The sequence below is a fragment of the Schistocerca serialis genome, chromosome 5, assembly GCF_023864345.2.
Source record: "Schistocerca serialis cubense isolate TAMUIC-IGC-003099 chromosome 5, iqSchSeri2.2, whole genome shotgun sequence".
NCBI classification, from domain to species: Eukaryota; Metazoa; Arthropoda; class Insecta; order Orthoptera; family Acrididae; genus Schistocerca; species Schistocerca serialis.
In genome coordinates, this window is record NC_064642.1 from 556,705,297 (window position 1) to 556,849,475 (window position 144,179).

The 144,179-nt window shown below is 43.9% G+C and overlaps 1 pseudogene; it reads left to right on the plus strand.

The window, feature by feature from the left end:
* Positions 1 to 110,939: 110,939 nt before the first annotated feature.
* Positions 110,940 to 111,058, plus strand: LOC126482529 (5S ribosomal RNA; annotated as a pseudogene).
* Positions 111,059 to 144,179: the final 33,121 nt, after the last annotated feature.

Sequence of the window (144,179 nt, forward strand, 5' to 3'; positions counted from 1 at the left end):
CTCCAACATCCTGTACAGATCCTTACGCTGAACTCTACAAGTGCCCTGCCTAGTGGTACGTGCAGTGCACGATGGTTTTTGTGAAATTTGGTTGGGCAAAATTGAAATGGTTCAAATGGCTCTGAGCACAATGGGACTTAACATCTGAGGTCATCAGTCCCCTAGAACTTAGAACTACTTAAACCTAACCAACCTAAGGACATCACACACATCCATGCCCAAGACAGGATTCGAACCTGCGACCGTAGCGGTCGCGCGGTTCCAGACTGAAGCGCCTAGAACCGCTAGGTCACAGCGGCCGGCGGTTGGGCAAAAGACGACACACATGCAAATAAAATACGGCTCGTGATGTTATATAATAATTTTGCCATATAGGAATCTTCATCATCCCATTCATTATGGAGCCAACATTATATTTACAAACCAGAAGATATTTCTGCGGCGTGAAAGTATCACCATAAGATCAATGCCGGTTTGTAAATGTACTGTGCTCCTAAGCTGCTAATATTAAACATTAGTCTGCTCTATAAGTAATGGACTGTACCAAGTTAGACTACTTCTCCGTTAGCCAAGAAAAGCAATCACGTCTACCAAATATTCTTACGGTAGGCAGCCTCACTTTTCCCAGAACTAAAGATCTCTGATTTCACCAGTCATGGTCCATTTGGAGAGATACCGTTTGTTTGTGGCTCCGACCTTGCCCCAGCAACACACTGGCAGAGTAACAACGAATTTTCCAGAGAATCGCCTACCCGGAAAACTGCTCGCGTAAGATAAGACGCGACCTACAACTCGCAAAGTATACATTCTGAACATTCTTAGTAGCAGTTACGCAGTGAAGCAGCCCCCCCCCCTCCCACCGCCCCCCCTTCATTTTTCGTAGTTTGTTTACGAGGTACGTACATACGCGTAATATGCATCAAAATACTCGTAAGAGATTTCTCCACTATTTATCTTTTCTGAATTAATCCTCCAGTTTTAGTTCTTATGATGAAAAATGCGTTAAGTATGGCATTGTGCGTTTAAATATCACAATAATGTAAACATTAGGCTACTCTGAACATAAATCCTTTATTTATTGTTCACAGTCGTTGGATTCGCCAACTCTCAATCAATTTATAACCTTCCAACACTGCCTAGTGAGGTGGCAAGGTGGTTAGCACGGTGAACTCGCATTCGGGAGGACGTCAGTTCAAACTCGCGTCCACCCATCCAGATTTAGGTTTAACGTGATACCCCCCAAATCGCTCTAGGTGACTGCCGGGAGGGTTTCATCGAAAGGGCACGGTCGGTTTCCTTCCCTATCCTCGAAACAATCCGAGCTTGTTCTCCGCTTGTAATGACCTCGATGTCGCGGGACATTAACCCTTAATGTCCCCTCCTTTCTTTACCTTACAACCTAACCTATACCTACGCCAATTATCAGTCCGTCATCACAACCAAAATTTCAGGGGGCCCAACATCAAACTCTAGCCCATTATTTGATAATGACGTTTACTCATCATGATAAGCGATATTTCCGTGCCGATAACAAAACGGGGTTGCGAACGGAGTGAAAACTATTAACTCTGCAGTTATTCTTTTTATTTTTAAAAATTGTAACATATGTAGTGTAAAGGGTGATCTAGCAGTTTCCCGTTCGAATTCCGTACAGACAGAACTGGTATGCCAATCGAGTGAAATTGTCGCAAGCATTCGGTCAAACATCCCACCGACACCCCAGATTGAATACGGCCATTTAGTGAAACACCGTGCCCTGCTGCGTGAAAAAGTCTGTAACTGCCTGCTGCAGTCCTCGTCCGACATGAATCATCGACTCAAGGAACAGAAGTGTGATTCTCGCATGGGGAGAGATCATGACTTAGGGCAGGTCCTCGAGTATCTCCGACTTGAGTTGGTGTAACATCTGATGGCCTCCCACACTGTGTCGAATTACCACCACCACGGAACTTGGTGCGCCATTCCACAATGGTGCTTTTCGACAGCCATGCTGCCCCATACACATTCATCATTCTGTGATGGATGCCTACAGGTGTTCGTCCTTAGCCAGCCAAGAAAAAAAACAACAGCACGTTGGGCCTGTTTGGACGCATTTGGTAATAACGTCGCCGATAGTTCACGTTTCCGTTTTTATCACACGCATGTGAGAAAGACACGAATATCATACTAATCTCTTGCTTACATGTCGGTGCTTATATACCTGCATCCGAATAGCGCTACCTTGCATATACACTGTAGAAACGCCCTCAGACGGAAACTTTTTGACTGCCGGTTACATAAAAAAAATACATCACTGCTGCTGCCAAAATCACTTCCATAGAGGGTGATTCAAAGAGATTCATCTGATTTCACAAGATTATGTCTTCTACATGAATAGAGATGGGAACTTGGGGTGAATTTTAGCTTACACGTCAAAACTAAAACTTTTGACTCAAAGTATAGTTTGGAGCCAGATATGCACTGTTTGACGATTGCTAAGGAACAATTGAAACTTGCTAAGGAACAACTCCCAATTGCTACAAAACAACCGGCAGCTTCTGTAGAACACCCGACCAATGATAGTAAAAGGAAATGTAGAGGGTAGAACGTGGTAATTGCAGCAAGGCCTGTGCAAGGACGCTCTGCATGCGTACGATAGTTCATGCAGCACGGTGTTTGACGAAGCTTGTTGTCGAACCAATTACGAGCGATACGGCAACATGTCTTCAAGACACCATTTGAGTGCTTACGATCGCTGGTAGGCAGTTGGACGGCTTGAATCTGGCTAGAGTGTCACTGCTGTATCCACAGTAATGGTTGTGACCAAATGTGACATCCATCTCGTAATTAAAAAAGGTCGCTGAAGGTGTAAATGCTGAGGAGAAGAGGGGATGACATTAGTATTTAACGTCCCGTCGACAACTAGGCCATTAGAGACAGAGCATAAACACGAAGCAGGGAAGGGCGGAGAAGGAAATCTGCCGTGCCCTTTGTAATGACACATTCCGACGCAGACACATACAGTACCTTAAAGGCTGCGCCAAAGATTAAATTGAGAGGGATGTGGAATATAATCTCTGTAATGTTCATATTGGATTCTCTTTTGTTTCATACTCCAAGGAGAAGTTAAAATACCCTTTCGATTGTTACCTTGTAGGGGATGGACGTAATTTTTGGTGTGTGCGGAAGGGCAGCCACCTTGTTATTATTTCTGGTTTGTGTCACGAGCAGAGCAACTCTTATTGTGTTGTGAATAGAAAATAGTGAGAAGTATCTCAGTTTTACGAGAATTATTTAAAGTGACGTAGCTTTGTATTCCTTGATTTCCACCGTCTTCGTGAAGCGAACCGATGCCGACTCAGGAAGACACACACGGTCAACAAAGAGAAGAACATCGATGGCGACTAATGAATCAATATTGTGGCAGAAGGACGAATTCTACGTCTAAGATGAGGACTCTGAATAAGTCAACAATGACGTAGAATTCAAAAATGTAATTAATCGGAATGGTAAATTATATTACAGGCAAATTTCGCACAGCACTGAATTTGTCCGCATTCAAGCCGGTCAATACAGTCCGTAAAAAAAGCCTTTTCAAAAATTCTAAATTTACAGTTCCATATCCATAATTTTTTTCTCTTTTCAAAAAATCAATAAATTTTTTTTTATTTATTTCGGCACACTATACAATTAATACTGTTTCACCTTATTCGTCATTTTCCATGTGCGTCATATAGCAGAGAAACAGTAATTAGTACAAGTGTATTTGTAGTACAACAATCAAGTACTTACTCTTTGTTCCACCAGCGCCGGTCGAAGTGGCCGTGCGGTTAAAGGCGCTGCAGTCTGGAGCCGCAAGACCGCTACGGTCGCAGGTTCGAATCCTGCCTCGGGCATGGATGTTTGTGATGTCCTTAGGTTAGTTAGGTTTAACTAGTTCTAAGTTCTAGGGGACTAATGACCTCAGCAGTTGAGTCCCATAGTGCTCAGAGCCATTTGAACCATTTGTTCCACCAGCACTGTCCCTGTCAGGGGTCGCCAGTGTGGCGAAATAAATTTAAAAAAATTGAATTTATTGATTTACGGTCATAGCACGAAAGTTATGCCTCTAAAAGCATTAAATATGGGAACTTTTTAACTATCGATATGTAAATTCCTGCCATTTTATTATAGCAAAAATGAAGCGTTTTCGAGAGATCCTCAATGCGTTTATGGTAAAAACGGATTATATTCATACCACATACTCGATAGTAAAAACACGTAGTTTAACTCCATACAATACGGCGTCTCCAAAGTTCTGTTTGTGGTTTAAACCGGATGCCACACCTCAAACGCCACGTTCCTCTCCAAGAGGCAAAAATATGACATGCGACGTTTTTCATTGCATGCTTAGTGACGTCACCGTCTCCTCGTCCACGTACGTTTTCACGTCCCGTGAGAGGATGGACTCACGACGACCTCACCACTGTTTTATCAGAGCGGCTCCTGATTTCTGAGACAGTGACACGTAACTTCTCGAACACACTTGCAGCAAGGTGAACAGGTGCGTGCGTACCGACAGGCCGACATGTGAGTCCTTTATCTTGCCTTTGTGAGCCGGCACCTGGCAACGAGGTGGCGCGACGTGACGCAGGCGCCTGATAGCACAGCTGCAGGCACTGGCTGCGGACGTCTCGAACGCCGTCTGAGAGCTGCGATCACGCGAGGCGCGCCGGGGCGTGCGCCATCGGGGCAGCCAATCAGCGGCACGGGTGTCCCAGCTCGCGCGCTCTCCTGTTGCTACCTGTTGCCCGACGACAGCGGAACACCTACCGGAAGGCACGGGCCAGTTTCCGGGCTTCCTGAGTTGTGCAACTACGCAGGCGTATCCGGAATTTCGACTGACACTGAGTTGGTCTAGTGGACGCCTGTCGCTGTTGCTGCGGTCTTCAGTCCGAAGGCGAGACACACTAAACTGCGACTTTTCGATAGCAGTCATTTCTGTGAATGCTATTTTTAGTAACAGTTTAAAATAGTATTTCACGAATTCATAAATTGTATCCCCATGAAAACTTAAAATGCGATTTCTGAGATTTATCAACGTAGTTGTTACACTGTGATTAGTGACAAGTAGCAAGTAACAAGCACTGGTAAATACATCTGCTAACTGGTAATTCTGGGAGTGTGAATTGTGTAAATACTACGGAAGCGATATGTTCTCGACAAAACCGCCTCTTACCAGTCACTGTTTATTTAGCTACACGACGCGTTTCGAAGGTTTATATCTCCATCATCAACTGAATTTACACTATTGGCCATTAAAATTGCCCACCAAGAAGAAATGCAAATGATAAACGCGTATTCGTTGGACAAATATATTATACTAGGACTGACGCAATTTGGGTGAATAGATCCTGAGAAATCAGTACCTAGAACAACTACCTCTGGCCGTAATAACCGCCTTGATACGCCTAGGCATTGAGTCAAACACAGCTTGGATGGCGTGTACAGGTACAGTTGCCCATACACCTTCAACACGATACCACAGTTCATCAAGAGTAGTGACTGGCGTATTGTGACGAGCCAGTTGTTCGGCCACCATTGACCAGACGTTTTCAATTGGTGAGAGATCTGGAAAATGTGCTGGCCAGAGCAGCAGTCGAACATTTTCTGTATCCAGAAAGGCCCGTACAGGACCTGCAACATGCGGTCGTGCATTATCCTGCTGAAATGTATGGTTTCGCAGGGATCGAATGAAGGGAAGAGCCACAGGTCGTAACACATCTGGAATGTAACGTCCACTGTTCAAAGTGCCGTCAATGCGAACAAGAGGTGACCGAGACGTGTAACCAATGGCACCCCATACCATCACGCCGGGTGATACGCCAGTATGGCGATGACAAATACACGCTTCCAACGTGCGTTCACCGCGATGTCACCAAACACGGATGCCACCATCATGATGCTGTAAACAGAACCCGGATTCAACCGAAAACATGACGTTTTGCCATTCGTGCACCCAGGTTCGCCGTTGAGAACACCATCGCAGGCGCTCCAGTCTGTGATGCAGCGTCAAGGGTAACCGCAGCCATCGTCTCCGAGCTGATAGTCCATGCTGCTGCAAACGTCGTCGAACTGTTCGTGCAGATGGTTGTCATCTTGCAAACGTCCCCATCTGCTGACTCAGGGATCGAGACGTGGCTGCACGATCCGTTACAGCCATGCAGATAAGATGCCTGTCATCTCGACTGCTAATGATACGAGGCCGTTGGGATCCAGCACGGCGTTCCGTATTACCCTCTTGAACCCACTGATTCGATATTTGTTAACAGTCATTGGATCTCGACCAACGCGAGCAGCAATGTCGCGATACGATAAACCGCGATCGCGATAGGCTACAATCCGACCTTTATCAAAGTCGGAAACGTGTTGGTATGCATTTCTCCTCCTTACACGAGGCATCAGGCAATGCCCGTCAACTGCTGTTTGTGTATGAGAAATCCGTTGGAAACTTTCCTCATGTCAGCACGTTGTAGGTGTCGCCACCGGTGCCAACCTTGTGTGAATGCTCTGAAAAGCTCATCAGTTGCATATCACAGCATCGTCTTCCTGTCGTTAAATTTCGCGTCTGTAGCACGTCATCTTCGTGGCGTACAAATTTTAATGGCCAGTAGTGTACATTTGTTAGTATGACATATGTGTGTGTTGTGTCTCCTGTGGTCCCAGGTTCCTTTCACTGTCTGACTCATCGCATGGAAACTATCATATTTTGTAAACAAAAGCCTTCTGTCTCGGGTTCTTCTACCACCGTCTGGTTGACGATTTTTCTGACGTTTCTCCAGCACAAGTGGCAGGCATTGTCTAAGCTTCACGCTCCATTGCTGGTGGCGGACGCTGGGGACAGCAGGTGAAGCTTTAACAGTGCCAGCTACTCGTGCTAGCGAAACGTCACAAAAATCGTCCAACAGACAGCGGCAGAAGAACCCGAGACAGAAGGTAACATGCAGTTTGTCAATAAGTGGCCACGAAAGCCTCAATATCTTTGTTGAAAGTTCTCGCTTATAAGTCATTACGCTATTTGAAATGAATGATAAATAAATGTGAAATACACTGAGTGAATAATGAAACTACCTTTCTTTGTCAAAGCCGTCCCATACCGCTAAAGTTTCTACCCTGTATTTAGTGATGAAGACCTGGATATGTGTTACAAGCTGGATGATACGCAAGCGAAAAACAGTGGGATGTAAAGATCTTCCTCTTAAAAGCTGACATCGGCATTAGTCTATCTTTAATACTTAAAATACACAGAAAAGTTTATCTCTGTATTGCAGTGCTGAAAAACGTATGCGTCTTGAGAACACGCTATTGCTAAACATTTGATAAAAATTACGTCGTGGACTTATCCTTCCATTTTTAGTAGTTTATCTCGATGTGTGTGTGTGTGTGTGTGTGTGTGTGTGTGTGTGTGTGTGAGAGAGAGAGAGAGAGAGAGAGAGAGAGAGAAACGTGCCAAAATACTTGTCGGAGCCTTGTCCATTATCTAATAGACCTTTTCAGAATTTACCTTGCAGTTTTAGTTTTTATTATGAGTTAAGTGTGTTCAAATACGACGCGGAATAAATATTAAGCTACGTTATTGGTCAAACTGTTACCACAACCTGAGGATTAGCATTCACATTCGGTGGCCTCCTCATCTGTCGACCGAATTATCATCTTTCAATCTTACCTGCTGGGCTACGCCACAGAACTAAGGTTTCAAAAAGGAATAGTTGAACTGCAGCCAAACATATCAGTGTCGCTGCCAGATAAAACACTGAGCAGAAAATTTTCCCAGAGCTAACTACATTCTTAGTTCATTTCTTTGACCACAGACAGGCAGGTTGTATACCTATAGCGTGAGTGAGACATGGTTCTTAGAACAAAGTACGAATCGTTGACTTTTAGTTGCGACTCACCGCTTGTGAATTCTAGCTGTGACTGAAATTGCAATCATACATTGTAAAACTGCTATTGTGAAAAGTGCGACTGTCTTACCACGGATCCCTTCTTTAACTCAAACTGCGTCATAAAGTTCTTTTTCCACAGCTGGATTCAGTACTAGTTCATTAGTTTCTCGATCTACATATCTAATGTTCAGAATTCTTACGTACACCAGAATCCAAGAGCTCCTATTCTCTTCTCGTCTGAACTGTTCATCATCCACTTTTCACTTCCGTACAAATACGTTCAGAAAAGTCCTCCGAGCATTTAAATTTATTGGCGGCTTACGTATGTAAGATATTTAACCAGTCGCTTCTTGACATTCATACGATTTATTGTACCATGAACTGCTTTCAGAGCTACTGTAGACTCGTCGTAGGATGGAGGTATTACAGGAAAGTTATTTTCGGGACCATGTGTTGTCAGACAGTAGATTAGTGGTGATTAAATTGCATCTTGGTATGCATAACACACGCACACACACACACACACACACACACACACACACACACACACACACACTATTCGTATTTAAGTGCACTTCGTTTTACAGTAAAGAAACACTGAAATTCTTGTGCATCTTCATGTTTTCGCGGTGCAGTAGCTGATACATTAAATTTGTGGAGTGCAGCAATAAACTCTCTTTCTCCTTCTAGGCCGGCCGGAGTCAGGAACGCTACGGTCGCAGGTTCGAATCCTGCCTCGGGCATGGATTTGTGATGTCCTTAGGTTAGTTAGGTTTAAGTAGGTCAAAGTTCTAGGGGACTGACCTCAGAAGTTAAGTCCCATAGTGCTTAGAGCCACCTGAACCATTTTCTTTCTCCTTCTTGTAGTATACCGACCATATAGCTTTCGATTATCTTCAGCGTGAGCCAATAGACTATAGCCACAGATACACAAGTGCCAGAGACGTTGATCGGTGGCAGACACTATTTATAAATTTAATCTGTGGTTACGACGTCGATCCATGCAGGAGGAGAATTTAATTAACAGAGACATCGGTTTCATCCTGGACAAACCTTGGAACCTGGCCATTTCTTTAATAAACTCGCAAGGCGTCGCCACAGTGTAGCTAATAATTAAATATCAGTATCAAGAAAAGTGTATAAACTCCTACACGATTTTGTACCATAACCTCAAATAAGAATATAGGAAAAAGATTTTATTTTTATTTCTTTATTTTTTTCGTTATGGTATAATAATTAAATAACTATGCTTTGTGTTATCAGCATACCTTACGTGGTAAGAAATGTATTGTAATTTTCTTAGATCATGGATATAATTTCCTGCTAAATGAATGTAACTAATTAACACTATTTTTATCGGTTTCAACCTGTTACGCATTTAATTTTTAAAAAGTGATTTGGCGCTAGCCGACTGGGTGATGTCCAAAAGCCATTCATATTACAGAAAAGCAGTATGAACCATACTTAAGCATCGCCACAACTTAGATACGAGAACACCGGAGGGCCGGTCTCGCTATCCCTGAGTTATATTCACACTTCAGTCTCATGTACGTTACTTCTGTTTCGTAACAAGGAAGAGTCACTACTTACTTTATCTTTTCTCTCAGAGGGACTCGATAGTTGCATACGTATTTACATACCTTATACCCTAAATATGATAACGGACAGACAATATAGTCTCTTGAGCTCTTCTTTATACCAGGACAGCGTCGCATACAGCGTGTAACGTTAACGATATACAATTGAAACTTGCAACTTTAGATTAAATTTCAAAGACTCTGCAGTTAAAGATCGACAAATATTCGGCTTACTGTATTCTATATATGCAAAATTCATGACAGTGGTTATGATTACATCGCGAAGAAAGCAAAACAGCTTTACTCAGCCTAGTTAAAGAACTGGATAGTGGAAGCGGCTTAACAGATACGCAGATTTTTGACCGACCATATACGAAAAAAAAAGAAAATCGAGGATGTGTTAAATGACGATCAGTTTGGTTTTAGGAAAGGTTAAGGTACCAGAGGGGAAGGTCCACGTTGCGGCTGATAATGTGAGCAAGACTAAACAAAAATCAATACACGTTCATAGGATTTATTGCCTGGTAAATGCGTTCGACAACGTCAAATGGCGCAAGATGTTCGAAACTCTGAGAAAAACAGATCTGTAGGAAAAGAAGGGAACTGTACAACAACAGAAAAGAGGGAGTAATAAGAGTGGAAGACCAAGAACGAAGTGCTCTGATTAAAAAGGGTGTGAGGCAGGGATGTAATCCTTCGCATCTGCTGCTGAATCTACATGTCAAAGAAACAATGATGGGAAAAAAGAAAGGTTCAAGAGAGGGCTGAAAATCCAAGGTGATAAGATTAGCTGATGACCTTGATATCCTCAGTGAAAGAGAAGAACTACGGGATCTACTGAATGGAATGAACAGTCTAATGAGTATGGACTGAGAGTAAATCGAAGGAAGGCGAAAGTAACGAGAAGTAGCAGAAACGAGAACAGTGATAAAGTTAAAATCAGAATTGGTGGCTACGAAGTAGATGAAACTAAGGAATTCTGATACCAAGGCAACAAAATAACCAATGATGGACGGAGTAAGAAGGACGTCAAAAGTAGACTAGCACTGGCCGGAAGGGCATTTCTGACCAAGAGAATTCTATTAGTATCAAACAGAGGCCTTAATTTGAGGAAGAAATTTCTGCAAATGTACGTTTGGAGCAGAGTTGTATGTCAGTGAAAGATCGATTGTGGAAAAACAGTTACAGAAGAGAATTGAAGCGTCTGTTACGTGTTTCTACAGACGAATGTTGAAAATTAGGTGGACTGATAAGATAAGAACGAGGAGGTTCAGCGCAGATACGAAGAGGAAAGGAATATACAGAATACACTGATCAGAAGAAGGGGGAGGATGATAGGACATCTGTTAAGACATCAGGGAATGACTTCCATGGTACTAGAGGGAGCTGTAGAGGGCAAAACGTGTTGGGGAAGACAGAGATTGGAATACATCTAGCACATATTTGAGGACGTAGGTTGCAAGTGCTACTCGGAGATAAAAGGTTGGCGTAGGAGAGGCATTCGTGGCGGGCCGCATCAAACGAGTCAGAAGACTGCTGAAAAAAAAAAAAAAAAAAAAAAAAAAACTCTGCCATCGCAGTGTGACGACTGTACTTCAGTCTACTAGTCGGAGGCCAAGAGACAACGAGTGCCACCTCGTTTGGGCAGTGTACTGATAAAAGCATGTGGCGACATCAGTGAGGTGATCAATGATGCAGCAATGTTGCGGTCGCAGAACTGCCGACATCGCAGATGCACAAAGTTAGCAAGACGATAGGGACGAGTGAGAGAAGTGGGAACAGCCGCTTACGAGGCTGTTACGCCAGATATGCTATGTATCCTTTTGACCCTAGATCAGAGAATACCTATCTAATAGTGACGATACATTCCTCTGAAAGCGTCTTGGATTCAAGGCTCTGCAGATAACGAGAACTCGAAGTTTACTTGGCAAAATGTTATCAGGTCTCAGGGGTGCTTCCTTTCAAGATATTACAGTGTCCAGTGTCATTGCGTGGTACGATTTTTGCGTTAATTCAAATGGTTCAAATGGCTCTGAGCACTATGGGACTCAACTGCTGTGGTCATAAGTCCCCTAGAACTTAGAACTACTTAAACCTAACTAACCTAAGGACAGCACACAACACCCAGCCATCACGAGGCAGAGAAAATCCCTGACCCCGCCGGGAATCGAACCCGGGAACCCGGGCGTGGGAAGCGAGAACGCTACCGCACGACCACGAGATGCGGGCTTTGCGTTAATTATACAGCGGACTCAAAGTAATGAAATAATACGTTACATTAGTTTTTCCGGTAATAGAAAAGAAATTTAGGATTTAATGTGCCACCATGACGGGATCAATACAAATGGAACCGAATCTCGCAGTAAACAATGATAGGACGTGGAATTGGCCATATACTTCTAAAGGAACCAGAAGTGATTTTGGTAAATCACTGAAAAACTAAAGGTGGATGTCTGAAATGGGTTTCAAGCCGCGAACTTCCAGTCTGTGACCTTATGAGAAATGGGAAATTTGTGATCGTCGTTACCCTCATTACATCTTGAAAACTAATTACCATAGCGCATTTCAATGAAAAGTACTATAAAATCAAAACAATACCCTTCCACACACCAGGTTATTGCTGCACGCAGCATTACCGGGGTAAATATGAGGATGGCACGAAATTGTCTGAAAAAATGGTTCAAATGGCTCTGAGCACTATGGGACTTAACTTCTAAGGTCATCAGTCACCTAGAACTTAGAACTACTTAAACCTAACTAACCTAGGGACATCACACACATCCATGCCAGAGGCAGGATTCGAACCTGCGACCGTTGCGGTCGCGCGGTTCCAGACTGTAGCGCCTAGAACCGCTCGGCCACCCCGGCCGGCCCTTCCACACAGTTATGTCATTGGGACAAAGCGTGGTAGCGACCTGTAAGAACTCCGCACAAAAATTTGTACCTGACAGGAGGAAAGTACATTTATAGCATGTTTATGAAGCGCTAACCTCTTCATGTAGTTGCTCAATCATTTCTGAACAGCATCTTGACAGATGTTTTGGGAAAATTGCATTCGTTCTATGCAGAAGACTGACTGACATATTATAGATGTCTTTTTGTTTTAGATGCATTTACGCATTATGAGAACAATCAACACTAGATTCGGCCACACTCTGGTCGTCTTGATAGTTATATGTTTAACGTTTGGCTAGTACAGACATACCAGTGATTACATATACATATTCACATATACATATTTACATATGAGAAACTTAATAATGTTTAGCCAGTCTTTCAATACAGCGCACAACTTGTGGAGTTGTCAGTAGGAAGTTCTCTTCATCACGGTGATAGGATGGAATCTTTGTCACTGACAATGTGATGAATAGCTCCACAGTCGTAGTCTGGACTGGCAGCTTCTTCCACTTGTGGAGAGCGTCTCTGCACCAGCCAAGGCCCTTTGTCATTCTGTTCAGAGCAGTCCAGGTCTTGGGTGGTAGGTGGGAACCATTTGGAAGTGCAGCGCCTGTTAAGATGTCACGCAGGCGCACATCTGTTACTGCTTCCCACCGACTATTTCATTCATCAAGATGTTTAAAATCCTTGGCTTCTATTTCAACAGCATCACGCAGGGTTGGAAGGCGGGATTTTAGTCTTTTAAGATTCACAAGTAACAGGTCACTATGCATAGGTAGACTAGGATTCTTGTGGAATTTCCTCCTAAGAGCAGTAGATTTGCATAGATCAAGAGGCATTATATCGGTTAGTAGTGGATGCCGGTGAAATGGACTAGACCCGATTGCGCCAAATAGTATGCGCACTGTAGTATTCGGCTGGGTGTCAGCAAGCCTTGTACGATGATTTTTCATCCAAACAGGTGCACAACACCCGGCACTTGAGTACACCAACCCCAAGGCTGAAAATCGTAGGGCGGTTGCTGAAGATCTCCAGGTAATTCCAAATAGCTTATGGAGGATGTTTTTTCGACTCCTCGTTCAGAAAGTGCTGTTTGAAGGATAGTTTAGGTGCTGGTAAACAAAGCGTTTGTTGTTCACCAAATACAACCGATAATTTATAGATTTGTAGATGTCCAACATGTGGCGTTATCCGATTGTGATTGCTATCATATTGTATAACAGTGATTAAAATAAAAAGAAATGGGTAATTATCTGATTTTTCCTGATCTAAGAAGTAACAAATGAGAGGTCTCGTCGAAGACAGTGACTATCAAAGCGGTTATAGTATAACAGTAACGTTGTTAGTTTACAGCATGACTCTCCACTGCCATCTCCCAGATGGCAGTGGAGGAACGCATAAGGTACGGAAAGGAAGTAGATGAAAATCTGTGGAATTGCTGTCAGTAAGTTAGAGAATAATAATACAGCATGGACTGAAGCTTGTAACATTATGTTATGTTAATCATTTTAAATAATTCACTAATCGAGCAGTCGCTCGGCAACAGCTACAGTCAGCAAATAATGTTGCGAGAATGTAAAAGGTGAACGGCCTGTGACGTAACTTGTTTATTGTCGAAGCGCCGTCAGAGATGCTGTGAGTTATTGACTTTGAAAACCGCGGCGCGAAAAACGGACAGAAGAAGAACACTTTTTTACACATTTTTTTTGATGTACGAGATATTCTCGGTGAACAGTTACTCATTCTTCTCTTGTCTCCTGTAACGTGTGTCGGACGCGCATGTCTTGCCGCCGTATTATTATTGTTAAAACTAATATTGTTCTAGTGTAAAGTAAATGTGTAATACTAAAAGTGCCTAGCAGTAGATTTATTGTGCGACGTGTATGTGAAAACGTCAAAGGAATTGTTTTCATTACGAGAAGTGCCAGTCAAAACGGCATCCATGTTAAATTCTTCATTGCAGTGTAAGTTCGTCTATTAATTGCCATAAATTCAGATTTAAATGGAACTGGTGTATGAACTATTTATTTAATATAGAATCTATGTCTCACTCCTTCATGAAGTTATTTAATTTTCTTTATGTTTCTGCCAAATAGAGAGTTCACAGTCACGAATTCTTTCGTCGAAATCGGACGGAAGTTGCATGCGGCGAAATATTTTCTCCGCGCCATATTCTACTGGTAAATGCATGATAAACTAAGGTCCCTTAGGAAATTCATGTTGAGCTATCCAAAAATAATTATATTTTGAATAGGCATTTACTCTCTTCCGCAATGCAACTTCCGACTGATCAGACGATCCAACAAGAAACAGCCGCACACAGTCGGCGTTCGCAAATATGTTTCCACCGCTGATTATAGCTATATGTTACAGCACAAAAGTAAACATAATGTTATAACTAGCGGCTACGAACGGGGACATTTATAACTGTATGTTTATGTATACACATTACGTAAACATATCGTTATAAGCTGTAGAAGAACATTTCACACAGAAAAGGCAGACTTAGCGCACGTTGATCCGCCCAGTAGGACTGAAAGTACCTGCCCGAAGGCGGCGGCTGCGAAGCAGACGCAGCTCGATATAGTATACCGCACAACAAGCCTTACGCCACAGCACACCATTATAGCACACGCATTTTCCACGTAGTGTACGAGAAACAGCGAAGCTTCTCGCTTCCAGGAGGCTGCACTCCAGTAGCGACGGAGCAGCAGTAGCCGGTGTGGTTAGTCTGAGTAGCTTCCCCTGTTCCAGCTCCTCTTGTTCTGCAGGTACCTCCAGCCGAAACACCAAGCGCTGCAAACTGCACAGGATCGTGGGCGCGCCCACGGTCCGAAATGGATCGAGCCAACGTTGCGAACTACATCTGAACCTGTTTGCTGTATTCCAACTCTGGTCTCCCTCCACAGTTTTTATCACTTACACTTCCAGGAATTAACAAATTGGCAATTGCTTGATGTTTCAGGACGTGTCCGGTTAATCAATTCCTTTTTAAAGTAAAGTTCCACCATAAATATCTTTTATCCCAATTCGATTCAGAACCTCCTCCCTTGTTATTCGACCTATCCATGGAATTTTGGGCATTCTTCTACAGCAGGAAGTTTCAAAAGCTTCTATTCTCTTCTTGTAAGAACTGCTTATCGTACACGTTTCACTTACACAAAGGCTACACAACAGACAAACATCTCCAGAAAAGACTTCCTGACAGTTAAATTGATATTAGATGTTAAAAATTAATTTGTTTCAGAAGTACTTTTCTTTCTATTGCCAGTCTCCGTTACATATACTCTCTACTTTAGCCATCACCTGTTATTTTGGTGCGTAAACAACAAAACCACTGTTCTCAGTATTTCATTACATAATATGATTCCCTCAGCAACACCTGGTTTAACGTCACTACATTCCATTACTCTTATTTTCTTTTTGTTGATACCTAACAATCCCTTTTCACGACACGATGTATTCCATTCAACTACTCTTCCAAGTACTTTAGCGTCTTTGACAGAATTAACATATTATCGGCAAATCATGAAGTTTTCTTTCTTCTCCCTGAACTGTAATGTCCTTGCCAAATTTCTCCTTGGTTTCAAGCTTATTCAATGTATAGATTAAATATCATCAGGGATAGGATACAACGGCTTACTTCTCATGTTGCCGGCCGAAGTGGCCGTGCGGTTAAAGGCGCTGCAGTCTGGAACTGCAAGACCGCTACGGTCGCAGGTTCGAATCCTGCCTCGGGCATGGATGTTTGTGATGTCCTTAGGTTAGTTAGGTTTAACTAGTTCTAAGTTCTAGGGGACTAATTACCTCAGCAGTTGAGTCCCATAGTGCTCAGAGCCATTTTAAACTTCTCATGTTCTTCGAATCTTGTAAGAAGTATACCAAGTGCCACCGACACAAGCGCATTAGAAATGAGCACTATGAAGTCTTGAATAGTTTTTCGTAAAATAGGCACATACACAAGGTCTTTATTGGAACCTCACGAAAAGAAATCCATTGGAAATGGGCGAATCTCCATACATCAATTTGACTGTGCTCCACCTTCCTGACGGATGTAATCCGTGGAATGCATATCACGCCCTGTGGCATCAGCAAGTGATCAAGCATCTCCACGTAAATGTTTGATGAAATACATGGACTGATATCGCACAGAACACTTTTACTATAGGTGAGTCATTGTGATGCTCATTTACACGCGAAGGCTTTCGTGTACCCCATATTCGAATGTTGTGGCGGTTAAAGTTGTCGCTTGTGTGAAAGGTTGCCATATCGCTAAAAATGAGTCGCACAGCAAATGTTTCTTCTTCCATGGCTCGCAGCACTGGCGTAGTACGATATTTAAATTTGCCATCTGATTCACTGCGATTGCACAACAATAAAAGTTTTCAGTTTTTTTCTACATTCTCTGTAATTATTATCGTATTTCGATTAAATAGTTGTAGCAGTTTGCAATCGCTGTATTCGTTTAGAACTGCAGTGCATAACAGTAAAGAAAAAGTCCTCCATAAGGCAGTAAAAATAACGTTTAAGATTGTATGTAAACGTTTGGCAACAATGATATTCTACGTGAATTGCTTCTAGGTAATAATGGACTATTAGAAGATATTTTTACCGAACATAGCCGCAAGGCCTCGAACATCTGATGACCTTTACTGAACAGGAACAACTAAGAAGCACATATGTTACTGGAATGCCGTGTGTTGCAAACAGAGGTTCGCAATGCTTCAACCTTTTTGAAAATAGAATATTTCCGTCCGAGCTTGACAAATCTGTTCAAAATATTTAATCAAAACATACCAACCACCGTGGTCCTAGTTTACACTTCTCTAAGCAGTGTAATTCTATCAGAGAAGCAAAGGACTTGGAAGAGCAGTTGAACGGAATGGACAGTGTCTTGAAAGGAGGATATAAGATGAACATCAACAAAAGCAAAACGAGGATAATGGAATGTAGTCAAATTAAATCTGGTGATGCTGAGGGAATTAGATTAGGAAATGAGACACTTAAAGTAGTACAGGAGTTTTGCTATTTAGGGAGTAAAATAACAGATGATGGTCGAAGTAGAGAGGATATAAAATGTAGACTGGCAATGGCAAGGAAATCGTTTCTGAAGAAGAAAAATTTGTTAACATCGAGTATAGATTTAAGTGTCAGGAAGTCGTTTCTGAAAGTATTCGTATGGAGTGTAGCCATGTATGGAAGTGAAACATGGACGATAACTAGTTTGGACAAGAAGAGAATAGAAGCTTTCGAAATGTGGTGCTACAGAAGAATGCTGAAGGTTAGATGGGTAGATCACATAACTAATGAGGAGGTATTGAACAGAACTGGGGAGAAGAGGAGTTCGTGGCACAACTTGACTAGAAGAAGGGATCGGTTGGTAGGACATGTTTTGAGGCATCAAGGGATCACAAATTTATCATTGGAGGGCAACGTGGAGGATAAAAATCGTAGAGGGAGACCAAGAGATGAATACACTAAGCAGATTCAGAAGGATGTAGGTTGCAGTAGGTACTGGGAGATGAAGAAGCTTGCACAGGATAGAGTAGCATGGAGAGCTGCATCAAACCAGTCTGAGGACTGAAGACCACAACAACAACAACAAGCAGTGTACTGAAGGCGTTTGTAAAGATAAATTATTGCTCTTAATTGCTTCTTATACGAAACTGTTACCAGCGTCTGCGCTCGCATATCAGCAAAATGAAATGAAATGTGTGTATGGCTTTATTGGCCGCAGACCACGTCCGGAAAGATCGGGCACTTGGTGCAAGTCTTTTTCATTAACGCCACTTCTGCGACTTGCGCATCGATAATGTGTAACATTATGACGAGGACGACACATACACTCAGGTGCGAGCGGAGAAAATTCCATCCGGCCGGAAGTAGAATCCGGGACCTAACGGAAGAAGGTCAAAAACGCTAACAACACGACCATCAATTCCTCAAGCAGATTAGTACGTGTCTTATAAGCTGTAAGATACGCGTGACGCTCAGCGGCTAAAATGCAATTGGTGTGCGGCAGATATTAGTACGGAAGTGCGGATTAAACACATAGACAATTGTACAACCATTGTATTGAGTACAATGAATTGTACTACACCGAAGAGCCAAAGAAACTGGTACACCTGCCTAATATCATGTGGGGCGTTCGCGTGCACGCAGAAGTGCCGCAACAGGTCGAGGCATGGACCCCACTAATGACTGATGTAGTGCTGGAGAGAATTGACATCACGAATCCTGCAGGGCTGTCTATTAATTCGTAAGAGTACGAGGAGGTGGAGATCTCTTCTGAACAGCACGTTGCAAGGCATTTCAGACATGCTCAATAATGCTCATGTCTGGGAAGTTTGGTGGCCAGCGGAAGTGTTTATACTCAGAAGAGCGTTTCTGGAGCCACTCTGTAGCAATTATGAACGTGTGTGGTGTCTCATTGTCCTGCTGGAATTACCCAAGTCCATCGGAATGCACAATGGACATGAATGGATGCAGGTGTTTAGACAGGATGCTTACGTACGTGTCACCTGTCACATTCATATCTAGACGAATCAAGGGACTCTCACACCAACTGCACACGTTCCACACCATTACAGAGCCTTCCCATCTTGAACAGTCCTCTGCTGACATACAGGGTCCATAGATTAATGAGGTTGTCTCCATACGCGTGCACGTCCATCTGCTCGATACAATTTGAAATGAAGCTCGTCCGACCAGGCAACGTGTTTCTAGTCACCAACAATCCAATGTCGGTGTTGATGGGCCCAGGCGAGGCGTAAAACTTTGTGTCGTGCCGTCATCAAGGGTACAAGAGTGGGGCTTCGTCTCCGAAAGCCCATATCGTTGATGTTTGGTTGACTGGTTTGCACGATGACACTTGTTGATGGCCCAGCGTTGAAATCAACAGCAATCTGCGGAAGAGTTACATTTCTGTCACGTTGAACGATTCTCTTAAGTTTTCATTGGTCCCGTTCTTGCAGGATCTTTTTCCGGCCGCAATGATGTCGATGATTTGATGTTTTGCCGGATTCCCGATATTCACGGTACACTCGTGGAATGGTCGTACGGGAAAATCCCCACTTGATCACAGCGTTGGAGATGCTGTGTCCCGTCGCTCGTGCGCCGACTATAACACCACGTTAAAACTCATTTAAATCTTTATAACTTGCCATTGTAACAGCAATAACCAATCTAACAACTGCGCCAGACTTCTGTTGTCTTATATAGGCGTTGTCGAGCGCAGCGCCGTATTCTGCCTGTTTACATGTCTCTCTATTTGAATACGCATGTGTATACCAGTTTCTTTGGCGCTTCAGTGTGTGTAGATCATATCAAACATTAATATCATGTTCACAAATATAATAAAGTTCAAAAGTCAATAGAATACAGCTTTATTCTAAAAGCAATTTTTGTTGTATATTTTTCTTTATATTCTTCACATTAATAAATGTGCTGTAGTATGTATTTTCTTAAGCAGCCTATGTTCTTTTTCAGCGTGCAATATATCTCTATACCAAATTTCATCAAAATCGGTTGAGTGTTTCAGTCGTGAAAGAATAACAGACAGAGTTACTTTCGCATTTACAATTTTAGTGTGGATTTACCTTTGCCCGCATCTCGTGGTCGTGCGGTAGCGTTCTCGCTTCCCACGCCCGGGTTCCCGGGTTCGATTCCCGGCGGGGTCAGGGATTTTCTCTGCCTCGTGATGGCTGGGTGTTGTGTGATGTCCTTAGGTTAGTTAGGTTTAAGTAGTTCTAAGTTCTAGCGGAATGATGACCTAAGATGTTAAGTCCCATAGTGCTCAGAGCCATTTGAACAATTTGGATTTACCTTTGGAAAGAACTGTAATTATTTGTTCAAAGTCACCGAGCAAATGGTATAATAACAAGAAATCGGATATGCATTAGGAAGGAGGCAGATTTTCGGTGATTTCCCCAAATAGATTCAGGAAATTTCTTGGGTGGTTCATTTGAAATGAACACGACCGATTTCATTCTCCAATCGTTGTCCAGCACGTGAGACTCTGTCTCTAATGACATCGTCACCAATGCGACGGTAGAGGGATAATATTGCCTTCGGTCAAGCTGGAAGAGCTGGTTTGTGAAAAATTATGTAGAAACCTACTATATTTGTTAAATATGATTTAATTATTTATTACAAAAATACGGACGTAACAATGACATCATCAATACTCAAAGAGAATTAGCTCTAAAGAACATGCAATGGCACAGCAAGTAAGTAGTCTTCGTACACTGTGAGGACGTGTTTTTCACGAGTTTCTCTGCTTTCCAGTCGTCTCCAATCATCTCCTCCCAGTGTCAAACATCCTCCTCATCAGTTTTCTGACGAAAATGTTCTTTCTATTCATCGTCCTCCTTTCAATGTCTCCGAATCGTGTTTATAGTCGGGCGAATTATAAAGTAGTAATAATCTTTACTACAGAGGCTTGGATCTCAGGATTTTTCGCAGACTGGAATGGCGTATCTCTCCTGATTGCATTTTCTCAGTAAAGTCTAATTCATTGTGAGTGGTTAACCAGGCTCGCAGTTATCTGAATTTCTCTACTCATCTTTAGCTTAATCCAACTGCAGATAGCGCGAGTTCGCTTCGTCCTTGGTATAACTTTCGTCAATACTTACACCCACGTTCGCAGCAGTCTGTATCTTGCAGTGTGCCGTCCTTGTCTCATGACCACAACACCACCAGTGTAGGCACTCCATTTATTAAGTCCGTCATGCTGTCCGTTTATTTCTACATCTTTCCACTTTTGTTTATCAGAGTGAATGATGAGTCATTTCCACATTATATGAAATAAGGGTTAGAACACTAAATAATCTCACCTGAATCAGAAGTACATTTTAAACCTCTCACCTATCCATCATAGAGCACTGCTATTGTCCATCCATGAATATATAAGGTACAGGTTACACTAATCTACTATAGTACCTCCATTTATGCAATTACAAAAAGACTACGCAGTTTGTAAAAATGAAATCTCTTCAGTGCTGATGCACACCATCCTCAAACTCTTACAGGAATCAGCTAAATGCTGCAAGTAATCAGGATAATGAATAAGGAGCACTACATCAGTAGTGTGTGGAAGAAGCTGAGAACATGGGTCTGCGGGGATGCGTCCTGGAATAGTCCGTGTAGTGGCGAGGGCCAGTGTGTCCAGAGGACGCAGTGGTCATCGCATCTGCCTACTAAGAAAGGAGACTTGGGTTCGAATACCAGCCGGGCAAAATAATTCAATTTTCCCTATTGGTTTAAATCAGTGGCCACTCGCAGTTAATGTCATTAACTCCTTTGTGACCTAGCAATGGGCCTGCGAGCATTCTGCCGATTTGACGATGTCAAATGCGCTCACCCCAGTCACAACCACACTGTAGATACGGCGCAGCTGCAGCTGTTGCCCTTTTCACTTACGCGCTCCGTACTTCATTGGACTACGTTTGTGGACAGGGCTAGCTCTCCTCAACTTGTTCCTCGCCATACTCTACACAACCCCTCCAAGTCTGTCCTTGTCGTTTTCTTACACTATGCTTTGTATTCAAGGTTCGAAAGGAGCGAGTAATCGTAATACGTGCATGAGCCCGGTCTATCAGTAAAAGTCTATACAGGGTGGTTCAAACGGTTCAAATGGCTCTGAGCACTATGCGACTTAATTTCTGAGGTCATCAGTCGCCTAGAACTTAGAACTAATTAAACCTAACTAACCTTAGGACATCACACACATCCATGCCCGAGGCAGGGTTCGAACCTGCGACCGTAGCGGTCGCTCGATTCCAGACTGTAGCGCCTAGAACCGCACGGCCATTCCGGCCGGCTCTATACAGGGTGACTCAGCTTCCCCTACCTACGGGCAACCCACATTCCCTCATTCGCTACACGTAAACTATCAGTTCGACAGATAGAAATGAAAATGATCTTTTCGTGGGAAATTTTACTTAAATTCTGAACTAAGCTACGCTTTCGCTGGAAGCCATAATTTCCAGGTTATTCAAGAAAAACGCGTTTGAAGGTCACTTTTGTATGTTTCTCTTCAATAATTCGTAAACTATGGCCTCTATTGAAAACGTAACCTAGTACAAATTTAACTCCATTAAATTTACTACAAAAAAGGTCCCAAAGATTTTTTTCTATAGGACTAACAGTTTGCACATACCAAGTGAGGGAATATGACAATCTTAGGTGTGATATTTGAAGGTGTTGCAGGCTGCATAAAACCCATAGGTATGGACAGCTGACTCACTCTGTACAGAGTGAGCGGTCTTTCTGTAAGCTCGTTAAGAGTTTGAAAAATGTGTCGGTCTGTATATTCTCATTGAAAACACCAACACTTCACTACACTGGCTATATTTTTATACTGTGTGTAATGAGAATTGTTCACGTTAAAATATTGTGCACTTAAAAATTGAAATAAATTCCCGGAAAGTGTTGTGCAATGCATGAAAAACATAACGGTTGCAATGTTTTATTATTTAAATCATCAATGACACACTTGGAGACTTTCGAAAAGCATCGATTACAATGAATGAAATTTCAGTGGCGTAGGTAATGTGACGTCTGTATTTGTGTTCTTCTGTCTCCTCTCGCTCTGCATTCATATGTTCAGGATTTTATTCTAGGAAAAAAATCGGAGAATATAAATCATGGAATTTTTTTTAGACAGTTATGTTCCAGGACAGTCTTTCTTGTGCATCACCTCAGAGATACTCCGCCTCCCTCACTGTGCATAGATTCACACACATTCAAGTCGTCAACCACTCTGTATATGGCGCAAAGATATTGGAGCTGGACTGATTCCAAAGAGTTTGGATTCACTCAGACAGTATCCAAACTGATGGGTAAGACGTCTGGCTATATTCAGACTCTTTGTGAAACAATACTGTTACAATATATTTGTGCCATGTACAGCGTAAACGATGGTTTGCCTGTGTGTGAATTTATGAAGGAGACACAATATCTGTATGTAGATTCACCTCAGCATCTAAAACTCCAACATTCATATTTTCCGAATTGAGGAAGACAGAGAGAGAAATCACGTACCGTACTAATGTAAATAGTAGTAGATGAAAATGGGTATAAATTCCTGAAAATTGTCGTGCTAAGTACGAAGAAATGTAAGTGATGTATTATTTTATTGTTTAGGTCATTATGGTATAATGCTTGACGTTACAGGAGGTAGGACTGAAGTCAATTCCTTTCCTGCCCTTTAATGAACTCTGTCTTACGATTATAACGTCTACGAAATGACAAAAGCGTAACTATTCTCTAGAGAAGAGCCTGCTTTCCGACCACTGTACTGAGGAAGGTGACGAAATCTATATACGTTGCCGGTGAAATCCTGGAAATTTTCTGATAGTCACCGCTAACGAAATGTATTAATTAAGACTTATAACAGTTACCCTGTGACGGAACATAATTTAAATGCAAATGGGGTAAGTTTAATCACATCATGGTAATGAGGACGCACTGCGCTGGGCTGGTAACCCAAGACGAGCGCCCAGGCCAGCACTCTCCTGTTTATAACGTATCACGCCGGCCAGACCACGCGTCGTATTAATACACTCATTCATTTTCAGTCGCGCTCCTCACAGAACATCGTGAATCATAATCTTCGGGCGTGTAGGGTGAACTTAATTACGGTATCTGGAGACAGACGAACGGAGACGTTCTCAGCAACTACACTACCGGCCATTAAAATTGCTACACCAAGAAGAAATCCAGATGATAAACGGGTATTGATTGGACAAATATATTGTACTGGAACTGACACGTGGTTACATTTTCACGCAATGTGGGTGCATAGATCATGAGAAATCAGTACCCAGAACAACCATCTCTGGCCGAAATAACAGCCTTGATACGCCTGGGCATTGAGTCAAACAGAGCTTGGATGACGTGTACAAGTACAGCTGCCCATGCAGCTTCAACACGATACCACAGTTCATCAAGAGTAGTGACTTGCGTATTGTGACGAGCCAGTTGCTCGGCCACCATTGACCAGACGTTTTCAATTGGTGAGGATCTGGAGAATGTGCTGGCCATGTAACCAATGGCACCCCATACCATCACGTCGGGTGATACGCCAGTATGGCGATGACGAATAAACGCTACCAATGTGCGTTCACTGCGATGTACCAAACACGGATGCCACCATCATGATGCTGTAAACAGAGCCTGGATGCATCCGAAAAAATGACGTTTAGTCATTCTTGCACCCAGTTTCGTCGTTGAGTACACCATCGCAGGCGCTCCTGTCTGTGATGCAGCGTGAAGGGTAACCGTCAAGGGTAAGTCTTCGAGATGATAGTCCGTGCTGCTGCAAAGGTCGTAGAACTGTTCGTGCAGATGGTTGTTGTCTTGCAAACGTCCCCATCTGTTGACTCAGGGATCGAGACGGGGCTGCACGATCTGCTACAGCCATGCCGATAAGTTACCTGTCATCTCGACTGCTAGTGATACGAGGCCGTTGGGATCCAGCACGGCGTTCCGTATTACCCTCCTGAACCCACCGATTCCATATTCTGCTAACAGTCACTGGATCTCGACCAACGCCAGCAGCAATGTCGTGATACGATAAACCGCAATCGCTGTTCTCCTGCGCTCGCTAAAGACGTTGCGGCGAGATGTTTGCACGAAATTTCGATCATCATATTGCTCCTCCGAATGTGAATACATTTTACAGACACCATCCTACGATCATCATAATAAAATAAGAAACATCACAGCTCATACGGAAAGATTTAAGTGTTCGTATTCCCCACGCCTTGTTAGCGCCTTTTTTAGAGGGTGTAAAGGTAGAGAAATAATATGAAAGGGATTCCATTAACTCTCTGCCACGATCTTATATGTGAAATGTAGTCATGTAGATGTAGTGGCCAGCATGTCTGACTGCTATGCGGAGGCCCCAGATTCGATTCCCAGCACTGCCACGGACTTGTCCTTGGTGGGAGGACTAGAACAGGGTGCTAACAGCCTCGTGATGGTAACCGAGGAGCTATTTGATGGAGAAGTAGTGGCTCAAAAGTCTAGAAAGCCGACAACAACCGGTAGGACGGTGTGGTGACCCTGTGCCCTTCCATACAGCGTCCAAATGACGCCATTGGCAGAGGATGACACGGCGGTCGATCGGTCCCGAATGGCCGATTCGAGTCAGAACGCGGAGCTCTACTTGCCCGCTTCTAATTCAGCAGCATTACGCGGCCACCATCGTATATCTCGCGTAGGGATCTGTAGCTAATCAAAGATAGAATGCGGCGCGTACAGAGGCAAATAAGCTATTTTTGCTCGGTCAATAAAGGGCGTGGAATGCGACAGAAACGTTCTTATACCAGTACAAAGTAGGGACGTTGGTAAAACATCCATATTTTTTCCAAACATATTGATATATGTCGCCGACATTTTCCTGAGCGATATATCGATATGAAAATGGCAATATCGAGTGCCGATATTTATATTTTATATTATTTTTTCGCAATTTTGTGTACACGTTTGAACTTGTTCTTTTGAAATTGTAGTTGAACATAATTTTACTCTCACTATGTGCAGGAGTCTTACTAATTTTTGAGCTTTCATCACGTCCAATCCCTCTCTTTGACTGTGTGAATCAAGTATATGAGGCACAAAAGTATGAGTCCGATTACAGTGGGGGGGTAATGGAATAACAAAACTTCCATTGTGAAGAAATGGCGCACACGTTGCGCTAAAAACAATTTTTAAAAAATTCTGTTTCTTCACATCGACATTCTTTACAAATAGTTGCTGAAAATGATTAATGAAAATCTAAATGATAAGACTGATCTTTGCGGTGGCAAGAGACGTTGAGGGGAAATGCTGAAGTAATCAGCACACAATTTTGACACTACAGCTGCTTGGTCGCTGACGTTGGAGGACTTGATAAAATAGGGAGGTCGTCATGAACTCTTCCGGAAGAATCCGGTATGCGACGAAATGGAACGACTGACCCATCGGACATATTTTATTGTGCCACATATATGCAGTTACCACTGTTAGCAAAGTGGTTATCGCCAAGCGCGAACGTGCATCGTTTTCCTTTCAGTTCTTGCTTCTAGGGCGTGTAGGCAGGCTGCTAGCATGTTTATGTACATAATACCTAATAACAAATCAATATTTAAATATGCAGCTTTAAAACTGGCTGTATGTTTACAATTTGCTACTGATATTGTTGCCGCGCGGGATTAGCCGCGCGCTCTAAGGCGCTGCAGTCATGGACTGTGCGGCTGGTCCCGGCGGAGGTTCGAGTCCTCCCTCGGGCATGGGTGTGTGTGTTTGTCCTTAGGATAATTTGGATTAAGTAGTGTGTAAGCTTAGGGACTGATGACCTTAGCAGTTAAGTCCCATAAGATTTCACACACATTTGAACATTTTTGAACTGATATTGTTATACGCCGCTACGCCGATATTTCTTCCGTCGATATACCGATACTTTCTTCGATATATCGAAGGAGTACCAAGATACTTTTTAAATATCGATGTATCGGATTCCTGATATTATTAAAATCTTCAGCAGTCCAACTCCAAAAAATAAAATAAGGTAATTAATTTTGGAGCAGACATGTGAATCACCGCATTACAGTCGTGTAGCACACCTCTTTGGGAACCGAAACAATATGCTGTACCTCACTGATAAAAGGGATATCGTTCCGTAATTCGTTTCCCGCATTTGAAGGAGAAAAACTCTAGAATAGTCCACTGGGAGTTCGTGGAACTGTACGGGAACAATACATCATCATGTGCCACAATGATTAGGTCTCGCATCCTCTTCAAATAAGATCAGACAAGTCGGAATGACGAAGATCGAAGTAGTAGACCACTGCTTTGAGAAGAACTGTGAATCACAAGAGAAGAGATGGCGTAAGAACAGCGTACCAAAATCGAGGCATTAGTGGAAGAAAAATATCACCCACGAATCACAACAACTTGCACGACATTTTGAACATGACAGCCTCCCACCCGCAACCCCTCCCGCGCCTCGTTTTGAGCTCCACGACTTCTCACACAGTATCAAAACGTCCCCCGATCCAGGCAGCAGAGGAAATGTTGCGGCTGTGTCAGACCAGTACGGAGGTCTTTAGCATCAAAGTATTATGGAGGAGAGCTGGGTGTATGCTCCGATCCAGACATAGAGGAGAAGGATAATCAGTGGAAACACGTGGATCCACCAGCGTCGAAAAAGGCGAACAGCCAACTATCAACGGGCAAGGTGATGCCGAGTGTTTTTTGGGATCGTTACGGTGTGGTACTAACAGATTATGCTCATATGGGGCCAACCGTGAGAAGAGAACGCTACCGAAGTCCCCTGGTGAGATTAAGGAAGCCTCATAAGCAGAAGAGTCTCGGAAAGCAGTCCAAAGTGGTGGTCTTCTTACACGACAATGATCTCGTTCATTCTGCACAGGACTTTTTCACACATGTCATTTTATTAGGCTATGACATTTTGCCTCTTGACAAGGCACCCAGAGACTACTTGCTCTTGCTTCGGATGACGAAAGCATTGCGTGACAGGCAATTCCAGAATTACGAGGAGCTGGAGCGTTTCCTAAATATTCGTCATGCCAACTTCTAAATGCAAGATCTCCGCTAAGCCATCTATCATTGGGAAGAATGTGCTGGACTGGCAGGTGAATATGAAGTGCAGATTAATACTATCACCGAGCTTAGTAGTCAAAGCTTGATATTTTGTTTTCCAAGTGATAAGTAAAAGGTTTATGACTTCCCCTTGCAGATCATGAGAGATTACAGATGTGTTTGAGGCTTTACACAGGACACTGGCAGTTGATCTGATAATTAGGAACTCAGTTCAATTTAATTTCTTGGCATGAACTTTATCTTGTTGTCTTGAAATTCTAAACCTGTCATACACATTCAGTATCCATAGCGAAAGAGAGGGAGAGGGTGTAATTCCTGTAATAGCAGCTATTTTTAAATGTGGTACCTTAAGAGACACACATATTAGTCTGTTGATTTGCATTTTCTTTTTTTCTGCGTGTCGAACAGTCTTCCCACAAAGTGGTCACAAACTTTACGACTTGATGCTTTCTGCACAATCGTAGTCCCGGCGGAGGTTCGAGTCCTCCCTCGGGAATGGGTGTGTGTGTTTGTCCTTAGGATAATTTAGGTTAAGTAGTGTGTAAGACTAGCGACTGATGACCTTAGCAGTTAAGTCCCATAAGATTTCACACACATTTGAACATTTGAACACAATCGTAACTGCAACATTATGTGGACTACGCCAGTCAGTATAGACTACCCCTTGGCATCCATGCGTCCCCACTTCGACACCTGACCTGGCGCCCAGGGAAATATAAGCATTAAGGCTTGCTCTTGCCACATGAACTTCGAGGCACTAACCAACCTAAAAACCTACTACTCGTAATAACAATAATTATAAGTCAGTGAAAGACGTAAATACTGATGTACGTTATTCAGTACACTGTCCTCAGTGGATTGTTTTGAGGGAGGAAACCAGACTGCGAGGTCATCGGTCTCATCGGATTAGGGGAGGACGGGGAAGGAAGTCGGCCGTGCCCTTTCAAAGGAACCATCCCGGTATTTTCCTGGAGCGATTTAGGGAAATCACGGAAATCCTAATTCAGGATAACAGAAACAACATATAATAAAGGGCATTTACAGTTCTAAGTTAATGAATTCCACCTTATACTGCTAGAAGAAGGTCCCAAGAAAGTTTGCCGACTAAGTGCAATACTGATTTCTGATGTATTCCCACTACACTATCTTACATTTCCTACACCAGTAAGAGAGCGCCTTCGGTAAGCCTCGAGTTTACACATGGTGGAGCGCTGTTCCTTCTCAGATATTCGATGTGCAATCATATTAAATGTAGTCAACGTTTTGGTCATTTATAGTTGATTGCAGATGACGGTCTAATTGTCTGTATTCTATTTCTACCTGGTAAGGGAGACAACTGAAAACGACACATTCAGCGGAATCTTCCTCTCCACATTCACAGACTGGTGTATTCCTACATCCTACACGATGTAGATGTTTGGCATATGTCGTGCATGCTGAGCGTGTTCCTAATGCTTGGGAAAATGCCATACACAGGCGCGATGTCACCCACTAAAATTCCCTCGTTGTCTGGAAACATGAAATCCATGAATGGCTGCAAGTAGCCGAACACAACCATTTCCAGTCAATGGTCGGTTCAGTTGGACCAGAGGACCAAATCCATTCCATGTAAACAAAGCCCACACCATTATGAAGCCACCGCCAGTTTGCACAGGGCCTTGTTGACAACTTGGATCCGTGGTTTCGTGGGGTCTGCGCCACACTCGAGCCTACCATCAGCTCTTACCAAATGAAATCGGGCCTTATCTGACCAGGCAAAGGTTTTCCAGTCGTCTAGGGTCCAACCGATATAATCACGAGCTCAGGAAAGATGGTGTAGGTGACGTCGTGCTGTTATCAAGGCACTCGCGTCGGTTGTTTGTTTGCATAGACCATTAACGCCAGATTTCGCTGCACTATCCTATCTGATACATTCATCGTACGTCCCACATTGATTTCGGCGGTTATTTCACAGTGCTGCTTGTCTGTTAGAACTGATACCCCTACGCAAAAGCCGCTGCTGTTGCTTGTTATGTGAAGGCCATCGGCCACCGCGTTGTGACAGGTAATGCCTGATACATTGAAGAGCCAAGGAAACTGGTACACCTGCCTAATATCGTGTAGGGCCCCCGCCAGCACGACATGGCATGGACTCGACTAATGTCTGAAGTAGTGCTGGAGAGAATTTACGCCATGAATCCTGCAGGGATTGGTAAGAGTAAGAGGGTGTAGAGATATCTTCTGAACAGAACGTTACCACCCTCACAGATAAGCTCAATAATGTTCATTTCTGGGGAGTTTGGTGGCCAGCAGAAGTGTTTAAACTGAGAAAGGTGTTCCAGGAGATACTCTGTAGTAATTCTGGACGTGAGGGGTGTAGCATTGTCCTGCTGGAATTGCCCAAGTCCGTCGGAATCCACAGTGGACATGAAGGGATGCAGGTGACCAGACAGGATGCTTACCTACGTGCCACCTATCAGAGTCGTATCTAGATGTATCAGGGGTCCCATATCACTCCAACTGCACACGCCCCACACCATTACAGAGCCTACGCCAGCTTGAACAGTCCCTGCTGACATGTGGGGTCTATGGATTCATGATGTTGTCTCCATACTTGTACACGTCCATCCGCTCGATACAATTTGAAACGAGACTCGTCCGACCAGGCAACATACTTACAGTCACCAACAGTCCAATGTCGATATTGACGGGCCCAAGCGAGACATAAGGCTTTGTCTCGTGCAGTCATCAAGGGTACACGAGTGGTTCTTCAGCTCCGAAAGCCCATATCGATGATGTTTCGTTGAATGATTCGCACGCTGACACTTGTTGATGGGCCAGCATTGAAATCTGCAGCAATTTGCGAAAGGGTTGCACTTCTGTTGCAGTCGTCGTTGGTCCCATTGTTGCAGGATTTTTTTTCCGGCAGCGGCGATGTCGGAGATTTGATGTTTTACCGGATTCCTGATATTCACTCATGAAATGGTCGTACGGGAAAATCCTCACTCCATCACTACCTCGGAGATGCTTTGTCCCATCGCTCGTGTGTCAACTATAACACCACGCTCAAACTCACTTAAATCTCGATAACCTGCCATCGTAAGCAGCAGTAAACGATCTAACAATTGCGTCAGACACTTGTTGTCTTATATGTCTTTGCGACCGCAGTAACGTGTTCTGTCTGTTTACATATCTCTGTATTGGATTCGCATACCTATACCAGTAACTTTGGCGCTTCACTGTATCTGGTATTCTCCGCACACTCTTGACCTGTCGATTCCCACCATGCAGCCATAATCACGTTGGAAACGTCTTCACACGAATCATCTCAGTACCAATGACAGCTCCGCTTACGTACTGCCCTTTCGTACCTTTTCTATGCGATACTACCGCTATCTATATATGTTCATATCGCTCTCCCATGACTATTATCACCTTGGTTTTCAGTGGCAGCACCAGCAAACCCCACACTGCACTTCCCTTCCGCTTGCCGGCGAAACGTTATTTCTGAAAACTACTCTATTGGCCATTAAAATTGCTACAACACGCATATGACGTGCTACAGACGCAAAATTTAACCGAGAGGAAGAAGATGCTGTGATATGCAAATGATTAGGTTTTCAGAGCATTCACACAAAGTTGGCGCCGGTGGCGACACCTATAACGTGCTGATATGAGGAAAGTTTCCAACCGATTTCTCATACACAAACAGCAGTTGACCGGCGTTGCCTGCTGAAACGTTGTTTTGATGCCTCCTGTAAGGAAGAGAAATGCGTACCATCACGTTTCTGACTTTGATAAAGGTCGGATTGTAGCCTATCGCGATTGCGGTTCATCGTGTCGCGACATTGCTGCTCGCGTTGGTCGTGATCCAATGACTGTTAGCAGAATATGAAATCGGTGGGTTCAGGAGGGTAATACGGAACGCCGTGCTGCATCCCAATGGCCTCGTATCACTAGCAGTCGAGATGACAGGCATCTTATCCGCATGGCTGTAAAGGATAGTGCAGCCACGTCTCGATCCCTGAGTCAACAGATGGGGACGTTTGCAAGACAACAACAATCTGCATGAAGAGTTCGACGACGTTTGCAGCAACGTGGTCTATCAGCTCAGAGACCATGCCTGCGGTTACCCCTGACGCTGCATCACAGACAGGAGCGCCTGCGATGGTGTACTCAACGACGAACCTGGGTGCACGAATGGCAAGACGTCATTTTTTGATGGTCGCATCCGTGTTTGGCGAAATCGCGGTGAAAGCACATTGCGTGTATTCGTCATCGTCATAATGGCGTATCACCCAGCGTGATGGCATGGGGTGCAACTGGTTACACGTCTCGGTCACCTCTTGTTCGCATTGACGGCACTTTGAACAGTGGACGTTACATTTCAGATGTGTTACGACCCGTGGCTCTACCCTTCATTTGATCCCTGCGACACCCTACATTTCAGCAGGATAATGCACGACCGCATGTTGCAGGTCCTGTACGGGCGTTTCTGGATACAGAAAATGTTAGACTGCTGCCCTGGCCAGCACATTATCCAGATCTCTCACCAATTAAAATCGTCTGGTGAATGGTGGCCGAGCAACTGGCTCGTCACAATACACCAGGCACTACTCTTGATGAACTGTGGTATCGTGTTGAAGCTGCATGGGCAGCTGTACCTGTACACGCCAACCAAGCTCTGTTTGACTCAATGTCCAGGCGTATCAAGGCCGTTATTACGGCGAGATGTGGTTGTTCTGAGTACTGATTTCTCAGGATCTATGCACCGAAATTGGGTGAAAATGTAATCACATGCCAGTTCTAGTACAATATATTTGTCCAATGAATACCCGTTTATCATCTGCAATACTTCTTGGTGTAGCAATTTTAATGGCCAGTAGAGTACTTCAAGGGTGAGCTACGTCCCCCGCGGTAGCAAGCGTACAGAAAGTAGGCTGCTAACTAGTTTACGGTAGAGGCGAGTGAAGCGTGAATGTGGAGGAGAGCTGTCACCCCAGTGCGGCACGCGGCACCAGGCTGACCAGTAGAGAGGCTGCCAGCAATTAGGAGCTAACGAGGCTGGCATTTGTATCGGCGCGGCGCAGGTGCGGCGGCGGCGGCGGCGTCGGCGCGGGCCGGTGAAATGTCAGCCGAGGCGCGGCGAGGCGAGGCGAGGCGGTGGGCGCGTGGCGCAAGACGACGCGAGCGCCGGCCTGCGCTAAGCCAACGACCGGCCCTGAATAATGAAACGGCTTGGCGCAACTCGCAAAGCGGCGCAGTGCAGGCGCGGCCCTGATTACGCTCCACTGCCGGCGCGGGGTCCGCAAATTCTGCAAGTTCGAGTACAGCGGTCTCTCGCCGTCACCTACAGCCTGACTGGACGTCTCCGGAGAGTCCCTGGAAACGACCTTGCATTGTCTTCCTCCGACGTCGTATTTCGATTGAGCGTCCATTCATCTGCCCCGGCAAAGAAAGGACAGCTTAATGGCCGATTCACACTGGACGACACGTAATATCATAACACGTCACGGAACAGTAGTTGTGTGTGAAATCTTATGGGACTTAACTGCTAAGGTCATCAGTCCCTAAGCTTACACACTACTTAACCTAAATTACCCTAAGGACAAACGCACACTCCCATGCCCGAGGGAGGACTCCAACCTCCGCCGGGACCAGCCGCACAGTCCATGACTGCAGCGCCACAGACCGCTCGGCTAATCCCTCGCGGCGGTAAACATTTTCTTTATAATTCGAAATGAGCCACGATGAACAGAGAAGTGTCTGCAGACTACACAGACAGCGCTGGGACGCCAACCTGAATGGTGCCATACCGGCCGACAACATGGTATGGGGTGCCATTTTTTACCATAGCAGGATCCCTTTGTTCGCCATCCGCGGCACACTTATAGCGTAGAGGTATGCCGACGTTATTCTACGTCCCGTTTTGTTGCCCTTCGTGACACGCGATCTTCGCATTTCAGCAAGATAATGCCCGCCTACATACGGTGAGAATGTCTAGTAATTGTTTTCCAACCTACCAACCCTATCTTGCCAACAAGGTCGCAGGATGTCATTTCCAACATTACGAGCAGGGCCCTCGAAACAGCTCTGGATTCTGACGGTCTAATGTTCCAGTTTGACAGAAATTTGTATGATATGCCTCAGGAGGACATACAACAACTGTGTCAACCATTGCGAAGATGAATAACTGCTCGCATCCTGCCAGAAGTGGCCAATGCAGTATTGGATTGCTCAGTTCGTAAAGTTCTTTCTTTTGAATAAATCATCTTTTTAGGTAACTGTAATCGTTTGTTTGTCTATACATCACATCTACCGATTTCCGTTCCATATGGATAATTACTTCGTGCTGCATAGTTTTCTTTTATTTTTACTTTCTCTAAGGGTATATTTACGCGGCCATCTACTGTAATTACACTGTAGTACTTCTCTCATCGAAATAATTTCTCTTATGTTTGAGAATTCGAGACTTTGTATAACTGCACATCACAATATGCTCTGCTTGGGAGGCTATGTTTCAGACACTCAGAATAAGTGTGATTTAAATGGTAAAGGAGAAATGTGGTGAACTGTGTTGGATATACACTGAAGCGCCAAAGAAATTGGTATAGACAGAGATATGTAAACAGGCAGAACACGGCGCAGCGGTCGGCAACGCCTATATAAGACAATAAGTGTCTGGCGCCGTTGTTAGATCGGTTACTGCTGCTACAATGGCACTTCATCAATAATTGAGTTCTAACGTGGTGTTATTTTACGCTCACGGCTATGGGACACAGCACACAGCACCTTCGAGGTAGAGATGAAGTGTAGATTTTCCCGTACGACCATTTACAACTGTACCGTGAATATCAAGAAGCCGATAAAACATCAAATCTCCGACATCGCTGCGGCCGGAAAAATATCCTACAAGAACGGAACCAACGACGACTGGAGAGAATTGTTCAACGTGACAGAAGTGCAACCCTTCTGAAAATTGCTGCAGATTTCAGTGCTGGCCCATCAACAAGTGTCAGCGTGCGAACCAGTCAACGAAACATCATCGATATGGGCTTTCGGAGTCGAAGGCCCACCCGTGTGCCCTTGATGACTGCACGACACAAAGCTTTAAGCCTCGCCTGGCCCCGTCAACGGCGAAATTGGACTAATGATGACTGGAAGTATGTTGCCTGGTCGGACGAGTCTCGTTTCAAATTGTGTCGAGCGGATGGACGTGTACTGGTATGGAAACAGCCTCATGAATTCGTGGGCCCTGCAAGTCAGCAGGGTTCTGTTTAAATTGTTGGAGCTTTGTAATGATGTGGGGCATGTGCAAAAATGTGTGTGAAATCTTAAGGAACTTAACTGCTAAGGTCATGAGTCCCCAAGCTTACGCACTACTTAACCTAAAGTATCCTAAGGACAAACACACACACCCATGCCCGAGGGAGGACTCGAACCTCCGCCGGGACCAGCCGCACAGTCCATGACTGTAGCGCCTTGGACCGCTCGGCTAATCCCGTGCGGCTGGGCGTGTGCAGTTGGATGATATGGGACCCCTGCTGCGTCTCTCTACGACTCTGACAGGTGAAACGTACTAACCATCCTGTATGATGACCTAAATCCATTCAATCTCTATTGATCCATCAAGGGGAGAGGACATTGGCTGGTTAAGTAATTGTCAATGCCAATAAAATTCACCAAAAGTCATGTAAATTAAGATATTATTTTATTTTGTTCTGAAGGCTATCAGTGCCCGCATTTCATTATGCCATCTTCAGGACCATACGCATCCATCCAAAAAAAAGAACATTTCGTATAAAGCCATAAATCACTGGATGTCGTGAATTCAATCCTTACCTATTGCTTCATTCGAAGACTTGATATGGTCTTCGAATGAAGCAATATGTAACGACTGATTTCACGATATCCAAAGATTTATGGCTCTATACGGCACGTTTGTTTATTTGGGTGGATATGTATCGGCCTGATGATGGCATAATGAAATGCTGAAATAGTAGCCTTCACAATAAAATAAAATAATATATTAAGTTACATGGCTTTTCGTGAATTTTATTGTCATTGAGAATGAATCCATTCCTGTCCATTGTGCAATCCGACGGACTTGGGCAATTCCAGCAGGACAATGCGACATCTCATACGTCCAGAACTGCTACAGAGTGGCTTCGAGAACACTCCTCTGAGTGTAAGCACTTCCGCTTGCCGCCAAACTCCCCAGACATTATTGAGCATATCTGGGATGCCTTGCACCGTGCTGTTCAGAAGAGATCTCCATCCCCTCGTACCTTTATGGATTTTTAGGCAGCCCTGCAGGATTCAAGGTGTCACTTCCCAATTCAGCACTACTTCAGACTCAGTCGAGTCCATGCCACGTCGTGCTGCGGTACCTCTGCGTGCTCGCAGGGACCCTACACGATATTGAGCATGTGTACCAATGTCTAGTGCGGCTTTCAGGAAACACAACACATTCTCGTTGGACAAAGCTAAAGAGCGTACAGCGCAAAATATAGTTTCTGAGCGCATTAAACTGTTTAGTGCGAATCATTCGCACTCTCAAGTAGACACGCTGGTGCAGGAGTATACATAACACGTCCGTGGAACTGAGACATCCGACCCAGACAGAAGTACTCAGACCCGTGGCATGTTTTGCCGCACACGGGCACGTACGTGCTTGCAAAGCAGCGGAGGATGGTCAGCTGTGTGTGCAAAACATAGGTCGACTGTGTCAGAGCTGTAAGCTGTGAGCTGCGGCTTTTCAGAAGCTGCCAGTGTTTTCAAGTAGCACGTGCTCTGAACGAGAATGAGAGACGCAGCTTGGCGCCAGCGGGCCTTCGAACCTTATATACTGAAACTGTCATCTGTGTCCTTAGGTATCCCATTCACTGTCTCACTACTGTAAATTCACCATAAGATGAACAATGTTCAAAATATGTGTGAAATCTTATGGAACTTAACTGCTAAGGTCATCAGTCCCTAAGCTTACACACTACTTAACCTAAATTATCCTAAGGACAAACACACACACCCATGCCCGAGGGAGGACTCGAACCTCCGCCAGGACCAGCCGCACAGTCCACGACTGCAGCGCCTCAGACCACTCGGCTAATACCGAAAATAAACGCTTATAATCACTCTTATTACTAATTTCAACTGATGGCAGTGAGACATGGGCTTTTAGTGCGAAAACGTCGGGCCTGATGGTCTAGCGGTAAAACGTGTGCCTAGCACACCGAGAAATCACGGGATGATCAATGCCAGGTCAAACACCGGAAATTTTAGTCTGCCTTCAATGTAGCCTTCATCTCTGAAAGATGTGATGAGTCTCCGGGAACAACACATGGTTCCACGTTGAACTTTGGGTGTCTTTACCTTGGTTGGATAACTGGGTTAGATTAACGACATGCATGTCGCCGAAAAGTGGCGTCAAATACAAAGATTTGCATCTGGTGAGTCAGCCGCGCACAAACTGTGTATACCGTTCTAAAACTGTTGTGTTAGATAGCAATGGAGAAATGTGTGATGAGAACTGTTAGAGAAACTAGAAGAACAAATAAATGGATCAAAGAAGAGACTGGAGTGGTAGAGGTAATCACAGCGACCCGAGAGGACACAGCATGGTCTAGACAGCTTTCTTCATCAGTGGTGTTGAACACACATTAATTTCATATATCACAGCCGGCGGACGAAGATCCCTGACGTCTGGCATCGCTGTTACCAGCATTCAACTGCAAAGCGGAAATGGCTACAGGCGAAAAAATTAGTCGTCTCTAGAACTGTGGCAACACGTTGCCATCGACACAGTAACAAAACCGTGTTAAGTGTCTGGTTGAAGTAGACACGCGGAACAGCGGCATTAAGCTCACTCCAACTGTCAGGGTCTTCTTTCGCCGACTCTACTACAGCAAGTTTTGGGTCTTTAGCTTCTATCTTATATAATTTCAAGAATACTTGGAAATACTCTTCAGCTGATGTTGCAGTTTTCTTAGAAAGTGAGTCAGACATAATAATAACAAGAATAAGAATGAAAATAACAACAGTAATTATATTATAATGCTCCTGTGCAATGGGAGCTACAGTAACGGAAAGGCAGAACAGCAATGAAGAAAGACCACATTTGGAGAAAAAAGTTGACTTATTCGGAAAAGAACAAGGAAGAACAGGGAAAGTGCGGTAAAGAGATAACAAAGGAAATCGAAATGAAGATAAACGAGATAGAAATAGGCATCAGGAAAGCTGGGAGTACGGTGGATATGGCACAAATCTGATTTGTTGCAGGACAGGCGGAAGACAGCTGGTATACGCCGAGAGCGAAGCTGTGACAACAGTATGAGCCTTAGTCTAATCTTGAATGCAGTTTGTTCGGGTCAGACGAATGTTATTAAACAATTTCTTTCACAGACGCAATAGAAAAGTATATGGTTGTAGGCTCAGTGTAATGGATGGTAGAGAACTTCAGTTTCGGAGTTATGTTAGTATCTGAAGCGCGAGGATAGATGTTGGGGCGTTGATACGGAACACAGAGGTGAGTCGTATAATTTATCTGATTGCGCCAATCGTAAATGATCAAATCAAAACGATTTGACATAGTCATGAATGACTGTATAACATATGTGGGTATAATTCGCTTCATACGTCATGTTGGCCCTCCTTATGATCAGCAAATTATACCCACATACGTTATACAGTCACCCATGACAATAGAAAATCGTCTTAATTTATAGCCGTTTGTGCCGTTGCGTGAACAATAGTACGGATCGGTCAGGGATCGTAAGTAGAGCTCTTGTTGTTTTACTTTAGGTGGAAATATTTTCTAACTTTTTTGAGAACGATACATATATATATGTACACTCCTGGAAATTGAAATAAGAACACCGTGAATTCATTGTCCCAGGAAGGGGAAACTTTATTGACACATTCCTGGGGTCAGATACATCACATGATCACACTGACAGAACCACAGGCACATAGACACAGGCAACAGAGCATGCACAATGTCGGCACTAGTACAGTGTATATCCACCTTTCGCAGCAATGCAGGCTGCTATTCTCCCATGGAGACGATCGTAGAGATGCTGGATGTAGTCCTGTGGAACGGTTTGCCATGCCATTTCCACCTGGCGCCTCAGTTGGACCAGCGTTCGTGCTGGACGTGCAGACCGCGTGAGACGACGTTTCATCCAGTCCCACACATGCTCAATGGGGGACAGATCCGGAGATCTTGCTGGCCAGGGTAGTTGACTTACACCTTCTAGAGCACGTTGGGTGGCACGGGATACATGCGGACGTGCATTGTCCTGTTGGAACAGCAAGTTCCCTTGCCGGTCTAGGAATGGTAGAACGATGGGTTCGATGACGGTTTGGATGTACCGTGCACTATTCAGTGTCCCCTCGACGATCACCAGTGGTGTACGGCCAGTGTAGGAGATCGCTCCCCACACCATGATGCCGGGTGTTGGCCCTGTGTGCCTCGGTCGTATGCATTCCTGATTGCGGCGCTCACCTGCACGGCGCCAAACACGCATACGACCATCATTGGCACCAAGGCAGAAGCGACTCTCATCGCTGAAGACGACACGTCTCCATTCGTCCCTCCATTCACGCCTGTCGCGACACCACTGGAGGCGGGCTGCACGATGTTGGGGCGTGAGCGGAAGACGGCCTAACGGTGTGCGGGACCGTAGCCCAGCTTCATGGAGACGGTTGCGAATGGTCCTCGCCGATACCCCAGGAGCAACAGTGTCCTTAATTTGCTGGGAAGTGGCGGTGCGGTCCCCTACGGCACTGCGTAGGATCCTACGGTCCTGGCGTGCATCCGTGCGTCGCTGCGCTCCGGTCCCAGGTCGACGGGCACGTGCACCTTCCGCCGACCACTGGCGACAACATCGATGTACTGTGGAGACCTCACGCCCCACGTGTTGAGCAATTCGGCGGTACGTCCACCCGGCCTCCCGCATCCCCACTATACGCCCTCGCTCAAAGTCCGTCAACTGCACATACGGTTCACGTCCACGCTGTCGCGGCATGCTACCAGTGTTAAAGACTGCGATGGAGCTCCGTATGCCACGGCAAACTGGCTGACACTGACGGCGGCGGTGCACAAATGCTGCGCAGCTAGCGCCATTCGACGGCCAACACTGCGGTTCCTGGTGTGTCCGCTGTGCTGTGCGTGTGATCATTGCTTGTTCAGCCCTCTAGCAGTGTCCGGAGCAAGTATGGTGGGTCTGACACCCCGGTGTCAATGTGTTCTTTTTTCCATTTCCAGGAGTGTATATATGAAAGTGAGGGAAACCATCAAAGGACTCCACTGAACTGGGAACTAATCAATTAATATGCCAACCAGTCCTCTTGGCGTTAAGAAGTTTTTAAGTCCATACTAAATTAACCTGGTTTCGCACAACCCACGTTACTGTTGATATATCGTCCCTATCGAAGCATTTCCGCGACATATCGTGCATCCCCGTTCTGTTTTCTACATGCTCAACTAGGTATTACATCAAGTAAGCACTGTTTCCCAGAATTATTGTCAAATAACGTTGGTCTGCTCTTCAGCCTGAACACTGATTTGTTGCGGTTCTACACGCCGTAAAAATCTCGTGATCTCTGGGTAACTACACTACTGGCCATCAAAATTGCTACACCAAGAAGAAATGCAGATGATAAACGGGTATTCATTGGACAAATATATCATACTAGAACTGATGTGTGATTACATTTTTACGCAATTTGGGTACATAGATCCTGAGAAATCAGTACCCAGAACAACCACCTCTGGCCGTAATAACGGCCTTGATACGCCTGGACATTGAGTCAAACAGAGCTTGGATGGCGTGTACAGGTACAGCTGACCATGCAGCTTCAACGCGATACCACAGTTCATCAAGAGTAGTGACCGGCGTATTGTGACGAGCCAGTTGTTCGGCCACCGTTGACCACACGTTTTGAATTGGTGACAGATCTGGAGAATGTGCTGGCCAGGGCAGCAGTCGAACGTTTTCTGTATGCAGAAAGGCCCGTACACGACCTGCAACATGCGGTCGTGCATTATCCTATTGAAATGTAGGATTTCGCAGGGATCAAATGAAGGGTAGAGCCACGGGTCGTAACACATCTGAAATGTAACGTACACTGCTCAAAGTGCCGTCAATGCGAACAAGAGGTGACCGAGACGTGTAACCAATGGCACCCCATACCATCACGCCGGGTGATACGCCAGTATGGCGATGACGAATACACGTTTCCAGTGTGAGTTCACCGCGATGTCGCCAAACACGGATGCGACCATCATGATGCTGTGAACAGAACCTGGATTCATCCTAAAAAATGACGTTTTGCCATTCGTGCACCGAGGTTCCACGTTGAGGAGACCATCGCAGACGCTCTTGTCTGTGATGCAGCGTCAAGGGTAACCGCAGCCATGGTCTCCGAGCTGATAGTCCATGCTGCTGCAAACGTCGTCGAACTGTTCGTGCAGATGGTTGTTGTCTTGCAAACGCCACCATCTGTTGACTCAGGGATCGAGACGTGGCTGCACGATCCGTTACAGCCATGCGAATGAGATGCCTGTCATCTCGACTGCTAGTGATACGAGGCCGTTGGGATCCAGCACGGCGTTCCGTATTACCCTCCTGAACTCACCGATTCCATATTCTGCTAACAGTCATTGGATCTCGACCAACGCGAGCCGCAGTGTCGCGATACGATAAACCGCAATCGCAGTAGGCTACAATCCGACCTTTATCAAAGTCGGAAACGTGATGGTACGCATTTCTCTTCCTTACACGAGGCATCAAAACAACGTTTCAGCAGACAACGCTGGTCAACTGCTGTTTGTGTATGAGAAATCGGTTGGAAACTTTCCTCATGTCAGCACGTTGTAGGTGTCGCCACCGGCGCCAACCTTGTATGAATGCTCTGGAAAGCTAATCGTTTGCATATCACAGCATCTTCTTCCTGTCGGTTAAAATTCGCGTCTGTAGTACCTCATCCTCGTGGTGTAGCAGTTTTAATGGCCAGTAGTGTATGGGCATTTGAACCTCGTTATTGTGTTTAACCCGTGGTCTCCTCCTATAAATTTCACCCCCAAATTTCTCTACGTTAGCAAACTGAGTATTTCTTGATGCCTCAGGATGTCTCTTGCCAATCTATCCTTTGTTTTACCCAAGTTATGTCACCTGTTCTCCCTATATTATCCATATTAATATTCCTTTAGTGTAATTAACAAGTTCTACAGTAATGAAATAGTACCATACCTTTCACTAAAATTAAACAAATTTCTTAAAAAAAAGCCTGTGTGTAAATTCACGTAGACAGACGTTTCTCAGCAATAAGAAAGAAGTTTCCTATTTAGAAAGTAACAGCTTATTGCTCCAAACAGGAATCATTCTTTATGAAATATCGAAAATGATTTCTCGAGAATATCAGTATTTTATATTCGATACATCCCCAGCATCTATATCACGCACGAGATATATCGAGAAGTCGATACATGAATACTTCAGCAAAATCTTGCCATCTCTACCCAAAGCAGTATCTGACAACGAGTTGCGTCGTGTTACCCATTTCTTGTTCAGCTTTTGCACACTATTACAACATCGCCCCATATCTGGATAACTAGCCGCATGCATGCAGTGGTTTTCTTAGTGTGTAGACACGGTCCACTGGAGAAGCGCGGGCCACGCCGGACAGCACGTCTCATAGCTGGCGGCTGCAGTTGGCATTCGAAACGGTGGCGAGCGCTTAGTCACCGCGTGAGGGGCCTCCCAAGCACGCTTTCGCAATCTCCACTCCACGCGTGGACAGCCCTTCCTGCTTCCCGGTTTGTCGAAACACATTTTTTTCTGCTGCGTCATTAGGCGCGGTAATTGTGCGTCGCTTGTTATGGTCAGCTCCGATCAACAGGCGCCCTTTGTCACTAAGGATTCTGTTCAGGCTGGTGTGCGACAATTACACTGTCGCAAAGGTGGTACTTTGATGAAATACATGACAGCGACGTTATAGAAAACTTAATACTTTTCAATTTCTTGAAGGTAAAAATACAGTGGGCAGGCATTAATCACAGAATTCCAATTTTCCAAAGGATGTAGTGTGAACCGCCTACAAACCTTGCATACTATTTCTTTCGTGAACTATTAACGATATCGGAACGAGACTTTTGGTAAATGACAGTAGGCAGAGGGACGTGTAAGTTTATTCACTGGGTGACTCTATTAAATTTCTATCAACTGAGATATTGAAGCTATTATGCCTTTTTAATAGAGCGATGTACTTCTTTCAACGGCATTACAAAGTATCTGAAAACATGAGCACAGTGGTAAACCGCTTGTTAAAGATGGTGCTGAAACTTTTCGCAAAAATATCGGTGAAACTTGCTAAGATTGAAAGGCAATGCAGTCGAAATCTGTTACTGCGTTCTGAACAACGTCCAGTCCGCATGCCCATCTCCGCCGTTGTATCAAGCTATGTTCCCACAAAAACACTTCACTTGAACGTGACTAGGTAGACACATTTGTAAGCTCCGATCGATCGCGGAATAGAAACCACACTGAAAATCTGACGAATCTTTCCATAGACGTGTTGGACAGTGTCTTTAGCAAGCTCGTCGGTTGCGTCACTTCGGTCTCTTCAGTTCTCAGCGCACAGTGAGCACGTAAAGAAGCGTAGAAAATAGTGTTTACCGCCAAATGAGAGAGAGATTTCGCCTGATATCGTGCAGCTTATATAACTGTCAAGCGTTTCCTTCTTCAAAATAATTCTCGGCCACACACTGCAGCCGGTCGGAGTGGCCGTGCGGTTCTAGGCGCTACAATCTGGAACCGCGCGATCGCTACGGTTGCAGGTTCGAATCCTGCCTCGGGCAGTTAGGTTTAAGTAGTTCTAAGTTCTAGGGGACTGATGACCTCAGAAGTTAAGTCCCATAGTGCTCAGAGCCATTTGAACCACACACTGCAGGAGCAATGAAGATGCTCCTGCAGCGTTTCAAGTGGTAAGTGTTTGATCACCCACAATACAGCCTGTAATTGGCTCCCCCTTTCATCGCAGCTCACATGAACCGCTGGTTATGAAGACAACATTTTGGCGCAGACAGCACGCTACAGATCAGCGTAGAGAATTGATAGAAAGCACAGGCGGCTGCCATCTATGACGAGGATATTGGAAAGCCCGTAAAATGCTGCGACAAATGTCTCAGTTGGAACAGCGATTACGTAGAGAAGTAGCTGGAAGGTGAAGCAAACTATTGTAAATAAAACGTCTTCGCTGTGATTTCCACTTCGTGATCGAACGGACCTTACTTTCCGAACCCTCGTGGTTATCCTAATCCCCTTATGATACGATAGTGAAGCACCCAGAAGGGAAGGAGGAAGCGAAATGCAGCTTCGCAGTATGAAAGGATATGTGATGCTATTTCAGTGAGTACAAAATCGAGTCGAATTTACAATAGACTTGAGAGTATGAGGCCACTTACCAAACGGTTCAAACTGCTCTAAGCACTGAAACTTCCTGGCAGATTAAAACTGTGTGCCCGACCGAGACTTGAACTCGGGACCTTTGCCTTTCGCGGGTAAGTGCTCTACCAACTGAGTTACCGAAGCACGACTCACGCCCGAAAGGCAAAGGTCCCGAGTTCGAGTCTCGGTCGGGCACACAGTTTTAATCTGCCAGGAAGTTTCATATCAGCGCACACTCCGCTGCAGAGTGAAAATCTCATTCTGCCCTAAGCACTATTGGACTTAACATCTGAGGTCATCAGTCCCCTAGACTTAGAACTACTTAAACCTAACTAACTTAAGAACATCACACACATCCATGTCCGAGGCAGGATTCGAACCTCCGACCGTATCAGCAGCGCGTTTCCGGATGAAGCGCTTAGAGCCGCTCGGCCACAGAGGCTGGCCACCACTTACCAGTGTGACCTTTCAGCCCCTCTCACATGAATGCATGCAGGCACTGCTTCGGTTGAGAAGGTTATCAAATGGTTCAAATGGCTCTGAGCACTATGGGACTTAACTACAGAGGTCATCAGTCCCCTAGAACTTAGAACTACGTAAACCTAACTAACCTAAGAACATCACAAACACCCATGCCCGAGGCAGGTCGCGCGGTTCCAGACTGTAGCGCCTAGACCCGCTCAGCCACTCCGGCCGGCTAGAAGGTTATCAGAAAGCCGTTGTACCCTCTTCTGAGGTAGGCTGGGTCACAATTGTTATATACAAATGGTGCTTAGTATTCTGGATACTGGCCCCTGGACGGAGTTGACGTCCAAGCTGATCCCGTACAAGTTCTGTTGGGGACAAATCTGGGAATATTTTGGCTACTGGTGTACATCAACATCCCGCAGTCAGTTCATAGAGGCACAGTGCCACGTGTCGAGGAGCATTGTCCTCTTGAAAAATGGCACCACGATACTATCCCGTGAGAGACAACACATGAGAACTGAGAACGTCCGTGACGTACCGTTGTGCTGTCACAGTTCCCTCAATCACTTCCAACCATAATCTGAAGTCATATCCAATGGCTCGCTTAACCATGGCGCAAGGAATAACCCACTATGCCTCTCCGTCACTTTGGAAGACTCGAACCTCTCCTCAAATCGCCGCCGTATTCACCGACGATGATCATACGAGATATTCCAGGAACCCAGTTCATCGCTGAACACGATGCGACGCCATTCATCAGCAGCCCCCACATCCCGGTCAGGGCACGACTAAAAGTGCCTTTTTTGTCATGGTGTTAGCGGCACCCTACACATGGGGCGGAAATCTCCTAGTGTGGCTGCTGCTGCTGGTCTCTGATCAATGGTGCGGGAAAACAGAGAACGTTGCAAGCAGTCCATTGATTGTTCTCGGATGGCAGCCACAGGTTTGAAGGGGTTATGATGTGCTTGGTGCACAGTACGGAAATCCTCCCGTGTTGTGGTCAAAAGTGGTCGACCAGAACCTTGACGAGTTTGCCTGTCCTCGCGTCCCCATGCAGTGCAACATGGCCTCAAAGAGGTCGTACACCTACAGAAGAATGTGTCAGTGACCAGCGAAGTCTCATCCGTACGGGTCGTACAGTCGCACCATAAAGAGTACGAACACAACTCAGACAGCCACTAATTTATTAACAATATTGTTTTATGAAACATTGTTTATTGCAATATGGTTTTGAAACATATCCCTTGCGAATAACCTTCCGCCTCCTCCCCATCAACCAAGTTCATAACTACTTCGTCTGCATCTTCTTGGCTGGATTAATAATAGCCTATTTGGGTCACCAGTACTATAACAAAGTACGTAATGCATTCTCTTGTTTTTAACTGACTTTGGCCTGCCTCTCACATGTTTCTTTTACTGGATGTCTGTCAAAACTCTATTGAATTTGAGCCAAAACCGGCTGGAAAATTTACCTCTCTCATTTTTGAATCCCCCACTGCTTAATGCTCTGTAGTTACAAGACAATCAGAGCCTGCCCCTATCCACTTTACAAGAAGAAAGAGACAGAACAACTAATCAAATACTTTGTGTGAATTTTGTTTTACCTCATACCTCCTATAAATATCACAGTTCTGGTGACTTTTGATTTCATATATTGTGTGCACTTGTTCCTATTTCATTGTAGAAAGTATTCGGCGTACATCATATAATTTTGTGTTTGTGATGTATGGATTTTTTCCCCTCAAACTCCCCATCCCCATACAGTTCCTTCACGATCTTACCCCCAACACGCCTTCTCTTTTCTCACTTCTGTAGATTTCCTTCAGTGACAGTGATGTAGAGGACGAAATTTCACCTGGACTTCACTGTACTGTATTACAAAGAAGACACTGCCTTCGCAAACATGTTCATGTTTAGATAAGTGATCAGATAAAATTATAAACAAATCTAAGGAATTAGCACATTTAAATTAAATAATAAAGCGATAGCGCTTAAATTGTACGCAGCTGAAGTGTGGCCTTCGGAACTCTCCTAAGTGATGGTCTTATTATTATAAAAGTAAATAAAACTGTCGTCAGCGTGAAGTTTGGTTTGAAGACCGCAGAGTGTAGTCTTCCTCTGACATTTTGAAACGCTCCCTCGGAAAATTAAGAATGACTGTGCAGGTAAACTTCTACGTTATTTGATTTTCAAACAGCTGAGCAAAACTGAACGAACTCAGACATATCTCTCTTTACTTATTCTGATCATTACTAAACTGACACGCAATATTTTTTGCGCAACGCAATCCGACTTTCAATAATCCCTACAAAAGAATGGTCCTGACTAACAATAACCTATACCTTTGATGAATCACTTACCTCACAAAAATCTTCGTTACTCGAACTACTGCAATACAGCGAGCGCCAATACTGACAGGTAAATAAAAGATTCTAACTACTGAAGGCACTAACTACTGATAGGCATAGTTAGCAAATGAAAGATTTTGATACAGAAGAAACAATGTATTTACCTTAATAGCGTTCAAAAGTCATATTATATACACACAGTTTTGTGACATCCAATTCAACAAATTTCCTTTCTCTGATGGACACACGTCCAGATCGTCCGTTAAAAACTCCGCCATCTCTCTCCATCCACCACTGCTGGCGGCTCACCTCCAACTGCACAACGCTCCGCGCTGTTCCTATCCAACTGCCCAACACTATACAAGCAAATATTCCAATAATGAGTCCAACCAGCCACAGACTGCACACAGCGCAGTCAGCGATTTTCATACATGAGCACTGCGTGGCGTTACCAACGTAAAAACCTAAACAGCCTACTTAGAATTTGACCTACCCAACCAATTACAGGCAGACCTGTTATTTCAAGAGGACTCCGAACCACGAAGCAGTTCCTCACTTTTCATATGGACAGATAATAACTGCCATGCATTGCAATACTAATAAAGATAATAATAATAACAATAATAATAATAAAACTTAAAAGCATACTTAGTGGAAAGGTTAGGAAATGTGGGTGCTATCTGCTCATCATGCGGTCTTCTACTACGAGGCGCAACAGATTAATTGGTTAGCATTTCGAATCCGGTCTTAAGGGGAAGTAGTCGCTACATAGAAGAATCCAGAATTCGCAACTACGATGCAAGGAATACTGCCGAATATTTAGCTCGAGGCCTCAATAACAACGTCTGTGTCTCATCAGGTGCTTGTAATTCTCCTTATTCAGATGTGGTCTGTGCGAAGCAAAATTACCAGCCCCTTGTCTCTTGCGGATCCACAAACACGTTTCACCTGAGTTCACAACGCTAGCTGCGACAGGCTCTCCTTCGAACCGAACTTGGAGTGTCCCTGGCCACCCAGAACACGTGTTGTCTGCTTCAAGCGTTAGAGCGCCCCTGTCTAGCTGATAACACTAGCAATCCAACTTAGGGTTACAAGAGGAACGTAAATCTCATGAACATGTCACACATGAAAGGTATACCGTTACACTTTAAATACGAACATTTTAAGTGAGGCTTATCGTCACAGTTATTAATAACGACTGACGTAATAAGTCACTCACATTTATTGTTGTTGTTCTGGTCTTCAGTCCTGAGACTGGATTGATGCAGCTCTCCATGCCACTCTATCCTGTGCAAGCTTCTTCATCTCCCAGTACCTACTGCAACCTACATCCTTCTGAATCTGCTTAGTGTATTCATCTCTTGGTCTCCCTCTACGATTTTTACCCTCCACGCTGCCCTCCAATACTAAATTGTTGATCCCTTGATGCCTCAGAACATGTCCCACCAACCGATCCCTCCTTCTAGTCAAGTTGTGCCACAAACTCCTCTTCTCCCCAGTCCTATTCAATACCTCCTCATTAGTTATGTGATCTACCCATCTAATCTTCAGCATTATTCTGCAGCACCACATTTCAAAAGCTTATATTCTCTTCTTGTCCAAACTATTTATCGTCCATGTTTCACTTCCATACATGGCTACACTCCATACAAATACTTTCAGAAACGACTTCCTGACACTTAAATCTATACTCGATGTTAACTAATTTCTCTTCTTCAGAAACGCTTTCCTTGCCATGCCAGTCTACATTTTATATCCTCTCTACTTCGACCATCATCAGTTATTTTGCTCCCCAAATAGCAAAACTCCATTACTACTTTAAGTGTCTCATTTCCTAATCTAATTCCCTCAGCATCACCTGACTTAATTCGACTACATTCCATTATCCTCGTTTTTCTTTTGTTGATGTTCATCTTATTTCCTCCCTTCAAGACACTGTCCATTCCGTTCAACTGCTCTTCCAAGTCCTTTGCTGTCTCTAACAGAATTACAATGTCATCGGCGAACCTTAAAGTTTTCATTTCTCCTCCACGGATTTTAATACCTACTCCGAATTTTTCTTTTGTTTCCTTTACTGCTTGCTCAATATACAGATTGAATAACATCGGGGAGAGGCTACAACCCTGTCTCACTCCCTTCCCAACCACTGCTTCCCTTTCATGTCCCTCGACTCTTATAACTGCCATCTGGTTTCTGTACAAATTGTAAATAGCCTTTCGCTCCCTGTATTAGGTTTTGCATTTCATGTTTCGAGCGTTATAGCGTATCCACATCATCAGGTGAATTTATGTCAGTTAATAAGGCAAGAATGTATTGCATGTATAACTTCTGGGTAAACCGTGGCACTGTCTCCCAGTGGCTAAAATTTCCTTTTCAAATCTTATTTAAGTCACTTACTATACACGCTATAGTACACTATGAAACCATGATCTTCGACCACTGTGGATTCGGATGTCATCTCTGGTATATCACTTAGTTCTCATGTCATGTTGGCGTAATATTTCAACAATACAGCTCTTCGACATCATGAGGTACGCCATGACGCATTTAACTCCACGGCAAATTGTTCCTTCACTTTACATGCACTGGCTCACTTGTCCTTCCAAGTTAAGAATTTCACCTTTGCGCATTTTGTACTGTGTATCAGCAAAAATGTTATTCCTTAAACGTTTCTTATATCGAAGGAAAAAAGCAGCAAAATTAAATATATTTTTGGCTTAACTAAAGCAATTCACCGATGACTTACTGTTTTACAGAAGTACGTACCAATTTCGAGCCATTGCTGCATATAACATTTTCTTCTTCTTCTTCTTCGTCCTGTCTGTTTACCTGCTCCGCTGTATTCAGGTTGAAACAACTGTATTTTAGTTTACTTGCGGTAGGACACCGTTCGAATCGCCGCAGCCGTCACTTCCCTAAAGAAAGGAAGGTGTATACAACAATTGCCCATGAACTGTGTAAAACTAGTTCAGTTTTGCGTATTTTAACTGTTTTTGTATCATGTATTTTGAAGGGAAAGTGGAGGCCAGCCCAGCATTCGCTTAACCGAGCGTGGGAAACCGCCTACAAACCACACTCAAGCTGACCGGTGCAACTGCCACAGTCGTTAATCCGCCGCGAGGATTCCGTCCAGATCTCGCAAGCTAGCGCGCTGTACGACCAGGTTACTGCTGCATGCAGCATTACCGGGGTAAATATGAGGATGGCATGAAATAGTCTGAGAAACTATGGTTCGCAGACTATATTCGGAATATCAGCAACTCAAAAAAACTCCGCAATGTTAATGACTAATAAACATTGAAAATTTTCCGCAAGTCCCACAATACATTCCGCATTTTTTTCAACTGATACTGGCCGACAAAAAACAAGTGTTTTCGTACTTATTGAAAGCCTTTCGTACATAGTAGCAACAGGAGCAATACAATGACGAGATTTTCGGATTTTCCTGAAGAATAGTGTGGGTGCGGCGCACCTTTATTACGACGCAGCTATGCAGCCGTATAAATATGTGCAGAATGGGCAAGATCGTAAAAATAAATAGCTTTAGAAGTCACTTCGGCATATTTTCATTTTTCCCTTTAGATAGGCCAACGTATATGAAAACAACGAGTAAGGATCCAAATACAATATGATTTCAAAACTGTCCACTATTAGTTCCCTCCAACGTTTATGATTTGCTCAGTACATGAACAATATCTAGCTTAGAACTCATTAAGACCTATCCTTAATGCTCAAGTATCTGTTCCACAGTTGATTGTATTATAAAAATAAGGTATAATTACTTACGTTCTTAATTTCTTGGCACAAAATGCCTTTACGTCTCCATCTAACCAATGAACAATGATTTTAAAGTAATGTCCCTGTTGCCACTACGTGCGACGGACGTTCAATACGTAATGCAAAACATTTTTTATTCGGCCAACCTCGGTTGAAAAAAATGTGGAATTTTTTGTCGGACGTCGTGGAATATTCACGCTTTAGACCCTATAGTTTATAGTGCCCCTTTTGAAATATTCAAGCCGATATATTTGAAGTAAATAATAAAAGAACTCTGAATAATATTATATGGACATAAACGACAAATTAATTATGAAAATGTATTAAATTAGCTTCAAAGAAGGACTATATCGATTGCAATGTAATAAAAAGACATTATGTATATTATATGAAATCGTAGTACATAACGTTCTCGTAACTAACATTATTATCTTTGTCTTTATATATAGGAGAAAAAAGATATTTAAAATCACTTCGAGTCAGGTAATTTCTTCTGCTGCATGTAAGGTACGCTTGCTGTTGTAAAGCGGTAGCTTTTGTTCTACTTGTTCTAGTACGTAGCGAATAATTCAAGTGTGTGTTCTGTGCTTAAAGGGAATATATTTCAAAAAAGTGAATGCATTGTGTTACTTGAAGAACCCATGCAAACAGTTCTTCCTGAGTTAATAATTACAAGAAGTTATTTAGCATTTTTTCAGTCTCTGCGAAGCGAGCAGCGGTGATCTTTGACTGGCAACAATTGGCCGCCATTACGCGGCGTATTTAAATTTATTTTTTTGTGTAACATATCACCACAGACGGAGCAGAAAGAATCATTTCAAGTTATTCAATTAACTAAAGTGCAAAGCTTGACAAATTTTATTACGTCAAAAAATGCATACTTTCAAAGATACGATTTATTCTACGTCAGTGAACTTAGCCTGCATTACATTTCGCCGAAAGCATTTGAAAGAATTTGTATGGATCCTGGCGCTCATTTGAAACATAATTTAATATTTATCTTTGGCCACCTACAAATCAATATATATTATTATTTCTTATACTATCCCTTTCTTGTTTTTCACTTAATAATAGTAATAATTAATAATCACAGAAAGGAAGGAATAATATAAGTTCCATGAAGTTCCGATAGGTGGTGACACTTTACGTAGCCTTCAATATAGCGTCTTCAACAGAGGTGCATTCAGAGAGCTGTCACTGAGTTTATTTTGGAGGAAAACCAGAGCATCGCAGATATTCATAGGCGCTTGCAAAATCTCTAAGTAGGCCTGGCACCGAAAAAAAGCGCAGTGAGTCTTTGGGCTTGGTGTCTCCTCATCATAGCAACAAGGTCGCGTAAAACTGTGCGATGTCTCGCAGTGCCGGCCAGCCGCACACAGCTGTGGCTCATGCAATGGATCACAATCAAACATCTCTGTGCTCAACTGGACGTCTCTGTTGACAGTTTTTAACCATATTAAATTGTCAGTTTTAGATCTAAAACGAATAATAATCAAGTAAATAACTCTATAAATTTTACAAATGACAGTTAAATTACATTTAGTAGAGTAAAACAAAACTTATCGTCGTTGAGGACCATGCATTGCTGCGAATGTCAGGTGTACGTGTTAGTGGTTAAGAAAAGCTTGTCACCCCGAAGGATAGTTTGAACGTGATCCTACAGGAAATGGTATGCAGTTCTCTTCGCAGATATTTGAACTGACTGACCCACCCATTTATAAAAGGACCTGCAGCTTAACGTGGAGTCCGAATCAGACCGAGAGAAATGGTACAGTGGCGAAACGCTGGACTCGCGTTCGAGAGGATAGTGGTTCAGATCTCCCTACTGTCATCCTCTTTTGTTTTCAACTGTGTCTGTAATTCGCTTAAAGCATTGGTTCCATGGAAAAGGCACGGCCGGTTTCTTCCCCATCCTTCCATAATTCGAGTTTGACAGTCACAGTGAGGTAGAATGTTAATCACCCTGTACTGAATTGTAAGTAGAGTTATTTTCCTCTTTATCTACACTAAAAGCAAACTGTCACTATAGATTACTTGATGAACTGCAGCACTCAAGTAGAAGATGCGCTGGACAGTGATGGGGCCATAAAAAGACTTGACAACATGTGCCTACAGCGGGTACGCTGCGCCCTCAAAACTGCAAGAAGCTGCGGGAAGGTACAGCAGCTGTTCTTGTAACCCACACACAGTGTCTTCTTCCGGCAGCATCCTTTGCTCTTCAACCAAGACCTTGCTCCTTTTTATGATGCCTTCCGGGGCTTTCGCGCTCCACACAAAAGGTGCAGGGGGATTCTCTCTCGGCAACCAAAGAGCGAAATGTGAGAACATCGCCCCTCTGTAAAGGATTCTGAGCTACCTTTCCCGTTAGTATGTGGCAGCTGCGCTATGTTTGCGTGCTACCTGAAGTGTTTAAGATACAGCCGATATTCAGCGGAAAGAAATAACATCGCTTTAAACACCGATGTATTTCACGGAATGTGTGAAGGCTATTGATAAGAGCAACACCGCGGAAGATTTATGCATACAGTAGATGTACCGAAATGTGTTCCCCCTTTAATATAACTGAGCGACGTGGTACAATGGGGAAATTGCAGCCTCTGCAGGGCCTGTTCAAGTAGTACTCGCTCATTCTTTGGGCAACTTTGCAGAGAATTCTCAAAACTGCTTCGAGTTATTGACGAAATGGTTCCCCAAACTTGATCCACTACAGTTACAAAGACTAGGTGAAAAGAAATGTGACATTAAGTTTGTTCGAAGTAGCATCCCATCTCAATAACACACAGGCACACGCACACACACATAGAGAGGGAAGCGAGAGAAGAGAGACAGAGAGAAGAGAGAGAGAGAGAGAGAGAGAGAAATAGAGAGAGAGAGAGAGAGAGAGAGAATGTCTCGAAAAGCCTATGAACCATATTGTCACAGTATTTCAGACTTAACACGTATTCGTTCCTCTTAGTGCAGCTGCTAAATGATTTCAACAGGTACTGAACCGTTCTGCGTTTATTCCTCTTCGAACCACAATGTGTCTTCCCTGTGACTTACATATTGGAACTAACTTAGTATAAAATTCTTACGCAAATGTTTGCTTACCGACATTCACATCTTCACAGCGTTCTAGCGGCCCTTGAGTTGTACCAAGTTCATATGCCGAACTGATGAGTGAGCGGGCATCAGCAGAACAACGAAGCGTATAAATTGAAAAATGAGTAACCTATAGCTGTACAGGCGAAAGTATTGCGATACCTAGGGAGCAGTCTTGTACAAGACGAGCGAAGAAAGCAACTCTCCTAGAGCAAGCCTGTCCCTACGAATTCTTTCTAGAACAGAAAAAATCTACTGGTGTAAAGCGAGATATGGAAAGCGGATTAGTGCACAAAAATGAAATAAAGGCGTTTGATATGTTGTAGCACTGAATGATGGTATAAATTACGTTAACAGGTAAAATACAGAATGAAGTTGTGCTTGACAGAATAGGCGACAAAGTTAGTCTATGGAAAAGGAAGGACAACTTCATAGCGTATGTGTCATGGTGTTTTGGATGCGTTTTGGAATAGTTAGTTTTGTGTTCGAGCGATAAACTGAGGGAAAAATTGCAGAGAAAATAGAAGACTACGAAATGTGTAACAGACCACTGAAGACATTGCGTATAACGTCTTTAATACAGTTTCTTGATAATTTTTACAGACGTTATTTTTTTATATTATCGTACAGGTCGTATTCTTTGAGTAGATGATATCGGTTTTGTCTTGTATTAGTACTGTAAACGACAGTAGAAAGGCAGTCGTGATAATATCGGCATCGTCTTGCTCTAGCAATGTACGAACTCTATCGACAGATGTACTGACGCAGTCCTATATCGTCGCTGAGTGCTTTGATTCAGAAAGTACTGCTCGCTTGTTGTTACACAGCAATCTGATGAGGGCCGTAAGAGATGAGTCTTCAGAGAAACAACACAATAACGAGAGGGAAAGACAAACAAAAACAACAACAACAACGACGACGGCGACGACTACTATAACAGCAACAACAATAGCAACAAGGGATATCAGTAGTGAAACTTTGCAACACTTGTGTTAGGACTGTGGGATGATGTTTTAGAGCAAAAGGAGGAAATGAAAGTGTTATTTCCCTAGCCGTATGAGCTAGCCAATAAATACTTGACAGTTCCAACGATATCAGTACCCTCCTACGTTTATTTTTAGAGCCAGGCAATACGTTGTGAAAGTCACATAACAGATTATCTGCGACATGACTGGATAAAATATTGTTTTAGAGTGACAGTAAAGAGAAAGAATGGGAAGTTTATAGATGATTATATTTATTTACTTTTGGATAATATTCAGCTGTTTTCCTGATAATCTGCTCTGTAATCTCATATTTGGATACAAAGTAAATGAAAATAAAAATTGTTTGATTGAACGCTTGTATTCATCTATTTAGAATTTGTGAAAATAAACTATCTCTCTCTCTTACAGATAGATTTTAAAAACAGAGAGACTGGGGCTCGTGTATTGTACCTACACCTATATTTTCATTAAATGTAAGTAACAATACTTACTTTACTTCCGGTACTTTTATGATGATCATACATTTTTTGTTATGAAGTATACTTACTTTTCGTTCTATCCGCGTCCCTCCACACAATTACGTGTGAGATACAGGACAGTGTAAATGTGTGATAATTATATTCTGTCGCTGCCGCTAAGTAAATAAAGCGAAGACAAGGAGCTAACGAGCGCTCACCTGGCCACTGGTGGAAGATCACCAGAAAGCAACACACTGTCACCAACTGACCTTTCCTGGCCTAACGGTTCGGTGTGAGTCACAGCACATCTTCCACAGCCTCTGAAGTTAAACCGTTATAGTCGTATTAGCTGCCTGATAAGACGATAAACATTCACTTTAACAACGGGGCCTACAGGCGAAACACATTTTTGAATGGCAGTGACCTCCCGCATTGGCTGCCTAACTTGGATTAAAATATCTTTCACCTTTTTCTGCACTGCTTCACAGTGTGGGATGTGTAGCTATTTTCAAGCGTCTGAAATACCTACCAAACGTTATATACTGGTATCTTACATACATGTATACAGGGCGTCTCGCCTACAAGCCATCAGCCGTATTTTCACTGATTTTCAGCAGATATTTGCAGTTTCGTTTTTACATTGGGTAGCTGGAATCAGGCCAGACAAACAGTGCTCATCACGTCTTTCACGTTACGCCCAGTGTCGACGGAAAGTGTCTGTTTCCTTACCATTACAAACAAAATGGCTTTTAAAATCGAATTTCACGAGCTCATTAAGTAGAGCGGTCCCAGATTAGTCTAGTGCGATACTTGTTTTATCGATATGCATTAACAGGGACAGTAAAACTCTAAGAATAATCGGTACTCAATAGCAACAGCACTACCCTGGCCTGCGAGGACTGCTACCGCCAAGCATGCAGCGCTACTGAGTCGCTGCTGGAGTACTCATTATTCTGCGTGTTTTACTGTCCCTGTTAGTGCATATCGAAAAACAAATAACGCACTAGACTAATCTGGGGCCGCTCTACTTAATGAGTTCGTGAAATTCCATTTTAAAAAATCCTTTTATTTTTATTTTTAGGGCAGGCAAACAGACACTATCTGTCGACACTAGCGTCGCATGAAAGACGTGACGAGCACTGTTTCTTTGACCTGACTCCAGATACACAACACAAGAACTAAATTGCAAATACCTTATAAAACGCCATAGGAAATGCTCCTGGCGACTCTTAGAAGTAACACCTCGTGTAATTTAAGGAACCACTCCGCGTTTTTTTGTCTATATCATCGGGCTAATCTCAGGATATATTATAGGGATTTTGATACAGTTTTCGCTAACCGAAAAACGATAGACTGCTTCGTGAGCATTGTTTGTGTCTATATCATTTATAATCACAGCAATGATTAGTTGTTATATATGTTACCTGGAGTGACATCTCGTGGCAATGATTGGAGTTACGAGGTGGGCAGCTACAGAGGTGGCGGTATCTGGTGGGACAAACAGTAAACAGCAGCACCAACTTTAGAATGACGGACGAGAATCTATACATCTCTATGTATTTTCCAAACATATTGTAAATTAAAGTCCACCGCACGGTTTTCTGTCTGTGGGTAAAGCTAATTTCAGGTACTGTTGTGAGGATTTTGATATGGTTTTCACTAATAGGTACACCAATTCACGAGGAAGGTTTGTGCATATAATTTGTTACCCCTAAACCAGAAAGTCGTCCAGGCATAGATATTCAATGCTATCTGTGTAAAACCGGGCCCTCCATCAACACTGCGTGGATGCCTTCATTCTAAATAACCCCGTATCTCCATCTCCACAGCTCCTTACACCCTCCACTGCATCCATAACCCGTACCCCTGGCACGTGGTGGGGTTGCTATTGGCCACCTCAAGCACCTCCCTCTTCGGCCCAAACCTCTCTTCAACAATCCTGCCAAGCATCTCAACCTCAGCTTCTTCTTCCCACTCTTACCCTCACATGTGCCACCATCTACATCCGCCCTCGTACCCCCATCCAATACGATTTCCTGGCCCACATTGACCGCACCTTCTCCACCTACGTGATTGCCGCAGACCTCAGTATCCACAGCGCTGCTCCTGCCGAACTCCAGTGGTGGCATCGGTTTATGACCATCTTCCAGGGAGACCTGGTTCCCCTCCCCCAACACTTCCAATCCGAATCCAACACCACTCCCGACGTGATCCTAGCCTCTCCCAACCTCCTTGGGCGCGTCACCGAAGGAAGGATTGGTAGGGGCGACGGGATTCACGAAGGAGGAGGATGGCCTTTGGGGGCAGGGTTGGCCGGTGAGGGTGGATGACTTTGGTACCAATATGGGAGACTATGGCGTCAGACAAAGTCTGGTGGAGGAAGGCAGCGGTGCGGGAGATGTCCTCACTATCTCTGATTGTCGCCATCCCCGCCCCATTCCTCGCCACGACCCTAACCTCCAATCTCCCGATGACATCTCCCGCACCGCTGCCTTCCTCCACCAGACTTTGTCTGACGCCATAGTCTCCCATATTGGTACCAAAGTCATCCACCCTCACCGCCCAACCCTGCCCCCAAAGGCCATCCTCCTCCTTCGTGAATCCCGTCGCCCCTACCAATCCTTCCTCCGTACTCTTGATCGGAACACACTCACCCGCCACCGGCAATTACAACGAAACATCCGCAACCTGCTTACTGTGAAGAAACGCCGTGCCTGGCGACAGACATGCACACAACTCAACGCCACGCTCCCAATAAACTCTTCCAAGTACTGGTCTGCCTTCCGCTGTCATACTGGGAACCGCCCCACCCCACAGTACCCTCTCCTCCTTGATGACCGTCCCTTTCCTGACAACCTCAGTAAGGCCAACCACTTTGCCTCCCAACTATCCGATGCCTTTTCCATTCCCGATGATCCCCAGTTTGATTATTCCCTCTCCCCCCACATCATGAACGTACTGATACCTCTGCCCCTCCCCTTGCCAACCTAGTACTTGGGCCACACACCACCATCTGAACTTAAAGCTTCCATCACTACACAGAACATCAGCCTCACACTTCACACTAAACGCAACACCGCTCCCGGCCACAACCGTGTTACCTACCGCCATCTCAAACACTACCCTCCCTCCTTCCTTCCAGTCCTTGCCGCCCTCTACAATGTAATCCTTGCCACTGGCTTCTACCCCGTCCTGTGGAAAACCTCCCATATTTTGATTTTCTCCAAATCCAACAAGCCTCCATCTGATGTCTCTTCCTGTCGCCTTATATGCCTCACCTCGGTGTTCAGCAAGCTCTTGGAATCCATCCTTACCCGGTGCATCCATCACCACCTCCACCAACACCACCTCCTCCCCAACACCTTCCTTCTCTCCTACGCCTCACTCATCTCCTCTCTCTCCAGCTTAACTCCCGTCGCTAGGAGAGGAGCACGTCGCCATCGCAACAATGTCACACACACATGCGCCGTCTCCCGCGTCTCGGCCGGCCGCACGCAGCTGTGACTCCTACAATGTAGAAACATTCGGACACTCTCATTCGAGGTGATCGACATATCACAACGGAACACCTCTCTGCTGCACTGGACGTCTCTGTTGAGAGTGCTGACACATTCGTCCACCAGTTCGGGTACTCAAAACTGTGTGCTCGCAGTGTTCATTGCCACCTAACGGAAGACCATAAAGAGCAACGAAGCACTGTCTGAGGAACTACTTGCGCGTTACGAGGCGAATCGTGACAATTATCTGTCAAACACCGTCACAAAACGTCACTGGACGGTTCTTCATCATCCACACTACAGCCTCGATCTCGCACATTCCGACTTCCATTTGTTTGGTCCAATGAACGACGCACTCCGCGGGAAGCAGTACGGGGAGGTTATTGATACAGCAAGACATTGGCTCCGACGTCGACCAGTAGAGTGACAACCATGCGAGACTACAGTAGCCGGCCGGGGTGGCCGTGCGGTTCTAGGCGCTGCAGTCCGGAGCCGGGTGACCGCTACGGTCGCAGGTTCGAATCCTGCCTCGGGCATGGATGAGTGTGATGTCCTTAGGTTAATTAGGTTTAATTAGTTCTAGGTTCTAGGTGACTGATGACCTCAGAAGTTAAGTCGCATAGTGCTCAGAGCCATTTGAACCATTTTGAACCAGACTACAGTAAAGTGCTGTAAAGCCGTCACATTGGACGGAGATTATGTTGAAAAATAGGGATTTGTAGCCAAAAGATGGGATGGGGAGGGGGGGGGGGGGAATATGGTGTATTGGAGTCCTGAATAAAACCAAACTGCTTTTAGAAAAAAAGTGTTGCATTACTTATTGAACGTCCTCCGTAAACTACATAAGCTCAATAGTGTACTGGGCTAAATACAACGACGTCTCCCGAAGACTTGTCAGAGACAAAGCTGAGCGGGGAGATACGTTCTGTTGGAGTACTTACTTGTGAAACAGCGTGATAACGAATACGTTTCGTGCTACAGGTAAATGGGCGGAACGAATATTGAAAGATCTAGAAAAAGATGAGAGTGATGTTAGCTATAACGGTTCAAACTGTTTAAAATTCGTCAAAACTTAAGAGAAATATTGCGTAAAACCCCTTAGCAACGAACATACTCGATGGGATACTCTGGGGAAGGAAATTAAGAGACAGCTCCAGAAAAACCACATCAAAAAGTTTTCAGTGAAATGAATCGTAATACAAACGAAAAGTATAGTTGGCAACAGACCGAGAAGTTTGGCTACATTGACAAGGCGTTCCCAATCGTAGATGATGCTGCTGCAGCTGATGTTAATCGTGATGATGATCATGAAAGAGTAGAACAATGGCCACCAAAAGCAATTCCCCGGGTTTGAGTCCCGATCCGGGACAGAGATTCAAATTGCCACATACAATCAATAGCCACGTTCACCCATTCGAAGAAACTAGTTAAATTCACAAATTAGGTAATAACTTCAACAAGTAGGCAAAATGGGACGCGACTGTTGAGGTTGAGTAAATTTTGTCACCAGAGACAGCGAAAAGAGTTCGCTGTCTTCTCAGCGCCGAGGGGCGGAACGAATGCGATTACAGGGCGCAGAGAAAGTTTTCCCAATATTCCCGTAACGACACGCCAATCGGCCGCAAACGAGCTGTTTGTAGCCGTTAGGCCAGGCGATTAGTGAGCTTCAGCTTTGAGGAGCGTATCGGCAAGTGTGATCCATCTTCCCAGAAACCCTCGTGCAAAGCAGCGCGCTAGCTGCGAGAACGCCAGAAGCAAAGCCGTATCACCAAACTTTGGTGCGGACTCCATACGGATATGCAGCGCATAAACACGCAATAACGTTTCAGTCGTATGACTCATCAGGGTTTTCTGTACGTCTTTTAGCATATGTTACAACAATTAGTAATACCTAGGAAGCACACTAATGCCACGAAATTTTGTAGAAATGAAGTAAATTTACATTTTAACGTCTCGCCGGGACGAGGTCTTTGGCTACACAGACAATGAGTTGAAGCTCAGGTTGGACAAAGATAGGACATTACATCCACCGTATCCTTTTCAAAGGAATCAGTTTAGCATTCACATTACCTGATTTGGTGAAACCATGGAAAGTCTAAATTTGGATGTTCGGACGATACACTACGGTAAACGACGCAACATGTTCTCCATAGAGTACTTTTATCTACTGAGGTTGGCTGTTTTAAATATTTATTCTGAAGTATCTAAAATTGATTGTGTTTCGTTGAGCGCTTATTGGGGAATGCTGAAAGTATATTGTCATCTGTTGCCAAATAGTACCGCATGTAGTCAAAGGACAAAATAAAGCGATTTGACAAAGGTAATATTCATTTACAAATATCTATCGCGGTAACCTTCGAAACAGAGCAAATGCCCTAAGAAAGTTTGTTGCTTCGTCTTCGTCTGTACCACAAAAATCACTGTCGGTGTATGGCGGAGAATAATATTGTACCAGCATAGTTATCCCTTTCTCTCACGTTAATCGTACTCAGCAAGGGTCGCAGACTCAAGAACTGGACGAACGAAGGTTCTGCAAACTACCATCATATTAAGATTTTCCATTTCATATCTATGACAAACTGCACCAGTTACTACAGGTAAAGAAAGGTTCCACGTATTATAACTTTGTTATAAGTCTCTATTGCTTAGCAAAATGTATTGGTGACTGGCTTCAACATTAAGATTAAAAAAAAATATTGCAAATTTCGTCAAGCTTATATCCGATTACTCACAAAATACTACTATAAGTTAACTTCGTGCCTCTCATATGTCTTAAACGTACTGCCACAAGGTGGTGTCGGATCCGACGTGGCTGGCCGCGGTGGTCTAGCGGTTCTAGGCGCGCAGTCCGGAACCGCGCGACTGCTACGGTCGCAGGTTCGAATCCTGCCTCGCGCATGGATGTGTGTGATGTCCTTAGGTTAGTTAGGTTTAAGTAGTTCTAAGTTCTAGGGGACTGATGACCACAGATGTTAAGTTAAGTCCCATTGTGTTCAGAGCCATTTTTTGATCCGACATGTCTAGTTTGTTTTCGTTTGCACAGGAAACAGCGCTAGTGTGTGTTATGTACGTAAACCAAATGAACCTGGTTTATAAGGGGGAAAACTGTTTTTTATCCAAGTGGCATGGCCTTGTGACCTGCTTTCTAATATTCGATCTTGTGGCAGGAAGGTAACATCGGTCAACTCAGACACGGAAGTCTGAACAACCACCGCTGAAATGATGCGGTTAATAGCAGTCTTTGTAACTAGTTCCCTGACTCGCAAAAGTTTCTATACTACACTACCGAAAATTTATCTGGCACGCTACTCTAATCTCTAAAGTGATTTATATCGTTTCATCAAGATGTTTGTGTCATCCCAAATACTGTTCAATTCCCTTCAACTGTACGGTAATAAACTAGTTCTTCAGGCTGAACAGGAGTACGGCAACAAATTTTGCATTACCCATCCCGGGGAATTGACATATTAAGTTCCTTGTACGACGTGTCGATATTGCAAAATCTAAATGACTAGCCTATCTTACATGGAGAGGCGAATTACAGCCCCCTCAGATTCGTGTCTATTCTATTAACTGTCACGCTATCTCCTTTGTCTAAGAAGCCGTTTATCGTGAGCGAATAATGAGCCCTTTCCACTTCAAGAAGAGTTTCTGGGCCTTCGGTGTCTCGCTCACTGAACACGCGACAGCCACTACGCGACAACAGCCAGAAGGCAGTTTGTCCTTGGACACTCCAGATTAAAGCACTCTGGTGCAAACATATGCTCTCCGTATTTTCTCCGTTGTGTCTTCGTGAGAGCTAGTCTCTTTATACACCGCACTCGCTAATGCTGAAGGCCTTAACAGAGAAAATATGTACGTGCTGCAATCAGAGTTTTACCACTGTCTACTTTTTTCTCCCCTTTGCATTCGCGTGCGGTACCGATCACAGCATAAACCAATCAACGTTCAGTAATTACAGTAATTACGGCTGTAATTAAGGAGACGGACGCTCAGCTACTGAAACCGGATGATGTGTGGATTAGCCGTTCGGATGGAAACACAATCCCTTTGATGACAGCGTGGCTTCTGTATGGTCAGCTAAGCACCATTATTTAACACTCCCACAACGATGGAGTTTCTACCTCTCTCTCTCTCTCTCTTACACACACACACACACACACACACACACACACACACACTCGCACGCGCGCACGTACACAGTCCTTCATCACTTTATGTGTGTAGCATCTGCAAACAAACATCTCCAAAAGGAAAATACCACACATTGCATCTTTTCATTCTACTCAAAAACTTTACTGAAAATTACTGTTTAAAATATTCGTTAATTTCTTTTCTCCTGTACTGCCCAATGTAAAAACCATACATAGAGGAAATTTCCTTTAGCCTCTCAGTAGAGAAGAATAAGGCATTGACTCTACTCTTTGCTGAGAAACACTAGCAGAGTTTTCGAAATGGGAAACATTAAGTCAAAAACCAGACTCCCCTCTCAGTTTCCTGAAATAATACAGTTAGGCACAGTTCAGCCTCACTTCATATTATAATTGTGGTGATATCCTCCTTCGTCAAGTAACCTGTGTTTTAATGGCATATGATTAGGAAACAGTACTCATGGCTGAGTATCTGACCTATGTAGTAAAGAATATGTGAGGCAATGCTTGCATGAGAGGAAACTTACTTACACAAAAAGACATAAAAGGATATATGAATGTGGAACGTAGCGCACAGGGATCTCAAGATCACTTGTAATTGTGACACAAAGTCACGCAGGAAGAATGCGACCATATCACAAATCAATGGGGGTACAGCACAGTTGCTGTATTGGTCACTAAATAAGAGGCCGCCAGCGGATAAACCAATGACTTTGACGCGTTTCAGGTAGAACCCATCCTCAGATTTTCATGAACATCTTGGTGGTCAGCTATATAAAAACAGTATATAACAAAGAAACTATCATGACAATTAGAGGATGGACTCTACCCGAATCGCACAGAATAAAGTCACTGGTTTATAAGCTGGTGTCTTTTCATTTAATGACCAATACAGTAATTATGCAGCACTCATATTGAAGTAACAGTATCTGTTATAAAATTTTCAGGTTTAGTTATTTGTTATGAATATTTCGTCAGTTGGGACCAGATTGCCACCGGCTGGTTTACAAATGAACCAAATAAAAAATATAAATTATATATCGACAGATCAGTGGTGACAAGCGTAACGTGATGTTGGCAATGTGCGCTTTTTTTGCTAAGTGATGGCTATAGTGACGGTGGGTCTTTCTGGTAACTGTATGGCAAGGAATTAATTTATTCATTTGCGAATTTATTTCACTTCAGAAGATCAGTACCGTCCGGCCCTTTGTTTTCAAGTTGGAGGGCAGTGTAGGTTTCAATGATTCTAAGCACACACAAGAATACACCAGGCAAGTGGGAATGTTCTGTGTGTACTAGTATTTTAGCTCCACACACGGGAAGGCAGTGAACTGGAGCATCATCATGTAGTAGTCACGTCAGTCTTCGTACCACCAAAGTCACGTCTTCCAGCAGGGGAGGCGGGGTCACCGGGTCGCCTGTGAGGAGTTGTAGAAGAATCACTGGTCCAACGTGGCAGTCACCAACAATCCCCGCCCATACATTGAGTCTGAACCGGTGCTCATGATTTGCCGCCACAAAACCATGGGGATTCTCCTCAGCCCACAGATGGGTGTTCTGAAGGTAAAGGCAGACTCATTTGTGAATTTGTGAATAGGAAGGGTGACAGAAATCGCAGCACCACGGAGGCCTCTGCGACGAATTAGAGGCACAACAGTCGCCGCGGAAGCGAGGCCGTAGATAACAAGGCCAGCGTGTGTTATAAGTGGAAAAAAAGAAGCAGTTGTCATGGAGAATGTTCCACACTGTCCTACTTTTCTGGTGCTGATAGCAGGATTCCTGTCCAAGAAATTTTATCTCCACCGTCATGTGGGTGTACCTCCTTATCCACTTAGCGACAGTTTCCTGCAGTTTGACTCCACGTAGCAAAATCATCCTGTTTATCGCTAGAACTACGAACTGGAAGTTGTGATTCGGGAACAAGGAAATGGTAAGGCGTACTGCAGTTGGGTATGTTGTACTTCTGATTTGCGATGGAACGGCTTGGGTAGATCACAGTGGGGAAGTTGGACCGATCTCACGAATTACATCATACTCTTCGATCACAATCGCCCTGAGAAAAAGAGGTGCAGTGTATGCAGATTATAGGAAGCTGTAAGGTTTGTGATAAGAGATCACACTGCTTTTTTTTCCTTTATTGTTATTTTATTGACTCATATACCAGGGAGAGGGTGGACTGGCTGTGGTGTTTTATCGCTCCTCAGCCGAGAGCGTAAAGAATATATAACCAAACTGTCTATATAAATAAATAAATATATATATATATATATATATATATATATATATATATTCTAAAATAATTAAAACGGACGGTTATGCACTGAAAATTTTGAGTAAAAAATTTTGTCTTTTTTAAGTACTTTCGGTTGGCAGTTCAACTGTTCAAATGTGTGTGAAATCTTATGGGGCTTAACTGCTAAGGTCATCAGTCCCTAAGCTTACACACTACTTAACCTAAATTATCCTAAGGACAAACACACACACCCATGCCCGAGGGAGGTCTCGAACCTCCGCCGGGACCAGCCGCACAGTCCATGACTGCAGCGCCCAAGACCGCTCGGCTAATCTCGCGCGGCTCGGCAGTCCATTAAACACTTGGGGGTATGCGTAACGAGCGATTTATAGTGGAAATACTAACCGCAGGCGATGCAGATGCAGGATGAGGTACACTGGAAAAATCCACAGGAAATGTGGTCCATCAACAAAGGAAGTAGCTTTCAAAACACTCGTCCTACATGAGTACGGTTCTTCAATTTGGGACACTTAATAGGTGGTAAACCGTTTTGTTGTTTCTTCCTACGTATATGTCGCGAGAAAGCAATGACGGCAAAGTTAGTTAGATTCGAGTCCACAAGGAGACTTACCAGCAATCGTTCTTCCCGCGGACCATTGGTGACTGCAAGAGGAAAAGGGGGAAGTGACAGTGATGCAGAAAACACTCTCCGTCACACACCACAAAGTGGTTTGTGGAGTAAGACGTAGACGTCTTTATACATATATATATATATATATATATATATATATATATATATATATATATATATATATATAAAAGACCATTTCACTTCACTGAAGTTACTGACATGAGCAGTATAGGTTCTTCGTTAAGAGTGTTTCGTTGTGTTAAGAGTGAGAGGGGGACCAGGAACCAAACATTTGGAAAGGGTTTAGGAAACAGTACGAGGGCGCGGGGGACGGAAAGGGAGGGTGAGCCCTAACGCAGCGCCGGCCGCTGTGGCCGAGAAGTTCTAGGCGCTTCAGTCTGGAACCGCGCCACCGCTACGGTTGCAGGTTCGAATATGGATGTGTGATGTGTTTAGGTTAGTTAGGTTTAAGTGGTTCTAAGTTCTAGGGGACTGATGACCTCAGATGTTAAGTTGGTTCAAATGGCTCTGAGCACTATGGGACTTAACATCTGAGGTCATCAGTCATCTAAACTTAGAACTACATAAACCTAACTATCGCCAGCCGAAGTGGCCGTGCGGTTACAGGCGCTGCAGTCTGGAACCGCAAGACCGCTACGGTCGCAGGTTCGAATCCTGCCTCGGGCATGGATGTTTGTGATGTTCTTAGGTTAGTTAGGTTTAACTAGTTCTAAGTTCTAGGGGACTAATGACCTCAGCAGTTGAGTCCCATAGTGCTCAGAGCCATTTGAACCATTTGAGCCAAACCTAACTATCCTAAGGACATCACACATATCCATGCCCAAGGCAGGATTCGAACCTGCAATCCTAGCGGTCGCGTGGTTCCAGACTGAAACGTCTAGAACCGCTCGGCCACACCAGCCGGCCAGATGTTAAGTCCCATAGGGCTCAGAGCCATTTGAACCATTTGAACCTAACGCAGCGGAGAAATTGAGTATTCTTCTAAGCAGGAACAAACAGAGAAACACCGAACACGCCTCGAAGACCCAACGGTACCGACCGGCCGGCGTGTCATCCTCAATGTTAGGTATCACCGGATGCGACTATGAAGGGATATGTGCTCAGCACACCGCTCTCCCGGCCGTTGTCAGTTTTTGTGACCGGTGTCGCTACTTTTCGATCAAGTAGCTCTTGAATTGGCCTCATAAGGGCCGAGTGCACCCATCTTGCCAACAGCGCTCGGCAGACCTGGATGGTGACCCAGGAAAGTGTTAGCCAACCCGACAGCGCTTAGCTTTGGTGATCTGACAGGAGCCGGTGTCACCACTGCGGTAAGCCCGTTGGCCTCCTAAGCAGGCTCAAATGGTTCAAATGGCTCTGAGCACTATGGGACTTAACATCTGTGGTCATCAGTCCCCTAGAACTTAGAACTACTTAAACCTAACTAACCTAAGGACATCACACACATCCATGCCCGAGGTAGGATTCGAACCTGCGACCGTAGCGGTCACGTGGTCCCAGACTGAAGCGCCTAGAACCGCACGGCCACACCGGCCGTCTCCTAACCAGGAAGGGCGGGCAGATCTCCGCACTGTTTTCATGATCAGGTTGGGAGACGCGTTATAGTTCCGTTCTGGTGTTTGAGATTTGGTGAGGGGTTGTGGAGTAGGGGAGGGGGAAGAAGGATGCCTTGCTATAATTCAGGCAGAGTGCAAGAGTTAATAACATGGGATGAAACGATAGGGTCGTTGATGTCCTGATAGCGGGATGTGCATAAAATCCGAATATGGGAGAAGGGAAATTACAAAAAGACGCTGGTTTGCGGTGGTAGACGAATACAGATGACGAGGAAAAGTATATGGCATTTTACGTGGCTCTTGTGATTTTTCAAAGAAGGAAAAGGCATTTGATCCTAAAGAATGTCGGCTTCTGCTTGAAACTGAATCCACTTCTTACTAAAAATGAACTAAAGTGTCAGGAGCCTTGCAGAAATTACTGGTCTAATGTCGTTTTAGAAGCGAAATCAGCTGATAAATGTAGTTCATAGTACGTCTACCTTTCTCCGGAGAGGCTGTTAGTGTCGTTGCCGCATGACTGCGTAACTCGACTCACCTGAAAAATAAAACCAGAAAAAGCGCGTTAGTGAGGTAAGCCGCGCGACAGTACAGCAGGCAGCAAAACATGTTGTGGCCCAGGATGAGATTAAGGGCGGCGGGCACCAAAGACATTCCGCCACCAAAGGCAAACAGCGGCAGGCGAGCCGGATGCGTGCTTTGCTGTGCTGCCCCAGCCGGAACCGGCGCGGAGTTCCCCAGGGCACAGCAGCGGGACTAATACTGTCGCCACGTAGCCGGTTCCAGTGCCCCAGTAGCATGTCGCTCGCATGTTAGAGACTGCAGAATACTCCAAAGTATCGCACGAGGGAATCCAAAGTTTGACTGGTATGAATGAGTTCTTCCATTAACTAATTGCGTGTCTGCTAACGTGACCGTTTCTTGGCAACGTAACAATCTGGATTCGGACGGGGAAAGGCGGAGTGCAGAAAGAGACTAGCTTCTGTGATGGGAGTCGGCGGTACAGCTCGTCCCTTCAACTTTACACGCCTGAATCACCTGCAGTCTGTCAATTTTCAGTCTCTTTTTTTTCTCTTTATTTACGGAACATACAAAAATATTGAACAAGGAGACCTTAGGGACGGTTTTCTTCAGTCGTCTTCGTACTTAACAATATCTGAAGGGCGGTGCCCGCACATTCGATACACTTCTCAAAAACACTCGAAAAAATCTTTGAAGATTTTCGAGAGCTATTATGTCTAAGATACGTACAAAATTTCGGTTTTTTTCCGGAACTATTCGAAGGTGCGTGCCTAGCAAACTGGTCTCGTAATCTCGTGGATGCAGTTTCGATGCTCGCTAAAGGCAACTCTGAGTAGTTTTATTAGCATTCTACGTCAGAGTGGAACGTCACATGTCATCCCACTATAAGACCATTGCCAAGAAGAGTCAGAAAAGAGAAAATGTTGGAGTTTACTGCAGACACAACTCTGCTACGATACGGATTTCACGTACGTCACAGGGTACGAGTGAAATGGACAGGCAACTGGAAACGTATTACGAAGCTGAAGCAAGTGGGACGGTATGATTCTTACGGACAAAATGTCTAAACTGCACACAGTTTCACCGTGAAATTCTGGCTGTATGTGGACCAAACGCAATGTCACATACAGCAGTAAAGAAAAGGTACCAAATAACTTGACCAACGAACGCACGGACTGGATAACACTGATCCGCCGTACAGTCCTCATCTTGCACTATGCGATTTGCACCTTTTCCGCAAAGTGAAAGAACGTCAGGGGTAAGTAGATTTTCTAACGATGAGTACATTGACAAAGCGGTTCTCGAATGGCTCTATGACCGAGGAGTGGATTTCTATCGTCGAGGAAATGAACGACTGGAACGACGTTCTGATCGTTGGTTACAGACATGGTGACTACGGTATGTTGAAAAATTGTGTATCTCTCAGTGTCACTTTGAACTGTAGTACTACATTCAATAAAAGATATTTGGCCTGCCATAGTAACGTTTAACATATTTTTTGAAGTCCTCTCACACATTTATCATGAAATTGAAATGATAATTAACTAATACTCAATCACAGTTTTAATAAATATAACATTTTTCATTTTTAATAACTAAAATGATGAAAACGCGAAAATTCGCAATAAATTTAGCATACGTTACCTTTAATTTACTCTTATTTTCAAGTGGTTAGTAATCAAAAATAAAATATATAACCTTCATTAGAAAAATATGATTCAATATCTTTCATTAATATTTCGATTTGATAACAAACACAGAAGACAAATTAAAGTTAAAAAAAAGGTTGCACCTAGCGCGAACCGAAACACCTAGTCAGGTAGCTACGGACGGCTCAGATCCGTTTCTACTTCTTCTGTATTCAAGAGCGGTTGGAAATCTTCAAAGTCGGTTATTTCGAGCGTTTTTCAAAACTCTTATGGGCAGTCAAGGGATAACCGAATATCCGCCCCAACGGGCCCAAGGATGGTTCCGTTCAAAAGTTGTCACCTTACGGGTTAAGAAATTGATTCTACCGGGAGACAAGGCGATCAGTTCCTGTTTCGTAGAAAGTGGTAGGCCGCTAATGGATCCAATATCGCACCCACTCTTGGATTCCACGTCCGAATGAAACCGATGTCTCCGCATTTCCCCTTCAGATCGCCAAAGACATGAAAATCACACGCAAAATGCCAGAGCTGTGCGAAGCTGTTGCAGTGCTTCCCTACCAAATCGCTAAAACGTAGCCTTCGTTGGATTGGCAGTGTGAGGCACACATTATCGTGGAAAAGGATATTTTCGTCCGACAGCACTCCTAGCCGTTTTGACTTTATTGCACGACGCAGGTTCTGTAAAGTATGTTTATAACGCTGTGCACTGGCTGTGGTTGCACGATCGAAGAACTCGACGAGCAGAGGACCCATGCAGTCGAAGAAGAAGATCATCATAACCTTACCGGAACTTCTGCGAAAAGCTTTGGATGTCTTTGGCGGGGGAAATGTGGGATGCTTCCAGCGTTGATTTTGCCGCTTGCCTTCGGGCTGTCGGAATGTGTCTGATAGAATCACCAGGGTGCACGATAACGCCTGCCCTCACACTGCCAATAGGACGAAGGGTACGCTTCAGGGAATCGGTTGGGAAACTCTGCAACATCCTCCGTAGAGCGTGTGATTTTCATATCTTTGGTGACCTGAAGAAAACATCGGGTACGTCGGTTTCAGTCGGATGAGGAAGCTCAAGAGTGGATGCAGTTGTGGATACGTCAGCGGGCGACCGCGTTCTACGAGACAAGAATTGATCTTCTCGTCTCCCAGTGGGATACACGTCTTAACGCGTGTGGTGATTCCTTTTGAAAGGAAGAATTCCGCGGTCCCTTTGAGGCGGATGTTCGATTTTCATTTTACTGCCCGTCTTATTAAGATAAGCGCAGGGTACCGAGTCCATATATGAAAACGATGAAGAGATATTTCGAGAAGAAGAACGCACTGGAGAATGCGACCGTGCTCCACTAGGGGTGTGCATGCATCCGAACTCGGCCGTGCGTGCTTTGTGTGTCTCAGCCACGTCCGATGACCTCACTGGATACTGGCAAAAAATATACGGAAAATAAGGAAGATTTGGATCAATGTTGATATCATTAGAGAGGGGGCATCTGCTCAGCTGCACAGGGAAATCGGTCACGATTCATCTGAATGAACCGTTTCAACACCCACCTTTAATGACAGGAAAACGGAACAAAACCTATATCAGAATGGCTGGACGGGGTGTGAAATCCTCTTCGCCCCAACACGAATCTAACTATTACAACCCAGACGGAAAACTGGTGTTCCACAGACAATGAGATCATTGGAGATGGGGCACAATTTCGAAGAAACGGTTCCGGAATTCACTATCAGCAATTCAGAGGAACCACAGAAAGATAGGATGGTCGGACCCGAATGCGAGTTCACATTCTTACCACTGGGCCACTTCGCTTGCTCACTGTGTCACCTCGTCACTACGTCACTATTGTTTGTACTCACCATTAGGCATTGCTCCTGTCGAGAGACAACGTCGGAGTTTGCATGCATGACATAGATGAACGATGTACAGTTTTAAACCCATAAGTATTACCACGGACAGACTCGAACTCTTGACTGTCTGGTTAGAGGCTGCTTATTTTAGTACGAGCTGCTACCCGAAAGTTCCTTGGATCAACAGTTACGTCATACAAGATTTCTGTTCGCCACCGTCACCTTCAGTGTAGTGCCCTCTGCAGCTAAGACTCGGGTCCCAGTCCTTCTGTCACTAACGGAATGCAACCTGAAGGTCTTTTTTAGTCAGTGTGTCCAGCGCTACTTGCGATTCCGCTCGAATTTCCTGTATCGTGTGAAATATTTGTCGCTTCAGCGTCATTTTCCACTCGGGAAAGAGAAAGAAATCCCACGAAGTCATGTCGGGCAAATACGATGGATGAGGAAGAACGGCCGTATTGCTTTTTTCCAGAAAAATGTTGCACGAGGAAAGCTGTACGTACCCTCGAAATGTCGTGGTGAAGGACCCAGTCATTCCCGCACCACTTCTCTGGACGTTTCCTTCTCACGTCCTCCCTTAGACGCCTTATTACGTCAAGGTAAATTACTCCATTAACCGTCTGACCACGAAATACGAACGCCATGTGGACAATCCCATCAGTATCGAACAAAGAAATCAATAAGGATGATGGGCTTCCTTTGACCAAGGTAAAAATGGGCTTTCCCACTGGGATGATTGTATTTAGTTCCGCACTCGTATCCATAAACCCAACTTTCATCACCTCTAACGACCTTATGAAGAAAATCTTAGTTCGAAGCAGTTCTTACAGTTCCCTGCAGACATTCTTGAGATGCTCTTTCTAATCACCAATTGGCAGTCGTGGCACTAACATGGCAGCAGTCTTCCACGTGTTAACTTCTTCTGACAAAATTCGGTAAAATGTACGATATAATAATCCAGTGCTGTCACAGACGTCGTGGTTGGCCCGCCTACCATCTATCACAGTAGCATTACGAAGAGCGCTGAAATTTTCTGGTGTAAGTCCGTAGACGTTCGTCCCGAACTTTCATCGGCAGTTTTCTGGTCATTTTTGGAACATTTAAAACAGTCATATGTTTGTGTCTGGCCCGCAGCGTCATTACTGAATGCTCGCACTAAAATGTTGTGAGTTTCTACGGCTGTTTTGCCAAGTTTAAAACAGAACTTGATACAGTATCGCTGTTCTCTCTGGTTGGTCATTGCACAAATCGCAAACACGAGCAAATGTTAAAATGGAAAACTGCCGCCAACAATAAACACGTCCACTTAGACCGAAGCTGCTAGGCACACTGACGCACGAAACGTCTATTACACTGCTCCTAGCGACGTTCGGTTGTGCTATTGTTTGTAATCGTGGCTCAAATTTCAGGAATTTTTGGGTAGCACCTCGCAGCTATGATTCCCTTTTTCCCCTTTTCTACACACTCATTACACACAGTTCTGAATGATCTGCTTTAGTTATACTAGTGTTCCAATTTTTTTCACTTGGCTGCTCTTCCGACCGCCAAATTAATCACCGAGCGAGGTGGCGCAGTGGTTAGACATTGGACTCGCATTCGGGAGGACGACGGTTCAATCCTGCGTCCGGCCATCCTGATTTCCCTAAATCACTCCAGGCAAATGCCGGGATGGTTCCTTTGAAAGGGCACGGCCGACTTCCTTCCCCATCCTTCACTAATCCGATGAGACCGATGACCGCGCTGTCTGGTCTCCTTCCCCAAAACAACCCAACAACAACCCAAATTAATCATTCCAGCTTACGCAAGCACATTTCTCAACAGCTTGTCATCTCCACTGATAAAGAGTTATGCAAAGTAGTCCGGTGGTTCGGATGTATAGGTATGACTTTTTCGCCATATCGCACCATACAAATGCCAGCAAGTTATCTGACATAGCTTCATAACTGGTATACATGCATCTAATTACTTACAGATGTAGTTTACAAGACTTTAGGCGACGATTGGATAAAAAGTAGTGGCAACATTGCCGTAACACGAAGGATGTGCGTGAAGTGGCATGCTCGCTGTCTGTAACTGATAGCAGAAGGTTAGTTAAAGTAGTACAGTGAGCGGCGACGGCGTGTTTGAATCAGTTGCAGTGTTTACTGTCTGAAAGTGCAGGAGGCCAGTTCAAGAGCCCTAACATTATGTTTAGGAAACATGAACAACGTGCGTCGATCAATATTGAAGTGGCGCGTGGTGGAATGCACAACAATATTTCCTGCTGGCACTGCATCCCATCATTATTCACGAAAATACACGATGCCACATAGCCAACCCCGTGCAGAAGCTTCTGCGTAAGTGTGGCTGGGAGATTCGGGAACATCCATCGTATTTGCCCGATACCAGTCTGTGCGATTTGACCTGTTCTCCAAAATGAAGACACCGCTCTGTGGCACGTGCTACAACACAAGAGAAGACATCAACCGTGGTCCTTGCGAGACATCGACAGAGGTAGATGCGCTAGCGGTGTACATCTTCCGTCTGTGTGGGGGGAGGTAATCGAGATGCTGGGCTATAATGTTGAGGGCATGTAACGCGGCGAACATCTCTCAACAAAGTCTGTTATGAATCATAACAGTGTTGCCACTATTTTTTTATCCAACCCATGTAAATCGTGTACACTGTTTTTACACATACACACCGATGACAGGACTCCCAGGTCATAACATACCGACGACATTCTCTTGAATAATACTTTTCGTGTCCTCATTCCACTTCAACTGATAGTAATATTCAATCCCAAAAATCGTATTCCAGTCTATGGAATTATTCTTTACCTCTAATTTCACAGAAACTTTCGATCTTTCATCCGAAATTTATGCTTTTTCTTTTCTTTACATTTATTATTGCTTTGATGCACACTGATCATTTTTGAAATGAGGTTCTATAGAAGAATGCTGAAGATTACACGGGTAGATCGAATAAAGAGGCCATAAGACGAACTGCGGAAAAACGAAATTTATGACACTTAAAATACATATAGGTAGCAGTGTCTGTGCATAGATGAAGAGGTTTGCACAGGATAGACTAGCGTAGAGAGTTGCATCAAACCAAACTCCCAACTGAAGACTACAACAACAATAACAAAAACAACAACAGCTTCGTCGGAAACTCAGTATATAACACAGGTTTCTTTAGTGTAATTTCCTGGCCAGCAGTTTCAGTTGCCTTGGATGATTCTCAAAATTAGCTGCGGTCCATTATCCTTGTTTGATAGAGGTGCGAGTCTTGTCTGTTTTAGATATTCTGAAAAGTTACCTAAGATGAAAGACGCACTTTCTGGTTAAGGCGATTTCTATACTGCGTATGGAGTCTTGAAACGGTCACAGATTTGCACTGCATTTATGCTTGTTGGCTGTTGTCCTAATGTCTTCAGATTGTGACGGGTAATATCATTATACGTACGGTTTAATTTTTTTCACAGTTGCCACATCACTTTTACGAAATATTTGTTGCAGTTTCTATCCAGTAGTGGGAAAATTCTCCTTCATAAAATCTACTACATTCTCAGGATCATTCACTGGTAAACGCCGTCCCCTACCTCTGTGTTTCTCTGTTTTCTTGTTTAAATGGATTTCAAAGTTTTTTTCTTTTATCGCCAGATTAAAATACGATTTGTAATTTGCATCGAGCAGCACCTTTCCATAAAACTTTTTGTGACAATGTCTTTATTACGGAACAGAGATATTTATGGATGTTTTAAGATATCATAATACCCGCTGTTAACCACTTGTTTTTATTGCTCAGTTACACCGAGGTGAATACTTTTAAAAATATATGCTGAAAGTCCAATTATTTAATGTACAGAACTTGGAAATTTTGCATCTATTTTGTTCTCTGTATAAAATTCCTCCAAAGTTTCGTTTGAAAACATCTTTAAAAAACTACATTTTAGACTTTGAAATAGGTGTTTTTGGCCCTGCAGTTTAAATAATGTTTTCAAACCAGTTTTTGGAGTCCAGTGTAACTGAATAAGTTCGCCTCAGGTACAGTATCAACATAGACCTTGTAGCATTTGACGCATCGAAGAAATAAGTTCGGTTACAAGCGAAGAAATTGTACAAGTTTTGAGTATTTCAAGTTTTCTGTGCAATTTAGTATGTTTTGAGTATTACACGTTAATATTTACTAGCAAATTTAAAATGTTTAATGCATTGCAGGAGGATTGGCATCTAGGAGATAATTACGTCTACAGACTACTCGGTAAGCGAAACCACTTTATTCGCATGGAAATGTGGTGATAAACCTACGTCAGGCCAGCAGATTTACTGCACTACGAACAAATTATATCGAGTAGATTCTTACCCGACACTATAGAGCAAAATATGCGACTACACTTTCAGCTTCAAACACTGAACAGAACTGGAAACCAATCTACAGTTTCGTAGAGTTTCCGTTATTTTTTGTTTCGATAAGCAAAAGATGTTGTTGCTGCCCGATACGTAATTCGAGCCTACTGTCATTGTGAAGCTGAAACCAGTGTTAATTCTCCAGGTCGTTTTAGGATTTTCCTTAATTCATCTGACAAAATGATCCTGAGCCAAGACGTTACTGGGTCTCAAGCGATAGCGATGCGCAGATCAAGCGTCCCCCGTAATAATCGAAACAAAAAACGCCTATTGAACTCTCTGCATCTTCAGAACCGGTTCTCTATTGTTCCGACGGTACAAGAACAAAGCAAGGTTCGATTAATTAGTAAGGCGCCACATTTAGTCGACGTGTGGCCGGTTTCTCAACAGCAGAGGAAAAGAAAGGGCCAGACAGACACGTCGGCGACATCGTTGCTTAATGAAGTCTTGATGGTGTCCATTCATGACGACGCGCGTCAGGTAAAAACAAATAATGAACCTCCAAGGGAAAAAAAAAAAAAACAGTTCAATGGGTGGCTCCGTGAATGATGCAAGAAGTGGTTTTTCAGTGCATACCGCAGGGGTAGCGCCGTTATATGTCATTATCTGCTGTGCTGTTTACAAGTCTGAAAAGGGGCGCCGTAAACAACGGAGCACTCCGAGGCGCTGGGTCGCTGTTACGACACTGGCTGACACATAGTCTGGTATAGTGACTCAGCGAAACCAATTCAGCTTCGGCTAGTGAGGAGTGGCGCTTAAATCAACTCCGCAAAGCTCATTTACAAGTGCTTTCATTGCACAGTTTACGCCAGGAGAATGAGACCATAGTTGATGTATAACAGGCCTCGGAAGGCCCAGCTGTGCCTGCCGACCGACCGCCGTGTCATCCTCAACGATAGGCGTCACATGTATGCAGACACGTAGGGGCATGCTGTCAGCACACTGCCCCAAAGGACTTCGTCAGCTTTCGTGATCTAAGTCACTGCTTCTAAGTTTAGTAGCTACTCAGTTTATCTTAAAAAGGTTGAGCGCATCTTGCTTGCCAATAGCGCTCAACAGACCCGAACGTCCACCCACAGAAGTGCCACCCTAGCCCGACGGCGATGAACTTCGGTGATCTGACGGGAGCCGGTGTTACCGATGCGCCAAGGCCGTTGGCATAGTTGATACTTAGCTGGTCCTCTTGAAGAATGTATCTACGTAATATCCGTGTACACTGAGGAGACAAAAGTCATGGGGAATCTCCTAATACCCTGTCGGACATTCTTTTGCCCGGCATAGTGCAGCGGTTCGATGTGGCATCTACATCTACACCTACGTGGATACTCAGCAAATCAGATTTACAGATTTAAGTGCCTGGCAGAGGGTTCATCAAACCACCTTCACAATTATCTCTTATTCCAATCTCTTATAGCGCGCGGAAAGAACGAAAACCTATAACTTTCCGTGCGAGAGCTGATTTCCCTTATTTTATCGTGGTGATCGTTTCTCCCTATGTAGGTCGGTGTCAACAAAATATTTTCGCATTCGGAGGAGAAAGTTGGAGACTGGAATTTCGTGAGAAGATTCCGTTCCAACGAAAAACGCCTTTCTTTTAATGATGTCCAGCCCAAATCCTGTATCATTTCTGTGACACTCTCTCCCATATTTCGCGATAATATAAAGCGTGCTGCCTTTCTTTGAACTTTATTGATGTACTCCGTCAGCCCTATCTGGTAAGGATCCTAAAAGAGGACGGACAAGCGTAGTGTAGGCAGTCTCCTTAGTAGATCTGTTACATTTTGTAAGTGTCCTGCCAATAAAATGCAGTCTTTGATTAGCCTTCCCTACAACATTTTCTACGAGTTCCTTCCAATTTAAGTTGTTCGTTGTTGGAACTGATCGATCTGCATTGTAATTCTAGTTTAAAAGACAAATTCTTTTACATTAAAACAGTCCAATAGTACAACTTGGTTTTCCTCTTGATTAGTTTCCACCTCTCCATAATAAGATTGCAAACGTGATGCAATATGAATAAGTCGAAAAATCAGCCAACCAGTTGCAAACAAAGGTTTATTTGCCCTTCACCTAGGTTTCGCCACTCGTAAAAATATCTTCTTCAGATGTAGTAGGCCTTGTTACATCACATGATGGTACATTCCATTAGATGAAGCCGAGCGGCTCTTGTCATATACAATATTGAGTCTCTGGCATGATGTAAACGTAACGTAGGCAAATATTGTATCCTGTGACGCATGTTACATTTTTATGTTGACAAGAGCCTCTACCTGGTGGCATTTACTAGTGAGCATTCATTCTGAAGTGCGATAAATGTAATCTGGTTGTTATCTAAAGCCATGGCTTGGGATAATTATTGTTTTATCAATTTTGTATATAACAAGAGTCGCTCGGCTTCATCTAATCTAATGTACCATCATGTGATGTAACTAGGCCCACTACTGCTGAAGAAGATATTTTTACAATTATTGAAACCTAGGTCAAGGGCTAATAAACCTTTGTTTGCGACTGGTTGGCTGATTCTTCAGTCTCTTCAGATTTGCACAGTTGCTTCTTCGCAGCTAAGTTTAAGATTCTGTGATACAACATTTTGATCAACAGATGTGCATGAAAGGCTTTTTTCGATTATACAATTAATAAGTTACGATTACGTGGCAACATGAGCGACGAAAATCTGTGAAATTCTCTGCATCTGTCCGTATGACGATAGTTTTTACCAGATAAAAAATTACCTCCAGTGCGCCAAAAATAATGAAATAATACTAAAAATTGGTTTCATTTGTGATCTGTGGTGTTGAGAAATGTGAAACGAAGCCGTATGTAAGCTGCTCAGTGTTCCTTGCACAATTGGGTGAAAGAGAACTGCACACATGCTATAAGGTAAATGCTGAATCCTTGAACGTGTTCATTGAATACGCCGCAATGGCTCACAGGCTCATCTCTTACAAAGTTGCTTTTTTGTTTTTGAACAGAACCGGCCAGCACTCGCATTTCGTGGTTTAAGGAAATTATGGTAGTCGGGGATTTCAGTCTCGCTGTTCCAGAGCTTTAACAGTGCATGTTCCGTAAGAAACATTGTATTTCTGTAACATAGTGTACACGCACTCAGAAAGTCTTCGGGAGTACCTGACAGTAAATTCATTGATGACGTGCGCGACGGTTATAAAAACTGACGCTTGGTTTATTCTCTACGTATAACCTCAGGTCGCTGATACCACATCGCTGTTGATGGTGGGGAGAAGCCCTTTTTTGCACCCTTTCGATGTCCTCCGTCAATCCCACCTGGTAAGGATCCCACACCGTGCAGCAATATTCTAACAGAGGACGAACGAGTGTAGTGTAAGCTGTCTCTTTAGTGGACTTGTTACATCTTCTAAGTGTCCTGCCAATGAAATGCAACCTTTGGCTCGCCTTCCCCACAATATTATCTATGTGGTCTTTCCAACTGTAGTTGTTCGTAATTTTAACACCCAGGTACTTAGTTGAATTGACAGCCTTGAGAATTGTACCATTTATCGAGTAATCGAATTCCAACGGATTTCTTTTGGAACTCATGTGGATCAAAATGGCTCTGAGCACCATGGGACTTAACTTCTGAGGTCATCAGTCCCCTAGAGCTTAGAACTACTTAAACCTAACCAACCGAAGGACATCACACACATCCACGCCCGAGGCAGGATTTGAACCTGTGACCGTAGCGGTCGCGCGGTTCCAGACTGTAGCGCTCAGAACCGCTCGGCCACCACGGCCGGCCATGTGGATCACCTCACACTTTTCGTTATTTAGCGTCAACTGCCACCTGCCACACCATAAAGCAATCTTTTCTAAATCGCTTTGCAACTGATACTGGTCTTCGGATGACCTTACTAGACGGTAAATTACAGCATCATCTGCGAACAGCATAAGAGAACTGCTCAGATTGTCAGCCAGGTCATTTATATAGATCAGGAACAGCAGAGGTCCCAGGACGCTTCCCTGGGGAACACCTGATATCAAGAACAAATGTTCTTGTTTGCACAAAATAAAACAAGTAATTCGTTATGTCTTTGGATAGGTATTTTTAAACATGCAACTGTGTATCATGTACCATAAACTGTGTAAAACGCAAATTGTAAAATATGTGGACCTTATAATATCATACATAAAAATACAGATGCAGTATAACAAGACCCAACTAGACAAACATGGACACACAACATGGATAAGAAGTGCACTTTGGCGAGACGAGGTTCGAGGTGACCCTTCCGAGGCTCCTCTCCCGCATACCTCATACAAAAGAACCACGAAGAGATAACCTCACGGTAGACAACATGCAGTAGTAACCATAGTGGAATAGAGTATGCTAATTCAGATGAGACAGGCTCCAAGTGTAAACCGAAGCCCTTCCACTTGAAATAGTCAGGTAAATGGATCTCTTTTGTTATCTAAATCTTTCCTTTAGCCTACTATTTTCTTATTAAGAATATAGTGAAATTTCTTATCCTTTTTCAAAATGTACATTATGTATTACATGTTTTTTTGTGATTGACAATGTAATTATGTAAAAGATGAGAAAAATAACAGCACTGAGAGAAGCTGTAGAAAAAGGCAAAATGTCTGTCTCTGCTGCTTGTTACTAGTTTTTAAGACGAAACGCATTGGGTAACTCTGTAATGTTAATAAATAAGTAAACCTCGAAATTATTTCGATTCTAGCGAAATGTTACTTATTTCCGAATTATTTTTCTCGTAGTTGTACAGAAAGTCCTAAGAGGGAATTATTTTTGTTGAGTTCTAAGAGATAATTATTTTAAAAATTTCGTATCAGTTGTATGATGTTGACTGTGTTTAGCCTGAAAATATTTGCAGAAATACGATGGCACCTGCTGTTTGATTATTAGGCTTAGCTGATAAACCCACTTAAGCGGGGACTTTGCGAGCCTAGGAAATGTAGATAAATTATTTTACTGATTTTACAGCAGATTTTTAAAATTATTGAACCCATCATAATATTGCTGATGAGAAACAGTTTTAGTTCCCCGTCTCTTGTTAAGGATGGGTTTCTGTATTATCATCTCCATCACATTTTTTATTGTTAAAAGCAGCTTTTTGGAAACGGTTGGTTCTTAAAATAGTTTCTCAGGTAATATTATTATCCAGCCTTTCCGAGTAGAGACCATCTATTTCACAGTTTTCGTAACAAATCTGAGTGGACAGACGGTTTCGCTGAGCTTTATTTCTAATGAACCTACTTGCAAGTTTATAAAATTTTCTGAATCTAAGTAGGACAAATTGCAGAAAGGTAATTTTACATTATGCTTTGGGGTTTGGGGGAGAGGGGGGTGGGGGCAATAGTCCTCCTAGGGTTGCAGGAACTCCTGTTTACTGCGCAGGCCCTCACACTATTATTGCTTCTCTAGCCCACAAATCAACTTACCTACGTTTATAATTTGCTCTGTATCCATTCACTTAAAAAACAATTGCCTTTGTTTGGCTGGTTCAAATGGCTCTGAGCGCTATGGGACTTAACATCTGAGGTCATCAGTCCCCTAGAACTTAGAACTACTTAAAGCTAAGTAACCTAAGGACATCACACACATCCGTGCCCGAGGCAGGATTCGAACCTGCGACCGTAGCGGTCGCGCAGTTCCAGACTGAAGCGCCTAGAACCGCTCGGCCACCGAGGCCGGCTTTGCCTTTGTTTATTTAAGTTGTAGATATTTCTGCATTACTCTTTCTAAATGGTACGATAACGGCATGGACTCATGCAACACATGTATGTCATAATGAATGACACTAACATGCAAATACGAAGAGCGCACGACATCTGTCTATTGTTTGTCTTGTCGACGTATAATATCAGCAAGCGACGTAACACTCATGTCACACGCTCTCAGATTCCGCTGTTGTTGGCGTCGCGTCGCGCTTTCGCACAAGAAATCGAGTGCCCCGCGTGAGAGTCACCTAGTGGCAGAAACTAGAACTCGCAACTGGATCCGGCTGGCCTTGGGCCGTGACGGGAGAAAAACCAGAGGCGGCCATAATGGCATTAGGTCACTTAACTGCGCCTGGCCGCCCGAATTACGCGGCACACTGCCGGACCGTTGTCCACCCGATAATGCAAAGTGCTCGGCGAAATTTATTGCCAGCAAGCAACAGCACAAGAACAATTGGCGCAAGTACATCAGACGCACAGTGTTCCTGCAGGGCGGTGATCTATTTGTCGCTTTGCCTTCTACGCGGAGCAACTAGTCACTTCTTCATAAACAGTAACGCCTGCTCCTAGACGTGCGTCTTTACTCCGCGCACGGAGAGTATTTTGTGTACCACCGTCACTGTCCCCCTTTCCCGTCCCAGTCGCGAATGGCCCGCGGAAAGAACAGTATTGTCGGTATGCCTCCGTGTGATCTCGAATCTCTTTAACGTTAGTCTCAGGTATGTCCGCGAATTACGCGTAGAAGGTTCATTTTGGAACGCACGCTCCTGGAATTTTAACACTAGACCACGCCCTGAAGCCCCGGGCCTCTCGTTTACGCTGGAATCGGATGTCCGCGACCCTTTCACATCGCGAAATGCGTATGTGAAGAAACGTCCGTTCTTTCCTGGATCGTTCCTGTTCCTGCTATCAACCATGTCTGATACAGATCTCAGAGAGATGGGCGATATTTCTTCATCGAGCGAACAAATGTTTTGTAAGCTACCTCCTTAGTGGGTGAACTACGCCTTCTGAGGGTTGTTCCAGAGAATCCTCAGGCTGGCATCTGCCTTATGTGTAATTAGTTTTATATATTTAATGGATGTGACTGCTTCCAATGACTGTTCTGCAGTAGTGTTATCATACAGTAATATGTCTTCCTGTCTATTTATGCACAGTACGCTAAATTTTTTTCAAAAGTTGAGAGTCCGCTACCATTCCCTGCACCGAGCCTCGAACCTCTACAGAGCTTTCTGCATTTCGTTATAATCCCCTAGCGATTTGACTTCTCCGTATATAACAGCATCATCCGCGGAAATTCTCGTGAAATTTCCGAAGACACGAATGACACAATGTGTTCTGTTTCTTAGAAACTCTTCAGTCTCACAGTTGGTCTGATATTTCGTATGCTAGTATTTTATTATTAAACAACAGTGCGTAACTGTGACAAGCGCCTTCTGGAAATCAAGCAACACGGCATTAACTTGGCCGCCATCAACAAAAAGCTCCTGCTTGTTTGCGGAGGGGAAGAAGACCCAGTTCACATATTCCTACTGTGTCCTCGGAAAACAACGTCCTCGCAAGTAATGTTCGAGCCTTTGGTCATCAGTTCTCAAGCATTCTCCAAACCTTGTTAACATCCAAAAATACAGCAACATATAAAATACTGTACCACTTCGTCTGCAGCCCCAACTTCAAGATATAACTCCCTGCGTTTCTAATCTAACGTTCTTGGTACTTAGAATGCCAGGGAACACAAACGCTCAACTAACTGACTATCCCCACGTGCTGCTCTGAAGAATATGGAGCGCTCAGCCTCTTACTATACAGGGCTATTACAAATGATTGAAGCGATTTCATAAATACACTGTAGCTCCATTCATTGACATATGGTCACGACACACTACAGATACGTAGAAAAACTCATAAAGTTTTGTTCGGCTGAAGCCGCACTTCAGGTTTCTACCGCCAGAGCGCTCGAGAGCGACAGGAGCCGAGAAAGCGTATGTCGTGCTTCAAATGCACTCACATCAGTCAGTCATAACAGTGCAACGACACTTCAGGACGAAGTTCAACAAAGATCCACCAACTGCTAACTCCATTCGGCGATGGTGTGCGCAGTTTAAAGCTTCTGGATGCCTCTGTAAGGGGAAATCAACGGGTCGGCCTGCAGTGAGCGAATAAACGGTTGAACGCGTGCGGGCAAGTTTCACGCGTAGCCCGCGGAAGTCGACGAATAAAGCAAGCAGGGAGCTAAACGTACCACAGCCGACGGTTTGGAAAATCTTACGGAAAAGGCTAAAGCACTAGCCTTACCGTTTACAATTGCTAGAAGCCCTGACACCCGATGACAAAGTCAAACGCTTTGAATTTTCGGCGCGGTTGCAACAGCTCATGGTAGAGGATGCGTTCAGTGCGGAACTTGTTTTCAGTAATGAAGCAACATTTTTTCTTAATGGTGAAGTGAACACACACAATGTGCGAATCTGGACGGTAGAGAATCCTCACGCATTCGTGCAGCAAATTCGCAATTCACCAAAAGTTAACGTGTTTTGTGCAATCTCACGGTTTAAAGTTTACAGCCCCTTTTTCTTCTGCGAAAAAAACGTTACAGGACACGTGTATCTGGACATGCTGGAAAATTGGCTCATGCCACAACTGGAGACCGACAGCGCCGACTTCATCTTTCAACAGGATGGTGCTCCACCGCACTTCCATCATGATGTTCGGCATTTCTTAAACAGGAGATTGGAAAACCGATGGATCGGTCGTGGTGGAGATCATGATCAGCAATTCATGTCATGGCCTCCACGCTCTCCCGACTTAACCCCATGCGATTTCTTTCTGTGGGGTTATGTGAAAGATTCAGTGTTTAAACCTCCTCTACCAAGAAACGTGCCAGAACTGCGAGCTCGCATCAACGATGCTTTCGAACTCATTGCTGCACCGAGTGTGGGAGGAACTTGATTCTCGGCTTGATGTCTGCCGAATCGCTAAAGAGGCACATATCGAACATTTGTGAATGCCTAAAAAAACTTTTTGAGTTTTTGTAGGTGTGTGCAAAGCATTGTGAAAATATCTCAAATAATAAAGTTATTGTAGAGCTGTGAAATCGCTTCAATCATTTGTAATAACCCTGTATGTCACTGTGTACCTTCTACACATATGTGTCTGAATACTAGTCTACCTTCTATAGGTACGGTTTGTAATATCCAACTGTGCTTCTTATATACTGTTCTCCTGTTCTGCCTAGATGGTACTTACAGACCCGCACAAATATTGAAATCACTCTCCGCAGCTATTCAAACAATTCTTACAGGACATAAAAAGAACATTTCATTGTTAATTTAGACATACACTGATCAACCAGTACATTATGACCACCTACCGAATTGTCGGATTTTCGGTATGCCACCTTTGTCACGAAAAACATCCACGACGCGACGTGGTATAGAAGCAATGAGGCCTTTGTAGGCCGCTGGAGGAAGTTGGGACCACATCTGTACACACAAGTCATCTATTTCCCGTAAATTTCTCGAAAGGGGGGTGGGGGGGGGGGTGGCGGTGAAGCGTTCGATCGGGTTCACATCTGGCGAACTGAGGGGCCAGCACATCAATTGGAACTCGCCACTGTGTTCCTCGAACCACGTATTTCGATATCTGGCATTTTGACGTTAGCGTGACGATTTAAAAGTGGAAAAGCAGCACGGTCTCCCTGAGTGAGACTATTTTGAAAAAAGAAATCTAATATTTAGGCTTTGTCTCTGACATCCATCGTTTCGATGTGATTATGATCATAAAGTGTCTGAACAGATGGCTTCGATCCGTTCACTGATTTAACACAAGACCAGAATTTCTTAGGATTTTCTGGAAGATCGTAGATAGAATTTTACTTTCGAGAGCGTTGAACGCTACACAGATGGCTGTCCTTTTGCTTTCGTTTAGTTTTTATCTGCCTGCGAAACTCTGGCTACGTTTAAATTTGCAGTGAATCTTTCTTTTCTTTCTGGGCAGTTTTCTAACACGGCTGTTGAAGCACGACGTGTTTTTCCTTTCATTCACACCTTCGTTCCACTCATGCCTGTGTAGGGTCCATTACACAATGTTCTTGAACTTCATCCATTATTCTCATTCTTTTCAGTGTCAGGGGCAATGTTTCTCGTTGACGGCTCAGATACTTTGAAATCTTTCTTGTCGCGCTCACTAAGCAGAAATATCTGAGCCGGCCGCTGTGGCTGAGCGGTTCTTGGCGCTTCAGTCCGGAACCGCACTGCTGCTACGGTCGCACGTTCGAATCCTGCCTCGGGCATGGATGTGTGTGATGTCCTTAGGTTAGACAGCTTTAAGTAGTTCTAAGTTCTAGGGGACTGATGATCTCAAATGTTAAGTCCCATAGTGCTTAGAGCCATTTGAACCATTTTTTAGAAATATCTGACTAGCTTTATTTGTATTCCTATTCACAGCTTTATCCAGTGATATGACGGCCTTACGATCACTGATTTTCTGTTCGACGTTAAATTAGTCGAAAATTCCGGCCTGTTTGCTCGAGTCAGTTCTCTGATTAATTGCTAAACGTAGTTTGCTGATAAGGCTTTTGGACGAATTTCACACGATTTCCTGCCCACTATCATGTAAGTCTCCCAGTTGAGTTGTCCCCCCCTAGTATCCAGGAGAAGATGTCATGGAAGGACGCATCAAACCAGTCAGACAAGTGTTTTTTAACGTGATGTAGTGTTTAGTCTACTCGACTGGAATGCAGGAGGAGTGGGTTCAAATCCCCGTCGAGTCATCCAGATCTATGTTTTACGTCGTTGCCTTAAATCGACTAAGGAGAACGCTGCACTGTCTAAAGCCAAGGCTGGTTCCCTTCCCCACCGTTCACAAACCCCAGTCTGTAATCGGTCATTAATGAGATCGTCGTCGACGAACCGTTGTATTCTAATCTTATTTGTTCGTATTTTGGAGATGCAGAATTCAAATTCCCACCCGAAGAGATAGGTGCAGGCTGGTTCGCAGCTTATCAGTTAACGCGATTGTGATTTTGCGATGATTTAAGGAAACCTCATCACTGGATAGGTAGGATAGGATAGCAAAGGCAAGTCCAGACCAGGATACATGGGCGACACTGTTATCGAAATTTTAAAAAGTACTTGCTTCCACAATGCTAGCGAGAGATTTCACTGCACACAGTTTCCAGCTAAAAAGTTTCATTATCATTTACTTTCTGGAAAAATATGCTGTTCCAGTAAGACACCCCCAGCATTCATATGGCTGTGGGGTTTGCGTATGCGGGTGAAGCGGCAGGCAAAAAGCTAGTATACGAAATACAAACAGTTAAAATACGATAACACATAAAAAAAGCTTGCACGATTCACAAACATACAGTTTACTCAGCTTCCATCCCTTAACGCCAGGTTCTCATTCAAATGAGCAAACAATAGGCAAAGGACAGGAATTTTTTGAGCCAATGAAAAGACATACGAAGGCCTGTTTGGGGATTATGATTAATCATACTTTGAACTTTATTTTAGATTTTTAATAGAAAAAAACAAACAAAATGGGGCCCGTAATTATTGTTTGATCAAGGGCCTGCGAATCTTAAGTACGCAGACTGCGTGCAGTGTAGCCCTTCAGGAGTTATCTCAAATCAAAATTGGATAACATCAGTCGATACTATTCAATTTATGGGAGCTTGTACCTAACCACAATGAAATAATCTTAAATTTTACGATATGGTGCTTATTTGAACTATGAGTCCGATTTTTGGTTTTTTTCACTTTTTATGACTTTACAAAAACAGTTAATATTAACAAATTTCCATATTATAGGTATAAGCTCGCAAGATGAGTTTTTACTTTTCGGTGGTCAAAACCAGAAGTTAGTAGGTTGAACTGTTTTTATTTTATGCTCAACGCAGTTTTGAAAAATCGTTTCCCTCGAAAAGCCTGTTTAAAGTTAAACGAAAACTTCTATATGTACTGTTAGTTTAATTTGCATAAAAACTATATGCTATTCTAAAACTTCTGATGCCGCTAAACACGAATCTGGAGTGTTCAAAACTTAAAATGGCTAATGCAAAATGGCGGACCTAAAATTATATTTGGACCGATTTTGACAGAAATTGCATCAAAACAAACAGTTTTCGTTACTTACGTTTTGCCTCCATTTCCAGGCCGTATATCAACCCTTCCTCTAATTCGAATTGTTCTTGGAGAGCAATTCCCTCGTTCTTCTTGGCGATCCTTTATTGTATGATTATATGATAGCGGAACAAACACTGGTAGCAGTTACTTCTGTAAAATATCTGGCAGTATGCGTGCGGAACAATTTGGAGTGGGGTGAACATACAAAATTAATTGTAGGTTAGGTGGGTGCCAGGTTGAGATTCATTGGGAGAGTCCTTAGAAAATGTAGTCCATCAACAAAGGAGGTGGCTTACAAAACACTCGTTCGACCTATACTTGAGTATTGCTCATCAGTGTGGGATCCGTACCAGGTCAGGTTGACAGAGGAGATAGAGAAGATCCAAAGAAGAGCGGCGCGTTTGGACACAGGGTTATTTGGTAAGCGTAATAGCGTTTCGGAGATGTTTAGCAAACTCAAGTGGCAGACTCTGCAAGAGAGGCGCTCTGCATCGCGGTGTAGCTTGCTGTCCAGGTTTTGAGAGGGTGCGTTTCTGGATGAGGTATCGAATATATTGCTTCCCCCTACTTATGCCTCCAGAGGAGATCACGAATGTAAAATTAGAGAGATTCGAGCGCGCACGGAGGCTTTCCGGCAGTCGTTCTTCCCGCGAACCAAACGCGAGTGGAACAGGAAAGGGAGGCAATGACAGTGGCACGTAAAGCGCCCTCCGCCACCCACCACTGGGTGGCTTGCGGAGTATAAATGTAGATGTAGATGTAGAGTAAAGCCGATTTGGCTGACCTGTATATGCTGCGTTTGTAAGCCTGCACACACCATTCTTCAGCTTTTCCGGCGAATATGTTTGCATGTATACTGCAGTATAAATCATTTTATGAACGTGCGTCCCACGGCGGGCATGACACTGCTTCGAACAATGGCCTGTAGAAACAGTCGTAACTCACGGATAAAAAGACATTCTACACACATATACCTTTCAAAAAATGCAGTAAAGAAATCGAATTTTCAACCATTTTGAATGAGAACCTGGCCGTAATTACCTGACGGTCATTGAGACAAAAAGGATATCCGGCAAAAGTTGAAATGAGAAAAAAACTTGCCAAGTAATGAAAACAGCGGACCCAGAACGACTGGATGTAGGCTAGGAAAAATCGAGCGTAAACACTCATGGCTGCCGGCCAAAGACTGACAGGCTTTCGCACAGCCGGTCCTGCGTGTTTACATATTACACTGCAGCAACAGGAAGAACCGGCATCGGCAGACGAAACCAATTTGACGGACAGCGGGCAGGCGAACCAGCTGTTGTTTACTGTCGGCGGCGCGCGGCTATATTTGGAGCGCGCAACGGGACTCGACGCCAGGACCTGTGCCGTGGCGAGGCCGCTCCGAGCCGTGAGCGGGTGGGCGTCCTTGGCGGAGGCGGCGGCGGCGGCGGCGGCAGCTGTCCGGCTGAGCGTCCAGCGCTGTGGCCTAGGCCGGCATCTGCTCCTACTCGCTGGCGCACCAGACACCAGGTCTCCAAGGGAACCAACTCTGGTCGCATACGAGGGACAGCACAGAAGGGTGCAATTTCATTAAAGGTCTGCTCATAACCGAAACGCATTCGAGGTGTTGCTGTAAAATAACGGGACTAATGCTTTCACAGAGCAGGGGAGAGTTGTCCAAAACCGAGTAGGCGGGTCAAACAGGGTATGCACTTATTTCTGTGACCGCTGCTGCTATCTCGCGAATAGAATCAGAACTCTTAGAGAATGCCATCTAGTGGTGTACGAGTTGAGTTTCGTGAGCGTAGCAAGTGTAGTTTCGTTGTGATGATGTTTCGAAGATTTCGGTCGGAATTTCTTTAATTCTATGCTCTACTATGTTTTAAAAATAATCCTGTTGTATTTCAGTTTATAATTCGGTAATTATGCGTACTTATTTATAGTTATTGACACACACATTTTAATGTTGAAGCGAATCTCTCTTATTGTTTGTATCTGATTTACAAATACCATTGTTCCTTTTCTTGGCGCCAAGGGACAAAACCGGACATTGCAAAGAGGCATAAATGCGGGCGATACCCGGTGTTATCACACCATTTAAAATCTTTCTGAACAATAAACGTCTGTCCCTATAGAGTTAGAACGTCCGCAAACTGCATTTGTGTTGTGATGTAAACTATGTATACGCCATATCTGGCTGCATATAGTTTATTTTAGAAGCTGTAAATACATAACCTCTCGCTATATATAGATTTTTTCCTGTAGGTGTGCCGAGGAACTACCAGAGGAAAATGAAGCGACTGCGGAATGAAGAGTTCGTGTAACTGTAGAGATACTCATGAGCGCATCAGGTGAATTTATGTCTCCAATGTATGTTTTCCCGCGGAAAAGAGAGAAACAATTGCTAATGGATGAATCTCTTCCTAGCTCTTTTGCTTACTATCGTGAAAGTGTGTGGATCAACAAAGACAGTTTCTTTTATTGGTTCCAGAAGCTTATTGAGTTTTCGGAAACCAAGCCAGTATTTTTCATTTTAGATGGACAAAGGTCCCAAAAAATATTGCAAATTTGTGGTAAGGTCTTACGGGACCAAACTACTTGATGTCCTCGGTCCCTAAGCTTACACACTACTTAAGTAACTTAAACTAACTAATGCTAACGACGAACACACACACCGATGCCCCAGGGAGGACTCGAACCTCCGACGGACACACACACACACACACACACACACACACACATAGGTCTCACGCCAGAAGTTTAAAATTTATCAACTTGGCTCGATAACTATACTCATATGCTTACGTCCCGACAAGATTCATCGCCTTCAGCCACTGGGCGTATTATTCATGAATCCTTTAAGCAAATTTAATGAGAAAGAGGCGAGATGGTGGTTATACTAGCACATCCTGCACGCAGTGTTACAAGTCGGGAAGCTCTTCAGAGATGCATTTACCAGAGCAGCTGTTGTGCAGACAGTCATAAAGGGGTTGAAAAGAGTGAAATCAACCCATCCAACAGGAATATTTTTGCTGATCACCTTTATGCCCCGTCAGATGCCACCGATAGGTCTAAGCCATCTCCTGAAGTTGCACTGAAGTAAATCGACAATCCGCCTCTTAATGAAACAGGTGGTCATGACGTGTTGTGTGAGAAACGAAAACTCTGCAGTTCCTGAAACATCAAAAGACCCACAGCCGCCGTTAGATAAACCAACTAACGCAGCCACAGGCGTCAACTTCTAAAGAATCTTGTTTTGCAGTTTCTCCAAATTTACTGATGCCTGCTCCACACGAATTTGAACGAAGTGAAAAGCAGATGAATCATACAAGAGGAAAAGCGCAATGCTAACGATCTCTTCGTATAAGTTTGCCCTAGAACGAGAAGTAAATATAAAGAGAGAAAAAGAACAGATAGGAGCGAAAAGAAAGTTGTCCTGCATCAGCAAAAAGTATAATAGAAAATGGGATAAATGGAGATATAAAAGAAACAAAGAGCATAAAACAAAAAATAGGGCAATAGAACACAAAAGCAAGAAGATTTCGACACCTAAGATAGATAACACTGCAGATTATTCCTCTGTGGAAGAAGACCTTAGTGAAGCTCGCATTTTCTGCACCGAGGTGTACGCTCATTCAGCATCCAAGGAAGGCTGGATTCAGTGCTACAAGTGCAGCAAAGTGTGCACCTGGGAAACATGTTCCAGTGCAGAGGAACAAGATGATAGTTTTGTGCGTGGCTACTGCATGTGAAATGAGTGCTCGAATAAATTCTTAAGAAAACGTAAGTTGGATGTAAACATTATTTTATTATTTTTTGTAATGCAGGTAAACAATAACTAATTTAAAATAACGTTTTTCGAATGGTATTCTACCAAAACGTCATACAATAATGTAATTACTCAGTTTCAGAATTAAAATTAAATTCATTCAACTATTTTACTGTTTTTTTCCATTGATATCAGTGTACGTCCAGTTTTACATTATGTATGGGATGATATCGAGTATTTCTGTAGTTTCAGAAAAGACATAATTTAATATATTTAAATGCAGGTTTAAGCATTCATACTTTTCAATGTTGTTTGTAGTTCTACAACGAAGCACAGTGTTCAATACTTCTTAAATACCGCAAGAAATTTAACAGTCACTGTTCAGAATTAAGGCGCCCATTACTACCCTACTTCCCCTTGATAATGTCGGCACCCAGAACAAGGCAGCCGAAGTTGTCGGACACGCAGACGGTATATCCATTGTCTCGAGACACGGGACGATCTGGTCAACGTGATTTTGCGCTCTCAGAGCTCTTCGGCGGCAGTTGTCGGCTTTATTTCGCTCGCAGACCATAGAGTTTGTCCACTAAAATAGACGCGCGTAAAATTCCTACCTTAGCTCTATTGAAACACACTTTTCTTCCCTTGTTCATATGCTAGTCATGTTGTTCTGTCTGAGGTATACATTAATAAAGACTGCAATGCCAGTGGACATGTAATAAGACACCAGCTTATAGAAGTCACCACTTCGAACAAACTCACTTCTGACAGAGGAAGTGTTTATACTTAAATAACGTCAAGTATTGGAGAGATTATTTCTACTGATTCCGTAAGGAAATCCTACAACCTCTTGCAAAACGCGAAGGTGGAAAAAAATTTGATAGAGCAGTACTCGAACGTCTACTGGCCTAACTTCTGTGCTATAATGTGATGCCTTTACCCACTACTCTAAGCTGTACAATAGCGATAACTGACTTTGTATTTAATGTTACAGTATTTTACAGGCTTTAATCAGCGAAATGTTATTAATTTACGTTTAATTGTAACAAATCCTAACAAGAATGATACGTTTTTCATGAATCTTTCAGTTGTCGTTGCCTTAAAACGTTTTACCTTGATGACACGCGAATTATAAATCGATAATAACTGTATTAGAAAATTCTTTAATAGCCAATATGACGTTTCTCGTAGTAGTTTTATTAAAACAGATTGTTGTTTCTCGAGACATTCAATGAGGTGGTGCTTAGAAACAGCATATATTCATGGGGTGTAAGGCGTAACATTAAAGTCAACGAATATGGGCATCTACTGAATAAGACAAGTTTCTGCGACATTCAAGCTTTCTGCTTCTGACCGTTCTTGCTTCCTACTGGTTCTACTTTAGGGGACACCTCGCCGAACTACTGCAGAATTATTTTGTGTTTGACGAGACGAAATGGCTCCTCAACGTGAAAAAGCAGGAAGTGACGCCACAAAGCTCTTAGGGCGCCACGTCAGCGTTACCTAACTCGCCCCCGTGTGCCGGCGGCTTAGGTACGCATGCGTCAAAGATGAACGACCAGTAGCTATGAAACTTAAAGCCTTTCAGTCGAATGCTGCATATCTGGTACCTGTAGACAAATTAGTGTGACCATGGCCTTCGTTTGTATTTTGTTTTGCAGTAAAAACGGTAAATGTAATAAAGGAGCAACCTAATTGTTTTGACGTTTCACAGGAAACTTGGAAAAACTGCGAGTGTAACCTATGTTTTACTAAAGCAAATTTATGGTGACGACTGTTTATCATGTGGTCTGAGTGGTTCCAATATTTCCAAGATGGCAGAGAAGACGTTGAAGATGACTCACACCCGGGATTCCTTTCAACATCACAAACGGATGAAAATATCCGGAAGCTACGTGTTCTGAATCGATCTGATCGTCGGTTGAGTATTCGATCGACTGCTGAAACTATAGCAATTGGCAAAGATTTAGTAAGGGAAATTTTACATAACAACTTAAACATGGGAAAAGTGTGTACGAAACAGGTGACGAAAATTCTTGAAAGTGTTTGCACTGACAGGGGGCCCGTTTCCGCTGACCCACTAATCCCGACGATTCCGTACCCACTACAATCGTAATTGACAGTGTTCTTCATCAAACACGGGAACATGTATGTGTCGTCTGTAGTGGAGCCACATGTTCAGTAATGAGCGCTGAACGCTGTTTTCAGAAATGCTGGCGCATGCACCAGCGTTGTATCCTGTCGTCAGATTTTTTCACAGATCGCTGCCTACCCTGCTTTACAGAGAGGGCATCAGACTTCCACGTTCTGTGATGACGCGTAGCCATCCAAAACCTTGTCGCCCGCTCCAGGTTTCACCAACCTCAACCACTTCCCATTCATGCTCACGACAGTATACCGTGAACAGCTAACAAGCTCTACTCTTTCCGAGATACTCGTCTGCAGGCGCCTGACCATAACAGTCTGTCCTTTCTTTTAGTCGTTTATGTCAGTGGATTTCCACATCTGCTCTAGAAGGGTACCCTATTCGTCTTTGCTCCGCTAATATATATTCTCGCCACCAGGTGGCATCGCAGTAGGTAATAGTCGTGTTAAGTGTAATACGAAGACTTCAAGCCGGCCGCTGTGACCGTGCGGTTTTAGGCGCTTCAAAAAATGGTTCAAATGGCTCTGAGCACTATGGGACTTAACATCTGAGGTCATCAGTCCCCTAGAACTTAGAACTACTTAAACCTAACTAACCTAAGGACATCACACACATCCATGCCAGAGGCAGGCGCTTCAAAAAATGGTTCCAATGGCTCTGAGCACTATAGGACTTAACATCTGAGGTCATCAGTCCCCTAGCACTTAGAACTACTTAAACCTAACTAACCTAAGGACATCACACACATCCATGCCAGAGGCAGGATTCGAACCTGCGACCGTAGCGGTCGCGCGGTTCCAGACTGTAGCGCCTAGAACCGCTCCGCCACCACGGCCGGCTTAGGCGCTTCAGTCCGGAACCGCGCTACTGCTATGGTTGCAGGTTCGAATCCTGCCTCGGGCATGGATGTGTGTGATGTCCTTAGGTTAGTTAGGTTTAAGTAGTTCTAAGTTCTAGGCGACTGATGACCATGGTGCTTAGAGCCATTTGAACCATATGAAGGGTTCAGTAGATTTATCACTATGTGATCTAGAGGGTGAATCAATTAATTAAGTCGCAAACCCCATAATATGGCATATCGTTTCAAATTTCGCGGCTATGTGTATCTATAAGGTGACAGCGTATAAGGTAGAACACGATTTCTGTGAGCCGCGAGACTGTAGAACACGTCCGTACAAAAATTCGCCGCTTTTATGATTATAACTTTTATGATTGTGGCTATATGTCAAACAGCTATCAGTTTGTTCACCTGTTGCGTATCTGTTTCAAGCCAGTCACAATCTTGTCTTGTTTTTATTTCTTCCTGGCGCACGACGCTGGTTTCAGATTCCTAGATGTTTAATAACGGATAGTAAAACATCTGTGAATTATTATGCGGCATCCTCGAATGACTTCATCACTCTCTCTGGAGTAAGGTATATTTTGCTCTGCCCTTATACTTTTCGCTTCAGGAGACCTCAGTCAAATTTGAATCCTGTACTTGCACATTTAGTTGCAGGCCAGCGTAGAAAAACGATTTTAAAATAAATGGTCGCGACCAGAGTTAAATACTGTACACAACGTGGGCTCAGAAACAGTCTAAAATGTTTGTAATGGTGTTTCAGCATCTACATCTACATCGTTACTCTGCAATTCACACTTAAGTGCGTGGCAGAAGGTTCATCGAACCATTTTCATACTACTTCTCTACCATTCCACTCTCGAGTGGCGCGTGGGAAAGAGGAACACCGGAATCTTTCCGTTCGAGCTCTGATTTCTCTTATTTTATTATGATTCTCCCTACTACGTGGTGTCAACAAATTATTTTCGCATTCGGAAGAGAAAGTTGGCGATTGAAATTTCGTAAATAGATCTCGCCGCAAAGAAAACCCCCTTTGTTTCAGTGACTGACACCCCAACTCGCGTAGTATATCAGTGACACTCTCACGCCTATTGCGCGATAACACGGAACGAGCTGCCCTTCTTTGCACTTTTTCGATGTCTTCCGTCAATCCTACCTGGTAAAGAACCCACACCACGCAGCAATATACCAGCAGAGGACGTACAAGTGTAATGTTGGCTGTCTCTTTAGTGGGTTCAAATGGTTCAAATGGCTCTGAGCACTATGGGACTTCACATCTGAGGTCATCAGTCCCCTAGCACTTAGAACTACTTAAACCTAACTAACCTAAGGACATCACACATCTCCATGCCCGAGGCAGGATTCGAACCTGCGACAGTAGCGATCGCGCGGTTCCAGCCTGTAGCGCCTAGAACCGCTCGGCCACTCCGGCCGGCTTTAGTGGGTTTTTCGCATCTTCTAAGTATTCTGTCAACAAAATGCAGTCTTAATTTCGCCTTCCCCACAATATGATCTACGTGGTCTTTCCAACTTAAGTTGCTCGTAATTGTAATTCTTACGTATTTAGTCGAATTGACAGCCCTTAGATTTATGCGATTTATCGTATACCCAAAATTTATCCGATTTCTTTTAGTACCCATGTGGATGACCTCGCACTTCTCCACGAATTGCCACTTTTCGCACCGTACAGAAATTCTCTCTAGAGAAATAAATGTTAAGAAAAAAAATGCACTACTTTGCGCCATATCCGAGTTAATAAGCATTGAAGATAGCAAAGCAGGCCGTTGCGTGCCAAGATTCAAGCGACCCGCTAGATAAAATTAGTGTCAGTTGTTCAAAATGGTTCAAATGGCTCTGAGCACTATGGGACTCAACTGCTGAGGTCATTAGTCCCCTAGAACTTAGAACTAGTTAAACCTAACTAACCTAAGGACATCACAAACATCCATGCCCGAGGCAGGATTCGAACCTGTGACCGTAGCGGTCTTGCGGTTCCAGACTGCAGCGCCTTTAACCGCACGGCCACTTCGGCCGGCGAGTGTCAGTTGTTCTCATAGCGTAGATGATAGCGCACAGATTGCTCAGCCCTTGTCTTGCATTCGATTCTTACTACCGTCCTATGTCCTATTTTTGTATAGCTCTATTGTTCTGTTTTAGGAAACCAAACGAAAAACGCGTTTGGCGAAACCGTCTCTGGTGCAGCTTGAAGCTCCGCGAACTACGGCCTGATTGGCTAACTTCGATGCTAATTAACTCTGGAAACGGTGCAATGTATAAAATTTCTCATTTGAAAACTATTCCTCAGCGCAAACTACCTTACAAAACCTTTACAACCTCTCCAGTTTCTGGCGTCCTGTATATCGAACAACGAAATACAACAGAATCGTCAGTCGTGCTCCTACAGTAATTCCCTGTAACTATCATCAAAAGTCGGTCATGTCCGCCAAGCGATGTAGAACTGTGGTAAAACGGTAGAGTCCAATTCAGGAGGACGATGGTTCAAAAGTCCATCGAGTCTCACAGATTTAGACTCACCTTGGGTTCCCTAAATCGGTCGGGTCTAATGCCGGTGTGGTTCCTTTGACAAGGAGGACACGGCGGATTTCCATCCCCATCCATCCGGTGTCCAAGCCTGTTCTCGCTGTCGTCGTCGTGTCACTGCATTTCATGGTTTTCAAAATGGTTCAAAATGGCTCTGAGCACTATGGGACTTAACATCTCAGGTCATCAGTCCCCTAGCACTTAGAACTACTTAAACCTAACTAACCTAAGGACATCTCACACATCCATGCCCGAGGCAGGATTCGAACCTGCAACAGCAGCGGTCGCGCGATTCCAGGCTGAACCGCCTAGAACCGCTCGGCCACAGCGGCCGGCTTTCATGGTTTTGTCGGGGAAGCAGTAGCTGAGTTTTGTGGGTAATTCGTCTAACATACACATTCCGCAGAGTATGTTCCGACCATAAAGATGTGGTTTTAAAGAAATTAAGATTCTCTACAAAAATACTGATGAGCAGTACGGTATGTAGGACTCGTATACGAAGTGTTAAGCACTTTCTGCAAAAATAATTTTCCAGTTTTTAATATTACATCATTTCACCGTGAACGAGTGAGAAATAGCGAGGAAATGAAAGCATTATTAGGTCCATACAGGTGCTTCCGCCGTGCTGAAGTTAATTTCCGTCTGATGTCAGAACAAAAGCTGGGGGGCGCCTGCGCTACTTGGGAGGGCAAAAACCGCGACTACTCGGCTAGCGCCTGCACACAGCGCCCCATGCTACCCACAGCACACAGCTGCGCCGCGTGCCACCGCGCGAGAATGAAAGTGTTCAGGGACCTGTCAGATCCCGTCAACGAGACACTGACAACACTTCCACTTACGACTGCTGATATTTTTAAAATATAGTGTATCCGATATATCGATATTAAAGGCATACGATGAACTACAATCGATATATCAAGAAAAGTTATCGATATATAATGACGGAGCTGTATCGACATACCGGCACATTGTAAATGTACTGCCAGTAATAGAACTGTACACTGTATCATCAAAAGTATCCGGACATCTGGATGAAAATGACTTGCAAGTTCGTGGCGCCCTCCGTCGGTAATGCTGGAATTCAATATTGTGTTGGCCTACCCTTAGCCTTCAAGACAGCTTCCTTTCTCGCAGACATACGTCCAATCAGGTGCTGCAACGTTTCTTGGGGAATGGCAGACCATTCTTCACGGAGTGCTGCAATGAGGAGAGGTAGTGATGTCGGTCGGCGAGGCCTGGCACGTAGTCGGCGTTCCAAAACATCCCTATGGTGTTCTATAGGATTCAGGTCAGGACTCTGTGCAAGCCAGTCCATTACAGGGATGTTATTGTCGTGTAACCACTCCGAGACAGGTCGTGCATTATGAACAGGTGCTCGATCGCTTTGAGAGATGCAGTCACCATCCCCGAATTGCTCTTTAACAGTGGGAAGCAAGAAGGTGCTTAAAACATCAATGCAGGCCTGTGCTGCGATAGTGCCACGCAAAACAATAAGTGGTGCAAGCCCTCTCCATGAAAAACACGACCACACCATAACACCACCGCCTCCGAATTTTACTGTTGGCACTACACACGCTGGCAGATGACGTTCACCGGGCACTCGCCATACCCACACACTGCCATCGTATCGCCACATTGTGTACCGTGATTCGTGACTCTACACAACGTTTTTCCACTGTTCAATCGTCCAGTGTTTAAGCTCCTTACACCAAATGAGGTGTCGTTTGGCATTTACCGGCATTATGTGTGGCTTTTGAGCAGCCGCTCGACCGTGAAATCCATGTTTCCACACCTCCCGCCTAACGTTCATAGTACTTGCAGTGGATCCTGATGCAGTTTGAATTGATGTGAGATGGTCTGGATAGATGTCTGCCTATTACACATTACGACCCTCTTCAACTGTCGGCGGTCTCTGTCAGTCAACAGACGAGGTCAGCCTGTACACTTTTGTGCTGTACGCATCCGGTCACGTTTCCACTTCACTATCACATCGTAAACAATGGACCTAGGGATGTTTAGGAATGTGGAAATCTCGTTTACAGAAGTATGACCTGACCACGTTTGAAGTCCGTGAGTTCCGTGGAGCACCCCGTTCTGCTGTCTCACAATATCAGCTGACTACTGAGGTCGCTGATATGGAGTACCTGGCAGTAGGGGGCAGCAGAATGCACCTAATATGAAAATCGTATATTTTTGGGGGTGTCCGGATACTTTTGATCACATAGTGTGTATTTAAGTATTGATTTATTATTAGATTCACTGTACATCAACAAGCTAGCAGCCTGCTTATGTCCCTTAGAGCAAGAATTGAATGGAAACGATGCACTTTCGTGCTTGCCAATAACCACTTTGCTAACAGTGATAGCTGGGTGTAAATGGCACCATAGTAGGTGTGCGATGGGTCCGTGGCTCGGTTTCGTCACGTCTAGTATTTGTCTGGAACACTTCATTTTGACTTCTGTTGTTTTAATTTCTGCAAACGCGGGCAACCTATCACCTGTAGTGTCAAAATTCCGTGATGAAGTTCAACGTTGCAGTTTCTGGTTGTAGCACCGAGCGACGCACGGCGAAGACCAATCTCGTCATTTGGATTTCTGTTCATTAGTTTTGAAGAATGGGGAGGTGAAGAAATAGCACACCAGCAGTTTCTTTTTAAAACAAGTGGGGCGCTATTTCTTCATATCGGACATTTTGTTATTCTATTCAATCGCCACCTCCCAGTGACATTGGCCTTCTTCTTTGTGCCATCTATACTTGTTTCATACAGTCAAAGAGAAGAACTGAACGTGACGAAAGCTCGAAAATTAGTAAGACTCCTTCACACAGATAAAATAAAATTATAAAAAAATCAAATGCTCTGAGCACTATGGGACTTAACATCTGAGGTCATCGGTCCCCTAGAACTTAGAACTACTTATACCCAACTAACCTAAGGACATCACACATACATCCATGCCCGAGGCAGGATTCGAACCTGCGACCGTAGCGGTCACGAGGCTCCAGACTGAAGCACCTAGAACCGCTCGGCCACTTCGTCCGGCCAAAAAAATTATATTCTACTAAAATTTCAAAAGAACAGTTTCAAATATTTACCGAAAATTGCAAAAAAAATAATATAAAATAAAAATATCGCCACTCGATACTGCCATTTCGACAATATATATCGGTGAAAAACATTCTCCGATACTTATTAATATTGCGGGAAATATACACTACTGGCCATTAAAATTGCTACACCAAGAAGAAATACAGACGATAAACGGGTATTCATTGGACAAATACATTATACTAGAACTGACATGTGATTACATTTTTACGCAATTTGGGTGCATAGACCCTGAGAAATCAGTACCCAGAACAACCACCTCTGGCCGAAATAACGGCCTTGATGCGCCTGGGCACTGAGTCAAACAGAGCCGCCGGCCGGATTGTCCGAGCGGTTCTAGGCGCTACAGTCTGGAACCGCGCGACCGTTACGGTCGCAGGTTCGAATCCTGCCTCGGGCATGGATCTGTGTGATGTCCTTAGGTTGGTTCGGTTTAAGTAGTTCTAAGTTCTAGGGGACTGATGACCTCCGAAGTTAAGTCCCATTGTGCTCAGAGCCATTTAGCCAAACAGAGCTTGGATGGCGTGTACAGGTACAGCTGCCCATGCAGCTTCAATATGATAGCACAGTTCATCAAGAGTAGTGACTGACGTATTGTGACGAGCCAGTTGCTCGGCCACCATTGACCAGACGTTTTCAATTGGTGAGAGACCTGGAGAATGTGCTGGCCAAGGCAGCAGTCGAACATTTTCTGTATCCACAAAGGCCCGTACAGGACCTGAAACATGCGGTCGTGCATAATCCTGTTGAAATGTAGGCTTTCGCAGGGATCGAATGAAGGGTAGAGCCACAGGTCGTAACACATCTGAAATGTAACGTCCACTGTTCAAAGTGCCGTCAATGCGAACAAGAGGTGACCGGGATGTGTAACCAATGGCACCCCATACCATCACGCCGGGTGATACGGCAGTATAGCGATGACGAATACACGCGTCCAATGTGCGTTCACCGCGATGTCGCCAAACACGGATACGACCATCATGATGCTGTAAACAGAACCTGGATTCATCCAACAAAATGACGTTTTGCCATTCGTGCACCCAGGTTCGTCGTTGAGTACACCACCGGCGGCGCTCCTGTCTGTGATGCAGCGTCAAGGGTAACCGCAGCCATGGTCTCCGAGCTGATAGTCCATGCTGCTGTAAACGTCGTCGAACTATTCGTGCAGGTGGTTGTTGTCTTGCAAACGTCCCCATCTGTTGACTCAGGGATGGAGACGTGGCCACACGATCCGTTACAGCCATGCGGATAAGATGCCTGTCATCTCGACTGCTAGTGATACGAGGCCGTTGGGATCCAGCACGGCGTTCCGTATTACCCTTCTGAACTCACCGATTCCGTATTCTGCTAACAGTCATTGGATCTCGAACAACGCGAGCAGCAATGTCGTGATACGATAAACCGCAATCGCGATAAGCTACAATCCGACCTTTATCAAAGTCGGAAACGTGATGGTACGCATTTCTCCTCCTTACACGAGGCATCAGAACATCGTTTCACCAGGCAACGCCGGTCAACTGCTGTTTGTGTATGAGAAATCGGTTGGAAACTTTGCTCATGTCAGCACGTTGTAGGTGTCGCCACCGGCGCCAACCTTGTGTGAATGCTCTGAAAACCTAATCATTTGCATATCACAGCATCTTCTTCCTGTCGGTTAAATTTCGCGTGTGTAGCACGTCATTTTCGTAGTGTAACAATTTTAATGGCTAGTAGTGTACATCGATATTTTATCAACAGCCCTACTGCCAGTACGAACGGTAATGTCTAGGGCTTCATACTGTTAGTACACACAGAAAGCTCTCGCAGAGTACTTGATTTATCAGGTTTACAATTTCGCTAAACTTGACGTCTTATAGGCTATGGTTTTCTAACTCGGAGTTCATGGACGTCTCCTGACAATCTACGTGACATCTGGAGCCTGTTACCTTCGTCCAAGAGCCGAGATCTTGAAGAAACATTGTAATAACAAACTTTAGTCGGAAGAATATCACCAAGAACTAGGTGGCTGAACCGCGCCACTTGCAAACGTCTCTTCGATTCCTCGTTTCCTTCTCCTCGTAGCACAGATCATTCACGTTCCGCTCTCGAGCGTCATTCGCTGTATTCCTCAATATTCCAGACATATGGCTGTAGGTCAGTGGAGAAAATTTCTTTGCTTCGTACTTTATGTCTACAATCATTATCAATAGTAATTCAGATTTCCATTCGTTTTCGGTGTATGCTGTAATCTGCCGAAACACTCACTTCAATTTACTGTTACTGACAAATTAAGACGACCCGAGATTGTTGTACCTACTCATGACTGTCGTCGTCATTATCATCATCATCCTCATCATCATCATCATTAGTCACCCAACACGCACTGCTGTATGAAGACCTCCTCCAGACGCCTCCATGGATTGTCCGCATCTACGTTGCCCCGTCATAGATTGTAGTGTCATCTACCAATCTCCCACCAAGACCACTGTTTTCCTATGTCTTGGATCTCGCCAAGAAATTCGTTAGTTCATCTACCATTCCCTGACATGCCTACAGAGAAGTCCCCAGAAACAACTCATGGTTCAGAATTCACGATTCACGTTAAACTGTAGGTTTCGTCCTCCTCCCCCCCCCCCCCCCCCCACTTCGGCTGAATAACTGGGATAGGTTAGGGACAAGCATGTCGCCGAAGACTGGCACCAGACCATTCAGCCTCACGCAATTACTTGAGAAAACCTGCCTACAGCTCTCGCCCACTGAAATTTCATTTTCGTTACATAATTACTTCTTCCACTCCAGTATGTCCCCTGAGTAATCACGTAGCTCGTTTTCCTGACTGTCCAATTAATTTGTCTGCCCTAATAATTCCCACCATCCGTTCCTCCATTACTCGATAACCAGCACTCATATTTCGAATGGTGTTCACATTGAAACACTATGTCTCATTGTCACAAATCAAAACTATCATACAAACTGACTGCAAACTTGCTTTTTCATATATATGGCAGCTGAGTTTTGAACACGCTGTTTTTTGAACAGTGCTTCCGTTCCACTTACTCATATTTGAACGGAAACGCTTGTTAAAAGTTAGGCAGGCCTACAGTCCGGCGCGCAACGCAAACTTCTGGCTGGTTTTTCTTTCTCCGAGAGTAAGAACTTTGAAGTATCCATCTAGGAATCGTGGGAATAGTTTCCGTGGAATGGAATAGCGTTTCCTGGTACCTTTTTCAATTCTAGGTTGCACATATCGCAATCAAAATATAAAGGCACGTGTAGCATTAATGTATACTTTCTTCAGAACACAAAAACACACTGAATTAAAGTCGTCTTCCTCAAAGGCTGCTAGCAAAACATTTTTTTTTTTAGATCAGCAACAAATACCTGTAACATGGGAGTTATTCCCTCTTTTGCGACTGTAATACGAACAGTTTTATTTGGACCAGAAACGTTACGCTTTATTTATGGAATATTCAATGGTCGTTGTAATAGTAGTGTATATATGTTTAAACTTACTTTTAACTTACTTTTATTTTAATGCTTTTTGGATTCAACATTATTTCCATACGTTCTTCTGGACACAGGCGTTCAGTTTTGAAAAGAAAAATATTCTGTCGTTTCCTTTTAAATACGCTGAAGAGCCAAAGAAACTGGTACAACTGCCTAATAACGTGTAGGGTCTTCGCGAGCACTCGCAAGTCCCGCAACACGACGTGGCTTTGACTTGACTGTCAGAATTAGTGCCGAAGGAAACTGACCTCATGAATCCTGCACGGCTGTCCATGTAACCGTAAGAGTACGAGGAGGTGGAGATCTCTTTTGAACAGCACGTTGCAAGGTATCCCAGATATTCTCACGTCTGGAGAGTTCGGTGGTCAGAGGAAGTGTTTAAACTCAGAAGAGTGTTCCTGGAGCCACTCTGTAGCAATTCTGGACGTTTGGGGTGTCGCATTGTCCTGCTTAAATTTCCCAACTCCGTCGGAATGCATAATGGATATGAATGGATACAGGAGATCAGAGAGGACGCTTACGTACGTGTCACCTGTCAGAGTCGTATCTAGACGTATCAGTGGTCCATATCATTCCAGCTGCACACACCGCACACCATTAAAGGGCCTCCGCCAGCTTGAGCAGTCCCCTGCTGAGATGCAGGATCTATGGATTCATGAGGTTGTGTCCATCCCGCATAGTCTATCCGCTCGATACAATTTGAAACGAGACTCGTCCGACCAGACAACATGTCTCCAGTCATCAACAGTCCATTGTCGGTGTTGACGGGCCCAGGCGAGGCGTAAAGTTTTGTGTCGCGCAGTCATCAAAGGTACAAGAGTGGGCCTTCGGCTCCGAAAGGCCATATCAATGATGTTTCGTTGAATGGTTCGCACGCTCACACTTGCTGATGGCCCAGCAGCAATTTGCGTAAGAGTTGCACTTCTGCCACGTTGAACGATTCTCTTCAGTCGTCGTTTGTTACGTTCTCGCAGGATCTTTTTCCAGCCGCAGCGATGTCGGAGAATTGATGTTTTACCGGATTCCTGATATTCACGATACACTCGTGAAATGGTCGTACCGGAAAATCCCCACTTCATCGCTACCTCGGAGATGCTATGTCCCATCGCTCGTACGCCAAGCTCACTTAAATCTTGATAACCTGCCATTGTAGCAGCAATAACCGATCTAAGAACTGCGCCAGGCACTTGTTGTCTTACAGAGGCATTGCCGACCGGAGCACCGTATTCTGTCTGTTTACATATCTCTGTATTTGAATACGCTTGCCTAAAGACGTTTCTTTGGCACTTCAGTGTATGTATACTCTCCCACAGCCACAAAAACAAAACAAGAGACTATAGCATTCCGTGGGATGAAAACTAAGTACATGAGGTGAATGTGGATTTATGAAAACATGTGCGGACAAAACACTGTGTGCCACTGCATTGTAGTGAGCTAAAAATACTTTTTTGTGTGTGAAAGAAAGCAGGAAAATAATGCAGGTATCAAAAAAGTAAGTAACAAAATTAATTTTGAACGTGAGAACTGTTTTAATCTCGTTAAATGATTTCGACTGGAAACGGCAATTGTTATAGTGATTGATTATTGAAAATGCTTTAAAGGAAGCAAAACATATCTGGTCCAATTATGTCTTTATTACAGTCACAAAAGACAGAATGTCCCCCGTACTGCTTGTACTAATAAAACTGCGACTGCGGAGGAATAGCTTCAAATACATATATATAATTTTCCTACGTTCAGAAGGATTACCTCTGGCGGAGTATTGTATATTGCTAGTCACTGCAGTGAATATGGAGGAAGTGAAGGATGTCACTAGTTATTTAGCGTAAAGTCTTTTTCTCTCTCAAACTGTCTCCTATTTTATCTTCCTTCACATTTCTTGTGTCGATAGGTGAAGGTGGAAGACAAATCGATATTACTGAGGAGACCTTTTCAGTATTACCTAGAGCCAAGCTTCATTCAACAGAGATTATTTTTAATCTGACCCTTTGACACGGATCAGTCATCATAAATCTGCTTTTTAAGCTGTCTGAAGCAATTCAGGACACTAGTAGTCGATATAATCGCCAACTTTTCAAGGTAAGCTTCTGTAAATGCACAACATCTACTGACCAGTAATTTCTTCATTTTCTTTATCGAATTTGAGGAAACGTAAGTTTTCGGAAACATGGAAAGTTTAAATATTTTCTTTTCTGTTGGGTTCTACTACCAATTTTGAAAAGAATAAAAACCTTAGACTCTTCTACCTAGGCCACTTTTTTCTTGAGAAAGTTATTCATGTAATGAGAGACGAATGGTGAGATGTGCATACTGCTGTAACTATGTGATTATTACGTATATTCGTTGAATATTTTACGCGTAAAGTAAAGCTGTCCTCAAGATATTTTTTTTAACATCACAGTTATTCATTAGGTATGGTTGTACTGGAGGTGATAAATCCTTTCCTTACTCACACCCCTGAACCAAGCCATTTATAGGGGGATCCGCCGTTTAATGTACACGTTGCGACTAGGTATTTTTTACGTTACTTAATCGGTGTCAGAGGTGCAAAAAAGTGATAAGTGACACAAACAGCTGTATTACCGTCAGGGTACTGAGCCAAGGACTTTTGGATTCGTGGTTTGACACAGTTCACAATGTTTTCGTCTCTCCTCTATAAGTGTATTTGTCTGTAACCTGGACTGAAAGGTGCTAAGAGCTTGTGAAGTAGTAACAGTAGTAGTAATAGATATGTTTTTGGATGGGGTCCGCCTTTAGCAGAACATAATTTTGTTTTTTAACCCAGACATGTTTCACTGCAGTTGCAGCATCTTCAGTGGCTTTTACTTTTTGGATTTTTTTCACAGTTTGTCATCTGCAACCACTTACACGTTTCCTTTCTCCTCAACTTCTGCACTGTGAATCATCATACACTGAGGTGTCACTGTCACTGTTCCACAGTGACAGCTCAATATATAGTGTTTCACAGTGAAGAAGACGAGGAAAAAGAAAACGTGTAAGTGGTTGCAGATGACAAACTGTGAAACAAAACAGTCACTGTAGAAACATAATACATTAGCAAAACCACACCATGTGGTAAAAAGTCATAAAATAAAAGCCACTGAAGATCCTGCAACTGTAGTGAAACATGTTTGCGTTAAAAAACAAAATAGTGTTTTGTTAAAGGCGAACCCCATCCAGAAACATACGTATTTTTAAAGCAAACACGGGAAAAAGAGCTTCAACCCGAAGATGATTAACAGTAGTAGTAGTTTTCTTCATTCTTAGATCAATTGTGTAACGATACTTGACAATTCAAAAGCAACAAGAATAACGTACTATATACAGGGTGGCCCAGAAATGTTGCGACAAACTTCGAGGAGTTGTAGAGGGTGTCTTGAGGAACAGATCGAGGATAGGAATGCATGTACTGAAACGTCATCTAACGACGCCACAAAGAGTCGAAGTTACACGCGCTGGTGCTCGCCGCTAGGCCAGAACTTCGGCAGCAAACGTGACTTTTTACGCCAACGAACTGTAGGCGAAATGTCTCACAATGTTGTTTGTTTATTCAGTGACCGCGACTGATTGCCACGATCGCCATTGGAGAAGATGGAGCTAGCTGCTGCGTAGAAACTCCTTGTTCCCTGTTATTACGATACTGTATTGGCTCAGCGGATGATGGTTTCGGACACGAGTTTCCATATATAGTTTGTTGTTCTCCTGTACACCGAAAAACGTTGGAGATTTTAGAGGGTTCCAAGTGAAAAATAAACTGTGGATGGAAACCAGTATCCGAAACCATCATCCACATAGGTAAGAGAGCATCGCATTCAAACGAGACAAGACCTTGCTACGCTGCAGCTAGATTCGTCCTTTCCACTGGTGACTGTGGAAATCACTCGCGATCACTGAGTAACAGATAACATTATGAGACGTTGCGCCTATGGACCGTCAGATTGCAAAGTCACGTTTGCAACTGAATAGGTGATCTAGTGGCAGACGTCAACGCCTAGAACTTCGACGCTCTGTAGCGTCATTGGATGACGTTTCTGGACTAGGTTGCTATATTCGATTTCTTTCTCAAGATACTCTCCACCACCCCTTGAAGTCTGCCGCAACATCACTGGGACACCTGCATACTGGCATTTACAGACTTACAGGTGTTGTTTGGCAAGTACAGTTTCCAGTGTTACGGGTGCACGGCGTAATATCTGACGACTGGTCATACACTCCTGGAAATGGAAAAAAGAACACATTGACACCGGTGTGTCAGACCCACCATACTTGCTCCGGACACTGCGAGAGGGCTGTACAAGCAATGATCACACGCACGGCACAGCGGACACACCAGGAACCGCGGTGTTGGCCGTCGAATGGCGCTAGCTGCGCAGCATTTGTGCACCGCCGCCGTCAGTGTCAGCCAGTTTGCCGCGGCATACGGAGCTCCATCGCAGTCTTTAACACTGGTAGAATGCCGCGACAGCGTGGACGTGAACCGTATGTGCAGTTGACGGACTTTGAGCGAGGGCGTATAGTGGGCATGCGGGAGGCCGGGTGGACGTACCGCCGAATTGCTCAACACGTGGGGCGTGAGGTCTCCACAGTACATCGATGTTGTCGCCAGTGGTCGGCGGAAGGTGCACGTGCCCGTCGACCTGGGACCGGACCGCAGCGACGCACGGATGCACGCCAAGACCGTAGGATCCTACGCAGTGCCGTAGGGGACCGCACCGCCACTTCCCAGCAAATTAGGGACACTGTTGCTCCTGGGGTATCGGCGAGGACCATTCGCAACCGTCTCCATGAAGCTGGGCTACGGTCCCGCACACCGTTAGGCCGTCTTCCGCTCACGCCCCAACATCGTGCAGCCCGCCTCCAGTGGTGTCGCGACAGGCGTGAATGGAGGGACGAATAGAGACGTGTCGTCTTCAGCGATGAGAGTCGCTTCTGCCTTGGTGCCAATGATGGTCGTATGCGTGTTTGGCGCCGTGCAGGTGAGCGCCACAATCAGGACTGCATACGACGAGGCACACAGGGCCAACACCCGGCATCATGGTGTGGGGAGCGATCTCCTACACTGGCCGTACACCACTGGTGATCGTCGAGGGGACACTGAATAGTGCACGGTACATCCAAACCGTCATCGAACCCATCGTTCTACCATTCCTAGACCGGCAAGGGAACTTGCTGTTCCAACAGGACAATGCACGTCCGCATGTATCCCGTGCCACCCAACGTGCTCTAGAAGGTGTAAGTCAACTACCCTGGCCAGCAAGATCTCCGGATCTGTCCCCCATTGAGCATGTTTGGGACTGGATGAAGCGTCGTCTCACGCGGTCTGCACGTCCAGCACGAACGCTGGTCCAACTGAGGCGCCAGGTGGAAATGGCATGGCAAGCCGTTCCACAGGACTACATCCAGCATCTCTACGATCGTCTCCATGGGAGAATAGCAGCCTGCATTGCTGCGAAAGGTGGATATACACTGTACTAGTGCCGACATTGTGCATGCTCTGTTGCCTGTGTCTATGTGCCTGTGGTTCTGTCAGTGTGATCATGTGATGTATCTGACCCCAGGAATGTGTCAATAAAGTTTCCCCTTCCTGGGACAATGAATTCACGGTGTTCTTATTTCAATTTCCAGGAGTGTAGTAACTTCCTCTGTCAAAGCATCAAGAACACCTACAGGCAAGCATCATAACCAACGGATGTGGCACTATCAACGCCATCTTGTCTCACTGCGCAACACGCTACGGGCATGTTCAGAGGTTAACCCAGTTCACCGCTACGCAGTTCACTACCCAACAATTAAAAAAAAAATAATGATACCGATCATTCATTCCAGCTTTAGAGTCAAAAGCCTACTTTCATGGCCGAGCGTGTCGCATTACGGTAATTTAATGACTTAAGAGATGAGAGTCGTAAACCCGTAAGTTACGTCAAGCTTCGCAGCCTCAGGGAATGGACTGCTATCTCTATACAAGCTGACGGCAACCACTCAATAACAAGAAACTTAACGGACGTGCTACAGTCGTGAAGTCGGGCGCTGTTAAAGCGCAATAAACGTTCGTAAAGAGAAAGGCTGCATCCAGGTGGAAGCAACTGTGTTCTCTAGCAGAACGATACAGCTTAAAACGCATTTCTACACGTCCATTAGCGAAGACGATTAATTTTAATAGTGAAGTACAGTCTCTTCTCCACATAGATAGACCATAGTCTAACGACGAATGTATTTTCCATCGCTGTAATGCGTCTGACAACTTGAAGATAGCAGCACACAGTTTGTGATTGAAAGGTTCACTTTTTACTCCGTTTGTGAACTTAATCTCATTGATTGTTGCGATTGTTTCAACATCGTGGCGTCACCGCTAAAGGTGCTTATTTACAGACATGAGCTCTAGTTCCCAAAATATCTTGAAATCAACTAGGCCAAGAGCGAAAACATACACATAATCACATTACCCCTTAAATTCTACACTAATCAGACTAGTGTACAACATGCGAAGAACCTGAAATGCTGTCTTCCGTAAGGTATTCATATAATTATGCTGTCTGTTATTGTCGTGCTCCAATTCATGGACCATATTCGATGCAACACTGCACAGTGTACGCGTCTAATGAGTGAGTTTATGTGCGAGTGTATTAGGTGTTTTGAAATGGCCTCGGTTTCGTTGTAAATTTCGCATTACGTTTCATTCATTCAGTATGTGCAGCAGCAATTACATATGGTGGGTGTATAGTAACGTAACTTAAAACTGAAAGACGCAGAAAGAGTACTGCAGTGGGCCTGCATCTGACTACGTTGACTGTTCGGCGCCGTCTGCTGCGCCAGCCGCTGTGGCCGAGCGGTTCTAGGCGCTTCAGCCTGGAACCGCGCTGCTGCTACGGTCGTGGGTTCGAATCCTGCCTCGGGCATGGATGTGTGTGATGGCCTTAGGTTAGTTAGGTTTAAGCAGTTCTAAGTCTAGGGGACTGATGACCTCAGACGTTAAGTCCCACAGTGCTTATAGCCATTTGAACCATATTTTGAGCCGCCCGCTGATGGCTGTACTGGTGACATACAAGTCATTGTATCAGTATCCATTGTCCTGAAATCGTAAACGCCTCAGACAACAATCAGCTCGTGAACTGCAGTGTTGACATGCTGGATAGCAAAGTGTATTATTAGTGTAACTCGTTCAACAGTGTTGCAGTACGTTGGTGACGTTATCTGTCGGTCAGCACAGTTGTCTAGCATATCTAGCAAATGCCAACGGCTTTGCCTCGTTGAATACACCAGTTCTCGTCCGATCACCGAAGTTAAGCAACGCCAAGCGTGGTCAGTACTTGGATGGGTAACCGCCTGGGTACACCCCGTGCTGTTGGCTGCCTGCCCTTTGCCTTTACGACAAAGGGGAGGAATGGTGGCGACGTCAAGTTCTTGATCACCAATCTTTGCGCCGACGTCCTGGATTAAATTCTGAACCTTTCTGCAATGCTTTAAGAAAAACGAAGAACTCTGCCGCAATTAGGCACTCAAATAAATTCAACGGTGGCAAGTGAAAATTTGTGCCCAATTGAGACTCGAACCCGGATATCAAGCTTCACACGAGCGGTCACCTTGACAGCCTCAGCCATTCAGACACGCTTCCTATCCGACCCAAATTCTCAACTTGTCACACTCTAGTAGCTTCTACTGTCCATGAACACCCTTGCTTGCAGCTTTTCGCTGAGAGCGTGAAGAGTTCGGACTCAGTGTGCCTCCGCACTGAAATTACCGTGACATGTCCGACAGAACAGACACCACATATACAGTACATATATTAACTCTCCGCAGTGCGTCATGAAGTTATGTAACACTGTTTCTGGTGATCCGTCTGTCAGATAGGGGCGATAAGCCCCACTGTCTCCTTGTGCCGTTCTCTCCCTCAATACAAACATGACACCATACTACATGCACCGATTTCGGGCACCTAGACTTACTAGATACACTAGGTCATACAAATCTCGTTCCCAGTGAAGGATAAAATGTTGAAAATGGTTCAAATGGTTCTAAGCGCTATGGGACTTAACATCTGAGGTTATCAGTCCCCGAGATTCAGAACTACTTAAACCAAACTAACCTGAGGACATCACACACATCCATGCCCGAGGCTGGATTCGAACCTGCAACCGTAGCAGCAGCGCGGTTCCGGACTAAAGCGCCTAGAATCGCTCGGCCACAGCGGAGAAAATGTCACAGTACACAAGGGATAGGAAAAATTTCAATTAGGGGGCTGAACGTGCCAATCTTGGTCTCCCAGCCAACCGTGTCATAGGACTTTACTAATATACTGCGCAACAGAATTAAAGGTTCCCTTTTTCAAACCTAGTAGTCGCCACCCATTGGAGCTCAAAGGTTACGCAACCACCTCGACAACACTTTCCTACAATTTGCCTACATTTAGGCGCTAGAGCAGCCTCCTCGATGAATTTGTGTCGATGTTTCTAACGGCTATCATGCTCAACATGGTTCTGTGGGTGGCACTGAGGGTGTTGCCGAACTGGAGGTTTTAAGAGGGACCCTACACCGTTTCATTCAAGCGCGTATTACTGATACCATCCCGCGTGATCACAAGACAAGAGGGTAGGAACCAGGAGGATTGAGAAGCATAAGTATCCTCTGATGTTTCGTATCAAGTTCAGATTTTGTGGAATGGTTTTGAACGGTGCCTAGTAGTTCCAAACTGTACTCGAGAGCAAAAACAGCCGTCGCGTTGCACTCCGAAGGGGGCGTGATCACTTTCAATGGGGATGCAGCCCCAGTATTCCTTAGAAAGCGGTTGAAACGCCCGAGAGTGTCAGCATTGTCAAAGGTTATCAAGAACAACTTCCTGTTGCGCATCGCATTACGAACTGTCCTTTTCAACCACGAAATGCGGGCAGTGAACGCCCCAGGGAGAGGGGTGGTTTCATTGACGCCCTCTACGCCATCCTTTGAGGCCTTTTCGTATCCATTCTGATCGGCGGTGTGTCTGAAAGGTTCTCCTCGTCCACCCACAAGAAAACAAGGTGATTTCAACGCTAGGTGTTGCGCTTCTGACGTCCATCGCAGAGACGTCAAAAGCAGGGTGAAATAGGGGTAAGAGAGGCGGACGACCATCTCATCGTGTGACATATCCACAGTGGCGTTGGGTAGAATCTGGGTGAAACCAGATGCCAAAGTGACACAACTAACCCACCTTAGAGATGACATGGCTTTTTCTCCGTATGTGTCGACACATTGCTCTTCGAAGCGCCGCCGAGCCCCAGGGTAATGGCACAGGGCACCAAGCTTGTCCACCATTATAGAGGAAAGTTGTAGGCACCTTTGAGGTAAATTTCAAACTTGTGTGTCGCAAGGGATGCGCTTTTGGATGCAACTTGCGATGTCGACTCCATTGGCAGTCTGAACAGCAATCACTATGCAGAGAAGTCTTTTCACCAGTTGTGTACGCACAATGACGTAAATTGATTACTCAGCACGAGCTGTGAAGTAAACATCATTTTATTTTGCTCTCGGTTCCTTTCGTTGTCTCTTATATCCTTCAAATCACAAGGCGAGCATTCATATTCGAGCCGGCCGGAGTGGCCGAGCGGTTCTAGGCGCTACAGTCTGGAACCGCGCGACCGCTACGGTCGCAGGTTAGAATCCTGCCTCTGGCATGGATGTGTGTGATGTCCTTAGGTTAGTTAGGTTTAAGTAGTTCTAAGTTCTAGGGGACTGATGACCTCAGAAGTTAAGTCCCATAGTGCTCAGAGCCATTTGAGCCACTGATATTCTTCCAGGCAATGACGGCTTCAAATCGGTAACTGTTGAATCAGTTATCCACTACTGTGTGGTAGATGCTGCAGCGCTGTGTTCCGCCTTGCGACAAACAAGCCCAAATTATCGCGAATACCGCATTGGTAAGCCCAGATTAGTGAACCTTCCCTGTACTAGGATTTGGGAAGAGGATAACTGTGGTAAACCCCTCGCCAATTGACTACAGAACAACAACTGGTGAGTACCCACACCATCCAGAACCACACGTGTTGCATCAGTCACCACACATGATCGGCGGAGGGGTCAGCTGCGACTCAGAGTCTCCACCACTGGATACATGAAACATGGGAAAAGGTCGCCAGTACTGATGAGCAACGGTGTAAGTTGGTACTCGCCGCTCTTAGGATATCAGTACGTCGAAATCCCATGACGTGATGCATTCCGCATGCCAACAAGATGCAAGTGGTGGAGTATTTTTATGGGATGTTTACACAGAACGAAAATAAAAGTATGTGCCAGATGACGATCACTTTGGAATTAGGAAACGGATAGACATCAGAGACGCAATTCTGACCTCGAGATTGATAATGGAAGCAAGAGTCAAGAGGAATCAAAACACCATCATAGGACCTGTCGATCTAGAAAAGAAATAGTATAAACTGGTATGAAAAAAAGCACTCCGTCGTCAGGCCACGAGTGGCCTACCGGAACCATCCGACCGCCGTGTCATCCTCCGAGGAGGATGCGGATACGAGGGGCGTGTGGTCAGCACACCGCTCTCCCGGTCGTTATGATGGTATTCTTGACCGAAGCCGCTACTATTCGGTCGAGTAACCCTTCAATTGGCATCACGAGGCTGAGTGCACCCCGAAAAATGGCAATAGCGCATGGCGGCCGGATGGTCACACATCCAAGTGCAGGCCACGCCCAACAGCGCTTAACTTCGGTGATCTGACGGGAACCGTTGTATCCACTGCGGCAAGGCCGTTGCCCTATAAAATGGTTTAAGGCGTTCGAAATTCTCAGGAAAAGAGGAATAATGTATCGGAAAGGACGGGTACTAAAGATTATGGAACAGAAGTGAAAGGGAAAATAAGAATAGAAGACCAAGAATGAAGTCATCGGATCTGAAAGGGTGTAGGACAGAAATATAGTCTATCACCCCTACTGTTCAATGTGTACATTGAATAAGCAATGATGAAAATAAAAGGAAGGTTCAAGAATGGGATTAAAATTCGGGATGAAAGGATATCATCGATAAGATTAGCTGAAGAGTGCTGTTCCCTGTGAAAGTGAGGAATAACTACAGGACCTATTCAATGGAATGGAGTCGAACGACCACACATTGTGGATTAACAGTAAACCTAGAAACGTGAAAATAGTGAGTACCATAAATGACATGAGCCATAAACGCGCAGCGAAGTATCGGAATAGGAGACAGTGGAACTACAGCCGCGCGAACCGTTAAGCTGTGGCACAGGGTTCGTGCCCCGTCCGACCTCGGCCTTGACTCGAAAGCGGCGGCCTTGATGACGGTCACGGGCTTCTAGACAAGACCTATTGGTGGGGAGGGGGGGAGGGGGGAGTGGAGAACGGGGGAATTGGGGGGGGGGGGGGCAGACGCTTCGCAAGGTGCCGTTTAGTGGCCCCGCGAGCGAAGTTCACGGCCAGCGTCGCGACATCTGCTATCCAAGGCCGACGCCACGCCAGACACGGCTGTAAATTTTTCCGGTTTATCTGCGAGGAGGGGAGTGGCAGCGGCACGGCGACGATTTGCGGCCCGGTCTGCCGCGAGTAGCTTGTAGCGCCCAGTGCAGCGATGCGGCGGAGAGATACATACGATTCCAGGCGCAACTGCGGCACGAGCTGGCCTCGCGTACCTCCTTTGTGGATTCACTACTCCTCGTTGCCTTTAAACTCGAAACTACCGTCATTCGTATGACTGGATCGGTGCAAACACTAACAGATCTTTAGCTGTCAGTGTATGCAGCAAATGGGCACATCAATGAGTGTCCCTCTGTTGATTACGAGATTATTCTTTGATCTCCGTAAGTACATTAAATAAATCTTCTGTAGCCAACATAGCGTTCAAAATTGTTTTTATTGGCCTGTGTCGACAGGTAAGACTGGCATCTTCAGATCTTCGAAAATTTTTGTTGATTGTACTTCGTGTTCCCATTGTGCGTTCGTTAACACTTCAGTGGCGAGTATATTGCACGTTCCACGCAGGATTGTCAAAAATAATATTACAGACAGGTTTGTTGCAAGTAAAAACATGCTCGGCTTAAGTTCACCTAGTGGAACTTGGCATGTCTGAATATGTACACTCCTTTGATTCTTGACAGTTCTTAAAGTCCCAATATACAGTAAAAGTGCACTTTGATGCCAATGTTTACATTTACATGACGCATGAAGTACATCTTGGAACATTCTCACTCTAAATACATATGCACTTCAAGTCATAAGTACAATGAAAATCAGTTCTGTAACTCCATAATGAGATTTTCACTCTACAGCGGAGTGTCCGCTGATATGAAAGAAACTTCTTGACAGATTAAAACTGTGTGCCGAACCGAGACTCGAACTCGGGACCTTTCCATTTCGCGGGCAAGTGCTCTACTAACTGAGCCACCCAAGCTCGACTCACGACCTGTCCTCACAGGTTCAATTCTGCCAGTACCTCGTCGCCTTCCAAACTTCACAGAAGCTCTTCTGCGAACCTGCATAACTAGCACTCCTGGAAGAAATGATATTGCGGAGACATGGCTTAGCCACAGCCTAGGGGATGGTTCCAGAATGAGATTTTCACTCTGCAGCGGAGTGTGCGCTGATATGAAACTTCCTAAGAGATTAAAACTGTGTGCCGGACCGAGACTCGAACTCGGGACCTTTGCCTTTCGCGGGCAAGTGCTCTACCAACTGAGCTACCCAAGCACGACTCACGACCTGTCCTCACAGCTTCAATTCTCCCACTACCTCGTCTCCTACCTTTCAAACTTCACAGTAGCTTTTCTGCGAACCTGCAGAACTAGCACTCCTGGAAGAAAGGATATTGCGGAGATATGGCTTAGCCACAGCCTAGGGGATGTTTCCAGAATGATATTTTCACTCTGCAGCGGAGTGTGCGCTGATATGAAACTTCCTGACAGATTAAAACTGTGTGCCGGACCTAGATTCGAACTCGGGACCTTTGCCTTTCGCAGTCAAGTGCTCCACCAACAGAAGAGCTCCTGTGAAGTTTGGAAGGTAGGAGACGAGGTACTGGCAGAATTGAAGCTGTGAGGACGGGTCCTGTGTCGTGCTTGGGTAGCTCAGTTGGTAGAGCACTTGCCCGCGAAAAGCAAAGGTCCCGAGTTCGAGTCTCGGTCCGGCACAGAGTTTTAATCTGCCAGGAAGTTACAGTTCTGTAACTATTTTTGTATCGCTACTGCATAATCATTTCCATAAATGATTGTAACAACTGTTAATGCTTTAAAAAATCTACTAAGAATGTTGTTAAAGGAGCAATCACACTTGATTTGTTTATAGTTCAAAACTACATGACCTCTTCCTGATAAACTATACAGGGCGATTCAGCTGCCCCAACCGATTCGTTTTATGCAACCTGCACTATTTCTGTATCAGAAATAGTAGCCAGACACGCGACAGCCATGTAAGCGAATAAGTTCCGTGTCAGAGTTTTGGGAATTGTTAGCAAAGGGATTCTTACTATAAGTAATACAAATGACGATTGGCCATGATTTACACGGTATTTTTGGACCGAGATACACCTTACTTCTGCCATACTTATCCAAGTGTTCCCAATCTTTCCTTGCGTTATTAGCACTGTAGTCTCACAGCTTTTGTGAGCGTCCGTAAGTCTATTCCGTTTATAGTACCTAATCCCTATGAGAAGCTTCAGAGGTTATCCACCAGAATGTTGTTACATCCGCACGTCCTATTTTGATTTCCGCTGTTATTTTGGTTGTCTCCAATCGTGAAACACACACTGTAAGGCAATGTTTCTGAACCATTTCGAAAACATCAAGTACTATACACAGAATAAACTTACACAGACATCCAAAACTTGTATAACTTGACCCCTGATTACACAATGAAAGATTGGAGGCACTTGGATAAATGTGGCAGAAGTAAGGTATATCTTGCTTGAAAAGTACCGTGCAGCTCATGGCCAACCCTCACGAATATTTTTTACACTTAACAGTCACCCAAAATCTTTGAGAGGGAACTTACTATCGATTACAAAACGGTCGCCTGTATGGATATCATTCCTGATACAGATATAGTGCAGGTTGCATAAAACTAATCGCTAGGGACAGCTAACTCATCGACTACAACTACACACAAATTAATAAGATACCATCGATTACCCGACTGAAAGCATAACGAGATGAGATTTACGTACTTACACAAGATACCACAGTGCATATATGACATACGAATATTGTGATAAAATGTCATCATCGAAGTCAGTTACGAAACTTAAACAATTTGAATCCACTACACATTACTCACATTACTTTAAATGTGGTGCATACTACACATATAATGACAATATAATGTTTCGATTCACGCTCACAATGAATGTGGGAATGAAGCATTTGTACAGTACTACCTGCTATTATAATGTCTCATTGCATACACTGATGTACCGCCACCATTGCTTTGATTTCGCAACCACACTCTACATTTTGAAGAAATAAACAGTTGATTTCCGTTTATTAGGCCATCGCAAAGATAAAATAAGCTGTATGCGGAAAGCTTCTAGCGATAGATACTCAAGCAACGATTCTATTTACAGTTATGTATATGAAGTACCTAGCTGACGTTTAAAACAGACACGTACAACCAACGAACCATGTTTCATACACAACATCTTAGTTCTTATGATATTAGAAGAATACATTTGCCATCTGTATTGTTGTTGTGGTTTTCACTCCAAAGGCTGATTTGATACAGCTCTTATGATAGTCCATTTCCAGAAAGATCTCTCATCTCAGCATAAATTTTGCAACCCATATTCATTTGAAACTGCTTATTATATTCAGACTTGGCCTCCCTCTACATTTTTTATCCCCATCTGTACTGATTATCACGAAACGCAAAAAAGTACACCTTGAAACGTGTGCATTTTGATACAACTTGGCCTGTAATAACCCTAAACTTTCTAATGACTTTATAGATTTTAAATGTTGGAAAGAATTACTTTCATCGTAGGGTCTAAAGTACATTTCTGTTATTACATTATACTACCGACAAGAACGTGAACTAGTTATTTGATATACTGTGTACCAATGTAAACTTACTCCTAAGTGTACCGATATCCACATCTACATGTATACTCTGCAAATGATTGAGAAGTAGATGACACAGAGCACTTTCCGTCGTGTCATAAATATTGGAAAGTGGCAAGAATCACTAGTTAATTCATCTATGCGTTCTGTAATAAGTCCAGTCTTATTTTCGCGTTCCGTAAGGGACCGAAACGCGGGAGTCTGTAATATGTTCTTTGATTCCTCACTTAATACAAGTTCTTGAAACTTCGTAAGTAGGCTTTCGTTGGATACTTGGCGCCTGTTTTCTCCGTTGTTAAGAGGGTTACCAGGAGCTGATCATGATGATGAAAAAATATAAAAAATTAGCTCTGTGATCACGGTCACAGGATCACTCGATGCACATCGACCGTCACGTCGTCCTACATCATATGGGAGTCCTTCGGACGCGGTACGGTGGGTCATGGGATCCATACAATGCTCTCTCGGTGTGTCAAGTTTTACAGATCATGGGCCGCTATTTCGGTCAAGCAGTCCATTAAAAAATTTCAGTTGGCTAAGCGCTCCCAGTTCCAGTCTTGTCACCAAGGAAATATCTCTGGCAGTACTGGGAAATGAATCAGGATCCTCTGCATGACAATCAGCTGCGGAGGACATCCAGTGTAAACTATTCGCAAGTAGAATATTGTTTACTAAGATGTAATCAACTAACTGATATGTTTCATTGCAGTACCATTTTGGAATAACATTACAGACTTTGGCTGAGTGTTCAACCATTCGTGGCTCTCACATGATAGATTCACATCAAGGTCGATAGAGACGGAGCAAGCTCCATTAGTCAAGGATGGAAGCTGGAAACGACTGTGTCCTTACATTGATAGAAATAGTAGAAGACCTCTGCTCCTCATACACATGTTTAGCGCTTCGCAAGTTCTGAAACACGGCTCGGCAATGGTTGGATGAGTCCGAACTGGTTCAGAGCAAGGTGAACGAGTCACTAACAAGTGGGACTTTCAAGAACCGGTGAATCAGGCTACGTGTTGATAAATATGTGTTCTGGGGAAAGTACATGAAGTTAAGAGATACGTACAGTTTTTTAGTTTCTTTACGTCTGCCCTTGCTCAAGCAATCGTGCTGTCCAGCCTTCCTTCCACATTTAACCTCGCTTTGAGCTATAAACAAAAACCGTAGTAACCTGGGTCCAGGTACGCTCCTTCGTAGGGAACTGGTCTCACACATTGGATGGTCTCTGACTTAAGGCTTCAGTGGTTAACTTAAATCAATTCAGGCAGCATTCTGAACAAGTCATAATGAATTGTTCCTACCTCCTGAGTTAAACACAGTCTTCGTTTCTTTATGTATATTCTTGTTGTCCCACAAATCTTCAATGTGCTGTGATGTGTGCGATACTGAATAAAGTAAAAGAATATGTCCAATCTTACTTTCTCCTTAAAGGTTGTTGGCTCTTATTTTACTGATATCCAGCACACTCATGACGAAAAATAATAAGAAGTGGAATTAGTTGCAACCTGTTTTGAAAAATAAATTAGTACTACATGAATCAAGAACTAGGAAGGTACTTGTTCATCACATGCACGCAGGGATAGAAGGAAGAAAATAGGGGTTTAGCATCAAGTTACTGTTGACGAAGCATATATAGCCTAAGAAAGGACGGCGAAGAATGTCGGTTACCTATTTAAACAACCATGGGTTCGTGGCTTGTAAAGCATATTCATAGTACCTTAGGGGTTTCAGTTTTGAAACACACCTTCCACACGAGTGCGAATCTTAATATACACTACTGGCCATTAAAATTACTACACAACGAAGATGACGTGCTACCACGAAGATGACGTGCTACAGAGGCGAAATTTAACCGACAGGAAGAAGATGCTGATATGCAAATGATTTGCTTTTCAGAGCATTCACACAAGGTTGGCGCCGGTGGCGATACCTACAACGTGCTGACATGAGGAAAGTTTCCAACCGATTTCTCACACACAAACAGCAGTGGGCGTTGCCTGGTGAAAAGGTTGTGGTTACCATCACGTTTCCGACTTTGATAAAGGTCAAATTGCAGCCTATCGCGATTGCGGTTTAACGTATCGCAACATTGCTGCTCGCGTTGGTCGAGATCCAATGACTGTTAACGGAATATGGAATCGATGGGTTCAGGAGAGTAATACGGAACGCCGTGCTAGATCTCAACGGCCTCGTATCACTAGCAGTCGAGATGACAGGCATCTTATCCGTATGGCTGTAACGGATCGTGCAGCCACGTCTCGATCCCTGAGTCAACAGATGGGGACGTTTGCAAGACAACAATCATCTGCACTAACAGTTCGACGACGATTGCAGCAGCATGGACTATCAGCTCGGAGACCTTGGCTGCGGTTACCCTTGACGCTACATCACAGACAGGAGCACCTGCGATGGTGTACTCACCCGGCGTGATGGTATGGGGTGCCATTGGTTACACGTCGCGGTCACCTCTTGTTCGCATTGACGGTACTTTGAACAGTGGATGTTACATTTCAGATGTTTTACGACTCGTGGCTCTACCCTTCATTCGATCCCAGTGAAACCCTACATTTCAGCAGGATAATGCACGACCGCATGTTGCAGGTCCTGTACGGGTCTTTCTGGATACAGAAAATGTTCGACTGCTGCCCTGGCCAGCACATTATCCAGATCTCTGACCAACTGAAAACGTCTGGTCAATGGTGGCCGAGCAACAGGCTCGTCACAATACTCTTGATGAACTGTGGTATCGTGTTGAAGCTGTATACCTGTACACGCCATCCAAGCTCTGTTTGACTCAAGGCCAAGGCGTATCAAGGCCGTTACTACGGCCAGAGGTGGTTGTTCTGGGTACTGATTTTTCAGGATCTCTGCACCCAAATTGCTTGAAAATGTAATCACATGTCAGTTCTAGTATAATATATTTGTCCAATGAATACCCGTTTATCACCCGCATTTCTTCTTGGTGTAGCAATTTTAATTTCCAGTAGTGTATGTCGGACCTCTCTGCGTAGGTGGTGAAGGAGTTAACGAGACTCAACAGAAAGCTCGGTATACCTCAGTAATAATCTAACGTCTGATAATACTAAACGTGACTCCAGAGGGATATGTTGACACGAAACCTCCTCCGCACATTACAACACACTTCTTTAGATACGAATACAACCCCTCGGAAACATTAATGATGTGAAAGGTCTTTTAATGGCATCACGTGACAACACGGTAAGTACCGCAACTATTGTGAATCTCGGTCTGGTTACCTTAAACCAACAATGTCCTCCAGATCACAGCAATACTTCTTACGCTGACGAGCGTAAACGTTATGACTACTGCACATTACCAGACTGAATGCAGCTGGTGGCGTTGCAGGCACTTGACGCGCTAAGGAAAGAATATAAGCGGAGCAGAGACAACTGAAGAGTCGTTCTAGCGGCGATGCGGGTTGCAAACGAGAAAATACGGTGACAAGTGTGGTTTTGGCACAGTGCATATTGTTATGGCCTGTCGGCTGGCATCGAGTACGCTGTTTCCATGAGCATCTGTGGAAAGTGGTTGAAGGGTGGAGAGCAGATGACAAGATGTTGGAGGCGCTGAACCACCACAGGATGTAGAGGGCTTACTAAAGCAGGGTAGGCGGCGACCTGTGGCAGATCTGGCGGCATAGTGCAATGCTGATGCAGCCACAAGTAATTCTGAGGAAACCGTTCAGAGCACGTTGTTGAATATGGGCCTCCGCTGCAGAAGATCCAAACGTGATCCGAAGGGTGTGCGGACATTTGCCACGCCGGACATTTGCCACGATTTTACCTGCTCCGAAGGGTTGGGTTCCTTGTCTCTCCCTCCTCCTCCTCGTCGCTGTCGCGCAGTAAAGGTACTTACTGAGCCTTTCCGAATGGTTTTCTTAACATAGGACCAGAATCTCTGTGGATTTTCCGCCACATTTCTAAATAGAGTTTCGTTGTGGAAACTGTTAAATGCATCTCGCATTGAAGTCAGCACCAAATTTCGAGCCACAGTAAAACTTCGCCAATCTTGGAGATTTTGCGCTCGTCTAAATTATACTTGCCTTTTTCGGTGATCTTGCAGCAACTTTCTGTCGTTTTTTTATGTGCCATGGGGGATCAATTCCGTCTGTTATTAATTTATTTGGTATGAATCTCTCGAGTGCTGTTGATACTATTTCCTTGAACTTAAGTCCCATATGGTCTTCACGTACATAGTTTGGAACGATTGGAAACTGTCTCTTAGAAAGACGTCAACCGAATTTTTAGTTTCTTTTATAAATATATGTATTTCGCGTTTATTTTTGGTGTATTTCTTTGCTAGGGAATTGAGCCTCGCTGAGACTTTGTGTTCACTAATCCCCGTATCCATCGTGATGCTCAGCGTTATTTGTGGCTAAGAGGTCAAGTGTGTTTTCGTAACCATTAACAATTTGAATGGCCTCGTGAACTAATTGTTCTAAATAATTTTATAAAAAGCATTGAGAGCAATTATCGAAGATGTTTTCTATCTACAATAGGTTCTGAAAATGATTTTTTGTCAACATACAGAAGGTAGATTGAAGTCACTGCCAACTATAAATGTATGAGTAGGGTACCTATTTGCGATGAGACTCGAGTTTTCTTTGAAATGTTCAGCAACTGTTTCATCTGAGACCGGGGGTCGGTAAAAGGAGCCAGTTATTAATTTATTCCGGTTGTCGAATATAACCTCTGTCTATACTAAGTCACAGGAACTGCCTGCGCCGTCCGCTGTGGCCGAGCGGTTCTACGTGCTTCAGTCTGGAACCGCGCGACCGCTACGGTCGCAGGTTCGAATCGTTCCTCGGGCATGGATTTGTGTGATGTCCTTAGGTTAGTTAGGTTTAAGTAGTTATAAGTTCTAGGGGGATTGATGACCTCAGATGTTGAGTCTCATAGTGCTCAGAGCCATTTGAACCATTTGAACTACCTGCTTCAATGTCGCTTGTGAGCTGGAACACACAGTACATTATTTTTCCTTAAGTTGTGCTTTTTGTTTCTGTCGTAGTGGAGATCATTACAGTTACGGCTTTTCCCTCCAAATCCTAGGATGCTTTCTCTGTGACCCTGTAAATACCAGAGCTAAACAATGTAGAACAACTTGGCTCTACGGTTTCGTGGCGTCACCTCTTACCAACTGAAATCGGGACTCATCTGACTAGGAAACGATTTTCTAGTCGTCTAGCGTCGATCCGATATGGTCATAAGTCCAGGAGAGGCACTACTGGCGATTTCGTGCTATTAGCAAAGGCACTCACGGCGGTTGTCTGGTGCCATGACCTATTAACACCAAATTTCGCAGTAAAATAATAACGTATACGTTCGTCGTTTGTCCCACACTCATTTCTGACGTTATTTCACGAAGTCTAGCTTGTCTATAACAAAACGCCTCTGCTCTCGGTCGTTAAGTGAAGGCCGTTGAGGCGTTGCGCCGTATAACGATCCTGCCTTGGAGACGGTTAAGTGAGAGATGTGTCTAAGAGCTGGATAGTGACAGATGGTGACGCGAGACTGGACGCGCACGTAGTTTATGTATCAGCCGATAGAGGACAATATTGGATAGGGGGACTGTGATGTTAGTTCCGAATGTGCCCACTAGAGTGCTCTAAAGTAATAGAATGTTTTTCATAAACTGTTCTATTATTTTCATAATGTGTTATTATGTCTTTTTGTGTATGTAAAATGTTATAAATTTATTTTAGCAGTATGAATGATGCGTGAGTGTGCTTTAAGGTTATATGAAGATAACTGTTTAACAAGTTGTGTAGTAGGATTTAGTGTGGGAACATATCAAGGAAGTATGGATATGGACAAAGAGGATTTTTGTAGAATAGATTTGTAGAGTATGTTTATGGTAAAGGGAAAGTTAATTCAGGTATACATAACAATAAAACATAACTTTATGCATAAGCAAAACTTCAGCATATTAGACAATTACGTAGATAAAAAGTGCAGTCGTTAGGTTTACTATTTTTCGATTGGTTGTTGATGAAAAGCGCGGATTGACGCGGCAGAATGTTGTTTTGCTATTGGCTGTTGAGTAAACTGACCAATGGTAAAGCAATATTCCTCGTGCGCCTTTGTCTGCTGGTAGAGAAGACTAGAGTATTCTAGAGAGGAGTCGAAGCCCAGCCATGAAACAGATCGGACGTGTGTAGTAGTAATTCCGATGGAAACGATAAGTTGCCGGATCTGGCAGTGTTTCATACATCAAAAGTGTTGGAAAGTGACGGCATAATTATTCCGATGTGTGTGTAGAAATTTCGGAATTTTTAGTTGAATTTTGTGACGAGAAAAGACATATATTCCGCGTGGCGTATTTAGCACGTCGGTGGCTAAAAACTGTGACTGCATTTGGTACCGACAGACTTAATATATGGCGAGCATTCTCAATCAAAAACAATCGGTATTTTTGTAGCTATTACGTTTTCGGGAATTGCAATACCATAAACTTGCTAACGTGAGTGAAAGGGATTGTGAGTGACTGTGTTAAGACTAGCACGGGCTTGGCAGTGATACTCGTTCACCTAAGTTTCAGAATATATTAGTTGAAGACAAAATTTCCAACCTTTCATTTCGTGTTTCTCCCGAAACGTAGATTAGTGACTTTAATTGCAGCCTGGTTCACGTCGAAGTACAGTAGGTTTCACTCGGCTTTCCTACTGATGATATGCTGAGACAATGTTCACAGGTAGGTGCAGGTACGTCGTAAAGGGACGGAAAGAACCGCGCCGCCGCACCGTCTGCCACTCCATTGTCCGTGGTAGGAGGTAGCGCCTGAAATTTAGTATTCTCGGCACGCTCTTGACACTGTGGATCTCGGAATACTGAATTCCCTAACGATTTCCGAAATAGAATGTCCCATGCGTCTGGCTCCAACTACCATACCGCGTTCAATGTCTGTCATTTGCCGTCGTGCGGTCAAATCACGTAGAAAACCTTTTCACATGAATCACCTGTGTACAAATGACAGCAACGCCAACGCGCCGCCCTTTTACACCTAGTGTAGGCTTTGCTACCGCCATTTGTGTGTGTGAATATCGCTGTTCCACGACTGTTGTCACCTCAGAGCAGGTGAGGAGAAGTGAGATGAGTCTGGCAGAGGACGCGGCGCGCCATTTGCGGTCGGCGGCGCGTGACGCCGTGCCTGGTGAGTCACGTGGGCCGCGGCGCACGCCAGGCTAAATCAGGAGGCGCCACGGCCCAGCGGCGGCAGGCGGGCGCCCTACGTCACACAACCCGCCGCTGCCTTCCTCCACCGTAATACTGAAAGTACCAAGCACGTTCCGTCAGCAGTGGCCCAGACAAGTGCGATAGGAGCGCTCTTGTTCTCTACAGGGTGTTACAAAAAGGTACGGCCAAACTTTCGGGATACATCCTCACACATAAATAAAGATAAGATGTTATGTGGACATGTGTCCGGAAACGCTTGATTTCCATGTTAGAGCTCATTTTTAGGTTCGTCAGTATGTACTGTACTTCCTTGATTCACCGCCAGTTGGCCCAATTGAAGGAATGTAATGTTGACTTCGGTGCTTGTGTTGACATGCGACTCATTGCTCTACAGTACTAGCATCAAGCACACCAGTACGTAGCATCAACAGGTTAGTGTTCATCACGAACGTGGTTTTGCAGTCCGTGCAATGTTTACAAATGCGGAGTTGGCAGATGCCCATTTGATGAATGGATTAGCACGGGGCAATAGCCGTGGCGCGGTACGTTTGTATCGAGACAGATTTCCAGAACGAAGGTGTCCTGTCAGGAAGACGTTCGAAGCAATTGATCGGATTCTTAGGGAGCACGGAACATTCCAGCCTATGACTCGCGACTGGGGAAGACCTAGAACGACGAGGACACCTGCAATGGACGTGGCAATTCTTCGTGCAGTTGACGATAACTCTAATGTCAGCGTCAGAGAAGTTGCTGCTGTACAAGGTAACGTTGACCACGACACTGTATGGAGAGTGCTACGGGAGAACCAGCTGCGTCCGTACCATGTACAGCGTGTGCACTATCAGCAGCTGATTGGCCTCCACGGGTACACTTCTGCGAATGGTTCATCCAACAATGTGTCAATCCCCATTTCAGTGCAAGTGTTCTCTTTACGGATGAGACTTCATTCCAACGTGATCAAATTGTAAATATTCACAATCAACATGTGTGAGATGACGAGAAACCGCACGCAATTGTGCAATCACGTCATCAAGACAGATTTTCTGTGAACGTTTGGGCAGGCATTGTTGGTGATGTCTTGATTGCGCCCCATGTTCTTCCACCTACGCTCAATGGAGCACTTTATCATGATTTAATACGGGATACTCTACCTGTGCTGCTAGAACATGTGTCTTTACAAGTACGACACAACATGTGGTTCATGCACGATGGAGCTCCTGCACATTTCAGTCGAAGCGTTCGTACGCTTCTGAACAACAGATTCGGTGACCGATGGATTGGTAGAGGCGGACCAATTCCATGGCCTCCACGCTCTCCTGACCTCAACCCTCTTGACTTTCATTTATGAGGGCATTTGAAAGCTCTTGTCTACGCAACCCCGGTACCAAATGTAGAGACTCTTCGTGCTCGTATTGTGGACGGCTGTGATACAATACGCCATTCTCCAGGGTTGCATCAGCGCATCAGGCATTCCATGCGACGGAGGGTGCATGCATGTATCCTCTCTAACGGAGGACATCTCGAGGCAGAGAAAATCCCTGACCGCGCCGGGAATCGAACCCGGGACCCCGTGCTCGGGAAGCGAGAACGCTATCGTGAGACCACGAGCAGCGGACTCCTAGGAGCTATGATCAAGATTCAGGGACGTGACAGGAATTTGAAGCAAAACCCTTCATATGGACAGACGCTCCATGCTTCTGGATCTGGTCTCCCTCTACGATTTTTACGCCCCCCCCCCTTACCGCCCACGCTCACCTCCAGTACTAAACTGGTGATCCCTTGAAGTCTCAGAATCTATCCTACCAACCGATCCCTTCTTCTATTCAGGTTGTCCCACAAATTTCTTTTCTCCCCAATTCTACTCATCACCTGCTCATTAGTTACATGATCCACTCAACTACTCTTCAGCATTTTTCTGTAGCACCACATTTCAAAAGCTTCTATTCTCTAGCCGGCCGCTGTCGCCGAGCGGTTCTATAGGCGATTCAGTCTGGAACCGCACTGCTGCAACGGTCGCAGGTTCGAATCCTGCCTCGGGCATGGATGTGTGTTATGTCCTTAGGTTAGTTAAGTTTAAGTAATTCTAAGTCTAGGTGGCTGATGACCTCATATGTAAGTCCCATAGTGCTCAGAGCCGTTTGAACCATTATCTATTCTCTTCTTGCCTAAACTGTTTATCGTCCGTGTTTCACTTCTGTACAAATGGTCGAAATGGCTCTGAGCACTATGGGACTTAACATCTGAGGTCATCAGTCCCCTAGAACTTAGAACTACTTAAACCTAACTAACCTAAGGACATCACACACATCCATACCCGTGGCAGGATTCGAACCTGCGACCGTAGCGGTCGTGAGGTTCCCGACTCAAGCGCCTAGAACCGCTCGGCCACGCCGGCTGGCCACTTCCGTACATGGCTACACACCATACACATACTTCCAGAAAAGATTTCTTGACATTTAAATCTATACTCGATGTTAACAAATTTCTGTTCTTTAGAAACGCCTTTCTTGCCGTTGCAAGGTACATTTTATATCCTCTCTACTTCGACCATCATCAGTTATTTTGTAGCCCATGTAGCAAATCTCATCTTCTACTTTAAGTGTCTCGCTTCCTAATCTAATTCCATCAGCATCACCTAATTCAGCTAATTTCCATCATCCTCTTTTTGCTTTCGTTGATGTTCATCTTATATCCTCCTTTGAAGACTTGGAGGGTCGGCCGCTCTGGCCGAGAGGTTCTAGGCTCTTCACTCCCGAATCGCGCTGCTGCTACGGTCGCAGGTTCGAATTCTGCCTCGTGCATGGATGTGTGTGACGTCCTTAGGTTAGTTAGGTTTAAGTAGTTCTACGGGACTGATTACCGCAGATGTAAAGTCCCTTAGTGCTTAGAGACATTTGAACTATTTTTGAAAACTTCGAGGTAAAATGAAAATAAAATACAACGGTATTATCACCATCATTACTACCGTGACGAAAACGTAATAGTCTTCGACAACAACGAGAATCAATTTTCACTCTCGAACGGAGAGCGCGCTGATCTAAAACCTCCTGGAAGAGTCAATCTGTGGGCTGGATCGGGGCTCGAATCCAGAACCTTTTCCGACTGAGTTACCCTTTCTTCCAGCAGTACCGGTCTAGTAAGATATGCAGCAGAACTTCCGTGCTGTTTGAAAGGCACGAGAGAGGTACTAGAGGATGCAAAGGTGTGATCATGTCGGGAATCGTTCATGGACAGCTCTACTTTTCAGTCTCGTGGTTCACAATTAAAAACTTTGCAGTCATAAGGAATTTTCTCCCGTAACACACCCGCTTATCATCCGTGTGGTGCTACATCCGCACACAGTATAGAACAGACTCTCGGAAATGGGGTCAGCAAAGAATGTCTATTATGGACAGCAGCACAGTCTACAGCCTGCTCCAACACTTCAACACTCACTTCTTAGTTTAGGAACTAAACGAGACATTGGTTCGCACAAGTGTCTGAAGCAGTCGGCGAAAGTGACAGCAAAATCTGGTTTTCTAAAACTGGAAAACGCAAGTAACGTCCACCCAATGCAGTATGATGACGTTGACGACTTCCTCAATTGCCAGCACGTGCGGCCAGAAGATTCCGCATTGCTGGGAGCTGTACCGTACGGACGGAGAGCTTGCGAGTTTACTTAGCACGTGCCACTTTCTGGCTGGGCGCAAAGCGTTCGCTCTATTCTGGGCAGCTCCCAGCGGGTCGTCCACCTTCGGTAAATGCCCTCAACTCCAAGCCGTGCCAGGAATACTCTCGTCCGTCACAACTGGCTGATTGTAAGATAACTGCCTCAGTTTCACAACAAGTCTTAGGCGAAGCCGAAATAAAAAGCTGCTTCACTACAGCTGCGGTCATTACAAGAATTCTGTACAAGACACGAAATGTATGGTACATAAAGATTCAACTGTAGAGGTCTTGCTTCGCACCTATGTAGAATTTAGGGCACCATGTGCCGGGAGAATCATCTAAAATATGCAGTCTTTTTACTTCGTCAACAGGTCAGGATATCGAAATGAAATTTTTCAATTGGTGGCAGGCATAGGGGCTCCGCATACATAAATATAAATATATTTTTAATAGATACTACTCTTAACTCTTGTATCAGCCGAGATGTTGAAATACATATGGTGTTCTTTAAATAGAACACTGCATTTTTAAAGGGATTCGAAAGCTCTTCATAACATGAGTAAAGCGATGTAAAGCCTATTAATGTTGGCGTTGAACCTTTTTGCAAAAGAAAGTCGATAAACGCGCTTAAATTCAGAGCCACTGCGGTATAAACAGCGCCAAATGGCGTTCTCATGTCAGACTACGCCGGTACGTCAAGCCTTTCGACAGATAATTGTTTCCACAAACGCTGTTCAATTGCAGGCGCAACCCACCATAGGTCACTCTGACACCGCCGAAACCCCACAGGATTAAAGAAGTGTGAAAATGAAAAGACGCATATTATGGCTTGTTAGATGTCGACACAGTGGTTTCCAGTAAAATGGAGGTTAACGATTCAACGCGACTTCATCAGTCACCTCACGTGACATAAAACGAGTCTATAGCGCACAGACTAAGAGTACACCTTCGAGTCTTCCCGCCGCGAGTTCCAAACCAAACCTGCCTTTTTTTTCTTTTGTTATCGCAGAATTATGTAACAGCCAAATTTTTGTGACATCGCGAAGTAAAACGCAGTTATTGACAAAATAAATAACCATTTAAAATCATTGCGTATCTTACACATTCTTATTTAACTAAAAGTAATACATAAAAATGAAAATTTAATTGTTCGTTTGTTTGAAATCATATGTCTCTGAATGTTCTTTACCGACTGCTTTGAACTTTTGACGCAGTATTGCACTCCATAAGAGTGTGTTTTTATGTACCTACTGGGGCGCCATATGGTGCGTATATATAATGGGCTACATTGTTAGCAAAGAGCTCATGTTTGCTGGTTCAAAATCTCATATCTCCGAAAATACTTCACCGGCTGCTTTGAAATTTTGACACTATGTTGCATTCGAGTATGTTCGTGTTTTAATAGACGTACTAGGGATATATAAATCAAAAGTTTATTTGCGTGGCTGTCCTCCGCAGCAAGCACAGAAATAGTTGATTCGTAAATCAAACCCCCTTTTCTTGCTGCAACTGTAATATATTTTTCCCAGACGTGTTTTTTTCTTTTTCGTGCTCTAAGGCATCTTCAGTGGAATCTAGAACGATACAGTTTTGTTATTTATAGATTATCAAACAGTTCACGTCGCGTTGTTTTTTTTTTTTTTTTTTTTTTTTTTTTTTTTTTTTTTGTGTAAATAAATGGTTACTTACAGTTTGTTGTCATCTGTGTTGCCGGCTGGAGTGGCCGAGCGGTTCTAGGCGCTACAGTCTGGAACCGCGAGATCGCTACGGTCGCAGGTTCGAATCCTGCCTCGGGCATGGATGTGTGTGATGTCCTTAGGTTAGTTAGGTTTAAGTAGTTCTATGTTCTAGGGGACTGATGACCTCAGATGTTAAGTCCCATAGTGCTCAGAGCCATTTGAACCATTTTTTTCATCTGTGTTTCCCCTCATCTGGTCTGAAGGTCGCAATACCACTTCATTTTCGAAACATAAGCACAATTTTATGTTCCGAACTTTTTATTTCGCACTGTTCACTATGTTTCTCTTTCTTCTTTGTGGTGCACTCTTACTCTTTTGCGACTAGTTCCAGTTATTTGTTTGAAAACTGTGCTTTTAAAGGCGGAAATATTGTGAGTTCATTATGTGTTTCCTCCAATTGGGTTTATTTACCTACATGTTGCCTACCTAATGAAGTATATGTTGAAAACTAGCATCTGTTCATGATGCTTATATCTCGGTGCGTGTTTATATCAGTATGTGTGTGTGTGTGTGTGTGTGTGTGTGTGTGTGTGTGAGAGAGAGAGAGAGAGAGAGAGAGAGAGAGAGAGAGGTAGAGAGGTCTGAAGACTTTGTACGTGGTTTTTTTATGTGTGTGTGAGGGTGTGTGTGTGTGGGTGTGTTTGGGGGGGGGCAGGGTTTGGTGGTTTGAATTGTAGAGTGTTGAATATGAATGTAATAGCTGTGAGAGGGTGGTTGAAAGCTTCGGTAATCAGCTGATTTGAGTTTTGGTTTAAATGTTCTGTGGAGGGGTTCATGGACAAGTGAGTGAAAAAGTGTTGGGTGGTACTAGTCTCTGTACTATTGTTATTATTATTATTATTATTATTATTATTATTACTACTATTATCCTCTTCTGGAGTGTTATTCTATTATTTTATCTATTAATGTAAACGATGAATTGTTTGGTATGTGTACTTGATCATTCAGCAGGGTTTTCGTTTTTGCTTTGGTTTTCTGTGTGTGGTAATTTTCTGGCAAATTTAGAAGATGTTTTTTATTGTTGATTCTAATTATTTTCATGTCTTCTTCTCTAGTGGTTGGTTTGTGGTTATGTTCTCTTAGGTGTTCTGCAAATGTGGAGTGATTTGCCCCATATTTCCAGGCTCTCATGTGCTCTTTGTATCTGCCATCAAGTGTTCTACCTGTTTGTCTTTTGTATCCGCCATCACAAGTGTTACACTGTTGATGTCAGTAGGTAGTTTTTCAATTTTTGTTTGTGGCTCATCTATTAAAAAAAGTTTAAAAAATACATATACACACTCTTCACTTCAGCTCAGTCTCTGTACACACACACACATATACAAGCATCATGAATAGACCATAGGAGGAAACACATAACGTACTCACAATATCTACCCTTCGAAAGTGCATTTTTCGAGCAGATAGCTGTAATTAGTGGCAAAACAGTAAGAGTGCACGACAAAGAAGAAGGATAAATATGGTGAACAATGTGAAAAAAAATGTTCGGAATATAAAATTGTGCTTATGTTTCGGAAACGAAGTGGTAATGCCACTTGCAGACCAGATGAGAGGAAACGTAGATGCGAAAAAACTATGAATGATCACTTATTTAAATAAAAGAACCTGACGTGAACTGCTTGTTAATCTAAGAATAACAAACTAGACCCCCACTGACGATGCCTTAGAGTAAGAAAAAGGCGAAACGCGTCTGGGAAAAATAAATCACAGTTGCAGCAAGAAAAAGCGATTTTATTTACGAAACAAACATACATAATATCATAGGAGAAGTTAATAAAAATGTAAAAATTCGTTTGTAAAAAATCGTAAATCTCTGAAGGTTCTTCACCGACTGCTTTGAAATTTTGACACAAAGATGCATTCGAAAAGGCAAGTGTTTTTATATACCTATTCTTAATATATATAATAAATATGTGATGTATAGAGGGGAAACGTTATTACTAAATGTCTCAAAAAGTTCTTGGCCGATTTACTTTAAATTTTTACACAATACTCTAATGAACGTTCGGAAGGGCATAGTCTATAATAGTGAAACGTTGTTACCAAACAGGAAAGTTGTATTTTTGGCTTACCGGCTTATGATTAGAATACTACTACAGAATAGCAGTAAAAATAAACAAGGCCCAATTTCAGGGAGAGGGGAAAAGAAGAGATAGACAGAGGGGCGGGTGGAAATGGAGAAAGACAGAGGAAAGGAGGAGAGGAAAAGATTGGTATAGAAAGTGAGGAGGATGTATGGGACAGAGAGAGGGGAACAGAGAGGGAGCTGGAGGAGCTGGAGAGAGAGGAGGGAGGAAAAGATGGTCAGAGAAAGGGGCCAGGAGGTGGTGGACAGAGAAAGCAGGAGTAGGAGACGGACAGGGACAGGGGAGAGAAGGAGATTACGACTTACATCCAATTCCCATACATATTAGAAACTTCGGCATTCTCTTTTGCTTCTTTTCCATTTAACCAGACTGATCCACATCAAAGCGTGACCGGCAACAGCTAGCTAGAAGTAGAAAAGGTATTAATTTTAATTTTTTAGATTTTTGCTTTGGTTTTTATATTTATACTTCAAGAGTACCAGTTCATCCCTGAGGGTGATATCTATCGTAAGAACATTCAGCGCATCAAAATTCAGAGCACCACGAGCAACGTGCTGTACCACATATGCCATAGTCACATTTTTAATGTGAATATCAACAGCAAAAGCAATGTTGCTAAATACCTCACAACCTGGCGGCAATTTCCCGGCAACCACACAAATCGAACCACTTTCTCGAAAGCTAGAGTCTGCAACTGATTAGGGAATAAATTGTGTATTTTAATTGCGGCGCTTATCCTTGTGTTTTCCCCTTTGCTGCCGAGCAGAATTGAGCACTTCTATAATCGGCGAATGCAATTATTCAATTGTCGGTAAAGAAATATGTCGTATAGGTCGACATAACGGCATTCACTTTGACGGAATTATTTTTAATGAACCCGTTAGTGTTCCGATTTCATTGACAAACAGCTCCATCGGGACTCTTTTGCCCACCTTACGAAGCAATAACGCACAGAAAAGACTCCATTTTTACATAACGTTTCAAAACTTCAAATGGTTCAAATGGCTCCGAGCACTATGGGACTTAACATCTGAGGTCATCAGTCCCCTAGAACTTCGAACTACTTAAACCTAACTAACCTAAGGACATAACACACATCCAGGTCCGAGACAGGATTCGAACGTACGACCGCAGCAGTCGCGCAGTTCTGGACTGAAGCGCCGAGAACCTCTCGGCCACCGGGGCCGGCCTGTTTCAAAACTTTATCCGAAAAGCGATGACAGGTTTCCTTTGTGAGCTTTCCAGATTTTGTGGCTCTTGTGCACACTTTCTGACGCCGTTCCATTAACTGCTTTACATCTACGACTCGAGAATCAGTTTGCCACTGACTTCTTCGAGACAACCACAAGCTATTGCTTTCAGTTTTCTGAAAAGCGTCAATCCATACTGGGCGGTGCACAAGTGGTTCAGATGATTCAGTTGGCCGACCGCTGTATCCGTACCCCATCTTGAAGCGATTTCATCTCTGCATCGTAGACGTATTTTCTTAGTGCGTATAACCACGGAGCCTGGCATGAGAGCCCTAATTGGCGGAGTTTGCACCACAATAGCTGATCCCAGCCACCTTGCCTTTCAACTTTATTACATTTCTCGCACACTTTTGCGAACAGTTTCAACGCCAACATTAACAAAGATTATACTGTCGCTGTATTCATGATTTCAATAGCATTCGAATGCGCGTTAAAAAATTATAATTTGCTTAAACTTTACTTATAGCAAGGACCTTATCGACCATTCGCCTGACTGTTTCCTCCCAAATCTTATCTGACCACCTAATTCTGGTTCTTCGTCTACCTCTTATTCCGTCTGTTGTTCTGTAGAAAGCTGTTCTAGGTAGTCTGTTTTCTACCATTCTTGCTACATGGATACTCTATACAATCTTCTCTTCTTTAACACTTCGATAATGTTATTTGTACGGCGCTCTTAATTCTTCGTTTTTTTAATCTACCATTCCATGTTATTTTCATCATACATGGGTCCAAAAACTTTCCTCGGTATTTTTCTTCCGAATGTTAACAATTTTTCTTAATTTTTCTTAATAAATATTAGAGCTTCACCTTCGTATTATTTTTCCGGTAGAATAATCGATTGATACAAGCGTATTTGCAGCTATTGCTAAGTGACCTTTTCTTCAAAGTTTTTGATGAATCTAAGAAGTGTTTTAATCGCTCTTGCTAGATGGGCATCTGTTTCTCTATTCGTTCCGTTTTTGTTACTGAAAAAACTTCCAAATAACTTGGAGCGATGAACGATTTAGAAAATGAATTCATCTACAGCCCAAGGTGCGTCACTTTTGTTTTCTCAGTGTTTTTGTAACAATTTTTCATCATTCTAATTAATTCTGATTTGGAATTACTTATTAATGCTTCATCGTCTGCGTAAGTACGTCTAGTAATGTTCACGCACCTCCTGCAGTTGGATGCCTTTGGATTAGTTTTAGAAAATTCTGTATCTGTCTTCTCTAAGACGAGATTAACTAAAATGTGTGAAACGACGTTCCCTTGTCTCAGTCTACTGTACACCTTAAAATTTTCAGTTTGTCCTGCAGGTGTCTTTATACGACGTAAAGTTTTTCTGTCACATTTTAACTAACCTTATTACGAGCTTCAATGGACTGGAAATAACAGCCAACCAGTTGGAAGACACAGGTTTACTAAACGTTGACCATGTTTTCCAAAATTTTAAAACTGTCTTCTTCAGAAGGTATTGCACATAGAATCACATATTATCTATATCCGGTTATATCTGATTAACTTCGAGGGTCATTTATAAATAGTATTTTTATGCGCCCATTAGAAATAATACGTGGACATTTACATTAAATTCCCACGCCTTCTCAGTTATTTGTCATCTAATGTGAATGTATTTTTGCAGAAACAGCGCTGGCAGTCACCAATCAGTTTTTCAGTAATTGGGATCAGCCTGTTTAATGGGCAATTGAACAGGATTTTATATGTGACAGTCTGCGAAGCAATTTCTCTGAAATTATCGTACCAAACAAAATAACGAGCTGGCTACAGAATCTTGGTTGACACAAGTTTTTAGATTTTGTATGTCCATCCATCTGACTGGTGATTTGAGGGACTTCGGCCGTTCACTTGTGTAGTAAAATGGAACATCTGCAGCCATCCTTTCGATGTTATTTATTATATGGCTACCAGCTTTGGTGATTCAGTACACCATCTTCAAGATTTAACTGATGCTGAGGGGGTTAACTCCAATCGTATACACGATTCCATCAGAGGCCAACATCTGTGAACTGATTTCCGTAGGCTGTAACAATGATTTTGTGTCTCCAACCATCGACTACCGACTTGGTAGTTTCGGGTTGGGAAGGAATTGGCCTGTGTCCTTTTAGAAAGAATCATCAGGGATTCGATTGACTCAATTTAGGGACTCAAGGGGAAACCTAAATCTGATATACCATGGTGGGGGTGGGGCATGTGAGGGGGGGGGGGGCTAGGGATAGAACACAGCCCCTATCCGAATATGACTCCAGTTTCATAGCTTGGAAAAAGAAGTCGCCTGGACCGGAATGGGAGGAATGCTGTCTATGCCAGCGGTGTGGAAGGAAGGAAGGAAGAAAACAGAAATGATTCAAGGGTTCGACGCCCCGTTGCCATCAAGAGCTTCAGAGAGGGAGGGCAAACTCGAGTAAGACAAAGATGGACGAAACTGGCTGGGTCTCTTTAAGAGAAACTACTTCACCATTCACCTTAATCCTGATGGGGAAACACAGGAAACGTATATCGAATCAAAAACAATTGCTCAGTGGAATGCAGAACATACAAAATGAAAACTGAGGCGTTGTGGTTCATTCGGTGTGGAAAGAAAGCATGCTTCCTTGGTTCCAGTGACCAGGAACGAATGGAACTATGTGGTTCTCAACAACCACATACTTCACTTTCTCTAATCCTTCACACAGTGCTGAGGACCATATTACAATCTACAACCTTTTGACCAAGGTTGTAAGAAGACTGTATCCACTATCATATATGAAAACTTTCTCGTAAAAGGCTTCTTCTCCCAACCACAAAAGGTCACTATTTCATTCTACTCATCACCCTAACAGTCACAAACTTTCAATCCCTTCTTCGTAACTGAAATAATGTTTTGGTTGTTGCCTTATTATTGTCAACTACGAAAAGAAATTTCCGTATTGACTGAACGAGCCTGAGTGTACATCAGATTTCAATCCGTGATGGTAGCATCAGAAGGACAGAGAATATCGTAGCAAGCCATTGAAGATAGAAGAGATGGAACCACACACCATAAGCGTTACTTTCGCTGTTCCAACAAAGGTCGCATGACAATCTGACCTATGACCGCGAACGAAATTAATGTTAAGTGGGTATATATATATAACACGTTCCCCTATATGACGTCAGATATATTTTTTAGGTCTGATTGTAAGGAACTGACGTGCCTTGTCGTTCTGACAAGAAGCCACACTTAACGTTTCCTGTAATAATCTGTTCCCTCTCAGAAGAAATTAGGTGAAACATTTTCTCGCTTTCATGTTGACGCCAATGCCGAAACCTTTCCACTTCTTTTGGACAGCTTAATTTGTGGTAAATTAAGTATTCACGACAGCTCCTACACCACATGGCCCCCGCGGCGTTAGAAGTGAGCGCGAGCTGCTAACCTTGAGTATCGCTGATAAACAAATGGTAAAGGTCAGAGTTCGAGCTCTCGCAGAAGATAAAAACGCGCCTTCGAGCCCAGATTAGCATACCCGTTCTCGCGGAAGCGCGAGGCATAAAAACTGAAAGTGCTCCCACACAGCGCCCGCCGGGCGGGCTGTAACTCTGCGACCCAAAAAACCTCGAATCATTTGCGCTGATTCCTTTCGTGCCCGTAAATTAAAACTGTGCTGTCAGGGCACGTTGTTCGTTGTCTTCTCTTTACTTTCGGCTTTCACTGCTGTTGATTATAGCTTACCCACGCGTTTTTCCACTATCCAAAGCTTCACACGTACTTAATCCTCCACTTTTTACTTGCAACATGATATATTCACTCGCTGTCATTGGGTGCATTTTGTGTTGTATTTTAATGCAAAGATTTCCCCTTGCTCCTTTTGGTGCTGCTAAAAAAATTAATTGAAGCAAATTGTGTACAAGTAGTTTTTTGACGAGTGGGTGTTCCGCGGTCTTCCATTCTGACATTGATATCCTCGAACTAACTTCTTTCACAAGGTTGCAAAATGCTCAAACGTTTTAGTGTTTATCACTTGGAAATATGCTGTTTTTTGTTTGTTCAGTTTACACAGTTTGTTACGTCTTCATGATGTCAAATGTTCGAGACAGCCTCCTAGATCAACTGGGAAAGCTGCTACTGAATGAAGGAAGCGTTTTAAATTATTCCGCTTCTTCTCCTCAATATCGGTCAGACCTTTTCTTCTCTGGCGGAAATGTTGCCGAATTTCCTCGCGCTTTTTTTATCGATAGAACACCGAGTGCGTCATGGACATATACAAATAAGCTGAAGAGCTATAACTACTAACCGCGACCGCTGTTTCAATGTCGATGATTTGCGTATTCCGTTGGACTAACATGCCGTATTAAAATTCGTTACATAACTACATTTTCACATGGTTTCTTAAATAACATCTATTTCTTCTGAAATATCTTTCTCTCTTCAGAGGAGTATACGCTCTTACGAAACTCGCTCACACAGTGAAACTTTGTGCCGGACCGTATCCGAAATTCCCACACTTGTCTTTCGTCTGCTGTCAGCTGCGGTATCTGGGAATCACTCACGACAAGAAATAGGGCACTGTGTTCCAGCAACTCTTCTGCTTTATAAACTCTGAGGTGGGACCTTAGGCCGTGTCTGAGTGACTCATATGGTGACGTCATTGTTCGCAAAAAAAGACACAATTGGTTGTTGTTGTTGTGGTCTTCAGTCCTGAGACTGGTTTGATGCAGCTCTCCATGCTACTCTATCCTGTGCAAGCTTTTTCATCTCCCAGTACCTACTGCAACCTACATCCTTCTGAATCTGCTTAGTGTATTCATCTCTTGGTCTCCCTCTACGATTTTTACCCTCCACACTGCCCTCCAATACTAAATTGGTGATCCCTTGATGCCTCAGAACATGTCCTACAAACCGATCCCTTCTTCTGGTCAAGCTGTGCCACAAACTTCTCTTCTCCCCAATCCTATTCAATACTTCCCCATTAGTTATGTGATCTACCCATCTAATCTTCAGCATTCTTCTGTAGCACCACATTTCGAAAGCTTCTATTCTCTTCTTGTCCAAACTATTTATCGTCCATGTTTCACTTCCATACATGGCTACACTCCATACGAATACTTTCAGAAATGACTTCCTGACACTTAAATCAATACTGGATGTTAACAAATTTCTCTTCTTCAGAAACGCTTTCCTTGCCATTGCCAGCCTACATTTTATATCCTCTCTACTTCGATCATCATCAGTTATTTTGCTCCCCAAATAGCAAAACTCCTTTACTACTTTAAGAGCCTTATTTCCTTATCTAATTCCCTCAGCATCACCCGACTTAATTCGACTATTTATAATTCCATTATCATTGTTTTGCTTTTGTTGATGTTCATCTTATATCCTCCTTTCAAGACACTGTCCATTCCATTCAACTGCTCTCCAAGTCCTTTGCTGTCTCTGACAGAATTACAATGTCATCGGCGAACCTCAAAGTTTTTATTTCTTCTCCATGAATTTTAATACCTACTCCGAATTTTTCTTTTGTTTCCTTTACTGCTTGCTCAATATACAGATTGAACAACATCGTGGATAGGCTACAACCCTGTCTTACTCCCTTCCCAACCACTGCTTCCCATTCATGTCCCTCGACTCTTGTAACTGCCATCTGGTTTCTGTACAAATTCTGTACAAAAAAAAATGGTACACAATTGGTACCAGGATTTATTTCATTTATTGCCTTCACTGAACGGAAGGAATTTATCGACGGATACTGCTAGAAATTTTTTTATATAGGACAGAATGTGAGGATGTTAACGAAGACTGTGATAGAAAGACAGTGATCATGGTTTACATTAACTGCGGGCTAAGCAGGAAATCACCACAAAATTGATATGACATTTACCCCAATATTAATTTGAACTGCGCGTTTTGAGTCTTATGATCCACTTCAGGTGTAGGTTCACTAACATAATGTTAGCTTGAAAACAAAAGCAATGTAATAATCTCTCTATGTAAAATTTGTATTCAGTTGCTGCCTCTCTCTCTCTCTCTCTCTCCCCTCCTTCCCAGCGCCTCTCTCTCTCTCTGGCTTGTTTCATACTCATACATGACTGAAAATACTGCATATATTTGGAATACAGCATGATAAACAATATCAAAGAGATTTATACACGTGCCTGTCCTTCAATCAGTCTAAAGGAAGAATGACGTAAGAAAGATCTGTAAGGCTTTTGCGATTCCTACAGTAGCTTACTTTGATATTTTTTCCATGCTGGATCCTGTGATTGCTAGTTGCACTACAGCCCATGCCAACCAACCTGTAAAAGAAGAAAGGACGTTAATTAACGCAGCCAATTTCAAAATGTATGTCTAATACATCAAATCACTTTCCTGATTATGTTACAGAAACTGTGTTACAGTCACTCATTCAAACGGATGAAAACACCTAACACAGATGATGCAGGAAACAAATTATTTGTACGCACAATTTTTAATAAAAAAGGCATTTTACTCTCAGAACACTTTTTACGAATATGAATGTTAAGACCACCACCATTGCTAACAAGGGATATTTAGTTCAGATGGCCATCGTGGTAATGGAGAATTTCTCTGGCTGTATGACATCTCGTATCACACCTTCAGACTAAGAACTTGTAAATGGAAGATTTATCAGCACAATTAAACTCCAAAGCTGGTTCTCACCAGTGGAAATGTGTTTACGAGTTCTTCTTTATCTGTGTAAGATAGCTGATAACCGCATACCACTATAAGGACAATTCTTATCTCCACTTAAACATGTTAAACAACATTATCCGGATGAACCAAGGGAATATTCTGATTCTATAAGGTTTATTACTGAATCTTCTCAATGTGCTGATCCGTCAAGATAAGAGTAGAATAATCTGGAAATTACAAATCTTCGCTTCTCGCAGCTTTACACGACAGCATGGTAACTCATCTTACTGAGTTGGCGTATCTTGTCAGTGTACGTGGAGTAAAATGTTAGAGGAAGTGATGACTAGGAACATTTTCACACAGTGCCTTCTATTAAGATTACCATTTTGAGAACGTATCGCGTTTCCCTCTTCATGAATAAAATAGAATATTGGATATTATTACTGTGACAAAAGTAAGCAAGGAAGATCAAGATTCAAAAGCGGGTCAGTGATACTGTCATTAGCGACGGAACAAAAGCTCCGACTGGATAAAGTTTGGAAAGAAATTCAGCCCTGTCCTTCAGAAAGAAACCCTTCCTGTTGCCTTATAATATCTGGAAAAACCACATAAAAACCTAAGTCTAAAAGACGGAATCGGGATTTGAACTGCGTCCATCCTAAACATTGGCCCAATATGCGCGATCTTGCGACTTACGTAATTGGCTGACGAGAATACTTGGAGTATTTCATACGATGGATGCGTCACATAAGACTTCATGGTCACTTACTCCACCGATCTTTTACATCCTTGTAGCTTTAATATTCTTTTTAGTTCTGAAATATCTACAAGCCTCCTCAAGGTTACGCGACAAGTAAAGTGAAATATCACTCAGCTTCGGGAAATGTCACCAGTGGCCTTCGTACTTAATTACTCCGCCATTCACAATAAACTCTGTAAGCAAACGATATGCGAATCAAGAATGAAAATCATTTCGTTCAAGGCAATTCCCATCCATTTGAAAGCTCGACTGTTAAGAATTCTACAGTAATACGAATTTGTGTTTGTCTAATAGGAACAGACTGTCCACAAGCCAAAATAATGTACGTTGTTGAGGAATAGAAGAGATCCTAAATGAAAGTTAAGTTTTCACTAGGAATACAAAACAAGCATTACTAAATGTCATGTGTATTTTATTATTACCATGCATTTCGAATATCAGATCATCGTCAGGTAACCATTCAGAATACATGTTACAGTGTACAAAGCTGAACCTAAATACCGCGACGCCAGTGAAGAGTTGTTGCTGAGAATGCGTTGTTGTTAGTCGTGGAGTTTTTGTCGCGTAATGAATGGTGACTAAAGATTTATTGAATATTTAATGTTTAAGTTTCATATGAATTTGCATAATAGCTAACATTTTCTCTTTTCGTTGCATGGTATGTCACTTTCCACTCAGCTGCTTTTTTTGCTGCATGTTGCTAACCAACGGTGATGTACACTTTCAGATGCTTGCTACAATATTGTAAGCGACAGTTAATTGCATATTAGCTTCACAGTACGGTTTATCAGATGAGATCAGCGGGACTGTCAGATTGTTTGACGGCGATGCCGTTGTCTACAGAGAAATGTCGTTGGATAATCGAAATGAAATGTAAAAGCCTAGCACAATATTTCTAAATGAGAATGACAGCTCACTTTAATGAAAGTAAATACATGATAATGCCAATAATAAAGAGAAAGAACGCGATGGTATCCAATTACAAGATTATTTCCAGAACCCAGATGAATGCTTACAAGTGGTACTAAAAAGTGCTATGCAATGAGATAGGTATATAATAATACAAGAGGGATGGAAAGATTCTCCCACATGTTGCTCTAGAATGTTTGTTAAGAGACCTTTTTTTAACAAAGGCAGCACATTTCTCCAATTGAACGAATAGTTTGGACAGTCAGCTGTCCACTCTTTCAGTATTTGTATGAAGTCCCTGTTTGTGAAGACTTCCCGTTAGCATTGCTGTCTCTTCAGAGGCTACTGAGTTCCATTCCTTCTGAAAACGTGCAATAAGCTAGCCTGTGTTGCGTGGAAAAAGTTCTCTGCATCTTGCAGTCTGGCACATAGGTGTCTACAGGATTTACGTCAGGACTGTTTCCAGACCAGTCATCCCCAAACAACAGGGAACGTTCTCTTAGATGTACCTTGCCTGTTTGGCTGTGTGAGCTATTGCTCCATCTCGCATAAGCAGCGCATTATCTCTTAATTCGAGAAAAGACTGTTCTGTACTGCTTGAGCACAGAAACAAACAATCATTTTCCGTTAACAACCACCACTGACGATCCTTTTTGGATTAGCTACATGCAGTTAAGTTTCTCCTTAGGGAAGAAAAAAGAGGGAGATGATGTCAGAGACCATTATCTTCAGTCCTTGCTTTTGTCGGTGGACTGGGGATATTTTCTTTCTTTCAGTTGTACGGATATGGGCTTTTCTGCTTGTTGAGGTGCGGATAAAGCTCTACTGGAGACTAATCTGTAAACAACTGTAGATTAGATCCTTTTCCTCTTTCCTTCGGCGCTGGCATCGCAGAAACTATCAGTGAGACTGGTACACAAATTACGCCCCCCCCCCCCCCCCTTGTTTCAAGCTGCAAGGTAGATTCCGGAGTATTGGTATGGATGTAGGTACAGTTATTCAGAGATGAAGTGGCTTGCATCGGATAGACTAGCGTGCACAGCAGCAATCAAACTAGTGTTAAGATGGAAGACCGCAGCAGCAACAGCTCCTCAGTTATCATCACGAGTCTGAGCGCTCCCCGTTCTACTCCTCCCACCAAGGAAAAATCCCTGGCAATACCGGGAACTGAACCCACATATCAGGCAGAGACGCTGTCTGCTTAGCTGCAGAGGGGAACTAGATTATAACTT